Source organism: Natrix helvetica (genome assembly GCF_964273705.1).
Source record: "Natrix helvetica genome assembly, chromosome: W".
In the NCBI taxonomy this organism is placed as follows: Eukaryota; Metazoa; Chordata; class Lepidosauria; order Squamata; family Natricidae; genus Natrix; species Natrix helvetica.
This window is the reverse complement of record NC_138555.1, coordinates 63,837,938-63,966,400: the sequence shown is the minus strand read 5'-3', so window position 1 is coordinate 63,966,400 and position 128,463 is coordinate 63,837,938. Positions and strand designations below refer to the sequence as shown.

The 128,463-nt window shown below is 45.1% G+C and overlaps 2 protein-coding genes across 4 annotated transcripts; both read right to left on the bottom strand.

The window, feature by feature from the left end:
• Positions 1 to 9,622: 9,622 nt before the first annotated feature.
• On the bottom strand, positions 9,623 to 53,299 carry LOC309400804 (trafficking regulator of GLUT4 1-like). Its single transcript, XM_081969492.1, has 4 exons — positions 53,264 to 53,299; positions 21,618 to 22,218; positions 18,355 to 18,487; positions 9,623 to 12,271 (listed from the first exon to the last, which is right to left on the bottom strand). The coding sequence occupies exons 2-4, from the start codon at positions 22,203 to 22,205 to the stop codon at positions 12,261 to 12,263; spliced, it is 732 nt and encodes a 243-aa protein (XP_081825618.1). The 5' UTR covers positions 22,206 to 22,218; positions 53,264 to 53,299; the 3' UTR covers positions 9,623 to 12,260.
• Positions 53,300 to 54,443: 1,144 nt separating this feature from the next.
• On the bottom strand, positions 54,444 to 84,811 carry LOC309400799 (myc-associated zinc finger protein-like). 3 transcript variants are annotated; one of them, XM_081969486.1, is made up of 7 exons: positions 84,631 to 84,811; positions 74,223 to 74,312; positions 67,068 to 67,858; positions 64,016 to 64,079; positions 63,654 to 63,825; positions 56,536 to 56,743; positions 55,583 to 55,719 (listed from the first exon to the last, which is right to left on the bottom strand). In XM_081969486.1, the coding sequence occupies exons 1-6, from the start codon at positions 84,664 to 84,666 to the stop codon at positions 56,556 to 56,558; spliced, it is 1,341 nt and encodes a 446-aa protein (XP_081825612.1). In that variant the 5' UTR covers positions 84,667 to 84,811; the 3' UTR covers positions 55,583 to 55,719; positions 56,536 to 56,555. The 3 variants fall into 3 exon arrangements, with proteins under 3 accessions (XP_081825614.1, XP_081825612.1, XP_081825613.1); XM_081969487.1 differs by having other exon boundaries at positions 74,223 to 74,309; XM_081969488.1 differs by lacking the exon at positions 56,536 to 56,743 and having other exon boundaries at positions 54,444 to 55,719; positions 84,631 to 84,809.
• Positions 84,812 to 128,463: the final 43,652 nt, after the last annotated feature.

Below are 128,463 nucleotides of genomic sequence, written 5' to 3'. Positions count from 1 at the left end.
TGACTGCCGGGGTGGGCATGCGAGGTTCAGCGGGGCCACCCCCTTTTCCCGCTGCTCTGAGCTTCTTAAAACCACGGCTGGGCGCTGTGGGCCCATCCCCCTTTCCATTGTCCCCTCTTCCTGGATCCCATTCCCACCGCTCCAGTCCTTGTGTTAGCAAGGCTGGCCTCAGTTGCAGCCGGGTTGGGCCAGTTTCTCAGGGCGGAGAGCAGGTTCGCGTCTCCCCAAACGACCGAGGCACGTCCCACACCAACAAGAGCCAGAAGAAGCTCCACCAAGAGTGAGGCGCCGGAGAATTAGCCCCGACCGATTCTCCATCCCCCGCCATCACCCTTACCTTCTCAGGCCAGGCGAGGAGTGACTGAGAGGGGAGGGCAAGGGGCGGGGCCAGCCAGCCAGTGATGGGACGGAGCCGCAGCACAGGGCCCAAAAAGCTCGGGAGCTGCAGGTTGCCAACACTCAGGCTAGAAATATAGGCATACCAGAATGTTTCCTTATTGCCGCCCTTGCAGGATTAGCCCTGTAAATTGGGAAAAGATTTCTTCCAACAACCGGTTCTCTGAAATGCTCAGAAAATTAACATCCAGTTCAGGAGAACCGGTACGATCCAGTAGCAGCCCACCTCTGCTCCTAAGCCCCCTCCCCCCCACAGTGGTGTTGGTGCATGTTTCAAACCCGAGTGTCTATATACGTATGCTATATAGATTTTTAAAGTGTAAAACTTTTGTCAGATAAAAAAAACCCTCAACAGAATAGAGGTTATGGTAATAAAGTCTGCATACAATACAATAGCAGAGTTGGAAGGGACCTTAGAGGTCTTCTAGTTCAACCCCCTGCCTAGGCAGGAAACTCTATAACGTTTCAGACAAATGGCTATCCAACATCTTCTTAAAGACTTCCAGTGTTGGGGCATTCACAACTTCTGGAGGCAATTGTTCCACTGATTAATTGCTCTAAACTGTCAGGAAATTTCTCCTCAGTTCTAAGTTGCTTCTCTCCTTGATTAGTTTCCACCCATTGCTTCTTGTTCTGCCCTCGGGTGCCTTGGAGAATAGTTTGACTCCCTCTTCTTTGTGGCAAGCCCTGAGATATTGGAACAATGCTATCATGTCTCCCCTAGTCCTTCTTTTCATTAAACTAGACATACCCAGTTCCTGCAACCGTTCTTCATATGTTTTAGTCTCCAGTCCCCTAATCATCTTTGTTGTTCTTCTCTGCACTCTTTCTAGAGTCTCCACATCTTTTCTACATCGTGGCGACCAAAACTGAATGCAGTATTCCAAGTGTGGCCTTACCAAGGCTTTATAAAGTGGTATTAACACTTCACATGATCTTGATTCTATCCCTCTGTTTATGTAGCCTAGAACTGTGTTGGCTTTTTTGGCAGCTGCTGCACACTGCTGGCTCATATTTAAATGGTTATCCACTAGGACTCCAAGATCCCTCTCACAGTTACTACCATTGAGCAAGGTACCACCTATACTGTACCTGTGCATTTCATTTTTCTTGCCTAAATGTAGAACCTTACTCTTCACCATTGAATTTCATTTTATTAGATAGTCCCCAATGTTCAAGTTTGTCAAGATCCTTCTGTATCTTAAGCCTGTCTTCTGGAGTGTTGGCTATTCCTGCCAGTTTGGTGTCATCTGCAAATTTGATGAGTTCCCCATTTATTCCCTCATCCAAATCATTGATGAAGATGTTGAAGAGTACTGGGCCTAAAACAGAGCCTTGGGGTACTCCAGTGCATACGTCCCTCCATGTAGATGCAGTTCCATTGAGGACTACACGTTGAGTGCGGTTGGTCAGCCAGTTACGAATCCATCTGGTGGTGATGTTGTCTAACCCACATTCTTCTACTTTATCTAGTAGTAAGTTATGGTCTACCTTATCAAATGCCTTGCTGAAGTCCAAGTAAATTATATCGACAGGATTCCTCTGGTCCACTAATTTTGTCACTTTGTCAAAGAATGCAATAAGATTAGTCTGGCATATTGACATACAAAGATAAGGAGATAACCATTCTGAAACAGATCCCCAAGAAAGTGAGGGAGAAAAGAAAATTTTATTCGCAATTGGCGAATAAACTATACCAGAAGGGGGTGTGGTTTCGATGGTTACTGCCTGAAGGTATGCTAATATTCTGGGAGGAGACAAGAGTTCGAATTAATACACCCATAGAGGCGCAGGCCTTTATGGAAAAAAATAAACTACTCCTAGAAAAACCAGAAGACACTTCAGTAGATGTACAAGACACGGGAGGGGCCGGAGCACTGCCAGCTGGGGGGGATGGGGCGACATCAAGAAAGCTCAGATCACAGAAATAAGTAAGAAAATCCATGTGATATAAACTGACCGAAATTACCAATTGAATTTACCACACTGACTATATGCTATTATGTAATATTTGAATTCTATGCAAATGTACACTATGAGTTTGGGGGGGGGGGTTGCACCTACCGCATTTCGCGGCTGCCAAAATTTGTAACCTTTCCCATACCTTTTCCCTTTGTAAAATATTAAAAAACCAATAAAACTTTGTTTAAAAAAAAAAAAGATTAGTCTGGCATGATCTGTTTTTGACAAACCAATGTTGGCTTTTGGCTATTACTTTGTTTACTTCTAGGTGTTCGTTAATTCGTTGCTTGATTATCTTTTCCAGAATCTTTCCTGGTATTGAGGTCAGGCTGATAGGTCTATAGTTTCCTGGATCTATTTTTTTCCTTTTTTGAAGATGGGAACCACATCAGCTCTTTTCCAGTCCTCTGGCAGTTCCCCGGTGCTCCAGGATCTCTGAAAGATATAGTCCAGTGGTTCTGAGATCTCGTCTGCCAGTTCCTTCAGAACCCTGGTGTGTAATCCATCCGGTCCTGGTTATTTGAACTCATCTAGGGTAGACAGGTGCTCACTTACCATTTTCTTCCCTATTTCAACTTGTGTTCCTAATCTGATTTTTGTGGTGCTGTTTTTGATAGGTTGGACTGTTTTATCCCTTTGTGTAAAGACAGATGCAAAACATGAGTTAAATAGTTCTGCTTTCTCCCTGTTGCTTGTCACCTTCTTGCCACTTTCTCCCAGCAATGGACCAATTGTTTCCTTTACTTTTGTGGCAAGCCTTTTTTCATTGTGAGCCTTAGCTTTCCTCACTTCATCTTTACAGGCTCGGGCTGTTTGCTGGTATTCTGCCTTACTTATGCCCCCCCTTTTCCACTTTTTATACTAACTTTTTTGTCTTTCAATTTGTCAGAGAGTTCTTTATGCAGCCATGCTGGTTTCTTTTGGGAGCTGTTATTTTTCTTCTTCATTGGTATTGTGCTAGACTGAGCTTTTGTAATCTCATTTTTCAAAATTTCCCAAACTTCTTGAGTTGTCTTCCCCTTGAGGATTCTCATCCATGGAATTCTTCCCAAGCTCTAAGTTTATTTAAATTAGCTCTCTTAAAATCCAAGACTCTAGTTTGACTATGTTCTACTACTTGTGTTTGCATAATGTTGAATTCCAATATTGCATGGTCACTTGCCCCCAGGGTTCCTATGGATTCAACACCTTCTATCATTTCCTCTCTGTTAGTGAGAATTAAGTCCAATATGGCTGATCCCCTTGTTCCCTTCTCTACTTTTTGGGAAACAAAGTTGTCTGCTAGGTTTGTTAGGAACCTGTTGGATCGTCCACTTGGTGCAGAGTTTGTTTCCCAGTTGATGTCAGGGTAGTTAAAATCCCCCATTACTATTGTGGTGTGCTTCCTACATACCTTAGTTAGCTGACTAGCAAAAAGTTCATCTACTTCCTCTGCTTGGTTGGGTGGCCTGTAGTATAGACCTATGGCAATGTTATTTTCCCCCCAACCTTTAGTATTGACCCAAATGCATTCAATATAGTTCTCATCATTGTTGTGCTCTACTACTGTAGAGATGTAGTTATTTCTTATATATAGTGCAACTCCACTTCCTCTTTTATTTGGTCTATTTCTTTTAAATAATTTAAATCCTTCTAGCTGTATGTTCCATTTGTGGGTTTCATCCCACCAAGTCTCTGTAATGGCAACAATATCGTATCTGCCCTCATTAACTTGAATTTCTAATTCACCCTGTTTATTCCTCGTACTCTGTGCATTGGTGTGTAGACATTTGAGTCCATTTTGATTCACCCTGTGTTTACTGTCTACATACCTGATCATCTGATTGAGTGTCTTGATTTGGTAGTCTGATTATTTACGGAAGATTCTGGATGAATAGCCAAGATAAATATGGCAAATATTCCTAGCTCAGTATTTAACAATCTTCTGGAGACCAAGAAAATTGACCATATGGTCAAGGGGGAAGAATAAATGTGTTCAATGTAGGAGAAGCCAACATTTGTGAATCAGAGGAGCCATAAAATAGGCTGATGTCTGCAGATTAAGCCTCTTTGTCAACAAGACCTAAGGGAGGAAGTAGAATGAAGATAAAAGAGGTAGTCTGTTATTCTGCCAAGACCCAAATCTTACCAAGAAACCTCTTCCATTCCCAAGAGGCTGCAGAAATTAAAGTCAAATGATTACATGCTGTTTCGTTTTCCTATCATGAAAGGGCCTAAAAGAACTGCATTTGAAGAGATAAAGGCCTTGCTAGCTCAAATGCAAACTTTTGTAGAATATTTAGAACACTTTGCAGCACTGATCATTTTTTTTTCCTGTAATGTCACAGATGCCTCCAAATATAAAAGAAATGACTAAAAATATCTTGAAATTTTGATCATCTTAATTTTTTAACACAGTAATTATTTAGAGATCTGTGAACATTAAAGCTCACACTGATACACAGAGAAGCTGCACAAACCTGCATGAAAGATTAATTCCTCTCTTACAGGATAATGTTTTGTATAGGCACTGCACTTATTGAGATGGATCCAAAGGTCCACTAAAGCACACCCAATAATCTAAGATGGGTGTCAAACTCAATTACATTGAGGGCTGTATCAGGGTTGTTTGACCTCGGGGTGCAGGGTGTATGTGGCCAGGATGGTCATGCACGTCACTTGTGTCGGAGGCGCCTGTGGTGGCCTGAGCGCTCGGCCAGCGAAAATAGCCTCCCAAGCTCTGTTTCCGGTTGCAACGGCCTCCTGCAACCCTCTGCCAGCGAAAATGGTGCTTGGGGGGCGCTGCATGCGGTCCTCCTGAGCTCCATTTTCGCTGGCAGAAGCACCGCAGGCTGGTCCTTTGCTGTTTCCAGAGCAGCCCCACAGGCCAGATATAAGCACCCGGCAGATCAAATCCAGCCCCCGGGCCTTGAGTTTGACACCTCTGATCTAAGATGTGTATATAAACACAATGCAGTCATGCCTGATGCTAAGTAGGGCTGGGCAATGTGATAATTGGTCAACAGATTGCCAGATAGCTCCCTTAAGAGCCACCAACTCCTTGCCTCGCTCAACTTTTTAGAAGACTCTTAATAAAAAAAATAGGAAGCTATTTAAGTTATTTTTTTTTTAAAAAAAGTAGGAAGCTGGATACTATAAAAGACCAAGTTAATATATTCATTTGCAGTTCTGCCATTGACATCTCACCAATGTGCTTAATTTATCCTCTGCTAAATTATTGGTTTGTGACTTTTGTGTATCATTTTGTAATGCAGCTGGCGCTGTTTCCAATTTCCAAAATTCTACAGCAGACTTTATTTTTTGTTCCATATGTTGTTTTATGCTCTGTGTTTGTTTGCTTTGAGAGATTGGCTGGTGAGGACAATGTTTTCCCAATCTTGGCTGCATCTCTTAGTATCATAATTGCTGAGGGCTGCATGCTTCTCCTGGGGTCTTATTTAAAGTTTCTGCTTCAGTAATTCCATCCATCCATCTGAAAATGGATGATGTAGAAGCCAAAATTGTTGGTACCCGAGGCTATGTAATTGCTGGCTATGACTCATAGAAACAGAACAATGTGAGAAATAAACATCTGCTTTAACAAGAGTTTTCTTTTTTTTTTCATTTTCATTGTGGATTTTAAAAGGCTGTGAATTTACACAGGCTGGTGACATCACGTCTTGGATGTCCCCCAATTTTCTCAGAAGAGTCACTTGACACCACTTCATGCATCTGAGTTTATTTACTCGATTCATGCGTTGATACAAAAAAGTCTGTAGCAGTTTATAATTTGATCATGTCCACTCTCCCACCCACCCACCCATAACCTTTATACAAAGTGGTACTAAGTTTTATAATATTTTATGAGCCTACCCAACCCGCAAAAGGAACAGAATTCTGAATCTCACCAAGAGCATTGATTGGTCCCAGATTCAAGACCAATCTATCCCTTCCCTGTTTTGATTGGAATCCTTTTAATTGATGAGAACAAATCATGTCAAAAAGAGCCAAATGGGACATGTAAGGAAATAAACAGCAACATCTTTTACAAAATTATAATTAAACTTGTTGATCAGGTTTTAGCTCATAACTGTATTTGATGAGCAGCTTAGAGGTCAACTTTCTCTAACTTGATGACATCCAGATGTGTTGGGCATTCAATTCTCAAGTTTCTTGTCTTGGGTTGATGAGATGTGTAGTTGAGCACCTCTATGGAGATACCAGTTTGGGAAGAGTGGATTTAAATAACAAACTGGGCTGTGTTTTAGAATAATGGCACGATTTGATTCTCATAGACAGGAAACTCATTATCCACATATACCCAGGAAAAGAGAGGACGAAATGGATAAGGTATTCTGCTTTCGCCCCTCAACTTTGCACCATCAGAAGCACAATGAATATGCCACAAAGCAGGAAATTAATTTACAGCTTACACTTTGGGGGGCGGGGAAGAAGGAATAAAAAAGTCTCCCCTGTTCTTTCCCCATTAAAAAAACCCTAATTTTCCTCCCCAAATAGTATATTAAAGCAAAGTTTTATCGGTTAGCATCCAAAACGTTGCCCACCCCAATATGAAAACATCTATCAAGCAGCATGTCAAAGATACAGATTATGTGATTTTCATTCAATAACTTATATGTGTAAACATAAAACCCCTGCTTCAGTCTAGGTCCTATTTTTCTTCCATCTTTTCCCATGATACTCTAAGCATCTCTTTCTTTACCTCTTACCCCAATTTCTACTTGTAACACACTTCAGTAATCCATATTTTCTCTCTACCAAGACTGTACTTGTAGCTGTTTAAATAGATACGATCAAGGGCCACTTTTCTTTTAGCAGAGAGATGGGAGGACAGGTAGTTAGCAACCAAAGTTGCCCTTCTAAATTACATTTTGGCCTCATATCTTCAGATTTAAGATTAAATTTAAGATTTAAATCAACTAACAAGTCACCTTGAGTAAGAGATCTAGGATTTGAGGACTGACTTTCTGCTCCAGATGAGAAATTGGTTATTCCATTCCCCTTCTTGGCAACCAGAAGTTCAAATAATTTCCCTTTAGTTGACAGGATTTGGATCAGCAAAGCCCAGTTTACTGACCAGTGACGTGCAGTCGGGTGAGGCAAGTGAGGCACAGCCTCACCACTCTCATCATGGAAAAAAAAAGTAAAAGGAAAAAGCTGAGCTAGTTACTGCCTCACCGTGGATGACTCTGCTTAACTGTTAAAAAAAGCTGGAAAATGTATGTGTGGGTTGGAGGGAGGGGGAGGAATTCAAACTTCATCCTCCTGGTGCTGTGCAGGGCTTTGGGCAAAGGCTGGAGGGAACCTGGCTCGCTTGTGCTCTCCCTCCCCAAGAGTAGTTTGATTGCAGGCAGAGCCACGATGTGGGGCCGGTGTGTATGCTACAGCATGGCTCTTTGCCTGGCTTCCCATCTCCTCCTGTGGTCTCCTCACTGGTGCTCTCCCTCCCCAAGTGTAGTGACTTCCTCCCCAGGCCCCCATTCATTTCTCTCTCACACACACACAGCTGGATAAAATTATATAAAAATCTAGCCCAGCTTCACTGATTACAAGTTTGAAAAGGCAACGTGGCTCCGCCTGCAATCAAACTACACTTGGCGAGGGAGAGCACAAGTGAGCACTGAGGAGACCACAGGAGGAGGCAGGAAGCCAGGCAAAGAGCCATGCTGTAGTACACACACTTCCCCACAGCCTCTTTCTTTTGGAAGGCTCGGATCGGCTCCCCTCCGGCTTCTCTGCCTCTCCTCTCACCCCAGCCTGCCAGCAGGAGGTGGTGGGTGGGCTTTATTGTGTTCCAGGCATTTCCCACCCAGACAGCAGGCTGCATTTGCAATGGTGGAGGTGTTTGGGAAAGGCAGCAGGGGAATGGGGGGGATGGCAGAGGAGCTGCTTTCAAGCCACTGGAAAAGATATCCAATCTAACTTTTGTGTGTGGGGGGGTTTGTTTGAGAGTGAGTGAGAGAGGGAAGGGGTAGGAGAGATAGTCCAATCCAACTTGTGTGTGTGTGTGTGTGTGTGTGTGTGTGTGTGTGTGTTTGAGAGAGGGGGAGGAAGGGAGAGAGGGAGGAAGGAGGGGAAGGAGAAGAAAAAGAAAAAGAAAGAAGGAGCAAAGGAGAAAAACAAATGCTGTCGCTTTAAATTGGAACTGAGCATGCCTGGCTGTGGAATTCTGGGAGTTGAAGTCCACAAGTCTAAAAATATTTGAAACCCAGCACTGTGTCAGTGCCTCACCAGTCATAAACCTCACCACACGTCACTGTTACTGACAGTTGTTGGCTGTCAAATTCTTCCGTTGAGGTTGGTCTATCTGAACTCGAAACTCCTGTATCTATGAAATTTAGATCCATGTCTGTGTGAAATCTAAATTTCTTGAACACATACGGTCCTTTCCCTACCCATCATCACTACTGGTACCCACAGCCCCCATCTCCATCAGATAAACCTGTTTCCATTCTGAGTGACTCCAAATCACCTACCAGCTCCATCAATTGCTGGTTCCCCAAATCGATCCATGTTTGAATGCTATGATCTTGTCTTAAATCTCACTCCCTAACACAGTGTTTCTCAAGCCTGGCAACTTTTAAGATATGTGGACTTCAACTCTGGGAGTTGAAGTCCACATATCTTAAAGTTGCCAGGCTTGAGAAAATCACTCCTCTAACATCTCTCTCTCCCCCTTCTAAGATCCTGATTTCCCTCCCTGCCCCAAATACAAGCATATAAAAACATGCAGACAGAATACTTGCATTTCAACATCAAAATACAACAACCCTGGGTCCCACCTTGCCAGCCATCCCCTTCTGCCTCCTAGAGGTTAACGGTCCCCAGGGCCGAGAAGACTCCTTCTATCAAAACTGCCCTTCCAGCTGCATCATGCATCCATCGAGAAACGGGCCATTTTGGTTTTACTTGTTTTAATTGGGCAGGATGGTTGCCACAGGGCAGAGGCTCATACATCGTGCAGATGGGATTAATAGTGGAAGGAGTTTCAGACCCTCCTACCCCTTAAATAATGCCCCATGCACTCTCCCAAGTATAAATTGTAAAGGAGGCTGTCATGAAGCTACCGATGTCCCCACCCACTTTGTGTAACAGTCTGCAGGAAAATGAAAGCCAAAAAGAAATAAAAGTCACATTGTGCTGGGTGCAAATTTAGTGTCTGCTACACACAACTTCTTTGCTGGTGTCCTTCCCTCTCCCTGTTCTCCCCCCTCCCTGCCATCCCCCCCCCCCCCTGCCCTCAAGTAGATTCTGTCCAATCACATACATGGTTGCCTATCTAACCCTTTTCAAGATATCTTTCTTTCTGGCTTGCATGGAGCATATGGCCGCTCAAAAATACATTTCTCAGCGAAGCATCGTCATTCAACCCTTCTCTCCCTGTGCTGCTGCGTCACATCTGGTGAGTCCGCTGAGCTTCCCTCTCTGGCTTGGTGCGATCTTCTCTCCATCCAAAGAGGGGTTTGTATCATCCCAGCTTCCTTTCCTTCTCCGAAGATAGTGGTGTTCCCCTGTTATGGTTTTTAAACTGAATCTCGTGCAAACTTCCATCTGTCCTGGGTTTCCCCCCACCCCCACCCCTTAAAGAATGTCTTGTTTCTTTGCTTGTTAGTAACTAGATGGTATTATCACATTCCTTCTTGACTTGACTCTTAAACCATGGATAATGTTGACTAGGATCTGTACACTTCCAATAACAGGGGTGCCCTGTTTTGTTTTTAATAGCACAGTTCGCCGCCCTGAGTCCTTTGGGAGAAGGGCGGCATATAAATCCAATAAATCCAATCCAAATCCAGTTCTGACTGCAGATTAGAATTATAAGATTCCTTTGTCCAACAGAGAAGTAATAATATAATATATACAGGATAGAAACATATATTCCTCTCTATTACGTTGTCACTCCAGCAGATACTTGTATAAGCACTCTCCTGCTTCAGTTCTGATCCTCACAATATTGAGGGTTTTCAATCTTTGTAGTGAGGGTGCAGGTGTTCGGTGCAGTTTACTCCTCTGTTGTATGTGAGAGTGTGTGCATACTCTTTGCCTTTTCTGCCTTTCAAAGTAACTCAGCAAATAAATTCACAATCTCTTATCTGATCCAAAGAAAAGGATTAAACAAGAAGAGATGTTGAACTTCAGTTTCTTCAACTGGACTCCTCCAGATATTTTTGACCACGACTCCCATAATGCCCAACCAGTGTGAACATAGCCTCTGTACTCTTTAATTTACTTTTCCCTCCTCAAGTACAATGGGATACTTAAATCTGTATTTGCACATAAAGATATATTTTATATTTTGTTTCAGGTAGCATAATATTTTGGAACTGTCTTTTCCCACAATTTCTTGGCACGTTCCCCAACTCACCCTACGGCCACCCTGAATTCCTGCCACGTTCCTGCCCCAGCTGTCTCTATGTTTGCTATATACTTTGGGTTTTTCTAAATAGTGTTTGGCCAAGATTCATCAGTTCCCACAGCCCGTCACTGAGGCTAATAGATCAATCCACCAATTAAAAGATGCTGCACACATTCATGCTTTGCAATCCTGCTTTTCTGACTGCAGCTGGTCCTTTAAAAAGGGAAAACATGTTGGTCTTTGTCTGTTTCATGCTTTCAACTTCAGAATGGGATGTCGGCTAACACCCCCCTCCTTACTTCTACGACATCCTTTCTTTCATTCATTCCAACATTCTCATTTTAAGCATTGCAATCTCACTTTCTTCTTTAGGATTCCCAAAACAGCTATTTCGTGTCCTCGAGTAGCACTCTTGCCATTCTTCCAACTTCTTTTGCTGTCATTTCATCCTGGTTTGTTGGACCTGTAACATTTTCCTCCGTAGAGCTCATTCTACCAATCACCTCCTTCTTTTGCATGTAGCCTCTGTGGGGTTCCCTCCACCTTTTTTTTCATCTTCACTTTCACATACGTTTTCATCATACATTTCTTACCTCCTTGTGATTCAAGCTGTTGATTCTGTTGATTTAATTCATTCCTTCAGCTAATTTCACCCATTCCATTGTCATTTCTTTTCCAGTTGATTGGCGGGATGGTGTGTTTGGCTATACAAGCCTTTCTGGATGTCTTATGGGTGTGCAACCACAACTATTTGAGTTATACTCCACCTCCACCTGGCTACCACACCTTTGGAGTCATGGTAAGTTGCTCTAAGTTGTTCCATCATTGCCAGTTTCTAAACCAATTCATAGCTCTCAGCCTGCTCCTTCTCACCCCTGCCCATTGTCTTTTGTAAACACCACAAAGGAGAGATCAGATTTTCCTCTTTTCCCAGGCTGGTTGTTTTCCTTTGTTCCCAGCAAAAATGTGTAAACTTGCTCCTCCACTATCTTCATAGGGCTGGGGGGGGGGGGGGGGGGGGAGGTTTCTCCAGCAGGTTCTTGTAAACATGGAACACTGAGTTTTATTTGCTGTTGAAATTTGGCAGTAGATGGAAGATGGGCAGACAGGTCACTGGTTGAAGAGATGGATAGATGGATGGATGGATGAAAAGAAAACGAGAGAGAAAGAGAGATACTGTGGGAGAGAACATGGGAATTCTGCTCCTCCTTTTTCTTTCTTTCTCCATCAGATGGAAAGGGGCGGTTGGTTCCAGTTTCTTGGGGGGAATTGAACTCCCTACAGTGAGAGAGGAAATATTTAACCACAACGCAAGGTGTTTCTTCTGTTTTCTTTCATTTGTGTTCCTTTGTCTTCTCTTTCTCGCCCCCCCCCCCTCTTGCTCTCTTTCTATTGTTTTCATCCTTGTGCTCTTGCTTTGTATGGTTCTGGGATTCCGGGGGGTGGGTAAGATGAGAAAGGATGGGTGCACTGTAGTCATATTGGTCCCCTGCTCCAAAGATGGAAATTTGGGGGCTAGGGGTGCAGTGGCAGCCAATAGCCACCTTCACTGAAACACTGGGAAGGAGAAAGGTTTGAGGAAATGGGAACAAGGGCAAAGGAATGGAGAAGGGGAAGACAAACACAGGAAAAAAGAGCAAAATAAGGGATTGATTTACTATTTGTTAAGAAACATGAGGGATTAATATCTCACATGTGCTCAATTCAACCTCCCTACCCCTGGCATTCATTGGAACCCGAAGCATGCAGGAGGAGACCACTAGGAAAAGCAAGGGGGAGATTCATGACCTTACATCAAGAGAAGGTGTGAGATACAGGGGTGTGCAAGGGTCCAAAAAGTCAAAATGGCAGTTGTGACCATGTGATCAAAGCCCCACCATCTTACATTGCACAGGTGATATATAGAAAGATTTGGACTAGTGGTTAAGGCACCAGGCTAGAAACCAAGAGACGGTGAGTTCTAGTTCTCCCTTAGCCATGAAAGCCGGCTGGGTGACTTGCGGTCAATCACTCTCTCTTAGCCCAACCCACCTCACAAGGTTGTTGTGGGGAAATTAGAAGGAAGAAGGAATATTGTGTGTGTATACCATCTTGAGTTATGTATAAAAGTAATAAAGGCGAGAAATAAATAAATAGACTGGGTGTGGCTTTGATGCTCGGACTGCTATTTTGACTTTTTTACTATCACCAGCAGTAAAGGTCTTAGACTGGGCCTTTATCTATTATAATTAATATTGATAATTATATCTTATCTAGTTACCTCAAAGTCTCACAGTGCTCTGGTTGGCTCATAGGCCTCCTCACTAAAAAGGCTGACCCCAAAGGAGCTGTTTTGGAGCAGGTGCAGGTTTTAATAATGCTGATTTCTATGAGCCAGACTCTGTAGATCTTTTGGGTCATAATTATGTAACTTCTTGCCACAACAAAACTCTTTAATGTATTATGATGAGGAAGATGATGATGATTATTGTTAGATATTAGCATAAACCGCTGTAAGTCTCCACTCTGGTCCGCCACTAGGGCGGGAACTAAGGGTTGTTCTGATTGGACGGGAGGTGTACCCGATCCCTATAAAAGGGGAGCTTCTAGACCCCAAGTTAAGCTGGATCACTACTACTACTAAATAAAGAGCTGTTGTTGTCACTATCGTCTGGAGTCTGTTCTCTCGTTGCCCGAATCTAACATTGGCGATGAGGATGGGATCGAGAGGCAGATAGGACGAAGAAGCTACCTCCTGAATCTACGGACCCGATCCAGCCCCGGAATTCGGCAGAAATTCCGGCAGCCATCTCAGCGCGGCAAATTCAAACGCAGACAAGATGTCGATGCACGCTCCACCAACTCCATACGACCCAATCGCCGAGCATTGGGAATCCTACATGCTGAGATTCGAATGCTTCCTCGAGGCAAACGATCTCACGGGAGTACCGGACTCTCGAAAAAAGAATATGTTCCTGAGCTACTGTGGCCGAGAAGTTTTCGAGACGGCCAGGGATCTCTCTGAGCCAACCCCCATCCAGGCGGTAACATGGACGGCGCTGCAACAGACATTGCAAACACATTACGCGCCAAAACCTTCCCGCCACGTTCGCCGCCAGGAATTCAACACGAGGAACCAGAAGGCGGGAGAATCTATCAACCAGTACGTTGCAGCACTTCGGAAAGCAGCAACGCATTGCGAGTTCAGTGATCTGGACGAGCAAATACTGGCACGCCTCATATGCGGGTTAAAAGACATTTCATTACAGAAACGATTGTTGGCCAAACCCAACCTAAGCCTGCAAATTGCACTAGACGAGGCGAGAGCTTCCGAATCAGCGGACAGATCTTCCGAAACAATTCAACGTGGGTACAGCGCGATCCAGACCGGAGCCAGGCATGCCAGAGTACATTATGAGGCCGCCGATCAAGAGACCGAGGACTGCGAAGTCGAAGACAGCCATCGAATGCGGAGCAGTCACACAAGACCGGCGGGAAAACCCGAATTCCGTTTGCCACCATGCGCAAGCTGCGGAGGCAACCACCCCCGGTCTACCTGCCGTTTCAGAAACGTTGTTTGCTCGCATTGCGACAAACTTGGACACATCGCACGAGTGTGCCGGAGCGAAGTCCCTGTCTCACAATGGCAGCCTCCAATGTACCGCCGACAGAAGCCCAACCCAGGGGCTTGGCGGAAAAACAAAGGGCGCCCAGAGAGAGAACCGAGGGAGTTAGCCGAGAGAGAATACACACAAAGAGCTGAAAGGGCGTATTACCAGAGAGCCGAGAGAGAGTATCCCCAGGATGCCGAGAGAGAGTATACCCAGAGAGAACCAATGCGAACCTATCTCACAACGATAGGTCAGGTCCGCACCAAGTGGCCTAAAAAGCTGAAAATCACTGTCCTCCTGGAGGACTCCCCTTGCGAGCTTGAAGTTGACACGGGATCGTCCCTGACGATCATTTCATGGTCAGCCATGAAAAAAGCAATTCCAAGCCTTAAGAAGCGCCAACTGCGAACACCTGACATCCTGCTATGAGACTACCAGGGGAACAGGGTCCCCATCGTGGGTCAAGGCACGTTTCGGGTCCAGTTCAAAGACATCATAGCCCAGCTGCCCGTGACCGTCGCCAGCGCGCCATTACAGAGCCTCCTGAGACTGGATTGGTTTGAAGCCCTGGGGCTAGAAGTCACCGGAATCAACGCCATGGAAAACAGCAGCGCTGAACAGATTTTTAAGGAGTTCGAGGATGTGTTCAGCCCTGGCCTTGGTAAGTATGTGGGAAAACCAATATCATTCAATCTAGATCCAAAGGTGGCGCCAATCCGACTCAAACCTAGAAGAGTGCCTTTTGCACTCCGTCCCAAGATTGACAAAGAGATAGATAAGCTCGTAGAGCAAGGGATCCTTGAACCGGTGGATCACGCGCGCTGGGAAACCCCCATCGTGACCCCAGTTAAACCAGATGGGTCAGTCTGCATCTGCGCGGACTATAAATGCACAATTAATGTCACCCTACAACAGAGCGCGTATCCTGTGCCCGTAGTCCAACACCTATTGCATTCGTTGGGGCCAGGAAAAATATTTGCAAAGTTAGACATGGCACAAGCGTGTCAGCAGCTGCCTGTGGATAGCGCCACGGCGGAGGCCCAAACTATAGTGACGCACAGGGGTGCTTTCAAATGCAACCGGTTACAATTCGGCGTAAGCATCGCTCCAGGTCTGTTCCAAAGCGTCATGGAACGGCTTTTGCAGGGCATACCAGGAGTCGTCCCATATTTTGACGACATCTTGGTATCGGCTGCAAACGAGGAGCAACTATTAAAACGTGTTAGAACTGTTTTGGCCAGAATCAGAGAAAAGGGTCTCCGCCTAAAAAAGGAAAAATGCCAAATTAACGTCCCTAGCGTAGAATTTCTGCGGTATGGAATCGATGGGCTGGGTATTCACCCAACATCAAAGAAAATTAAGGCAATCCAGGACGCCCCCCACACCACGAAATCAGACTGAGTTGCAGGCATTCCTCGGACTTCTTAACTTCTACAGCGTTTTTCTAAGACAGAAAGCTACCGTCGCTGAGCCGCTACACCGACTCCTAGCCAAGAACGCGAAATGGACCTGGGGACGTTCCGAGGCGGCCGCCTTCACCGCAGTCAAGCGTCTTCTCACAACCGACTCATTACTCATCCAATACAGCCAAACGCTACCACTGGTATTGACCTGCGATGCATCACCTTTCGGCATCGGCGCAGTACTCAGCCACAGAATGCCAAACGGAAACGAAGCACCCATAGCGTTCTACTCAAGGACTTTATCATCGGCTGAACGAAACTATAGCCAAATGGACAGGGAAGCGTTAGCCGCTGTGGCTGGAGTCAAACGTTTCCACGAGTATCTCTACGCCCGCGATTTCGAACTTATCACAGACCACAAACCATTGCTGGGTCTTTTGGCAGGAAACCGCCCCACACCAGTTTCACTCTCCCCGCGCATGACCAGGTGGACGGTTTTCCTGGCTGTGTATTCCTACAAGTTAATACATCGACCGGGTTCCACACTGGGGCACGCAGACGTGCTCAGCCGTTGCCCACTACCAGAACTGTTAACAGACCCCACTCCCGAAATACCGGTTCTCTTGATTGACTGTTTGGACTCAGGACCAGTTTCTTCTGTGGACGTTGCTAGGTTTTCTGCTAAGGACAATGTAATCAGACAGGTACAAACTTGGGTATGGAGGGGGTGGCCAAAAGGGAATGTGGGACCCGAATTTAAACTGTTTTGGTCTAAGCGTGACGAACTGTCGGTTTTACAAGGTTGTTTATTGTGGGGGGATCGAGTTGTTGTACCATACGCACTAAGGAGAAATGTATTGGAGGCTTTACATGTTGGGCATCCAGGGATTGTAAGGATGAAAGCGTTAGCTAGGAGTTACGTTTGGTGGCCTAATATGGAAAAAGAGATAGAGGAATAGGTAGCCACTTGTGATCCGTGCCAAGAATCCAGACCAGCCCCCCCTGAAGCACCCGCCACTGAATGGGACAAACCAAAAGCACCCTGGTCGCGAATACACATTGATTTCGCAGGGCCAGTCCAAGGGCAAACGTTTCTAATAGTTGTGGATGCATACTCCAAATGGTTGGAAGTAGTCCTAATGACTGCAATCACGGCAGAGGCAGTCATTAAGGTACTTCGGCGACTTTTCGCCACTCACGGCCTGCCCGACCTCCTGGTCTCCGACAACGGGCCCCAATTCACGGCCATGCAATTTTAAACATACTTAGCGAGTCAGGGAATTCGGCATGCCCTCGTCGCGCCATTCCATCCGGCATCGAACGGACAGGCAGAGAGAATGGTGCGATCTGCAAAAGAGGCCCTCGCTAGGATGGGCCCAGGTGATTGGCAAACACGAATTGACCATTACTTACTAATCCAACACATTACCCCTAGTGCCACGACCGGAAGGAGCCCCGCTGAACTCCTCATGGGTCGCCGATTACGGTCTCACCTGGACCGGCTTCACCCAAACTACTCTGCCACATCGCCCCCAGACTCCACAAGCAAAATTAGGAACTTTAGCATAGGGGATTCAGTATACGCCCACAACTATGCAGGGGGGACACTGTGGATTCCGGCAAGGGTAATTGGTATCACGGGTCCTCGATCATACTTGTTGGAACTAGAGGACGGGAGGAACTGGAAGAGGCACATAGACCAACTCCGAGGTCGCCTAGCACACTCCAACCTACGATCAGCAAACGAAGACTTCATTCCGTCGGAAAATCCGCCAATGCATCAACCCGAATATCCGAGCACAGAGGACTTCAGCGCCACGGAGCCTGGGGTGGACCCTGAGATCAACGATAGAGCGGAACAGCCTCTGAGCGAGGAGAACCGACCATCCCCTGCCAGCGAAGCAGAACAGGAGGAACACGCCGATCTCACGCCCGCTCCAACTCAACCCGAGATCCGACGGTCCACCCGAGTAAGGCAGAAACCGGCATACCTACAGGACTTTGTCACGAACCGAAACACTCCATCTAAGAGGGGAGGGGTGTTAGATATTAGCATAAACCGCTCTAAGTCTCCACTCTGGTCCGCCACTAGGGCGGGAACTAAGGGTTGTTCTGATTGGACGGGAGGTGTACCCAATCCCTATAAAAGGGGAGCTTCTAGACCCCAAGTTAAGCTGGATCACTACTACTATTAAATAAAGAACTGTTGTTGTCACTATCGTCTGGAGTCTGTTCTCTCGTTGCCCGAATCTAACAATTATTATAGCAGTTTATTTCTCTTGGGGCAACATTAGCAGCCATTAATGGTTGCAGCACAATGAACACAGTACCTCATCTAGCTTTGTCCTCCCCAGTGGGGTCTACTCCACAGAGAATCCATGTAGACTCCATTTTAAGGAAGGGAAATCATCTTCCGAAGCAGTCCAGTTTATTCTGAAATCATCTTCTGAAGTAGTCCAAAACAGTGTTCCTCAACCAAGAAGGGTGAACTTCAACTCCCAGAATTCCCAAGCAGGCTGAAGAATTCTTGGAGTTGAAGTCCACACATCTTAAGATTGCTGAGATTGGGAATCACTGGTCTAGAATCTAAGCATCACAACTCTCTAGAGAAATTCTCCCATCAAGCAGTGTTTTCCTTGCTACTCACCTCCAAAATTGATGGCACAAGAGGCCACAATGATGAGCAAGCCCCCGACCAGGGCTACAACACTCAGCAGCTTTGCTACCCGCCCCAAGCGCCGAGCCCCATCGATGTCTCCCTGCTGGAAGCTGTTACGGGACTGAAGAGGGAGCAAAAAGAAAAAGGATTTTAAAAATAGCAATAGCACTTACTGTAGACTTATATACCGCTTCACGGTGCTTTCCAGTCCTCTCTAAGTGGTTTTCATAGTCGGTCTATAGCCCCCAACAGTCTGGCTCCTCGTTTTACTCACCTTGGAAGGATGAAAGGCTGAGTCATCCTTGAGCCTGGTGAGATCTGAACTGCCAATTTGCAGGCAGCAGTCAGTCAGCAAAAGTAGCCTGCAGTACTGCACTCTAACCACTGCGCCACCATGAATACAAAAATGATTCTAAATTCTTAAGAGCTCACCTGAGCAACCTCATCTTGACTATTTCCACTACTTAAATCAAAACACACACATCACTGACATTGTGGTGGTTAGTGGACACCAGGGGTGGGCTGCAACCAGTTTAACAACCAGTTCGGTGATTGCGCTCTTTACATGTGCACTCGTGCTTCGCACGGGCACACACACATTCAAAAACCACCCATTTTAAGCTCTAAAACTTACCTTCTACTGCTGCATTGGTGAGTAAAACAGCTGAGCGCAGCAATCCGCTGTGCCGCACGAATCAGCTGAGCTAAAAAACACGGAAATATAGGACAGGATAGGGCAGGGGTGGGTGGGCAGGGCCAACTGCTCACTGGAATTACCAGTTCACCCGAACTGGCAGCAGCCCACCACTGGTGGACACACAGAACACAACATTGACCATCCTGGCTGAATCACTTCAACTCTGCCATAGGAAAATTGATCAAGCCAGCAGCAAGATTTGATTTAGAATGTTCTTACAATGATTCATTTTACATTCCAGTTACCAAGCATTCAAATTTTAATCATGTCACCGTGGGGATGCTGCAAGGGTCATAAAGTGTGAAAATGGTCATACAGTAGGTCACTTTTTTCAATGCCTTTGTAAATTTGAATGGTAACTAAATGAATGGTTGAAAGTTGAGGACTACCCGTATTGGAGATGGCAGTGGAAGAAGGGCATGCTTTGTTCCTGCCCCACCTGATTATTCTAATGGAAAACTTAAATTAAAAGCTTTTTTTTAAACACCAATTGAAAGACTGCAAAGGCCATGTTTGATTTAGAGACCCACAAGAAGAAGCTGAGATATTAACAGTTAGCGTTGTGGTCCGCCGGTGGCCTGCGGAGCTGGCAGCAGAGTCGGACAGCGAGGAGGTTGGAGTCTGGGGAAGGCTCGGACAAGGGCTCCGCGGCAGAGGCAGAGACGGGGGCCAGGGCCATCTGGGAGTTATGTGCTGCTTCAGGAGCTTGCAGAGTTGGACAGCAGCGAGGCAGAGGAACAGGGGGAGCCTGTTCCTAGTGCACGCATGCGCAGAACTGCCAAAAGACAAGAACAGTTAAAACAGAAGGGACAACTCGAGAGTAAGGTTTGGAGGTGATTGGCCCCTTCCATAGGACATAAAGGAGGAGCAAAGGCACATGAGACTTTGCAGGAAGCATTGCTCTGTGTGGCCTTGCCAAGTTAATTGCCAATTAAGTCTTTGGCAGGGTTTTCAAAGAAGATAAAGGTGGGTGTTTATCAGCCTTATCCCAAAGGACTTTGGCAGCCTGCTGTAGAACTCTTTACTCCTATTTGGAACTCATTACAGGCTGTGAATGAATATAATTGACAGCCTTTGAAAGAAAAAGAGGGTTTTTGGAAGAGTTAGCTTCTCAGTCAGGCATAGAAGTCATCTGCCCATCCTCACTATTGGGGTGTCAGGATAGCAGCCTGAACCATTCAATCAAACCTGCCCCCCTTTTTATGTACATTAATTGCATGGTTGCGACACCATTTTGTCTTTTTGGAAACCCTCCTCCACCACTCAGATCCTTGCCCACCAAGCTGAACATGTATTGTTTGCACAATATATTTATTTATTTATTCATTTGGGCATATATGCACATACATACGGATCTAGCACGTGCAAATTTTATGCAAGCCACAGCATTGTACCGTCCGTTCTTTTTGACAAAGCAGGTAGGATCTATTTCTCCATTGGCATGAGGGGCCAAAAATTGAAATTTTAAAGAATACAGGTAGTCCTGGACTTACAACCATTATTGGGACCAGAATTAACTGTTGTTAAGCAAGGCAGTTGTTAAGTGACTTGAGCCCGATTTTAGGACCTATTTTACCACAATTGTTAAGCAAATTACTCCAGTTGTTAAGTGGATTGTACGATTGTTAAGGGAATCTAGCTTTCTCCATTGACTTCACTTGTTGGAAAGGCAGCTGGGAAGGTCACAAAGGGCAAGGTCACATGACCCCGGGGAACCCCAATGGTTGAAAATATATGCTGATTGCCAAGTGCCTGAATTTTGATCACATGACTGTGGGAATGCTGTGACAGTCATAAATGTGAGGACCAGTTATAAGTAACTTTTTTCAATGCTGTTGTAACTGTGAATGATCACTAAACAAATGGTTGTAAGTTGAGGACCACCTGTATCTATGGATCAGGGTTGAACTGTGGAATCCTTGCTGCTCTCTGAGCTTGGTTCTTTGTTTGCAGACATTTCCTTACCCAACTAGGTAACGTCATCAGTGTGAGGGAAAGTGGAGTTTGCTTCCTGTTTATATACAGTAACTTGTCCTGCCTGTTCCATTCCTGCATGAGTAAGTGTACTGTTCTTTTGTCTTGTATGGATGAAGTGTAGGTGCAGCAGTAGCAGTGGCGGGTTCCGGATCCCGTTTCAACCGGTACAGTTGCAACAGGGCCCAGCGTCCACATGAATGTGCACAGCACTCTTGCATCCTTACCTCTTGCAACGCCTCCGTGAGCCTCAGCAACGCTCCAGCTGCTTGGTGGAGTGTCATGCAGGCGTCATGGGCCCCATGCACGTGTGCGGAAGTGCTGAAGAGCTCAAATACAGGTAAGGAGCTCGGGTGAGCAGGTGGGCCCTCCAGAGCACCATACCGGAATGGTACCCGATGCTCCGGGCAGGCACCAGTACACTTGTACTGGGTCGTACCGCATGCAACCCACCACTGAGCAGTAGATAGACTGGGTGGAAAGGATAAATGGAAAGCAGCATTTAACCATGCCAGGGAAAGCATTTTACAAGATCTGCATACTTGGTAGCTCTTTTAATGGCCCAACCCTTGGCACTTACCATGACCGAGTAAACGAAGGCCACAATGTTGATCGGCCAGATAGGACAAAAACAGGACAGAGCAGCCATGAATATGTAGTCTCTGGGTTTCACCCCAGCCTCCCCAGCTGCTGATCCAGTTGCTGAGGCCTGCCGACTCAGACTGGCCCGTGGAGATGCTGCTGTGCCTGCAAGATGTACCTGAGAACCGGACAAACTGCCCCTCACAACTGCCCGTGGGCCTCCATTGACGCTATTCTGGGCCTTCAGGTCATTCAGCGATGCCGATTTGGACCATGCCGGGGGGCTGCCAGGAGGGGCCGGGGTGGTTCCTAATTCCTCAGCTGAGCCAGCCCTCAGCCCCAAGGGATCTCCATTCAGTTGTGGTCCCCCCTGAGCCTCCTCTTCGATGGTGACAGTCACCAGCATGGATGATGGAGGGGTCTCTGGTCCTGGGGGGCTACGACGTAGGGATTCCAGCTGTGGTTGCTGCTCTTGCTTTGGCTCCAGCTCAGCTTTTGGCTCCGGCTCTTGCTGTTGCTTCTCTCCTTCATCTTTCTTTGCCTCTGGCTCTGGAGGAGCCTCGTTCTTCTCAACATTGTCTGACATGACAGGCAAGGATCTGGGTTGGGGAGAATTAGAGGTGGCTTGAATTCAATAACATTGAACACGGTGGTACCTTGGATTGCATCAGCCCCGGAGCCTGCTCTCTACCTCTGAATTATGATGAGGAAAAGAGGAAATAATAGAGACGCTCTTCCCATGTCTTTCAACCCGAGGTCCCGAAAGGAGACCTTTAGAACTCCTAAAGTGACACTTTGGGGATAAGACGTTGGACATGGAAATGGTCATTAGCTGAGAAATGTTTGCAGACCTCCCACAATGGATGAATGGCTGCAAAAGTTGATGGAGTTCGCAGAGATGGCTAAATCAACTGCTTTGGTTAAAGAAAACAACACAATGAATTTTGTTTCCATTTGGAAACTGCTTCTGGACTTTGTGCTTGAGGTGGAAAAAAATGAAACTTTGATTTTGGGTGTGGCTGATTAGGTAGATGTATAGAAACGGCTACTATATAGTATTATATAAAAGTAAAAAGTATAGTTAAACAAATAATTGATAATGATAATAATGTATACAATGCGTAGTGTCATGATAAGCAATAATGGGATATGAATATTGAATGGTACCCATGAAAGGAAGATTAGAAATTCTTTTGGATTATATATAAAGGTTAATAAAAAAGAACTAAGTTAGATATAGTTAAGTTTTGAATATTAGGGGGGAAATGTTATGATACAAGATATAGTTAAATAAAGGAGGGATAATGATAATAACGTATATATAGGTATGGGTACAACATAAGGAAATTGGATGTAAATTGCAAATAATGATTTGGAAAGAAGGATTAGAAAATTTTGTTATTGAATATTATGGATGTTTAGCTAGAATAGGATATAAAGATTCAGTGTTATTGGAGGATTTTAGTAATAGTAAATGAAATGCCAGTATGTGGTAATGTAGTAAATCTTGGTATATTCTATGATGGACGTTTAAACAATTATAGTCAAATGAAAATGGAGGTATGATGATGGTAACATGCATAAATATCTGAGTTTAAAATACTTGAGTTAATATGAAGTATGTTTGTTGACTGTGGAAGAGATGCACATAAGCTTTTTTGTAACCAACTGATACACTTTCTACAGCATGTAAAGGAGGATATGTTGTGTTTGTCTTGAAAACAAAAAATAAAAAAACTTTTATTAAAAAAAAAGTAAAATGTCAATATTTTGTGTTATTTACTGTATTTTTCGGAGTATAAGACGCACCCGAGTATAAGACGGACCAGTTTTGAAGAGGCAAATTTTTTAAAAAAGTTTTTGCACTCTGCAAACCTCCCAAAAATGGCCCGTTTTATAAAAACCTTTTTATAAAAAAAAAAAAAGTAAAAAGTCAATATTTTGTGTTATTTACTGTATTTTTCGGAGTATAAGACGCACCAGTTTTGAAGAGGCAAATTTTTTGAAAAAAGGTTTTGCACTCTGCAAACCTCCCAAAAATGGCCCGTTTTTCGTGAAAATGGGCCTGTTTTTTTCCAAAAAAGGGCATGAATAGCCCTTAGGAGGCTTGTAGAGTGTTCCGGGGGGGGGGGGGGGTTGAGCAAAAAACGGGCCCGTTTTTTGTCCAATAAAAGGGCATTAGGAAGCTTTGAGAGACCTCCTGGGAGCTGGGGGGGGCAACATTGAGCGAAAAACAGCCTATTTTTTGCTCATTTCTGCCCTCCCCAGCCCCCAGGAGCTCTCTCAAAGCTTCCTACAAGCTATGCACGGCCATTTTGGTGAAGGGGTGGGGTTTCCGGAAGCAAAAAAATGCTGTAGTCAGTGTATAAGACGCACCCAGATTTTCAGCCTTTTTTTTTTGAGGGAAAAAGGTGCGTCTTATACTCCAAAAATACGGTACCTTATTCTACTGTGTCAAAAAGGAGTCGGATGTCAACCCTTTTTTCCTCCTTTACCCAAGACTTTTTTTTCTTTCCCCCTTTTTTCCTCCCTTATTTTCACATTATCTTTGTTTCCTTTGTATTTCTTTATTTTATATTTTGATTAACTAATAAAATTTGCAATCCCTTTGATCTCTTCATACTGCCAGGAAGGAACATTGCCCCCTCTGTATGTGATTGGTTTTCGAGGGTAGAAGTGAAGGTAAATTAAGACCAGGGCCGGATTTAGATGAAAAACGGCCCTAGGTTATTCCACTTATGGGGCCCTTTCACCTCCCATTTTTAAGTGTGTAAATTACATGAGAGATAATAAAATACATCATTACTGTGATATATATCAATATATTAAATGAAACATGTTGTAATTGGTACTAACCTTTATAAAAAATGTGGCATGGATAATAAATAAAAATAAAAGGCCCCTCTTGATCTTGAGGCCCTAGGCTGAAGCCTAGTTAGCCTATAGGAAAATCCGGCCCTGATTAAGACCCACCGGTGAAAGTCAACCTGAGAGTTTGACGTCTGTTTTTCAGAAATAATGACAAGAGGATGTTTACAGCTGCAATATATGCTGCTGAAATAAAGAAGGATGTGAGGTTTATTCAGTTCCAGTACTCAAAATGACATTTATGGCTTCCAAATTTCCATCCAGTGCTGGTACACACTAACCCACAAAATTATAGAAGGTGCAAGTCTTTGTCCTTACTCGATTTTCTGCAGAACAATATGATTAAGCTTTCATAATAGATACATTTTGGACGGATAATAATAATGGCTTTTATTATGTTTAGAATAATAAATCCAGAACTGGTGTTACATCTTAGTTGCTTTTTAAAATTGTCTTTCATTGTTCCAAAGTACTTAAATTGGGATAAAAAAAACCTTCACCCAAATGATCAGATATTGGCATACTAACATTTTGTATATGCATATTAAATCTAAGTTCATTTGGATTTCTATAATAAAGACACGGATGATAAATAAATAATGCATGTTTAGTAAGCCATAGATTGTATACATACTCCTTTGAGCTTCTGCAGAATAGCCTTCCTTTGCACAAGGCTTCCTTACACTTCGGGTTGATTTTTTCAAATAACAGGTAAGCTGAAAAGTTGTACCTAACATAAACTTGGAACAACTTGCCTCCAGAAGTTGTGAATGCTCCAACACTTTTTTTAAAAAAAAGTTTTTAAGAAGAGATTGGACAACCATTTGTCTGAAATGGTATAGGATTTTCTGCCTAAGCAGGGGGTTGGACTAGAAGACCTCCAAGGTTCGTTCCAACTCTGCTGTTCTGTTCTGTTCTGAAGATGGAACATTCAGCCCAAGGACACTTTACCACCGACATAGCCTCGCAGAGATAGTCCTCGACTTATGACCACAATTGAGCCCAACAGTTCTGTTGCTAAGCAAGTCATCTGCTAAGTGAGTTTTGCCCCATTTTACAACCTTTCTTGCCACAGTTGTTAAGTAAATCGCTGCATCTGTTAAGTTAGTAACACAGTTGTTAAGTGAACCTGGCTTCTCCATTGACTTTTCTTATCAGAAGGTCGCAAAAGGGGATCACGTGACCCTGGGACACTTCAACCATCATAAATATGAGTCAGTTGCCAAGTGTATGAATTATTATCACTTGTCCATGGAGATGCTGCAATGGTCGTAAGTATAAAAACGGTCGTAACTTATTTTTTTCAGTGCCGCTGTAACTTCGAATGGTCACTAAACAAACTGCTGTAAGTCAAGGACTACCTGTATCCACCATCTTTCACCTCATTCTGAGAGGCTGATGGGTTTCCTGAATTATGGTGGGAAGAACAGCTGAGTTCCAGGCATCAAATGAAACATCATCCATTGACCCTTTGTGATCACCATCTGCAAAAAGATCAGTGCTGAGATTTAAGTGTAGTAACTAATCTCAAATTGGACAGAATTTCAAACTGTCAGCTTAACTTCTAAGGTTGACTTTGAGGGACCCTTGAGACAACTTATGCTGGCTAATATAATTTAAGGTAAGTATGCCAACATTAATCCAATGCAGAGTTAAATAATAGGTGAGAGGAAGGGAAACAAAGAAGAATTTCATGTTTGGGAGACAAGATTTAATAATTAAAAAAAAAAAACCTCCCTCATGTTGAGATGCACACCTGGTGACTTCATGAATGTCTCTACTGTTGGTCTAGGTCAGAGATGGGGAACTACAGCCCCTTCATGACTTGTGGACTTCGGATTTGAAGTCCACAAGCCATGAAGTGGTCGTAGTTCCCCATCTTGCGTCTAGGCAAATTTACCAGGCTACCCGATGACATCCCACTAGAATAAGCCGGTCCTACCAGTGCTGGCAGAGGGGGCCTACTTTGTATCCCATCAGTCAAAGAACTCCGACTATCAGGATCCAGAAACAGAGCCCTTTCTGCGGTAGCACCCACCCTTTGGAACATCCTGCTCTCTGGGATGAGATCTGCCCCACTTCCTATCTTTCTGCAAGGCCCTGAAGACTCTGGCTCTGAAGAACTGGCTCTGCCAGTTGGCCTGGCAACCCAATGGGGGAGTTTCACACTGGAGGGAGCTGCTTTGATGTCAGACTCCACCCCCACCACCCCCTTACTCTCTAGCTAGCAGGAATAGCCAATACTGAGGGTGAAAAGAGCCTCCCCCGCCCCCCACGGAGGCCCTCCGGAGGCTTCATGAGCTTCCCTGAAGTCTCCGGAGCGCAAAAAAACGGCCCTATGGGCAAACCAGAAGTTCGGGAATGAACAGGAAGACCACGTCTTGCTGATATCAGGGACAATGCAAGTCTCTGATTGATACAAGAGAAGGACTTCAAGCTGGTGACTAAAGGCAGCCTAGGCTGATGAAGTGGGGACAGCTAAGGAACAGAAGAAACGGAAAGAGAAAGTGTGTCCATCTGGTGAGGAATCCTTTTTGTTTTGAAAAAGACTGCCCTGAAAAAAACAACCTTTTTTTCATGCTAAATTAAATCCTTAAGCAGAAGTTAGCGGCGAAACTGATCTTCTTTGGTTTGTTTTGGTTAGTTGTCTTGTATTGAAATGCTCTTCGCAATTTTTTTTTCTCTCCCTCCCCTCTTCTTAAAGTGAACAGACCAGTTTTTCTTCTTCAGCTCCTTCTTGCTTTATTTTTCAACTCAAGGACTAAAATCTCCCTCTCTACTCTAACAAAAATCATCTATTATTTGCTATTAAACTCCATTTAAGAACTTTGCCCCTCCTAAATCTGAGACAACACAAGAAAGTGAAAATATACTTGAAGTCTGTTGCTCGAAGGCTACAGGCTAGAGTTTTTTTTTCTTTTGAAACTACGCATTTGTTCCTGTTTCTACTTTGATCTCACTGTCTTCGTGCTTCAAAGCTTGGTATCTAAAAGTGATAAGAGTCAAAGGCACAAACTGTTTACCACAGCTGTTCCTTAAGAGCCTTATCGGCACTGGGAGAGGGGGGAAAAAAACGGAATCTCTCTCTTGTGAAGATTAAAGCTACAGTGGCAGTAATTTATAATTTGGAACATGGAGCAATTTTCAGAAGAGGAATCTTTAATTTTGCAAAAGATTTGAGATGCAATTCAAAAGTTATTGGAGGTAACTTTGAGAATTGATAAGAAGATAGAGTCTATATCAGAACAAAAATGAGGGAGATGAAGCTCCAAAAACTGAGGAGAAAAACGAACACAAAGATAAGAAAACTAATGAATTTAGTTTAGCAAAAACGGGAGTTTGGAGGGGGGAATTTGATGGTCCGGAGCTCTACCCCAAATTTCAAGGCACAAAAGAAGAAAAAAGAGAAAAAAATGAGGGTTTTAAAGAGAATTTTTTTATCAGAAACAGGATTGACAATCAAAGATAAATCAATTAAAGCAGCGAAAGGGCGCCGAGATTACCTGAGAGACCCAACAGACAACAAGGTGCGGAGAGATGTCCATAAAAACTTTACCAAGGAGATAAACAGAAAATTAATTCCACAAATGGCAAAAGAAATAAGACTACATGCCTTCTGGAAGGACACAGGTTGATATATGAAAATTGATAATAAAAAATAATAATAGCTAAGTTTGATGATTAGCAAGTAGGAATTTAGTAATTTTTAGATTGCTTGCTTAAATAAATAGTTGGTTATATAACAATATAAATATAACTTGTTATATGGAAATATAACAAGGTATATTTCTATGTTGGCTGGAGGTGAGGAAACTGGATATAAGTAATAAATGATTTCGTTAACAAATATTAAGGATAATAATAATGAAATGATAAGAGATATAGTTAATGACATATATATGTACTGGTTTAATATAAGGAATTTGGATATAAATTGCAAATAATGATTTGGGAAAAAAGGTTTAGAAATTTAATTAATTAATTCTTACTTTGAATATGTTATAAAGGTGTAATGCAATTGGATATATGAAAGTAGATAACAAAAAAATTAACTAAGTTTTATAATTAGTAAGTAGTAATTTAGTAACTTATAGATTGTTATGTTAAATAAATAATCGATAAGGGCAATAAGGTATACATATATGTTGGTTTGATGAGAAGAAAATAGATATAACAGCAAAGGATTTTTTTGTTAACCAATAGTAATTATAACAATTAACAATGGAATGATAAGGATAAGGGATACAGTTAATTATAGATAGATAGATAGATAGATAGATAGATAGATAGATAGATAGATAGATAGATTATATATATATATATATATATATATATATATATATATATATATATATATATATATATATATATATATATATATATATATATATATATATTTGTGTTATATTTATTTAAAAAAAGGCAACATTAAAAATAAAAATATGGATTTCTGCCTGCATGGTCTTCTGTGATAAGCCAAAGGACAGAAAGAGGGAGTAGTGACCTTCCTCCTATATTGATATATATTGATATATATTGATATATATTGATATATATATATAGATAGATATATGTACTACCATAACAAAAGGAACCTGGACACAAATTGTAAACAATGATTTTGGGGGAAAAGGGTTTAGAAATCTTGTCAACTAATTTTTGTTTAGAATATGTTATAAAGGTTTAAGGCTTTTGGATGACTTTGTAATAATTAATGAAATGCCATTAGGTGGTTGTGTTTTTAACTATGGCTCATTCTAGGCAAAAGGACACTAAAACAATTTCAGTCAAATGAGAACTATGATATGTTAAAAGTAAAACTCATTAAAAATCTTTGACATTTGATATGAATGTAAACAAATGACTGTGGAAGAGATGCACGAAAGCTAATTGTAACCAATTGACACACTTTCTACAAGATGTAATGTAAGATGATTATTTTGTGTGTGTTGTTTGTTTAATAAAAAATAAAATTAAAAAAAAACAGTTGGTGGAACTGGATATGTCTAGTCTGATGAAAAGAAGGACTAGGGGTGAGATGATAGCAGTCTTCCAATATCTCAGGGGTTGCCACAAAGAAGAGGGAGTCAAACTATTATCCCAAGCACCTGAAGATAGAACAAGAAGCAATGGGTGGAAACTAATCAAGGAGAGAAGCAACTTAGAACTAAGGAGAAATTTCCTGACAGTTACAACAATTAATCAGTGGAACAACTTGCCTCCAGAAGTTGTAAATGCTCCAACAATGGAAGTTTTTAAGAAGAGATTGGGTAACCATTTGTCTGAACTGGTGTAGGCAGAGGTGGGTTGCTACCAGTTTGCACCGGTTCGGAAATTGGGACTGGGTTGCCAAACCGGTAGGGACGGCAGGCTGGCCACACACCCCAACCGGTTCCCCGGTCGGCGCTGCTGTTGTTGGCTTGTTTTTCAGTCATTTTTTCATGTTCTGCGCATGCGCAGAACAATTTACAGACAACTGCGCACGCTCGCCCAGCGAAGTGCATGCAAACCAAACCAGCAGCAACGCCGGCAGCAACCCACCCCTGTGTGTAGGGTTTTCTGCCTAAGCAGGGGGTTGGACTAGAAGACCTCCAAGGTCACTTCCAACTCTGTTATTCTATTCTAGAGCGAGGTTTCCTAAGACTCCTGTCTCCATCCCAGTTTAAGGAGCAGAGACTTTTGATCACATCCGAGACAGGCTGGCTTCATGGCCCAGATTTTCCACTTTGTACCGCAAACATTGATTGATCTCATGGAGACTCAGGTTTTCCCATCCCAAACACCAGCGTTGTTACCGACCTTTGTGTTATTCTTGCACAAACACCTGTTTTCTGAGACAGCCATAAAAAAATCAATGCTGTTTCAGGCTGTCCTCTCAGATGGGCATGATGAAAAATAGCTGTGATGGATTAAATAAATCAGTCAACCTTCCAGTGTGTAGAGGAGCCGAAATAGAGAAGTCAACTGTGGTACACAAGATTTAGTGCATGACACAGTCTTATCTGTACAACTTTTCATTTTACCAAAGTGTACTGACCCTGGCTTACCCCATCCTCTCTCAACATGCTCCACTTTTAATGAATATAGTTCTCTTCTTACGACCACAATGGAACCCAAAAATTTTGTTGCTAAGTGAGACATTTATTAAGTGAATTTTGCCCTGTTTTATAACCTTTCTCACCACAGTTGTTAAGTGAATCGTTGCAGTTCTTAAGTTAGGAACACAGTTGTGAAGTGAATCTGACTTCCCCATTGACTTGACTGGTCAGAAGGACGCAAAAGGGGATCATGTGACGTCAGGACACGGCAACCGTCATTTACATGAAACAGTTGCCAAGTGTCTGCATTTTGCTCACATGATCATGGGGATGCTGCAATGGTCATAAGTGTGAAAAATGGCCATAATCACTTTTTTGAGTGCCATTCTCACTTCGAATGGTCACTAAGCAAACTGTTGTAAGTCAAGGTGTGAGAAGCACCTCCACCTCAGAATGAAATATTTTGGGAAATATTTAAAAAGGCAGAATATTATATTTCCCTAAAGGAGAAATGGAGAAACATGGCAGAAAGCAGCCCCCAAGTCTTTCTTAATAGCCCACAGCAGATGCCAGCACTTAAGAGATAAAGAGATTATTGAAAGAGGAAGACAACTATCTAGATACGTAGTAAATGAGGGCAGATATGATATTGTTGCCATTACAGAAACTTGGTGGAATGAAACCCACAAACGGAACATACAGCTAGAAGGATTTAAATTATTTAAAAGAAATAGACCAAATAAAACAGGAGGTGGAATTGCACTATATATAAGAAATAACTACGTCTCTACAGATATAGAGCACAACAATGACGAGAACTATCTTGAATGCATTTGGGTCAACATTAAAGGGGGGGGGACGACGACATTGCCATAGGTCTATACTACAGGCCACCCAACCAAGCAGAGGAAGTATGTTGGGAGTATACTCCTAGTGTTGGGTAGGCAACATATATCTATATACAATAACAAATGGTCGTTGTTGCTTTAAATGGGTGGATGTACTTATCAGCTGTAATTAACTTTACAATAAGAGGGAGTCAGGAGAGCTCACTCACTCTCTCTCTCTGCTTGTCCTATGCTTGATGACTGGAACGTGAACTGCGAGTGTAAGCAATTGTTTGTTCTTTGAATTGTGTTTGGACATATATCTACTATCACTGCTTGTGAAGCAATTATTAGTAGTAAAGCTACTTGTTGTTTACTAGCAGTGCCTGAAACTCTATTCGTGTGTATTTTTCTACTAGCAACATTTTTTCTCTCTAGCTGTACATTCTGCTGCGCTATTTTCTGTCTCCCAACGGAGATACCCCTAACACTGGTTATGGGCCCAGTGTACCCAGTGTATCCAGAGTGCCAGCTGCAGCATTAAGAGAGTGGAGTTGCTACACACGTTATAGTTTTGCAAATATCTGGTTAGTCAGATATACCTGGGAAGATGGCACAAGGCCAAACTCCGAATCTATCGTTGGTCACCTGGATGGATGGCACTAACTACGTATCCTGGTCCGCAAAATGTAGTTTGCTATTGCGTAGTGAAGGGCTATGGGATGTAGTACAGACCCCACTGGATATCACTGCCTGGGATGCAAACGATGATGATGATGCAAAGAAGATTGCAGAGTTCCAGAGAAGGAATGAACGGGCGTTATGCATTATTGGTCTCACACTGGCTGACCAACAACTGAGTCATATCCGAGGTGAAAATTTTGCTGCTAAATGTCGGGACAATTTAAACAAACTATATGTTCGAGACTCTGTGGGTGCCCATATTAATATTACAAGAAAACTTGAACTTTTTGCTAGTCAGCTAAGGTATGTAGGAAGCACACCACAATAGTAATGGGGGATTTTAACTACCCTGACATCAACTGGGAAACAAACTCTGCACCAAGTGGAAGATCCAACAGGTTCCTAACAAACCTAGCAGACAACTTTGTTTCCCAAAAGGTAGAGAAGGGAACAAGGGGATCAGCCATATTGGACTTAATTCTCACTAACAGAGAGGAAATGATAGAAGGTGTTGAAGCTACAGGAACCTTGGCGGCAAGCGATCATGTAATTCTGGAATTCAACATTATGCAAACACAAGTAGTAGAACAAAGTCAAACTAGAGTATTGGACTTTAAGAGAGCTAATTTCAATAAACTTAGAGCTTGGGAAGGATTCCATGGATGAGAATCCTCAAAGGGAAAACAACTCAAGAAGCTTGGGAAATTTTGAAAAGTGAGATTATAAAAGCCCAGTCTGGCACAATACCAATGAAGAAGAAAAAATAACAGCTCCCAAAAGAAACCAGCATGGCTGCATAAAGAACTCTCTGAAAAATTGAAAGAGAAAAAAGTTAAGTATAAAAAGTGGAAAAAGTGGGGCATAAGTAAGGCAGAATATCAGCAAATAGCCCGAACTTGTAAAGATGAAGTGAGGAAAGCTAAGGCTCACAATGAAGAAAGGCTTGCCACAAAAGTAACAAGTAACAAGCAACAGGGAGAAAGCAGAACTATTTAACTCATTTTTTGCATCTGTCTTTACACAAAGGGATAAAACAGTCCAACCTATCAAAAACGGCACCACAAAAATCAGATTAGGAACACAAGTTGAAATAGAGAAGAAAATGGTAAGTGAGCACCTGTCTACCCTAGATGAGTTCAAATCACCAGGACCGGATGGATTACACCCCAGGGTTCTGAAGGAACTGGCATGTGAGATCTCAGAACCACTGAACTATATTTTTCCGAGATCCTGTAGCACCGGGGAACTGCCAGAGGACTGGAAAAGAGCTGATGTGGTTCCCATCTTCAAAAAAGGAAAAAAACAGATCCAGGAAACTACAGACCTATCAGCTTGACCTCAATACCAGGAAAGATTCTGGAAAAGATAATCAAGCAACAAATTAGCGAACACCTAGAAGCAAACAAAGTAATAGCCAAGAGCCAACATGGGTTTGTCAAAAACAGATCATGCCAGACTAATCTTATTGCATTCTTCGACAAAATGACAAAATTAGTGGACCAGAGGAATGCCGTCAATATAGTTTACTTGGACTTCAGCAAGGCATTTGATAAAGTAGACCATACCCTACTACTAGATAAAGTAGAAGAATGTGGGTTAGACAGCATCACCACCAGATGGATTCGTAACTGGCTGACCAACCGTACTCAACGTGTAGTCCTCAATGGAACTGCATCTACATGGAGGGAAGTATGCAGTGGAGTACCCCAAGGCTCTGTTTTAGGCCCAGTACACTTCAACATCTTCATCAATGATTTGGATGAGGGAATAAATGGGGAACTCATCAAATTTGCAGATGACACCAAGCTGGCAGGAATAGCCCAAACTCCAGAAGATAGGCTTATGATACAGAAGGATCTTGACAAACTTGAACATTGGGCACTATCTAACAAAATGAAATTCAATGGTGAAAAAAGTAAGGTTCTACATTTAGGCAAGAAAAACAAAATGCACAGGTACAGTATAGGTGGTACCTTGCTCAATGGTAGTAACTGTGAAAGGGATCTTGAAGTCCTAGTGGACAACCATTTAAATATGAGCCAGCAGTGTGCAGCAGCTGCCAAAAAAGCCAAGACAGTTCTAGGCTGCATCAACAGAGGGATAGAATCAAGATCACGTGAAGTGTTAATACCACTTTATAATGCCTTGGTAAGGCCACACTTGGAATACTGCATTCAGTTTTGGTCACCACGATGTAGAAAAGCTGTGGAGACTCTAAAAAGAGTGCAGAGAAGAGCAACAAAGATGATTAGGGGACTGGAGACTAAAACATATGAAGAACGGTTGCAGGAACTGGGTATGTCTAGTTTAATGAAAAGAAGGACTAGGGGAGACATGATAGCAGTGTTCCAATATTTCAGGGCTTGCCACAAAGAAGAGGGAGTCAAACTATTCTCCAAGGCACCTGAGGGCAGAACAAGAAGCAATGGGTGGAAACTAATCAAGGAGAGAAGCAACTTAAAACTGAGGAGAAACTTCCTGACAGTTAGAACAATTAATCAGTGGAACAGCTTGCCTCCAGAAGTTGTGAATGCCCCAACACTGGAAGTCTTTAAGAAGATGTTGGATAGCCATTTGTCTGAAACGGTATAGGGTTTTCTGCCTAGGCTGGACTAGAAGATCTCCAAGGTACCTTCCAACTCTGCTACTGTATTGAGATTATTGAAAGAGGAAGACAACTATCTAGATACGTAGCTCTATTCATAAGCAAAGCAAATAATGTAGGCAGAAATCCATTCAAGACAGGATATTTCAAAAATGTTTGCAGCAAAGGTTGACAGCTACCAAAAGCAGAGTGATAGTATTAGTAAGCAGCCCCTCACCCAAGATCCAACACAGGATGAAAGCAATTAGCCACAATAGGAATTCCCCAACACCCTTTCAGAACTCAAGCCCCTTGAATGCACCAACCCCAGAACACCTCAAACTTCAAAGTCACAGAAACCTATAAACATCCATCCATCCATTCATTCAACCACTTGTCCAGCTGACCCAGAACTGTCTTTGTGGTTCTGTTCAATAAACCATCTTTCTAATCAGCCTCCACGTTGTTTCCAGTGCCTTTCTCCCAGCTTGGAACTGAACCAGATGGATTTTATTTCCAACAATTGAATACATTTTCATTGGGTTTAATTTAGAGCTTTTAATTTTTATTTCAATGTTCTTTATTGATTTGGGGAATTTTGCAATAAATTTGGAGATTTATTTGGGAATTTTGCTATTTGTCCAACCCCATCCATCACCCCGCCTTGAATTCAGAGGATCTTTATCTAATTCCAAACAGGTGCTGGCTGGGTGTTGGGCCTATGCGTAGGATATTTAGCAATAAATGGATGGGGAAAACAATGGATGGAAACTAATCAAGGAGAGAAGCCACCTGGAATTAAGGAGAAATTTCCTGACAGTGAAAACAGTTAAATCAGTGGAACAACTTGCCTCTAGAATTTGTAAATGCTCCAACACTGGAGGTTTTCAAAAAGAGATTGAACAACCATTTGTCTGAAATGGTACAGCGTGTCCTGCTTGAGCAGGGGGTTGGACTAGAGGACCTCCCAGGTACCTTCCAACTCGGTTATTCTGTTCTCTGCTCTCCACCCATCCATCTTTTCGGTTATGATATTGATGTATTCTTCTCGTTATGTTCCTTTGTTATTATTTCATTGTTCTATTATTTTACTTCTGTTCTGTTTACACTGCTTCCATTTTTGTTCCTTTTTATTATTGTAAGATGCCTAGAGCAGCCCCACGTCGAAATAAGCAGCAAATAAATTTAACAAATAGCTAAAAATAAATAATCTATGGAAGTGAGTTGCTGTTGTTTTTCACCCAGGTAAGTTTTTTTTAACCAAGACATCTGCTTTGCAGGGCAGCGTAATGGCTCAGTGGTTAAGATACTGAGATTGTTGGCTGGAAGGCAGACAGCTTGGGTTCGAGACCCGAGTGCTGCACAACAAGATGAGTGCCCGTCTTCGCTTAGTTCCTGCCCACTTAGCAATTTGAAAGCATGTAAATATGAGTAGATAAATAGGTACCACTTCGGCAGTGAGGAAACAGTGCTCCGTGACGTCATGCTGGCCACAAAAATGTCTTCAGACAGGGTTGGCTCACAGCCTTGAAACAGAGCTGAGTGCCATTGCCTTTAGTCAGCAATGATTAGCAGAATAAAATCCACAGGGACTTCTTTCCTTTCCATCTGCTTTGCAGCCCTGGGATTTCTTAATGATCCCCCATTCAAATATTAATCAAGTTGTGCTTGCTTTTGGAGATCAGCAGGACTTCAAAATATCTAAATGCCAAACTTTGGATGCATTCAAAATTAATGTTTGAATACAAGCAAACATAAAGCCCTCCATCCTTAAAGTACCATGTTTAACCATATTCAAAGTAAAGGAAAACTGTTAAGAAATAATATACTATTTTTTTAAAAAAAATATTATTTTAATTTAAAAAACTTACATCATTCCTCCTCATCTTTGACATCGTGGTATTTGGGCTTATAGCTTCTACCATTGTCAGTCAACATGAGCTTTGGCAAGACCAGGCTGGGGAAGAAACTATTGTAATAATTTATAGCTCACAGGAACAGTTGCGGTTGCACTGCTACTCACCAAGGATCAATAGTCAGACAATCCACACACACACACGCATGCACACACACATCCCTACATTTTCATTTTGGAATGTGGACCTAATATCAAGCTTATAGCAGCAGATGTTTGGCTTGTAGCACCAAAATGGATTCTTAACTGATTTTTATCTTACATAAAATGTATACCCTCTTGCACTAATGCTGTGGGTATCAAAGAGTTGTGGTCACTCATGGAGAGGAGGGAGCACCAATTGTGTTAAATTCTTAATGCCTCCCATTCCTACTGCTTCCTTTCCAGGTTCAAGACTTTTGCATCCCCCTTTCTCTGCAGACAGGAAACTGGGAAGAGGGAACTGATGTGGACCTTCCCATCAGGTTTGATGGCCAGGGATTCATCTTCAGATCCAACTCCCTGCTCAGTGGCCATTCCTGATACATATTTAAAAACAGGTCTGAGGCATTCACAAGTGCCCTTCTTAGGTATGTGTTAAAGATGCAATTCATTTTTTAAACTGGCTTTGCATTACCACTCGCCTTGCTTGGTGTGAACAATCTTGGCTGATGCTCATGTGCCAGGCAGATTGCTGTAATTCCTGCATCAGTGTTTTCCAGATTCAAGGGCTGTAATGCACTTTTTATGGAGCTACTGCTAAAGGCAGTTCAGGAACTTCATCTAGGGTAGAGCATGGCAGGCTATTGGAAGCCATTTAATGGTCTCGCCCATAATACATTTGAGAAGTCTGCATAAATTGCTGATTAGTTTCTCAGCACAGTTCAATACTGGATCCTCCCTCTTAACTCCGTAATTGCTAGAGTTCAAATGGTCCATGGAAAAAAATTCTTCTACAACAAAATAATTTCCCCTCCCACCCCAGCCTGCCTCTTCAGATCCTACAAAGTGGCTTGATTCACTTCCTGTAGAATTAAATGTTTTTTCATTGGAAGGTCAGATTTACGAAACACTCTTTAGATGGCGCAACTAAATTTTCTCCCAAATATCTTTTCAAAAGTGAGTTAAGACTTTGCACAAAAGCTGCTCATTATGGCGTCTTTATTTTTGTTAGCCCTATTCTTGACACATGATTTCCAATTTTCTATCTTTATACCTACCTGTTATTTCATTATTGGCATGTACATTTTGTTTTTAAAATAATAAAACCATCTGAAAACACTTTTAGGCAGCTATTATTAAATAAATAAATATAAACACAATGTACCGTATTTTTCGGACTCCCCCCCCCCCAAGTGGGTAAAAATTTTGGTGCCTCTTATACAGCGAATGTTGCGGAGGGGGGAGGGGGGATTGGTGCAGCACTGATCAGCTGTTCTAGAATGGGCTGCGATGGCGAATGGGCAGCAGCAAACGGGTGGTGACAAATGGGCCGTGCCGAATAGACTGTGCCAAATGGGCTGTGGCAGCGGCAAACAGGCTACAATGGTGACAAAACGGGCCGCACTGAAAGGGCCGCGACAAGTAGGTTGTGGCAAACGGATGGTGGTGAACAGGTGGCCACGGTGTACGGACCACATGAATACTGGATGGAGGCTGGGAGGCAGATCTTGGTATTTTCAATCATCCTTTAATCAGATGCAGTTCTATATATTTTGAATTCATTTGTTTTGTTCTCTGAGGCAACCATAACTCAAGCTTGCAAGGAGATTCCTAACAATAAAGCCACATTATTTCATAGAAAGGATTAAAATGTACAGCATTTCAGCAAGTCTCTCTAAAGTAGAATAAAATATGGATTAAAATATAAGAATGAGGACGTGGCATAAAAGGGACAGTTAGAAACTTGCTTAAAGGGACAGGGAAATGTCATCAGCCTTCAACCACAACATGTTCCAGCAAACGTCCCTATGTCAAAAGTCCAAAACCACAAGGCTCAATTAAAGTTCGTTAATGGCACGTAGTCCATACCTGTAACAAAAGGAGAAGTAAGACCCCCATCTCCTTATAAGGCTTTTTCCTCAAGGTAACCAATAAGAAATGAGTTAAGTGTTTCCGTGTTACGCTGTCTTTGAGAATGTATAAGAATGCGTGCTTCGATAATGAAGGTCGTTCAGAAATTCGCAACGTTAGCCATGGGCTAACTTTTCTGAACCTGGCTGCCAAATAAACTTTTCCTGTATCCTGAGAAGTCTAAGCCTGTCATTTTCTGCAACAATTCTGGCGACCGTGGGGCAGGACTTAGAGCGATATTTCGCTGAGGACATAACGGACTGACCGGTGCCCCATCGAGGCCATCTCGCCCTTCTTCAGGTGCCACGGAGATCTTTCTCTGGAAGGAGGGAATGACCCCTCTTGGGCATCCGGAGGACACCACCGATCCAAGAATCTGACCAGGATCAGGACAAGTTAATAAAAATTACGCCGGTTGAGAAAGAAGACGCCTGCAGGCAAGTATCAAAAGAATTGTAGACCCACTCGGTTAGGAGTGGAAGAGGGGGCCCGATCACCCCCCTGAGCCCGGGATAGCGTCCCTTCCAAATGGAACTGGCGTATCCTAATGAGGCTCTAGGTTTGTGTGGGTGGTTAAGTCATCGCAGTTCCTAAAGGCAACCGTGGTATTCTGGCACCCCAGGTCGGTGACAGTGTCTTAGAAATAGAACATGGGAAGGTGGGGAGCGTTCCTCAAACGCCTCTCCAATGCATGTTGAGAAAAAAAAACTTTGAGAGAGTTTTAGTAAAGTCTCTGGCAGAGAAATTATCCTCACCCCTATTGTACAAGCCTCAAGGAGGAAAGAAAAAGTAAAAGAGAGTCTCAAGGAAACATTTAGTTCCTGTCTGTTTTAACTTGCATGGTTGTCCTTGATGATGTGTTTAAGGCAGTGCTTCTCAATTATTTTCTGTCATGCCCCCCCTAGGAAGAAGAAAACATTTCGCGCCCCCCGCGCGACTGTAAATAGTATCATTTGTCTATAAAATTGTTATAAGTACACCTCTGCATAACACTGTATCCTTATTAACATATAAGAGAATAAAAAAAGAAAGAAATGTGGATCAATTTACAACAAAGAATAGCTTTATTAACTGTAGCAGAAAAGATTTAAAGGAGCACAGGATTTAAAGGAACACGATATTAAAAAAAACTTTAACCTGCAAAACAAAAATATATAAAATAATTTGAGCTGAGCCCCCCCTTTACGGAGCCTCGCGCCCCCCCTGGGGGGCCCGCCCCACTATTTGAGAAGCACTGGTTTAAGGGGTTTTTTTTTGTTTGTTAAAAAGAAAGAACATACTGTCCCATTAGGTGGGGCCAGGAGAAAGAAAACCAAAAAGGTTATCAAAGGGACAGATCAAGTGGACCACAAACCTGGTCCAAGGGAGCAGTTGAGATAAAAACTCAAATTGCCCCTAAGGGAATTTTATTGCCAGAAGCTGAGGGGGAGCTATGTAAGGTGTGGATATATGCTCCATTCTCAATGGCTGATTTATGTAATTGGAAAAATCAAATTCCTGCTTATAGAGAAAATCCAGATGAGATGCATGTCCTTTTTGCATCCATTTTTCTGAACTCACCAGTCTGCTTGGGCTGACATACAAAGTCTGATGGAAATTTTATTAACCCCCGAGAAAAGAAGGTTGGTGAAGGTAACCATGAATCAGCCTTTGCAGACGGATCATGTTAAAAATAAATCCAGACTGGACATGGTTACTGAAGGAACCAGATTAGGAACCTAGTACATTCAGTTGCAAAACTATTGGACCTTAGTTTTGTTAGGATTCAAACAAAAGTTAAGAATTTAGGGAAGGTCTATTAAATTCAACAGAAACAGGATGAAAATCCAGGGGAATTCCTAGAATGCATTTACCAAACCTTTAGGCAATATACCACATTAGATCCTGAGGTTGAAGAAAATAAGAGAATGGTCAATATGATCTCCAGAAGATAGGCTAAAGATACAGAAGGATCTTGACAAACTTGAACATTGGGCATTATCTAATAAAATGAAATTCAATGGTGAAAAGAGTAAGGTTCTACATTTAGGCAACAAAAATGAAATGCACAGGTACAGTATAGATGGTACCTTGCTCAACAGTAGTAACTGTGAAAGGGATCTTGAAGTCCTAGTGGACAACCATTTAAATATGAGCCAGCAGTGTGCAGCAGCTGCCAAAAAAAAGCCAACACAGTTCTAGGCTGTATCAACAGAGGGATAGAATCAAGATCACGTGAAGTGTTAATACCACTTTATAAGGCCTTGGTAAGGCCACACTTGGAATACTGCATTTAGTTTTGGTCACCACGATGTAGAAATGATGTGGAGACTCTAGAAAGAGTGCAGAGAAGAGCAACAAAGAAGAACTAGGGGAGACATGATAGCAGTGTTCCAATATTTCAGGGGTTGCCACAAAGAAGAGGGAGTCAAACTATTCTCCAAGGCACCTGAGGGCAGAACAAGAAGCAATGGGTGGAAACTAATCAAGGAGAGAAGCAACTTAGAACTGAGGAGAAACTTCCTGACAGTTAGAACAATTAATCAGTGGAACAGCTTGCCTCCAGAAGTTGTGAATGCCCCAACACTGGAAGTCTTTAAGAAGATGTTGGATAGCCATTTGTCTGAAACGGTATAGGGTTTCCTGCCTAGGCAGGGGGTTGGACTAGAAGACCTCCAAGGTCCCTTCCAAATCTGCTATTGTATTGTATTGTATCTTCATTGGTCACTCTGCAGATGACATTAGGGAAAAAAGGGGGGTCAGGAAAGGAATCTCTGAACTTGTGGAATGAGCATACAAAGCGTAGATTAATTAGGGCTCAAAACCTCAGAGAAGAAGGAACTTCAAAAGGCAAGAGGAAACACATTTTTTTCTCGCCAAGGCTCTTAGATAGAGTGGGAGGCAAGGGGACCTGCCGGAAGAATTGTCGAGGAGGTTGTTTGCAGGGATCGGTAGTTAGAGGCACACATGCTGTTGTTAATCAGGTTGCTGCAGCCTGTCTCTGTTGTGACAAAACAACCCAAACACAGGATGGAAACTTCCTTTGGAAGTCCTTCTACAGGGCTCCCAGGTGCTGTGTGGCAAATAGATGTCCCCACAATTTCCCCAGAAAGTGAGATTTAGAGATCTCTTGGTTTTGTGTGTACTAAAAGACATTGTGCCAAGGTTTGGGGTGCCTTTGAATAGGACCTCAGATTCTGGCCACCATCAGATGAATCAAGAGCCCCACCCAGATGCAAACGATGTGTTAATGAAAGTCTCCATACATCTGGATATTTAAAAATTAGAGATCCAAATTAGAAACGGAACGCCCAGGGCAGAGACAGGTATTAACAATCTAGTGCTTAAGGAGATAGAACAACGGGCATAACTTCAAGCAAAAGTAAGAAATTTAGCAGGTCATAAAAAGGTAAAGCCTATTGAATAGGAAGATCTAGGTAATTGGACTTGATTAATTTGATGTAATTCTTAGGTGTGTATCTATACTAATAACATGTAGAATTGAATGGCGATCAATTGATTTTGATATGTTTAACCAGCTGGCAAAATAAGAAAGCTTTTCAGCTGGGGTTTGAAGCTGTGGGGAACGATGGTTAGAATATAAACTGCTCTCTGAGTTTTCCCACTGCTTGGAGAATGAGCCACATATTTCCCAAGGAAAGAAAATTGAAGATTTAAAGGGACAGACTCTTCCCCAGGCCTGAAAGTGTTGTTTCAGGGTATTTGTGCATATAGGTCTGGGTGGATTGAATAAAATGGAAATTGCATGAAAGGTCTTTGTGAAAAGTAGACGAAAGAAAGAGAGATGACAGGATGCAAAGTAAAGCTGAATTGCTGACAGTTGCATTGTCAAATAATTCCAAAGCCCAAAGCAGAGGTCGATGTAATTGGTGTAAGAAAAAAAAAAGGCCACTGGCTATAAGAATGTCCCAAGACATGCTTGAATGCCCAGTTCCTCTTTTGGGTCATGATATCCTATGCAAAATGGGAGCTACACTGCCCTTTGAGGAAGATAAAATGGCTCTAATGATGAGGCACTCCTCCAGATGAGATATGGCAAGTAATGGTGGTTCAAGAATCCACCAGGCCATGCGCATCATCATGCACCAATAATTACACAAGTAAAGCCTCTAGCCTGTTTGCCTATGCCTTCTTCACCATCTCAAATACATAGAGACAACTAAAAACTGTTTGCTTTTGAGTAGGAAAAACCCAGTAACACGTCAAAAGAGGCTGTTTGCTTGGACTAGGTTTCTCCAAGGATTTAAAAATTCACCTACCTTTTTGGTGAAGCCTTTGCCTCAGACCTAGAAAATTTCCAGCCTTGCGAAGATGGAAATGTGCTACTCCAATATGTCGATAATATCTCAGTAACCGAACAGACGAAGGAGATTTGTTGAAGAAAAAAAAATACCAATCAATCAATTGCTTCATCTGTTAATGGACAAGGGACACCGTGCCCCAAGGCAAAAAGCTGGAAAAACCCCAAGTTAAATACTTAAAGTACACCATAAGGCAGGGACAAAGAGTAATAGGATGTGAGTGAAAAGAAGCTGTATGCCAAATTGCGAACCCATGAACAGGAAAGAGTTGCGAGAATTCTTAGGTGCAGCAGGATATTGCAGAATGAGGATTTCAAATTTCGCGCTTCTAGCCAAACCTCCTTACGCATCTACGATGGGGGGTGTGGAAAAAAAAAGAAAAGAAGAACCCTTGCTTGGGGTTTAAAGCAGAAACAGGCGTACAAAGCCCTAAAGTCAGAATTATCTCAGGCTCTGATAAGAAAAGGGAAGTTGGCAACAACTTGTGGCTTATCTATCCGAACAGTTGATGCAAAAGGCTGGCTGCTACTACTCTCTTAATGGAGGAAGCTAATAAATTAACTTTCAGACAGCCTACCAATATCTACACCAGCCACGTAATTCAAGGGATTTTAGAAATGAAGGGACATTTATGGTTAACAATCCCTAGAATTTACAAATATCAGGCACTCCTGACTCAAAATCCACAAGTGACCTTGAAGCAAACAAATGCCCTAAACCCTGCCACCCTTTTGCCAGTACCAGGACCTGAAATTGAGCATAATTAATGGGTGAATCAAATGGTGGGAGAATTGAATAAGTAAATACAAGAAATTGTCAGTTGGTCTTACCTGAACTGCATGCCTTGAAGATGGTGTGGGAGTAGTCACACATGGGTATCAACACAGCCCTTTTGCCCTGGAGGCTGAGGTAAATCTTGAGGCCACACCTCCGTAACTCCTCTGACCTCCCAGATTAACCGATGGTCGTAGCACTGAACCTGGAAAGGAAGGGGCAGATAAAAAAACACACATCCTTCCTGCCTGGTCCCTGACTGACCGCTGAACTAACTCAGGCCCCTGGCGCGGGGCGCCCTAAGGGGGGGAAGTGACTACTCCCACGCCATCTTCAAGACATGCAGTTCAGGTAAGACCAACTGACAGTCTCCGAAGTGAGGCATGGGAGGAGTCACACGCGGGACATACCAAAGCTAGATGTCCATGGGAGGGATCACTGGGCCTGAGCCCCATGAGAGTCTAGGACTCCCTGAAGAACCCTCCTCCCGAAGGCCGCCTCCGCGGAGGCGGAGGCATCTAGCCGGTAGTGCCTGATGAATGGCAAGGGGGAAGACCAGGCGGCAGCCCGGCAGATCTCCTCGATAGGAGCCTGGGAGGCCCAGGCCGCTGAGGTGGCAGCACTTTTGGTGGAGTGCACGGTGATGCCCTCAGGAACCTGGAGTTCTTGTGCCTCGTAGGCCTTGGAGATGGCCGATCTGATCCACCTGCTGATGGAGGCTGGGGTGACCTTGGCTCCCCGGGTGGATGGCTGAAAGGAGACGAAGAGAGCCTCAGAGCGCCTGAAGGGCGCCGTGCGCTTCAGGTAGATGTGCATGGCTCTTCTGAAGTCTAGGCGATGCCAAGATCTCTCTCCATCCCTGGAAGGCTGCGGACAGAAGTCCGGCAGAACTATCTCTAGGCCTCTGTGGAAGGGAGAGTTGACCGTCCAGTCTGAGGACGACCCGGTTGTCTAGGAATGAACAAAAGGTCCCTTCTGCTGGAGAGAGTGTTAAGCTCTGATACCCTCCTGGCTGACGTGATGGCGACCAGGAAGACTACCTTAAGGGTCAGGAATTGGAGGGAAACCTCCTTCAAGGGTTCGAAGGGCACCTCGGTCAGAGCCTGGAGGACCGTGGGTAGGTCCCAGGTCGGGAATCGATGGACCACAGGGGGCTTCAGATTCCCAGCCCCTTTGAGGAAGCGCTTTAGGACGGGGTGCTGGGATAAAGGCGGGGCGTCCACCCCCCCACCCCCCCACCCCCCCAGGACCGTGGAAAGGGCAGAGACCTGCCTCCTCAGAGTGCTAGGGGCCAGACCTTTCTCTAGACCTTCCTGAAGAAAATCCAGCACCTGGGGCACGGATGCCGCGGCTGGGACGATGTCCCTCACTCGGCACCAATCCGCGAAGGCGACCCAGGAGGCATTGTAGATGCGAGTAGTAGACTGTCTCCTGGACGCCTCGATCTTAATGACCTTCACAGAGAATTGAGCCCCTCTCAATTGCTCCCGCTCAATCTCCAGACGGTCAGATGGAGCCACTCCAGGTCCGGATGCTCCAGAGACCCCTGGATCAGGGTCACCTCCCCCTGCGGAATCCTCCAATGGGGCGCTGAAGACAGGTCCACCAGGTCTGCTAGCCAGGGGCGGCATGGCCAGAAGGGGGCCACTAGGACCATCTCTGCTCTCTCTGTCACTAACTTCCTCAGGACCCCGGGAATGAGAGGAAGGGGGGGAAAGGCGTAGAGGAGACCGTGTGGCCAACCGCAGCGAAGCGCGTCCGTGTCCATGGTGCATCTGGATGGGAACCTCGATATGAAGCTTGGCAGCTGGGTGTTCGCTGGAGTTGCGAAGAGGTCCACTGTTGGGCAGCCGAACTTCCTGCAGATCTGTTGGAAGACGGTGGGATGGAGTTGCCACTCTCCCTTGTCGACCGTCTCCCTGCTGAGCCAGTCCACCTGCTGGTTCTCTGTCCCAGAGATGTGTTCCGCTCTGATGGACCGGAGGTTCCTTTCCGCCCAGTTCCCCAACCGGAGAGCCTTGTTGCGCAGGGCCTTGGAGTGGGTGCCTCCCTGCCTGTTCACGTGGGCCTTGGCTGCCATGTTTTCCGTCAGGACTAGGACATGATGGTCGGTCACTGTAGTCCTGAAGTGGCGTAGAGCCAGATGGATGGCCCTGAGCTCCAACCAGTTGATGTTGTTGCGCAGATCTGTTGGAGTCCAGCGGCCCTGGGCTATCTGGGCCTCCAGGTGTGCTCCCCAGCCAAACAGGCTTGCGTCTGTCGTGAGCACCTTCCTTGCTGGTTCACTGAAGAGTGACCCCTTGTCTAGGGCTGGGGTCAACCACCAACGAAGCGATAGGAGGACCTGGGGTGACACTCGAACCTTGAAGCTGGCGTCGCTCGTCCCGGCTCTCTGGTGTGGGAGCAGAAACCACTGGAGCTCCCTGGCGTGAAGGCGAGCCCAAGGCACGATCCCTATGCAAGAAATAAATTTCCCCAGGAGCCTGGAAAGGAGGATTACAGGGACAGAGCATGACTTGCGAATCTCCTGAACCAGCTGAACGATGCTGTCCCTACGTTCCCGGGAAAGGAAAACCTCTCCAGACACCGAATCTATGGTGGACCCTAGGTGTTGGAGCCTGGTAGATGGGGCTAGATGGCTCTTCTCGAGGTTGATCGAGAACCCCAGGGACCTTAGCGTGTCGATGGTGAGACCCAGGTCCTGCTTAGCAGTGTCTGGGGACCTGGTTAGGACAAGGATGTCATCCAGGTAGCAATGGAGACGGATCGGGAAGGAACGAAGGTGGCCCGCGGCTGCAGCCAGCACCTTAGTGAAGGTCCTGGGAGCTGAGGCCAGCCCAAAGGGGAGGGCTCTATACTGAAAGTGGCTGCCCTCGTGGGAGAATCTGAGGAATCTACGATGTTCCGGGGCGATTCTGATATGTAAATAAGCCTCCGTGAGGTCGATGGAAGCCAGGTAATCGCCCTGTCTGATGCCCTCTAGGATGGACTTCAGCGAGGCCATCTTGAACCTACGGTAGACCACTCTGGAGTTGAGCAGTTTAAGGTCCAAGATGGCCCTCCACCCCCCTGAACTCTTGGGAACCAGGAACAGGTTCGAATAGAATCCAGAACCCTTCTCCCCCTCTGGTACTCTCTCTTTAGCCCTGATGTCTAACAGGTGTTTTATGGCCTTGGCCATAAGGGCCCGTTTGGCCGGATCTCTGGAGGAGGCGAAGGTGCGGAATCCATTCGGGGGCTGCGAGCGGAACTCCAGCTGGAGCCCGAGCTTGACCGTCTGGAGGACCCACTCGTCTGAAGTGACACGATCCCAGGCATCCGCAAATAAGGAGAGGTGACCGCCAATGGGGTGATCCCCGCTCAGATCACTTGAACCTGAGGAAAGGACGGCCGCCCCCTCCTCAAAAGGGCCGCTTGCTCTGCTGCTGGCCTCTGAATCTGTCCCTTGGGAACTGTCTGTCCCCCTGCCTGTGAAACCTGGGAACCGGGTACCTCTGATTCTGGGGGTCCGTGTCAGGCTGGCGGTAAGATGCTCTCCTGGGGTACGGGGCCGGTCAGTGTTCTGACCTTCTTGTCATGGCCGGGAAGACCTTCCACTTATTCTTGTCCTCCACCAGGATAGGATCCAGCGAAGAACCGAACAGCTTGTCCCCGGTGTAGTCAGCTCCTGCCAGGTGCCACTTAGCTCGAGACTCCGCCTCCCAGTGACGTAGCCACAGCAGTCGCCTGGAATTTACAGAGGACGACAAAGCTCGAGAGGCATACTTAACTGCATCCAGCGTGGCGTCCACTGAAAACTGGGTTGCTGCCAGCACTTTTGAGATGTCTTGCAGCAAACGTACCTCTGTGGACGGGGTCCTTTCTCTCAGCTGTTCCAGCCACAGCACTGTTGACCTGTTAAAAAAGGAGGCGGTTGCAGCCGCCCTAATAGCCCAGGTTATAGCCTGGAAGGACTTATGCATGATCATCTCCGCCTTTTTGTCCTCTGCCTTGAGGCAGTTGGCTATGTCTCCAGTCACCACCACAGAGGCAGAAGCCAGGCTGGCGACCGGCGTGTCCACTGAAGGTACCTGCAGAGCTTAGGCAAAGGTAAAATTGAGATTATAGAATCTACACTCATTGCCCCTCGGGTTGGGAAAAGATCCTGGCTTAACCCACTGGGATTTAAGCACCTCTAAGAACATCTCTGGAGTAGGGATCTCCTCCTTCTCCACCTGGGGCCTGTGGAAGGGCCCCTTCTTGTTCCCCCCACTAGTGCTGGGGGTGGCAGACATAGCACTGGGCTCTGGAGGGGTATCCAGGTCTGCTGTGGCCCTGGCCTTGCGCAGTAAGGAACTGAACAGGGGGGGGGGGAAGCCCGGTGATGTTGGGGGCCTCAGGGGCCTGGGCGTCCTCATACTCAGAAAACCCAACCACCTTCAACTCCCCTTCCTCTAGATCCGAAGCCTCACTGGCAGTGGAGGGGGAGGGTGACCTGGGTCCTCTGGTAGCAGAGGACCTGGGGAGATCCTGGTGACCCCTAGACTGGTCCTGGGAAGTTCTACTCCTAGAACCCTGGGACTAGTGCTTCATGCCAGAAGCAATCCCCTGGGCAATGGCTCTGGCTAACACCTCCTGGAAGCTATCAGGAAGCTCTGGGAGGGAGGGATGCAGTTCTGGGGGTTGCAAAAATTCCCTGGATTCAGGGGATTGTGGTGCCAGCCAGTGCCTGGCAGGGCTGGAGGCCCTGCGCCCAAATGGGTCTGCCCTAGCCTCCGATGGATGGGCAGGCGATAGGGGGGAGGGCGATAGGGAGCTGTGCTCTCTTCCTGAGCCCCTTGGGGAACCAGGGGATGGTTCCCTGGCCTCCTCCAAAGCAGGCAGCCTGCGGGGGGAGCGAGATCTGGAAGAAGAAGGGCTGATGGTGGCCCTGAACCTTCTTGAGGAGGCCCTGGTAAGCCGAACCTCCTGGCCAGAGGTTCCCTTCCTATGGGGCCTGGGGGTGCCTTTTTTGGCGGGGGACCTCCCTCTGGTGGCTGGGGAAACCCCCCTGGAGGTCCCCTTGCCCAGATCCGAATCCCTGGCTGGTCTGGGCCTGGCACCCCCACTCCTCGCCGCCTCCGCCATAGTACTCACGGTTACGCTGTTCACCGCCTCCTCTCTTCTTGCCAGCCTCACTTGCCTTGCGCATTGCTTGCCTAGGCTCCGTGCCTTGCGATCCCTGCTGCCGATCTGTGGCCCGACTGCCGGCGCACCGCCTGAACAGGGCCCTCCCCGGATTACCGGCGGAGTTGGGGCCTACAAAGCCTCTTCTGGCTTCGGCAGTGCTCTTCTGAGCGCTTTCGGCGTCTGTAGAAGGCACGCCGGTCACGCGCTCACTCACGTGCTCCTAAGATGGCAGAGGACCAAGATGGCGGCAGCCGATTTGCGACCCGATCTCCTGGAGCTCAGGAGCGCTGGGGGACGAATCTGCTGAGTCCCCGGTCCTCCGATGGCTTCCTGGGCGTGTGGAGCCCTCCGAAGCGCACCCACGCGGCGCAGGGCTTGCTGCCTAATTACGCGACTGTCTGGTCGCCTGGGTTCGCGCTAGCCAGCAGCGCGGCTTGGCTAGTGTCGCTGAGCACACAAGGAGGGGTGAAGCGTCACAGAAGGTAAACTGTAAAAAATCCTGTTGAAATAATTCTTGTAGAAAAAATTCCTGTAGAAAAAAATTCCTGTAGAAAAAAAAAAACTTTGTCTTCGAAGTGAGGGAGAGTCAGGTAAAAACACTCCTTCTGGGCCGAAGGCTGAGGTTAATCTGGGAGGTCAGAGGAGGTATGGAGGTGTGGCTTCAAGATTTACCTCAGCCTCCAGGGCAAAAGGGCTGTGTTAATACCCATGTGTGACTCCTCCCACGCCTCACTTCGGAGACCCAACAGTATTGTGTCTCCCTTACCACCATCATTTTTAACAACTTCCAGTCATAATATTCAGATAGGGGACAGAGTGTGGTAAAACACTGGAAAGGGAAGAATTTGAAACCTAGATGGAAGGGCCCATATACTGTGGTCATGTGTTCTCCACTCGCAGTAAAAGTGTTGGAATCCAAGTTTTGGATTCACTAGACTCGAGTTGACCCAGCTGCTGATGAGTATTGGGAGGCAGACCAGGATGAAGCCCATCCTCTAGTGATATGCTTAAAGAAACACCCCCTAAAAACTGCCCTACCGGCAATGGGCAGAATATACGGGGCAGAAGAGGCCCTACTGAATTCACCCCCTGGAAGCTGACTTCTCGACGTATGGCTGAAGATTTGGAGGAGAAAGACGTTTCATTTATTAGATATAAGATGTATTAGAAAGTGTGAGCACCTGTCAGGAAATGGCAAGCCAAGTATTCATAGTCATAACTGTACTATCTCTCGCTTTAGTGAATGTACTTATTTGTTCTATTGCATATTCATCCCCCAGGAATTGTCCCCTCCAGAGGAAGACAGGTGCTGAGGCTAAGATCATTAATTGTAATCAAGAGGAAAACGAATCATCTGATGACACTTATGTTTGAGGAACCGTGGGAATGGGTTCTTTGCAGTGTAATAGGAGTTTTCGGATTGTGGGTGATATGTTTAGCAAATAAGATTTGGTTTTGTGGATTGCCCAAAGCTGATATTGCCATTCCTTAAACTCTATATAATCCCTCCCTGATGTGGTGATTCAGTAGGATAAAATAATTGTGTTAGGAGAAGTTTTGTGTGAGGGACAATTATGAGCCTTTTGTGGTTCTGGCTGTTATTGGCAATGAGCTTGTTAAGTGATAACATCCTGAATACAATACAATACAATACAATAGTAGAGTTGGAAGGGACCTTGGAGGTCTTCTAGTCCAACCCCCTGCCTAGGCAGGAAACCCTATACCGTTTCAGACAAATAGCTATCCAACATCTTCTTAAAGACTTCCAGTGTTGGGGCATTCACAACTTCTGGAGGCAAGCTGTTCCACTGATTAATTGTTCTCACTGTCAGGAAATTTCTCCTCAGTTCTAAGTTGCTTCTCTCCTTGAATAGTAGTTCCCAATGTTGCGAAAATACCCGAGCAACCCCCCTTGCTCTTGAAGAAAGATCCGAGGATGTTAAAAATCCCGGAGAACAGGGTGGAATCAAGTTACAGGATGTGGAACAGGTCTGCTCCCGTCAACAGTGCATCATTTATACTTGGGGACGGAACCGTAAGCCAATCCCAACACCTAAAGTCAATTATCTGACAAACCCTGTAAGAAAAAGGGCAGAGCATAGGGAAAATGGCCCCCTGCAACAATTGAGAAAAGGGAACTATATGTTAAGAGTGCTGGAGTTAGGTCAAAGCCTAATTAATCAGTCTGACCCTGCCCTGGGCCAGAAATGCTGGTTATGTTTGTCTGCCGGACCTTCATCTTATCATGTGGTGCCAGTCGAGTCATCAGAGGAACAATGCCCATCTGAAATGTACCTTGACCCCAGGAAAACCCTTGTAGATGTGAAATTAACTCGCAGCATGTCTCCCTCTGCTCACAAGCTCTTCCAACAGAAGGTCACTTTCTCGCTCCCGCCCCCACTCGTTTTTAACCATTGGGAGGGGAATCTGACTATTGGAAGGTGCCCAAGGCCATTCCAGCCACCCCAACTTTCCATTTGTCTTTCAATACAATCCACCATGGGATTTTGTGTTCATTTTCCCCCTGGAAACACCAGTTCCCACTCTCTTTGAAGGACCAGTTCTCAGGGATAGGCAAATGGACCCTAACCAAGAAGTTCCATTACAGCCCCTAACTGGTATGTACTTGGCAGGAACCTTACAGGTCTGGACTAATGAAAAGAACCTCCGAGCCCATGCCTTTTCTATGAACATAGGAGTGTGTGTAGGGAAAAATGGAGTCTTCTTATGTGGGAAAAGCTTGCTGTTTCTATATGAATAGATCAGGGGAAGTCTGGGGGGTGGTCCAAGAACTACGAGTTTGAGCTTCCTCTATTGGTCAAAAAGTACAAGGAACAGATGTGTGGTTCTCTTGGCTACCGGGAACAGGTTGGATCAAGCAAATGCTATTTATTTTATTATGTGGAATCGCAAGTTTAGCCTTCCTCCCTTGCATAATACCCTTGCTTAAACAACTGGTTATGAAGTCTGTAAAAGAAACACAGGATGAAAAGGAGTTAATGTTAAATAGAAAGCCTAATCCCACATACCCTCAAGGAAGATGATATTCAAATTGCCCTCTTAGAAGTAGAGAAAGTGATCTTGGAAGATAAACCCTAAGATGTGTATTGCTTGTATCCTTGCTTTTTCGCTATTCTGTATCCTGCATGCTTATATTGTTAATCTAACAGGCTAGACTCAATTGTGGGTATTCATAGAGTCTAGAAGGGGGGAAATAAAGTAGAATAAAATATGGATTAAAATATAAGAATGAAGACGTGGCATAAAAGGGACAGTTAGAAGCTTGCTTAAAGGGACAGGGAAATGTCATCAGCCTTCAACCACATGTTCCAGCAAACGTCCCTATGTCAAAAGTCCAAAACCACAAGGTTCAATTAAAGTTTGTTAATGGCACGTAGTCCATACCTGTAACAAAAGGAGAAGACCCCCATCTCCTTATAAGGCTTTTTCCTCAAGGTAACCAATAAGAAATGAGTTAAGTGTTTCCGTGTTACACTGTCTTTGAGAATGCATAAGAATGCGTGCTTCAATAATGAATGGGGTTCAGAAATTCACAACATTAGCCATGGGCTAACTTTTCTGAACCTGGCTGCCAAATAAACTCCTCCTGTATCCTGAGAAGTCAAAAGCCTGTCATTTTCTGCAACATCTCTTGCACAAGGAATAGAAAATGTTCGAGTATTAAGTTATGCACGTTTTCCCTCGCTCCCTCCTCCGGTCTACAGGCCATTCGCTATCCTCCCTACTTTGCTGCCTTGAGAAAAGCTCTGGTGTCACCCTACCCCGCTCTGCTCTACACACGCGACTAAGTGTGCATAGGATCCATGCCTTACTCCACGTCCCAACCTTCTCTTTCTCCTTTTTCAAGGTAGGGTACGTTATCTGGAAGACCCCTAACTCGGTCAAAAACCTTCATTACCGAACCCTCCCTCCATCTGTTTCCAACTTCCTCGCACACCCTCTTCCCGCATCCCATTCACACCCATCTTGGAGCAGAGTGCCACCCCCAGCCATTTCGCGCGCGCGCGCGCACGCAGCCGAATCGCCTCTCGTCGCCGGTGTCTCCTCGCCTCCACCAACCCGCCGCTTTCCTCTTTCAGCTCCTTCCTCCTACGCAACCCCCCCCCCCTCCCAAACACGCCGTTATACCTGCTGCTCAGTCTTCCCGGTCTCCAGAGGGAACTTCAGCCAAGGATGGGATGTACGCCCACCCAGCATTCCTGACTGCCCCCGCCCTCATTTCGCAGTCTGATGCCCCCAAGGACGCCCCTCCACCTACCACCGAGCGCCACATTCCTCTCGCCCACACCCAGCTCACTTCGGTGTTCTTTGGTCTCCCCCGCCCGCTTGCCGCAGCAACAACCCACCTCCTGTTATAAGGAGAGATGAGAGAGGTTTGGGGCGAGCGGGGGAGAGAAAGACTGGGCCGAAGCAAGGTCTCCCATTCTCCTACCTGCGCTTCTTGCTATCTCCGGTTAGCAGAAGGTGTTGAGGTGGGGTGGACAGAGAGCTGGAAGGATGGATCCTCCCCCCCTTTACTCATACATCATACCCCTTCCTCTTGCTGCTGTAACCCTCCTTTCTCCCCTTTCATGAACAAGAGGCTACTGTAGATGGGGAAATGCAGCCTCCGCCCCCCTTCCCTCCCCCCTCCTCTTACTTGCTCACTCACGCAGCTTTGTCTGCAAGGACGCCCCTTCCCCTCCCTTTGCACTGGTGCGCGTCAAATGGTCTCATCCACCCTGCTTCAATGCAGGTGGGGGGAGTAGTTGTGGTTTGAGTTTTATGAAGAATCAGCTGATCTGGCAGGGGCAAGAGATTAGCAGATGGTGCTGTTGCTGCAAAGTCCCATATATTCCCGGATTTTTTTCCCCATCTGTCTTTCCTTGCCAATGATAAAAACTTCACATTGACAAGCTACAAGTGCAGAGTATCTAAGAACTAAGGAGTCCCAGAACAATTGACACCATTTCCTCTGGGACTGCCCAGTGCAAATCAAAACCTGGCCAAATTAGAAAGAACTGAAAGCCTCATCAAGGGTGCAAAACTGAGATACCAGCCTAAGAAAGATGGGAGAAAACAGACTAATTATGTTTTGGATCCAAATGAGATCAGCAAGCTGATGCAGGAGTTTGATGCAGGAAATGTTTTTGGGGGAATCCTCCTTCCTCAGGAGAAAATTATATAAAATCTCTCTGTTCGTTGTTCATCAATTATTTATAAGCTGTCCAGGCTGCTGCAGGAGGGAGGATGAAAAGAGCCCACAAATTAACTCTAACCACAGCAGAGCTCCAGTGCAGCATTTAATGGCTTGCCAGGGCACAGCAACTGCATAACACCATGATTTTTGGCTCCAAAACATTCAGAATTGTTCTTTCTCCTATAAAGAAGGCTATACCCACTAAGCCATGATCCCATGAGTAACTGGAAGAAACAAGGAAGTGGTTTAGGAACTCACTTAGAATGGAAATATGCAACATGTTTGATCCATTACACATTTTAAATAGATATGAAAGGTTCCAAGATAATATGCTAAAAGGAGATGCAAGAGGAGCCAGGAACCGGGATACTTTTTTTCCCCACAAAGTGATACTGAAATAATTTGACAATAAATAGACACTAGTGTGGATTTTTCTCTTCAATTGTTTTACTAAAATATTTTGCTGCTGAGACAGATCCAGAAAGGGCTCACAGAAGAGGAAAGGATGGGGAGGGGCTTAGGAGAGAAGGAACAGGGACAGTGGATATAGATGGATACAGCTTCATTACATTTGTTAACAACAACAAAAGAAAAACCACAAAGGAGGGTTATTTTAAATGTCGGGATTTTTTTAAATATATATATAATACAAAAAAGGGAGCGGCTCTAACTCCAAATTGTGGGGGTTGCATGCAACAAAGGAGGTGTTCAGCAGGTGGGGCATCAATGCTTGGTGTGAAGGGCTGATGCGCTTCGAACACGAATCACAAGAAAAGCTGAGGGAATGGAGTATTAAAAGACACCATGGAAGAATGAGGCGCTGAACAAGGATGGGAATTCAGAGATGATTCTCAGCACGGAAATGGAGAACACTCCACACTGAAGCCATAGAGAAAGAAATACAGCCCTTCTCCATCTCATCTCACTGCAGCCCCCACAACCCCAGCACCAGGCACCCAATGATGCTGTAAAATCCCAACCTGTACCCCCTTATAACTTCTCTGTAGGTTCCCCAAGTTTTGTCAACCCCTCAACCAGCCCATTAGTTCTAACTCTGTACTTCTTCTCCTGCAATGTTGCTTATACTACATCCCACAATTATTCGTCTTCAATCCCCCTTGGTCTGTGAGCTGAGCTTACTAAATCATTCTGTCTCATTATCTCACTCTTTTAGTGAAGTTCATTTGGGGGCAACAGGGGGCACTGTTGGAATAAGCAAGATCTACTGTGATAAAAGAGTATTGTTAGTTGGCTTAGACCATGGACTACAGAAATGAATGTATTTCCAGGACTATTCTGAGGGCCACAAGTTAATAGTAAGGGAGTCAATAAAATGAGGGTGCTCTCAAAATGAGAAAGTCTTTTTGTGGCCCTCTGAACAAGAGTTGCTTCATTGGCTGAGCAGATGCTTTCCCAGCCCCACTATTTTATGAGCACAGGCAGGGGGAGAGAATGAATGAAACTGCCATTACATTAGAAACCCATATATGGCCACTGAATATCCATCTGGGCTTGAAGGCTCCAGCTGCCAGTGAGGGAGAGGGATGGGACTGGGAGGATTGACTTCTGTCTCCCCACTCCCAGAAATCACCAGGGCTGTGTGGGGAGGGCTTGGCTCACAACCGAAGCTGCCTCCATGGGCAGCACCCTGACAGTGGCTGGAGGTGGAGCTGAGACGGCTGCAGCGAGGGGGCAGACCTCACCCGTACCTGTGGAGGAAGAGAAATAGAAAGTCAGAATGTTCATATCCCAAACTCTTACTGTTATTAGCCCAAGCTTTCAATTTGCTTCCTACATCCTCTTATTACTTTACACTAGTTCAGGTTTAATAATCTGGTTTAATGAGGTAAAGAAGAGGTGCAGCTATCTCTTCTCCAAAATACCATATTTATCCACAGCCTGGTAGAATTTCTCTCTAAAAAGCTGAACAAATAAAGTATGTTAAGTCTGCGTCTGCTAATTAAATAAGGTCAGGCTGGCACTAACTGTTAATTCTTCTCCTGAAGACAATATGGAAACTCAAGTTTATTCCTTAAATGCCTGGATTAGGAAACTATAGAGTACAATGTAAAATAAAATGGATCTGTCCAGGATGCATAATGTAAGCAACCTCTGTAAAGGCAAAAAGAAGCTAAAACACTTACTAATGGATTTGTATATGTTGATAACATAAAGGTATTTGTTGATATCCCCAACCCTCCTGGTTTTAACACTAAAAAAGCACCATAAACCTGTAGAAAAATATTCAGATAAATACAACACTCAATGGATTGTGTATGGCTTTTTAAAAATTACAGCTCAAATCCTGAAGATGTACCTGCAGGAAGATCAGTCAAATCACACTAGTCAGATACTGCTATACATAGCACTTTAAACTGGCAAAAAGATGCTAAGTTAGGATGCAGCTGCCCCAGGGAGCTGGGATTCTCCCTTTTCTCACTGAAAATATAAAGGTGCCTAACAACCCTAGGGGAAAAAATGGGCCTCCCCTCCCCCTTCCCAGGACAGAAGGAAGCAGCTCTTGCCTGGTGGCCCGGCCAGTGTTTCACCGCAGCGGTTGGCCCTCAATGGCCAAGGCCCCTTTTCCTGCATGCGTCTGCAGATGCCCGTTGAGCTGAGCTGGGGTCTTGCAGTGCACGCCACACAGCTTGCAAAGGAAACGCTCCAGCCGCGGGGCAGCTAGTCCATGGTCCTTGACCGCGTGGACCCTGAGGTAGGCCGCTGTGGTGAACCCTACGGGAGGGGGAGAAGGACAAAAACCAGCCAGGTCAGTGTCCGGCCTAATGAAAGTGTTAACCCAGTGTCCTGCAATGCTTGGCTGTGCTTCATCTTAAGAGGTGGGTGTGTCTTGAAACCTAGTGAAGGATCTATTGCAACAAGCTTCCCTAATTTCAGAGACAGCATCTCTGTCCAAAGATAGCTGTTTCTTGCCACCAAGCAAGTTAACACTGTACAAACAGCACATCCCACCCTACGGGCAGCTGCATCTTGTTACTAAGGAAATCAATATAGTACCAATACCCTAAATCTCTTAACGTAAAATCACCAAACCTTCAACAGAAACATTTTGGTAAGAGAATGTCAGTAGAATCCCTCTACAAGAGATTCATAATGTAGTATTTCTATTATTTAATTCAATACAAACTTCAGAGCCAAAATAAACTGCAAAATAAACAAAACTGCTATTTTATGTTTCTGAGATTCCAGATATATGAACATGTATTATTAATATATGGATAACACACATTAATCAAAAATGTAATCCAGGAGATATATTAAAAGCACTGTTAAAATTTAAAAATTCCACCACAACTTTTAATTTGCATGTTGTCTAATAATTTTAATTAATGTATATTAGGCTATTGCATTGACAAGATCATGTGGGATACTGAACTATCAGATGGATAGGGTTGGAACAGGAATATCTACTGCAGATATTAGGGAATCGTCTTTCAATCAACCACTCTTAAAATTATTTCTTGTACACATCTATCAATTCATTGGACTATATCCATAGAAATAAGAAGCATTATCTTTCACTTATACTGCATAATATAAATCTCTTCAGTGTCTTACAAAATGAAACTAAGGAAATGCTTTGACATATAAATGGGAGAAAGAAATATTTGGAACTACTTGTATTGCCAAGCACTTTGCTTATTGTAAACAAATATAAATTGGCAGCCTGATTAACACTTCCATATTAAGAGACTTCAGTTTCAGTAATACACATTGTATTTCCAAGATATATTATGGATAATCTTAACAGGTCTCATCTGCATTTTTGCAGAATTGCTCATGGACAGCAAATTTGGTTCCATGTTTAAAGGGTTTTAATTGTATTTAAATCCAGCTTTTTTCCACACAGCATTTGCCAGAACTCAGCCCTTCCATAAGGTCTCAGTCATTATACAAGGCTATTTAGCTGTATTCTAGTCGATGGAAATTATGCAGCTTACTTTAATTTTTATGGAAAAGTAGTAATATTCAAATACGTTAGAAACAGGGAAACTATTAGGAGACTTAGGCCAGCCATTCTCCCTCAGCTCTAGGAAGGTGGCAATGGCAACCCACTAACTGAAATGACTTGTTCAAGCAGTTGCCAGAGTTTGAAACTGACTTGAAGATACCCCACCCACCCCAAAAGGGAAAGTAATATCTAGAACAGAGATTAAATTGGGGGTGGGGGCTAAGACTGGGAATAGTACCTAGAAACCAAGTTGAATTTAACTTTACCTTCAAACAGGTTAGTCAGGAATGAAGAGATTTATGACTGAGAGATTCCTGAATTTATTATTTATTTATTTATTTATTATTTGTGCTTCTAGACCGCCCCCTCTCCCAAAAGGGACTCGGGGCGGTGTACAGTCCATGCAAAGAATACATCAGAATACAATAAATAGAAAAATTAAATATGTACAGTTAAATATGGAGGAGGTTAAAATAGAGTTAAAAGGAACTGTACAGTTAGCCAATATATATAAATATAATTTTAAAACCCCTAAGAAACACACAAATTAAATTAAAAACAATACCCCTAAAATAACCAGTTAATAGTACGTCTACCAGGAGATAACAGTTGTAATTATGCCAGGCCCGCTAATCGGAACAGGTGAGTCTTCAATTTTTGCCGGAAGGAGCGGAGGTCAGTAGTGGTTCTAATGTCGGGGGGGAGGTCATTCCAGAGGGCTGGGCCCATCCCTTGGTGTGAACTGGGGCCCAGGGAGGCAGTGGGGCTTGCTGATTGTATACTTGGCTCCTCGCTATGCATCAGCAGCCCTGCCCGAGCTCCTCGAGCTAATCTCAGCGACGGCAGTTGAGACCCCCAGACTCTTGGTCATGGGGGACTTCAACTTGCCGTCGACGGGAGAGGCTTCCGAGGTGGCTCGGGAGTTCATGGCTTCCATGACGGCCATGGACCTGACCCAATTAGTTCAGGGCCCCACTCACGAAGGGGGCCACACACTGGACCTCATTTTTGTATCTGAACAGTGGACGAGTGATCTGGGAATAGGGGACTTAGTCATCACGCCCCTGTCATGGTCAGATCACTCATCCCTCCGGCTGGACTTCCCTGGCGCTATCCCCCACCGCGAGGAGGCGGAACCAGACTCTACAAGCTGGTACCGCCCCAGGCACCTGATGGAATCGGATAGATTCCAGACGGAGCTTGGGCCAATACCTGTAGCCCTCTCCCGCTCCCGCTCCGAGGACCTAGTGACTGCCTGGAATAGGGCGACGACTGGGGCCTTGGACCGGGTTGCGCCTTTGCGACCTCTCCTGCGGCATCGACCCACCCGGGCTCCTTGGTTTACTGAGGAGCTAAGGGTGATGAAGCGCCACAGGAGACATCTAGAGAGCAGGTGGAGGTCCTCACGCTCCGAATCTGACCGAACACAGGTAAGAGCCTATTTGCGGACTTACCTTGTGGCAATGAGAGCGGCCAAGCGTAGGCATTGTGCCGCCCTTATTGCGTCCGCGGATAACCGCCCTGCCGCCCTGTTTCGGGTGACCTGCTCCCTTTTATCGCAGGGGACGCGAGAGGCACCCTTACAGGGCAGAGCAGAGGAGTTTGCGGAATATCTGCAGGACAAAATTGCTCAGATCCGGAGCGGATGGACCTCCGTCAGTGGACCAGACGAGCCGTCAACAGCGAGTCTTGAGAGACCATTCTGGGAGGAGTTTGACTCTGTTGCCCCCGAGGATTTGGACAGGTTGCGTGGACGGCTGCGGCCCACCACATGTTCAATGGACCCGTGCCCCACCTGGCTGGTACTGGCAGCCTGGGAGGTGACACGAGGCTGGCTTCTGGGCCTGGTGAACGCCTCATTGGGTGAGAGATACTTACCAACCGCCTTGAAAGAGACGGTGGTGAGACCCTTGCTCAAGAGGCCTTCGCTCGACCCAATGGAGCTAGCTAATTACCGTCCAGTCTCCAACCTCCCCTTTTTGGCGAAGGTTGTTGAGAATGTGGTGGCGCAGCAGTTTCCACGACACCTGGACGAATCCGATTATCTAGACCCACGCCAGTCCGGCTTCCGACCCGGGCACAGCACAGAGACAGCCTTGGTCGCGTTGGTTGATGATCTCTGGAGGGCCAGAGATAGGGGTTGTTCCTCTATCCTGGTCCTATTAGACCTCTCGGCGGCTTTTGATACCATCGACCATGGTATCCTATTGCGCCGGTTGGAGGGGATGGGAGTCGGAGGCACCGTTTTGCGGTGGTTCGGCTCCTACCTCTCCGACCGGAAGCAATGTGTGTTGACAGGGGGGCAGAGGTCGACCCTGAGGCCACTCACTTGTGGGGTGCCACAGGGGTCGGTCCTCTCGCCTCTCCTGTTCAACGCATATGTGAAGCCGCTGGGTGAGATCATCCGTGGTTTTGGGGTTGAGTACCACCTGTACGCTGATGACACTCAGCTGTACATTTCAACCCCAAACCACCCCAACGAGGCTGTCGAAGTGATGTCCCGGTGTTTGGAAGCCGTCGGGGTCTGGATGGGGGACAACAGACTCAAACTCAACCCCTCCAAGACCGAGTGGCTGTGGCTACCGGCACCTCGGTTCAGCCAGCTGACACCATCGCTGGCCATAGGGGGCGAACAACTGTCCCCTGTGGAACGGGCGCGCAATTTGGGCGTCCTCCTTGATGCCCGGCTGTCAATGGAGGACCATGTGGCAGCCGTGGCAAGGGGGGCGTTCCACCAGGTCCGCCTGGTGCGCCAATTGCGCCCCCTACTGGACCGGAGTGCCCTGCGCACGGTCACTCATGCGCTGGTGACATCTCGCCTGGACTACTGCAATGCCCTCTACATGGGGCTTCCCTTGGGACGCATCCGGAGACTGCAGCTAGTTCAGAACGCAGCCGCGCGGGTCATCATGGGGAGTACACGATACTCCCACGTAACACCCCTCCTGCGCGAGCTGCACTGGCTACCTGTGGCCTTTCGGGTGCGTTTCAAGGTATTGATTACCATCTTTAAAGCGCTCCATGGCATAGGACCTAGTTATCTGCAGGATCGCATCCTACCACACACGTCCCTACGACCAATCCGCTCACACAGGGAGGGACTCCTCCTGGTGCCGTCCGCTAGGCAATGCCAGCGAGCGACACCTAGGAGTAGGTCCTTCTCTGTGATGGGCCCAACCCTCTGGAATGACCTCCCCCCCGACATCAGAATCACCACCGACCTCCGCTCCTTCCGTCAAAAATTAAAGACTCACCTGTTTCAATCAGCTGGCCTGGCACTCTCTTAGTTTTGCCTCCCGGGGATATATTTTAATTGGGTTTGGGTATTTTAATTGGGGATGTTTTTTAGGGTTTCCATAGTATATTTATTTCTTGTACAGTCTTATCTCCTCCATCTAAATGTTTAGTATTTAATTGTTTTATATTATTGTATTTTATCTGCATTTTATCTGACTGTACACCGCCCCGAGTCCCTTTTTGGGAGAGGGGGCGGTTTAGAAATCCAAATAAATAAATAAATAAATAAATCACAGAGAAGGCCCTACTCCTTGGTGTCGCCCGCTGGCATTGCCTACTGGACGGCACCAGGAGAAAGGGAAGGTTGGAGACTGGACGATAACTAGCTAGCTCCGTTGGGTCGAGCGAAGGCCTCTTAAGTAAGGGCCTCACCACCGCCTCCTTCAAGGCAGTTGGTAAGGATCCCTCACCCAATGAGGCATTCACCAGGCCCAGAAGCCAGCCTCGAGTCACCTCCCAAGATGCCAGTACCAACCAGGAGGGACATGGGTCCATTAAACATGTGGTGGGTCGCAGCCGTCCACGCAACCTGTCCAAATCCTCGGGGGCAACAGAATCAAACTCCTCCCAGAGTGGACTCACAAGACTCACTGTTGACGGCCCGTCCGGTCCACTGAAGGGGGCCCATCCGCTCCGGATCTGAGCGACTTTGTCCTGCAGATATTCCCCAAACTCCTCTGCTCTGCCCTGCAAGGGCGCCCCCTGCGTCCTCTGTGATAAGAGGGAACGGGTCAGCCTAAACAGGGCGGCAGGGCGGTTATCAGCGGACGCAATAAGAGCGGCACAATATCTACGTTTGGCCGCTCTCAATGCCACAAGGTAGGTCCGTAAATAGGCTCTTACCTGTGTTCGATCAGATTCGGAGCGTGAGGACCTCCACCTGCTCTCTAGACGTCTCCTATGGCGCTTCATCACCCTTAACTCCTCGGTATACCAAGGGGCTCTGGTGGGTCGCTGCCGCAGGAGAGGTCGCAAAGGCGCAACCCGGTCTAAGGCCCCAGCCGCCGCCCTATTCCAGGCGGCCGCTAGGTCCTCCGATCGAGCGCGGGTCAGGGCTACAGGTAATGGCCCAAGCTCCGTCTGGAACCTATCCGGCTCCATCAGGTGCCTGGGGCGGTACCAGCTTGGACAGTCTGGTCCCGCCTCCTCGCAGTGGGGGGTAGCGCCAGGGAAGTCCAGCCGGAGACATAAGTGATCTGACCATGACAGGGGAGTAACAACTAAATCCCCTATTCCCAGATCACTCGTCCACTGCTCAGATACAAAAACAAGGTCCAGTGTGTGGCCACCTTCGTGTGTGGGGCCCTGAATTAATTGGGTCAGGTCCATGGCTGTCATGGAAGCCATGAACTCCCGAGCCACCTCAGATGCTGCTCCCGTTGACGGCAGGTTAAAATCCCCCATAACCACAAGCTTGGGGATCTCAACCGCCGTCTCCGAGATCAGCTCAAGGAGCTCGGGCAGGGCCGCTGATGTATAGCGAGGAACCAAGTATACAATCAGCAAACCCCATTGCCTCCCTGGGCCCCATTTCACACCAAGGGACTCACACCCGGGTATCTGAGGAACAGTGAACTCTCTCGGCTCTAGACCTTCCCGTATAACTACCGCCACCCCACCACCCTTACCCAGGGCCCGAGGCTGATGGAATGCACGGAAACCCGGTGGGCACATTTCCACGAGGGGTAAACCACCCTCGTGGCCCAACCAGGTCTCCGTTATCCCTGCAAGGTCCAGCTCCCCCTCAGAGATCAACTCATTAATGAGGGGGGCCTTGTTGGTCACGGACCTTGCATTGCAAAGCATCAGCCGCAGGCCCTGGCTCTGTAGTTCCTGGCCACCTAGGTTGCGGGGGTTGGTACAAACAACCGGGCGTAGCCAGCAGCCATGGTCTCCCAACCGACCTGATCTTCTCTTGTCCTCGCACCCCCCCTCCCCGCGACCGTTGTAATCAAACAACCCTCTGTTGGAATAACTTGTTCCTTCTCCCCCCCCACCCCGCTCACTTCCCTCCTGGACTCACCTGTTCGTCTGGCACTGGCTCCTCTCCCGGCCTGGTTAACCCACCCACCCTCCCTGGAACCCCTTAATAACAATAAAAAACATTTAGATAAAAAGCCCCTCAGCCTCCGTTTCTTCCACCTCTCGGGGTTTGCAAACCCGTCATCAAGGCAGGCCCTGAAGGAAAGAGTGTAAGGGAAAAACTTGAAAAACTAAATTAATTTACTGGAATTAAATTCCAGTGAAACTGAATGAAACCTAGGAAAACTTGCACACATTTTCATACAGGGCTTCTTAGCACATTTTAAAAGCAAGAGTTATATTTATATTTGCACTTAAGTTTAAATGTTACTCGTCTAAGCCCTATTCTCTTACCTTTGTTGCACAGTTCACAGACATGATTCGGCCCTTGGCTGTGTACTTTCATGTGGTCTGTGATATAGGCAGCACTCAGCATCTTTCCACACACGTGACATGGCACCTTTTCCTCATGACGTACTGTGTGAGCACGTAGTCGATCCTTAGTGGCAAAAGCTGCTTCACAAGTCTGCAAAAGAATCATATAAATGAACGTTATATCCATTGGTCCATTGGCCAATGCATTTAACAGCTAAAGACTAAAGTGTGCATAAGATTCCCTTAATGTACAGATCATCTTTGTTCCCTCTTGCATCAGGAAGACTGCCCAGAACACTTAAGCATAAATAAGTACAACGTTATCAATGGGAAAAAAATACCTCACATTTGAAGGGTCTCTCTGTTGAGTGGACTTGTCGAACATGGCTGTTCAAATGGTCTGGCCTGTGAGAGGAAAGCAAAAGATGAAATATGGTTTTCTTATTCTCTAAATGGGGTTGGGGTGATTCTACTTATCCACCAAAAAAACCTTGTGTTGAGGAATCTGACATCTTATATTTGGGGGAAAGACTGGAACAACAGAGTGGTAAATTTCTTTCATAGGAGGATTATATTTTTTAAAACTGGGAAGAATCATCTATACTTAAATGCTGCAAAAGCAGCACATATATAATAGAAACAGCATTCAGAACTTTAGTTCCACTCTGGAAATTCTCATATGCACAATACATACTAGTAGTGGCGGAAAATATATATGACAATTTAAAGAATTAACTAATGAGAGTTTAAATGATTATATGCTGAACAATTCATAAGAAATTAATCCATTGAATGAGTAATCTGTAATGGATATGTGGCAAATAGATATTAAATAAGTCTCATGAGACAACAGAGCAGAATAAATCTGTTGGATTTATGGAGGACACATATGGAGCAAGTTAAATTTGGAAATTATAATCCTGGAAGTGAGGGACATTATGGTTTTCATGTGTCAGAAAATTTACTATTAAAAATGAGACTGTTTTAACTACACCTAGTTAAATTTGAACTAATTTCTATAAGGAGATTTTGCTTTTAGCATTCATAATAATGGGGACAATTTGTAAATAGAATCAAGTGGTGTCTACTACTATAAGTATTAAATGAAAATAGATAAAAGGGATTCATTGCAGACCATTGCAAATGGTTTAGCAACCATTGCAAATGGTTGCTAAATAAGACAGTCATGGAATTCAAAATATAAGTAGTCTGAAGCAAAAGGAATTGCATAAGACATAGAGGATGTACCACTGTCTGATACAATACAATACAATACAATACAATAGTAGAGTTGGAAGGGACCTTGGAGGTCTTCTAGTCCAACCCCCTGCCTAGGCAGGAAACCCTATAACGTTTCAGACAGATGGCTATCCAAGTCTTTAAGAAGATGTTGGATAGCCATCTGTCTGAAACGTTATAGGGTTTCCTGCCTAGGCAGGGGGTTGGACTAGAAGACCTCCAAGGTCCCTTCCAACTCTACTATTGTATTGTATTGTATTGTATCAGACAGTGGTACATCCTCTATGTCTTATGCAATTCCTTTTGCTTCAGACTACTTATATTTTGAATTCCACGACTGGCTTATTTAGCAACCATTTGCAATTATCACAGTAATGAAAAAATACTTTTACAACCAGTTCTCACATTTATAGCCTTCACAGGTTTGTGAAGCAAAGGAAAACTGAAATAAGATCATAGGCACAGTTGCAGTTTCACTTAGTGACTCTTTCAAGTACCAAACATATCAGACCTTTTCTAATAACAGTTTTTAATTATAAATTGGATGTTTAAAAATAGTGAAGCTCTCTTGTATTTTTGAATCCAGACAAACCAATTCCTTTTATAAAACAAACTATAGATACATTAATTTTTCTTTTTGTAAGGAGCTTTTCTTAGGGATTTCAAAGTAAAATGTAATAATTGACCAACCTGGCAATTTATTTGGGATGCAAAGTTACAAATGCTTGGCATTTGCAGAATAAGAGTATATTGTAAATATTAAAGTATCTTTTATTTAAAAAGCAAGGACATAGCTTGGGAGGGGGAGGGAAATAAAAACCAAGGGAGAGATTGAGTACTAGCAACATTTTTGATTGCTATTATCCATTTTCCCCTTGCCTTCCACATAACAAGGTGCAACTTTTATTCAGAATTCTTTTTCCAAAACAGCCCAAGAAATTTAATATCCCTATTATTATGCAAATAAAAGCAACACAACTCTTAATTTTATTTGCTAATATTTGTATCAGCTGGAACAAATCTTCCTGTGTATCTTTTTTAATTCAACATTTGTAGGAATGTCTGAAAAACAGCAACCTGGTTAAGATGTTTGCATTTCTAAAGCAAAACACAAATCCTTATTCTTGGGAACTTGCCTTTAGGGCAAGTATGTAAAAAAGAGTAGTTCATGAGCCATATGCATCTCATTAGTATCTGTTTGGTATGCAGGATCAAAACTGACTTCTTTGGTATATTTTGGAGTAATTTTAACAACCAAATACCAAGCAAAATCTTACACCTGTTTAAAATCCCAATTTCCCTTTCTTTGCTTGTCTGTTTTGAATCCTGGGTTTTCCATGCTTTATCAGTTCAAATTTTGAACTGAAGAAATTGTGCACTCACTCTAGGTGTTAACTACTATTTGAGATTTCTCACTTCTGTTCATGCCAGTGTTAAATAATTTATTTTTCTTATAATCTATGTCCTAAATTAAGCAGTTTCAGTATTTTAGTACAAGGTATTCCAGACTCTTGCTATTTTATGGCTCTATTTCTTCTGTGCAGGTATTTGTTGAAATATCTTGGAGCGCCAAAGTGTTTTGCAGTAATTAAAACTTTTAACCATAGTACATTGACAAATTTATAAGCTTTTTGCCAAAACAGTACCACAATGTCATTACTTGATACCACAAGCTGACCTCATGGTTTGCTGCTTGTTCCAAGAATATTTTCTAATATGTAAAAATCACAGCCTGGAATCTTTTCATACTCTCATTTTGAGGAAAATGTAAGGCATTCCATGTTAACATGGAATTCAGAGCTAAAAACAAGTCTCCCCAAATGTAGCATTCCAGCAATGACAAATTTCAAATGGACTATTATGGGGACCCACAGAACTAAGTGTCTACCAGTGTCTCTGAGAATGTTATGTCAACATATTAGAGAGATCTGGGGAAGTTAATAGAGCCAGCTTGATCTGGCCCACAAACTTTCCTAGGTGATTTGGAAACTTGCAGTCTTATATTATTATGCCTTCCTAAGTCAGTTTGGCATGTTGTATGTGTATCTTAGCCTTTACCAAAAAGGGGAAATATTTTTCTCAATTTTCTCGTGCAAGCACTTCAAAAATTCCCATATGAAGTAGATCCTCCCTGAACCCTCAACTCCCTCATACCGAGAGAAACTTTTTCCACAGTGGCTGCAGATGTACGGCTTGTGCACAGCACCATCATGTGAACGGACATGATAGCTCATGCGGTCCTTCCGTTTGAACCGTTGCTGGCAGACAGGACATTGGTAAGGCTTCTCATCTGAATGTGACAACTTATGCCGATTGAGATGGTAGACATCCCGGAAGGCTTTCCCACACATCTCACAAGCATGGTTCTTCCGGATACGTTTGCCTGATGCTGTTGTGGTCACTAGGCCTGCACCTGACCCTGCGGCATTTCCAGTACCCTCAGCAGGGACAGGTGTTGCTGGGGCTGTACCACCAATGGCAGAAACGCTAAGCAAGCTGAGGGGAACCATAGTGGGCATCTTCATGGCTGTGGGTCCAGCGCGAGAAGCTTTTGCTCCTGTGTGTATAGCTTCATGGCGCCGCAGGTTGTAGCCATTCTTGAATTCTTTAGCACACAGGGAACAGATGTAGGGCCCTTTACTCTTCGGTTTCTTTTGGGCCTCAGCTGCCTGGAGGTTGGCAGGAGCTGCCTGTGGGATAGGGGCTTGTGTGGTTTGAGTGGGTGGCACTACCTGCCCACTCCCACCTTCAGAGGTAGAAGGCTGCTGCTGTTTCAAGGCAGCTGTATCTACTGTGGAAGCAGCTGGTGCAGAAGCAGTGGCAGCAGCAACCACAGCAGCTGCAGCTGCTGTTTCTTGTGCTGCAGCTAAAACAGGCAGGAGGTCCACTTGAAGGGACTCAGCAGGGGTAGCTGTCTGTTGGGGAGGAGCAGTTGTGGTGGCAGTCTGAAGAAAGAGAGATTGTATAATTGAGTAACATAGTGATGAACAATCTATCAGTAATCTAGCAACTTAAATACAAAGGTAAGTAAATTCTTACTTCAAAAGTAACCATAGTTTTTACTAGCAGAAAGAGCTGGATTAATCAATATGCAGCATATGCTACTAAACAGAATAAAAGCAAATTCTTGGTTTTTAATATACTAATATTTGAGGGTATGTGGAGAATTTCCCTTTTCTGCTCCCAGAATGTATTACATTGTCCCACTACTGAGACTAAAATAGTTTCCTTATTGCATAACAGGTAAGTGAGAGGGTATGTGTATTTAAAATTGATTGTTTATAAATACAAGAAACAAAATCAGCATGTGTGCAATATCCTTGGAATAAGAGTGGAAGAAAAGTAGTGGGCTTTTGTCTATGACAGCGCAGAAGAGGAAGTAATGCCACAGTTCAGCAGAAAGATATTGTAGTATGTTGAATACTATCCTGTTTGTTTTCCAGAGAATGTCTTTCTCTACACAGAACTGAGGCAATCAGTTTTAATGTGTGTACAAAGAGGAAATAAGTAGGAAAATTATCTCTACATTATTGATTCTGCTCCAGGTTCAGCTACAGAAATAATCTATATGTGGCACAAGGCCTTAACTGTCATCTAGACTTAAGGGTATGTAGCTGTGCAGATGCCCAAATGATTAATACCTGCAAGGCAGAACAATTTTATTTTTCTTATGGTTTTTTCCACCAGGAGAGATTCAGTACTACAGGTGAAACTCGAAAATTAGAATATTGTGCAAAAGTTCATTTATTTCAGTAATGCAACTTAAAAGGTGAAACTAATATATGAGATAAGACTCATTACATGCAAAGCAAGATAGTTCAAGCCGTGATTTGTCATAATTGTGATGATTATGGCGTACAGCTCATGAAAACCCCAAATCCACCATCTCAGAAAATTAGAATATTACATGCAATCAATAAAACAAGGATTGTACATAGAACAATATTGGACCTCTGAAAAGTATAAGCATGCATATGTACTCAGTACTTGGTTTGGGCCCCTTTTGCACCAATTACTGCCTCAATGTGGCGTGGCATGGAAGCTATCAGCCTGTGGCACTGATGAGGTGTTATGGAAGACCAGGATGCTTCAATAGCATCCTGGTCTTTTGCATCTCATTTGGAAACCAAGGACCCAGAGTATGGAGGAAGAATGGAGAGGCCAATCAAGCGCAGTAATCCCACGGTCATTGAACCAGTTTTTGGTGCTTTTGGCAAAAGTTGCTCTCATCAGAAAAGAGGACTTTGCACCATTGAGCAACAGGACTTTGGACCACTGTGCTTCATTAAGGCCAGGGTCAACGCAGCCGTCTACCAGGAGATTTTGGAGCACTTCATGCTTCCTTCCGCAGACGAGCTTTGTGGGGATGCTGACTTCATTTTCCAGCTGCCCACACTGCCAAAAGCATCAAAACCTGGTTCAATGACCATGGGATTACTGTGCTTTATTGGTCAGCAAACGCGGCTGACCTGAACCCCATAGAGAATCTATGGGGCATTGCCAAGAGAAAGATGAGAGACATGAGACCGAACAATGCAGGAGAGCTGAAGGCCGCTATTGAAGCATCCTGGTCTTCCATAACACCTCAGCAGTGACTCAGGCTGATAGCTTCCATGCCACGCCGCATTGAGGCAGTAATTGCTGCAAAAGGGGCCCAAACCAAGTACTGAGTACATATGCATGCTTATACTTTTCAGAGGTCCAATATTGTTCTATGTACAATCCTTGTTTTATTGATTGCATGTAATATTCTAATTTTCTGAGATGGTAGATTTGGGGTTTTCATGAGCTGTAAGCCATAATCATCACAATTATGACAAATCACGGCTTGAACTATCTTGCTTTGCATGTAATGAGTCTTATCTCATATATTAGTTTCACCTTTTAAGTTGCATTACTGAAATAAATGAACTTTTGCACGATATTCTAATTTTTCAAGTTTCACCTGTACACAACAGAAAGTGATTTCTCTTACAGCACATAATACAGTTTTCTTAGCATAAAACTAATTATACTCTCTAAAGTCTATGCTGTTGCTGTTAAATAAGTTCTTGACTCAGTTTCAAAAACTACTTAAAAATTAAATCAACCTTGAAACTGCTTCCATAAAAATGACTACGCTGTTGCCCAAACATTCTTGCTCTCACTATTTCAGGCAATTTATATGCAAAATGAGTAAGGGAAGGCTAACCCTCTTCCTCAGAACATTAGATGATCAGCTATTACAAGTTAGATTTATAGAACCTGTCTAGAAAGAAATCATGGTTTTCTGAGCCATGCTATTTCAATAAGTTTACCTAATTTCTCCCTAGTTGCCCAGAGCATGGACTTCTGAGATTACAGCACTGCTGAAAATAAACCAGTATGTATGTGAGTCCTAGGTTTCAAAAATCAATCAATTCTAACAAAAATATGTAGAATGTTACTGTTGTCATATCTAGGCATTTTATTTTGCCTTTCATACTTACAAAAGAAGTGCATCTTCACACCACAAGGTATGAACCAGAACTGATTATATTCTGCATATTACCTGTACTGCTGATTTAAAATGAAGGGCAGAAGTAGAGTCCAGACAATCCAAGGTATGCTATAAGTGAGCAGTGATACTGCCATACCTATCTCAAAGACAGATTCTCAGTATTATAGTGATTGCTCCAACCACCCAACAGAAAGCATGGAACAGAAACTATGATATAATTTAACTCCTCTAAGCCATATGTACAGGGATTGAATATATACTCTTGTGAAAAAGTAGAGAAAATGATGCTTGTTAAATAGATTTATATACAAATTATTGTTCGGTGATATAATAATCAATATACTGTGCATTCAGAAAGTATTCAGACCTCTTCACTTTTGTCAATTTTGTTATGCTGCAGCCGAATTCTACAGTTGTTGAAATTCATTTTTTTTCTCATTAATCTACACTCAGTACCTCATGACAAAGTGAAAACAGAATTTTAGAAATGTCTGTAAATTTATTAAAAAGAAAAAACTGAAATATCACACTGGCATAACTATTCAGATCCTTTGCAGTAACACTTGAAATTTAGCCATGAGGTCAAAGGAACTGCCTGCAGAGTTCAGAGATAGGATTCTTGCAAGGCACAGATCTGAGAAAGGTTACGGTAAAATTTCTGCTGCACTGAAGGCTCCTATGAGCACTGTTCCCTCTAAGGTGGGCAAGAAAACACCGCGCAGCAGTTTCCAACTGCCGCGCAGTGTTTTGTACTGTCACAGGCACCGGAGGCTGGGGAGAACTGGCCGCCCGCAAAGGACCTCCCCGGACTTGTTTTGGTGAGCGCGGGGCTACTGATGCTAGTTCAGCAAAGCAAGCCCAGGGAGGTCCTTTGTGGGCGGCCAATCCTAGCTGTTTGCGCCCGGCGCTGCGGCTAATATAACCCTCAAAGCCCCTGCCGCTACCGGAATATCTGCTGCTGCCTCCTCCTCCCCTAACAGCACATTTGCTGCCCGACGCTGCGGCAGATTTCCTGACAGTGAGAAGTGAAGCTGCCAAAGCTCCCGCCGGCGCCCCCGCCCATGGCAGCGGCGCCTCCCCCTCTGTTCGGAGCACCTGAGCTGAGCCCCGCGTTACCCCTGCCCCCTCCTCCTCTGCTGTGCTTTTGAGGAGCCATGAGGCCGTGGGAGCCAGTAGGAAGGCGGCGGAGGGGAGCAGGGGGGAAAAAGCCTCATGGTTTCTCAAAAGCACGGCGGAGGAGGAGGGGGCAGCAGGGGTAACGCGGTGCCCAGCTCAAGTGCTCCAAGTGGAGGGGGACGTGCCGCCGCCGCTGCCATGGGCGGGGGCGCCAGCGGGAGCTTTGGCGGCTTCACTCCAAATGTGGTGGTCCTGTTGGAGGAGGAGGAGGAGGAGGCAGCTGTTATTCTGGTGGCGGCAAGGGCTCGTCGGCATCTTCAGCAGCAGCCCTGCCCCCTGTGAAAAAACCCGAAGATGGAGCAGATCCACGCAGATGACGTCGCCGCAACATGACTGGAGGAGGAATTCTGGGAGTTGAAGTCCACAAGTCTTCAAGCTGTCAGGTTTGAAGACCCTGGGTTTTTTTTTTCTAAAGGGTTAGGGGTGCCAGGGTCTTGCAACTTGACAGCTTTAAGACTTGCATGCTTCAATGCCAGAGTTCCTGAGCCAACATGACTGGAGGAGGAATTCTGGGAGTTGAAGTCCACAAGTCTTAAAGCTGTCAAGTTTGAAGACCCCTTGGGTTTTTTTTTCCTAAAGTGTTAGGGATGCAAGGATCTTGTAACTTGACAGCTTTAAGACTTGCGTGCTTCAAATGCCAGAGTTTCTGACCCAACATTTTGGTTGCTAAGCAGGAGCGTTGTTAAGTGATACTATATAACACTTTTAATTAAGCGGGTACCTTGAATAAACATAACTTTGAGTTTCAAATAATACTGATTTTGTTGTCTTAGGTGACACCTGTGAAAAAAATTCAGGTGCTGCTCAGGTATAAAAATGTGCCGCTCAAACACTATACTTTTCTGCTCACACTGAAAAAAAATTAGAGGGAACATTGCCTATGAGCACTGTGACCTCCATAATTCTCAAATGAAGGAAGTTTGGCACAACCAGGACTTTTCCAAGAGTTGGTGCCTGATCAAACTGAACAATTGGGGGAGAAGGGCCTTAGTAAGAGAGATGGCCAAGAACCCCAATGGTCACTCTGACTCAGCTTCAGAGATCCTGTGTGGAGATGGGACAAAGTTCCAGAAGTACAACCATCACTGCAGCCCTCCACCAATCTGGGCTTTATGGCAGAGTGGCTAGACGGAAGCCTCTCCTCAGTGCTAAACACGAGAGCCCATTTGGAGTTAGCAAAAAGGCACCTGAAGGACTCTCAGACTGTGAGGAACAAAATTCTCTGGTCCGATGAAAGATTGAACTGTTTGGCCTCAATTCTAAACATAATGTGTGGAGGAAACCAGGCACCACTCATCACCTGCCCAATATCATCCCAAAGTTCCAGGCCCCACCAGAGCCAGCCAGAGGATCACGAGAGAAGGAGGGAAGCCTCCACCGCAGCTGAGCCAGCCCTTGTTTCCCGCTGCCCTGAGCTTCTTAAAGCCGCAGCTGGGCGCTGTGGGCCAATCCTCCTTTCCATTGTCCCCTCCTCCCGGGTCCCATTCTCACCCCGCTAGCCCTCGTGTTAGTGAGGCCGACATCAGTCGCGGCCGGGTCGGGCCAGTTTCTCGAGGCAGAGCAGGCTGCTCGTCTCCCCAAGCGACCAAGCCACACCCAGTACCAACAAGGGCCAGAAGAAGCTCCAGCAAGAATGAGGTGCTGGAGAATCAGCCCTCTCTCTCTGTGTGTGCATGTGTGTCTTCTCACTCTCTTGGAAAGCCCAGCAAGCTCTCCTTGAGGCTCTTCGCTACTCCTTTTCTTTTTTCTTGGCAACTTTTTGGAAATTTGGGCTGGCTGAAGAACAAGCATGGCTTCCCTCCTCCTCCTTTTCTGTGTTTTGGCTGAGCCCGGCCGCTCAGTTGAGGAGGGTCTCCCTGCTCATGCGCACACTCCCGGCCCGGCCACAGCCAGACAGATGGTTGTGAGAGGAGGAGGGAGAGGAGGGAAGCCTCCACTGTGTCTCGCGCTTGTTCGTCAGCCAGCCTGGATTTCCAAAAAGTTGCCAAGAAGAAAGAAAAGGAGTAGCGAAGAGCCCCAAGGAGAGCTCGCTGGGCTTTCTAAGAGAGTGAGAAGAGACACAGAGACAGAGAAAGAGGGAGACACACACAGAGACATAGAGAGAGAGGGTATACCGAGAGGGGGAGACCGGCTGACTGGTGAGCATCTTTGGCAAGGGCACTCCGACTTTCTCAGAGCCTGATCCCTGGGTGGGCGTGCGAGATTCAGCATGGCCAGCCCCCTTTTCCCGCTACCCTGAGCTTCTTAAAGCCACGGCTGGGTGCTGCGGGCCCGTCCCCCTTTCTGTCATCCCCTCTTCCCGGATCCCATTCCCACCACACCAGCCCTCGTGTTAGCGAGGCTGGTGTCAGTCGCAGCCGGGTCAGGCCAGTTTTTTGGGACGGAGAGCAGGTTGCACATCTCCCCAAGAGACTGAGGCATGCCCAGCACCAACAAGGGCTGGAAGAAGCTCCAGCAAGAGTGAGGCGCTGGAGAATCAGCCCCGGCCACTTCTCCATCCCCCGCCATCACCCTTACCTTCTCAGGCCAGGCGAGGAGTGTCTGGGAGGGGTGGGGCCAGCCAGTGATGAGACAGGGAGCCGCAGCAGAGGGCCCGAAGAGCCACATGCGGCTCTGGAGCCATGGGTTGCCGACATCCGGTCTAAATAGCTTACCTGGAAGGGACTTTGACTACATCCCTGAGCAGCAAAAAATCTTGACTGGATTTCAGTCCCAACCTGTAGAGTATTCTGAGTATGACTCTGCTAAAAAAACAAAATAAAGGAGATCAGGGAATTTTAATTTTTAAAAAAAGCATTCTTATGACGGACAACTGCAGGCAACTGCAAAAGCCAATATAGAGAGAAATAATTTAGTGATTCCACAGGAAAACTGATTTAAACTGGAAGAGGAGCTCATTACAAAAGATAAAATACCTTAAACCAGATAGCAGCATGACCCTTAAACAGGATAAAATATAAATACAATTATAACTGCTGTAAAGATCAGAACCATTTTTATAAGCTTTTCTTTCATTTTTTTCTTTGCTATTTACTTATCATTTTTCTTTTCCCTTAATTTCTCTTTAAATTTGTATTGTTTTTATCTTATAAAAGCTTCTTTAATTACAAATATTTTTTGAAAATGTCAGCCATATTGAATTTTTGGCTTGGGAGTGTAGAAAGTTAGCACCCACCCCTCTCCTAGAAGAATGAAATATTTTGAGAAATATTAAAAAGGCAGAATATTATATTTCTCTAGATGAGAAATGGACAACCATGCTCTTGGAAAGCAGCCCCAACCTTCCTTAATAGCCCTCAGATGATGTCAGCACTTAGAGATAAAGAGATAGCTAGCTCTATTCATAAGCAAATTCCCTGCAGCAAGGTCTGAACAAAGGTAGGATTAGCCCTCAGCCACAATAGGAATTGCCCAACATGCCCCTTCATTGCATCAGCCAAACTTCAACCAAACCTGGGACCTCAGCTATGACCCCTACATAACCCCTACATGGCCCCATGGGAGTCTGACAACAGCCAATAGAACAGCCAATAGAATACATGTTCTTGCACAGGAAGCTCTCTTTCACAGGAACAGGAAGCTCAAGTGCAAAGCCCAAGAGAAGGTATAAAACCCCCCACTCTCAACTCTATGTGGTCAGCTGCCCAGGACTTCAAACCCATGTGGCTCTGCTTCATCATTAAACCATCTTTCCAATCAGCCTCCATGTTTTCAGTGTCTTTCTCCCGGCTTGGAACTGAACCAGATGGATATTTCTTCCAACAGGAGAAAGCTCAAACCTTTCTTCATCTGAGCTAAGTAATTTTAAGCACTGTATGCAAGTATGAACAAATTATGAATACATTGGGCAACTGAGTTGGAAATAAAAAATAGCATAAGAAAAAAGAACTTATAACATTATTTAAGTACATCAATTAGCATTCAAATCCAAATCACATGCAACAGTATATGATAGATAGTTGATTATGCTTGCAGCCAAAATAAATTGAGATCATATGTAGAATAGGAGATAGAAAGAGTTGTATGAAAATTTAAAGAGGGTGGAACAAAAGACATGTTTAAGCAAATACAATCAACTGACTTGAGGCAGGGTTTAGCCAGCCACATACACATTTTCTCCCAAAACACTGGGAAGTAAACAAATGGAAGAGATGTGCCTCTTATTAGGCATATGTACACCAGAGGTGGGTTCCTACCTGTTCGGCTGAACTGGTAGTGGTATGGTGGCCTAGGTCACTGGAACCGGCAGCGACCCAGGCCTGCCACACCCCCAAACCAGTTCCCCAGTCATCGTCGCCATCTTGTTTTTTAGTTCTGCACACGGGCAAAACAATTTTAATTGAACTGTGCATGTGCACACACCGGCATTAAAACCAGCCGGAAACCACCCCTGAACTACACCTATTTATATAAACTTAACTCTTTGTTGGTGAAATGGAATGACCATTGTCTTACCTGAAGGGTCCTTTTCAGGGCGCTGCAACGGAGAGTCCAAAGAAGGGACATGCCCAAAGAAGGGTTAAACACAGCCAATCTGCCCAGAACTGAATTGAAACTTTAAGCCACGCCTCTGGTGCTGACTCTCCTCAGATTTATTCAATGAAGACGTGGAACAGTTGCGCGCTGAAACTTCAACTGGAAGTCTAATATGGAACAAGTCAAAAATAGTCCAACAACAATAACAGAAACAACAAACAACACTGTGACTTCACAAACACCAGCGGAGAATAGACCCCAGGGCGGGGTGGACTCTCCGTTGCAGCGCCCTGAAAAGGACCCTTCAGGTAAGACAATGGTCATTTTCCAGGGCGCTGCTCTGGAGAGTCCAAAGAAGGGACATGCCCAAGCTAACTGTCACTAGGGCGGGAAGGCTCAGCCATCAGGGTCGCTCCGCTGGTATGGATGCCCTGAAGAACACGCCTCCCAAAGGCCCCTTCCGCCGATGCAAAACTGTCCAGTTTGTAATTTCGGACAAATGGAGACAGAGAAGTCCAGGTGGCCGCCTTGCAGATCTCTTCAATCGGTGCCTGTGTAGACCAGGCAGCTGTGGTGGCGGCGCTTCTAGTCGAATGTGCTGTGATATTGCGAGGCACAGGAACGGACTGTAAAACGTGGGCAAGCACAATGCAGGCTCGCAGCCATCCGCCGATGGTAGATGAAGAGACCTTCTTGCCTTGAGAAGCTGGTTGAAAGGAGACGAATAGAGATTCGGATTTCCGAAAACTGGCCGTGCGCTTGATGTATCTGCGAATAGTCCTGCGCACATCCAGCATGTGCCAGCGCTTTTCCCTCGGGTGCCGAGGATGCGGACAAAAATCCGGAAGGACCACCTCCTGCGCCCGATGAAACCAGGAATTGGCCTTCGGAATGAAGGAAGGGTCCAGCCTCAGGATTACTCTGTCGTTACGAATGAGACACAAGTCCTCTCTGACTGACAAGGCAGCCAGTTCCGATATGCGACGAGCAGACGTGATAGCGACCAGAAAAACCGTCTTGAATGTGAGGTGTCTGAGACTGGCCGTCTTAATGGGCTCAAACGGGGGCCCGATGAGGGACCGCAACACTACATTGAGATCCCAAGATGGGTATCTGTGGACCACTGGGGGTCTCAGGTTGGTCGCTCCCCTGAGGAAACTGCGGATGGTCGGATTCCGGCCAAGAGATGCGTAGCCCTCAACTGAGAGGATGGTTGACAGGGCTGCCGCCTGGCGCCTCAGGGTGTTAGGAGCCAGGCCCTTGTCCAAACCTTCCTGCAGGAAGTCCAGGATGACAGGAACCGAAGCAAGGGGCGCAGACGTACCATGAGCCGTGCACCAGCTGGCGAAGGATTTCCAAGTGGCGTCGTAGATGCGCGTCGTGGACTGCCGTCGTGACGCTTGGATGGTGCCAATCACCTTGTCTGACAACTTGCCTCTGCTTAGGAGATCCCTCTCAAGTGCCAGACGGCCAGCTGCAGCCACTGGGGTTCTGGATGTTGAAGGGCCCCCTGGCTGAGAGAGATGTCCTGTGGAGGAATCCGCCACGGTGGTGTGATCGAAAGACTCACCAAGTCTGCAAACCAGGTTCTCCTGGGCCAGTACGGTGCTACCAGCAGCACCTCCGCCTCCTCTGCTAGGATCTTCCTGATGACTCTGGGAAGAAGAGGTAGCGGGGGAAAAGCGTAAAGCAGACCTTTCGGCCACGGGCCGTGCAGCGCGTTGACTCCTTCCGCCCTCGGGTCATGGAACCTTGTGAAGAACCACGGAAGATGCGCGTTGGCCGCAGTGGCGAACAGGTCCACCAGCGGGAGGCCGAACCTCTGGGACAGTTGCTGGAACAGCAGCGGATGTAGACGCCACTCCGAGTGGTCGACTGTGGATCTGCTCAGCCAGTCCGCCTGAGTGTTGCTCGTGCCCGAGATGTGCTCCGCCTGAAGAGAAAGGAGATACCTCTCCGCCCATCGACCCAAGAGCTCCGCCTCCTTCATCAGGGATCTGGAGCGCGTTCCCCCGTCGATTGATGTGCGCCTTGGTGGCGACATTGTCTGTCATGATGCGCACGTGGTGGCCCTGAACGGTGCTCTGGAAGCGCTTCAGCGCAAGCCTGACTGCCCTCAGCTCCAGCCAGTTGATGCTGTGAGCGGCTTCGGAAGGGGACCACCTGCCCTGTGCGAGCTGGTTGTGGCAGTGGGCCCCCCAACCGAACAGGCTGGCATCCGTTGTGATGGTGAGCCTGACTGGCTCCTTGAATGGCGACCCCTTTAACAGGGCCGGAGACAACCACCACTTTAGAGAGCGACGTACCTCTGCTGGAACTGGAATCAGTCTTGTTGAGCTGCTTTCGTTTGTTCTTTGATATGGAAGCAGGAGCCACTGTAGGGGACGGGAGTGAAGTCTCGCCCAAGGCACGATTGACAGGCACGAGATCATCTTGCCAAGGAGCTGTGAGAGCTGAACCACCTTGACTAGACGTGACTGCTGCACCTGAACGACCATCTCCCGAAGGCTGGCCACCCTTTCCGGGGACAGGGATACCGTGCACGAGGTGGTGTCGATGACGGCCCCTAGATGCTTCAGTCTGGTCGTGGGAACGAGATGACTTTTTTCCAGGTTGATGGTGAACCCGTGGTCCCGGAGCGCCTGCATGGTGTGTTCTAGGTCGCTGACAGCTTGTTGATGCGATGATGACAGAATGAGAACATCGTCTAGGTAACAGTGGAGTCTGACCGGACGTGACCGTAGAAAAGCCGCCACGGCTGCGAGAACCTTTGTGAATGTCCTGGGCGCCGATGACAGGCCGAATGGCATTGCCCGGTACTGGTAATGGAGGCCCGCGTAAGAGAACCTCAGGAACTTGCGGTGGGCTTTGCGGATAGGGATGTGGAGGTAGGCCTCTTTGAGGTCTATGGACGTTAGTATATCGCCTGGCCTGATGCACCCCAAGATGGACTGGAGGGACTGCATCTTGAACCTGCGATATGTCACGTGGTGATTGAACCTCTTTAGATCTAATATCCCCCTCCACCCTCCTGAGTTTTTGGGGACCAGAAACAGGATGGAGTAAAACCCTCTTCCTTCCTGGCCTGCTGGGACAGGTTCTATGGCCCTGATCTCCTTGAGGTGCCTTATCTCCTGTTCCATGAGGGATCTTTTGACTAACCCTGAGGGAACTGGACACCGGATGAAGTGGCGGGGAGGGGGGGACCAGAATTCTAAAGTGAGACCCATGCGGACCGTTTGAAGAACCCACTGGTCCGACGTGGTCTGCTCCCATTTGGCGTGGAACAACTGCAACCGCCCTCCTATGGGAGCTGACCTGTGATGGTCATTTATACCTCCTAAAGGGTCGGGAGCCGGAGCCCCCCCGAAATGGCCGCTTGGAGAAGGGCTGCTGGCGACCTCTGTCTCGAAAGGACTGACGGTCCTGAGACCGCTCACCCTGCTGGGGATACGCCCGATGATAGGGGGCGGAGCTGGTGGAGGGCTCATTGTTCCGAAAGGCCTGCCTCCTGTAAGAGCCAGGACCTTTACGATCAGGCTTTTTGGTGACTGATGGCATCACTTTCTTTTTGTCCTTGTTTTCCACAAGGACTGGATCAAGGACCTCACCAAACAGCTTGTCCCCTTTAAAGGGGGCAGTAACAAGCTTCCATTTGGAGCGCATATCCACATTCCAGTGCCTAAGCCACAGGAGGCGTCTGGAAGTAACATTAGACGCTAGGGCACGCGAGGCAAACTTAGCAGCATTCAGAGTGGCATCAGCAGTGTACTCTGTGGCTGCCATGATTTTATTGATATCCTGCCTGACTTTAACGTCCTTGGCAGGTATCTTCCTCAACAACTGCCTCAGCCACAGGAGAGCCGCCCTGGAGAAAAAGGAGGCTGAAGCGGAGGACTTAATGGCCCATGCAGCTGCCTGATGGGTCTTGTGACAAGCAGTTTCGGTTCTCTTGTCCTCAGCCTTGAGCCCCTCCAACAGGTCAGGAGGGAGCACAGAAGAGGAGGTAAGAGCCGCTACAGGGGAATCGATAGGAGGGAGCTTGAGCAGCTCCTCCAGGCTGGCATCCACCGTATATAGGTTCTTGTCATGGCTGCTGGGGGTAGCCATGGTAGCTGGCTGCGCCCACTGTCTTTGAACTAAATTGAGGAACATCTTGGGTACAGGAACTATTTCCTGGACCGAAATGGGTTCCTCAAAGAGATCCCCAGATAGATCATCAGGGTCTACAACCACCTGAGCTGGGGGGGTGGACCCCATGTGAGTTGAGATCTTAGCCTTATCTAAAATGGTTTTGAAATTATCCAAATTAAATAAGCCTGAAAAGGCCGGCTTTTTGGCGGGGCTTGCCTCATCCCCAGAGAATTCAGCTTCCTGCCTAGGAAGAAATTCCTCTTCTTCCTCCCAGTCTGACTCATCGGAGGCCACTGAAGAATGCAGGGACGGAGGTGGAAGGCTAGGAGTCATCTCTCTGGAATCCTCCTGGGGTTGCAAATGGTGGGTCTTGCGAGTGCGCTTGCCACCTTTTCGCATGCCTGCCTCAATGCCCTGGGAAATGGCCCTGTTAATTATTTCCTGCATTTCAGTGGATAGGTTAGGCCCTTGGTCCTCAATGGGGCGAACCCCTTGAGTGGGCCCGGGGATCGGCTGTTGAGGGGCTAAGGGCCCCATTGGAGCTGGTCCCTCCTCCATATCAGAGGGACAGGCAAAGAGATCAGCCTGATCTGCCATGGAATGGCCTGGAGAAGTTGCCATGGCCAAGGAATCCCCTTCCTCTTCACTATCAGAAATGGGGCCTCCCTGGGCTGGAGGAATTTCCCTGGAGGGCTCCCCAGGAGACACCGAAAGGGAAGATTGGGCCTGCTGTTGGGCTTTGGAAGACTGTTTTTCTAGGGCCTTCTGTCGCCTTAATGCATCTTTGTCTAGGCCTGAGCCCTGCTTGGGGCCATGCCTGGAGTAAGGCTTACTCCCTCTAATGGCCTCCCTGGCAGCTTTCCCGGCCTGTCTTACAGGGGTTCTGGAAGAGACACCCTCAGAAGTCTCAGGGGCCTGATCTGCCATGGTAACAATCACTGGTTGGGACAGTAGGGGGATGGGAAAACCACCACTCACCACCTCCAGAAAGCCCACCGCAGCACGATGCTCCTGAGGAGACAGAGAAACTGCAAGGCCTGAAGTAGCTTGGAATCTTTTAGGCGCGAGCAGAATTCGCTCCCAGCGCCTGCAGGAGAGTAAAGGAGGCGACCCAGCAGGCCACGATCCCACGCCGCTATCACTTGCTTGGATTGGGGCCCAGGTCGCCGGTCACACCGGGCAAGTCTGACTCCACGCGGCTCCTGCAAAGAGCCAGGCACCAGGCAGCTGCGGCAAAAAACTTTTAAAAGTAAAGCCGGAAGATTGCGCAATCCAAAATGGCGGCCGGAACTCACCGGAGCTTTGCGCGCCAAATTTAAAGAGGGAAGAAGCCAAAATGGCTGCCCTGGAAGCCCACGCAGCAATTTGACTTGCTAGAAGCACAAATTGCAACGGAGGGCTTCCAGCGGGAATCGGCCCCCAGTAGGGGTGCCCCAACAGCGCTGGCGTCGGCACTCCGACCCACGCGCTTCCCCCAACAGCTGCCTGCGGCTTCTAGGAGCCAGAGCAAAGCCCCGGACTCCAGGAGAGCCGAAAGGGTGAGAAAAACCCAATTAAAAAGGGAAAAAAACAAACTTAAATTTAAACTCACCAGCCTGCTCTAAAAATCCTTAAATATACTGTTTTAAAAAATTATTCTTCCTCTGGAGAGTCCAAGGAATCAATCTTAGAACTGGAGAAAATCTTAAAGCGCGTCTACTGGGCTAGCTGAATTGAAAAAATCTGAGGAGAGTCAGCACCAGAGGCGTGGCTTAAAGTTTCAATTCAGTTCTGGGCAGATTGGCTGTGTTTAACCCTTCTTTGGGCATGTCCCTTCTTTGGACTCTCCAGAGCAGCGCCCTGGAAAAGTGTAAGTTATCACCCAGCCCTCTCCCAGAAGAATGAAATATCCTGGGAAGTATTGAAAAGGCAGAATATTTCTCTGGCTGTGAAAAGGGAGAAACATTTTAAAGACAGAATAGCTCCCTGTAGCTTCCTGCCCATCCCCCTTTGTCAATGGGCCATTGCCCAAGCCAGTCCCTTTACATAATAAAGAGTTCTCCCCTTCAGGTCCAAGGTGATGGGATTAAGGCATGATCAGCCTTTACTCACTCACCACATGGCACCTGAGAACTCAACCAAACCTGGATTCAAAACACAGCCTAGAGAGTTGCCCCTGCATGGCCCCCTAGGAGTCTGACAACCAATCAGAAGACAAGCTCAAGATCAAAGGGCAGAGAGGGCATAAAACCAGGGACTCAGCTTCTCTTCCTTCCTTCTCCCCAACACTGAAGCATCTGATCACCTTTTCTGTTCAGGACTCAAGCCATGTGGTCCTGTCCACCATTAAAACCATCTTTCCAAGCAGCCTCCATGTCTCCAGAAATGTCCTTCTGGGTTCAGCGCCAAGTGGGGAAAAAGACATTGGAGACATGGAAGCTGCTTGGAAAGATGGTTTAATGGTGGACAGGACCACATGGCCTGAGTCCTGAACAGAAAAGGTGATCACATGCTTCAATGTTGGGTGAAGAAGGGGCTTGCTGAGTTTTTACACTCTGTTCGGCCCCACCTCTCTGTTTCCTGTTCCTGTGTAAGAAATGTATTCTGATTGGTTGTCAGACTCCCATGGGGCAATGCAGGGCAACTCTCTAGGCTGTGTTTTGAGTCCCAAGTTTGATTGAGTTCCCAGATGCCATGTGGTGAGTTTCTGTAGAAAGCTAATCCTACCTTTTATTATGTAAAGTAGCCTAGCTCAGGCTTTAATGGCTCATTTACAAAGGGGGGTGGGCAGGGAGCTGCAGGGAGCTACTTTGTCTTTAAAAACATGTTTCTCCCGTTTCACATCCAGAGAAATATAATATTCTGCCTTTTCAATATTTCCTAGGACAGTGATGGCGAACCTATGGCAGCCATTTGTCAGGGCACAGCTGAGTTCACCTTTTTAAAAGCTATTTTTCGCCTTCCCCAGGCTCCAGAGGCTTTATAGGAGCCTGGGGAGGGTGAAAAGAGCCTCCCCCGCCCCCCCCCCCGGAGGCCCTCCGGAGGCTTCAGGGACCGTCCGGAGGCTTCCCTGAAGCCTTCGGAACGCTTAAAACCACCCTCCGTTCCGAAGGCTTCAGGGAAGCCTCCAGACGGTCCCTGAAGCCTCCGGAGGGCCGGGGGAGGAGGCTCTTTTCGCCCTCCCCAGGCTCCTATAAAGCCTCTGGAGCCTGGGGAGGGCGAAAAAAGCATGTAAAAATGGGGGGGTCGCGCGTTGTGCGCGCATGCGCACTGGGGGGTCGCGCGTTGCATTATGGGTGCGGCACGCCCGCACACAACCCCCCTGCGCTCCCCCCACTTGTGGCACGCGAGACAAAAAAGGTTCGCCATCGCTGTTCTAGGATATTTCATTTTTCTAGGAAGGGGTGGGTGCTAACCTCCTACACATGTATGTTTGAAACTGTTGGGGAATGGATCGCGGTTTAAATAATTAAACGGGGAGCAAATTAAGACAAGTAACTCAATGGGGTGAGGAAAGGGCAACATGTTAAGGCAAGTCCGAGGCAACTCACATGGGATAGGGTTTGGCCACCAATTCCCCAAAATGTTGGAAAGTAAATAAATGGAGTCATTATACCTCTTACTAGTTATATCTACAGCTGTCTATTACTAGGTCAGATGGAAGAATTGGGGATTTTTTCTGCATTATACTATGGCAGGAGACCATCTACCCTTGAGAGTTCATACAAAAAAACGTTGTGAGGAAACAGGTGGAAAATTCACATTACACCTGTTGACACCATAATGTAGTCCATAGCTACCTCCTACTACTGTAAGTGCATGCGCTTGAGGATAAGGAAATACCGGGGACCGGAAAATGGAAAGGAAGCACCTTTTGAGTATGGGTGGACCAAGTTCAAACTAATGCGGGGTGGAAACCCCTGGGATATTGGCCTGACAAGAAGGGAGCCAACATGGATAAGGGGCATTATATTGGCCGAGGGTGGTGGGAGTGTGGAGGTAGCAGGAAAAGGGAGGATTATGTGTGTGTGGCAGGGCGAGGTGACCGAGGCGTGCGTATTTTAGGGGGCATTTTGGAAATGAAGCTGCCTCGGAGTGGGGCTGAGAGGGCACCGAGGTAGCAACTGGCAGAGAAAGGGGGGGGAGCGCGAGGGGCTGGGCACAGCGAGCGTAGAGAACAAGGGGGTAGAGGGAGCGCAAGGCAACGCTGGGCGGAAGGTGAGCGTTGGGGCAGCGCGAGTAGGACGGGGGGGGGGGGGAGCGCGTGCCGGGTGCGCCCTGCTGGCCCGCGCGCGCAAGGGCACCCGCCCGCTGGGATTCCCGAGAGGAGGGGCAGGACAGGGCAAGGCGGATGTGAGTAGGGAGCCTAGCGCTCCAACTTGCGCTCTTGTCTTTCCCTCGCGCTCCCCCCCTTTTTTTTTGCGGAGAAGTAGGGGGGGGTGAAGGTGGAGGGGGGAAAAGGGGGGGCGTTACCTGGAAGATGAAGCTGCTCCAGTTGCTCGGGTCCATGGCGGCGGTAACGAGCGAGGGAGGGGGTTCAGTTCGGCCAGAGGGGGGGGGCGGGAAGGGCGGGGGGAGCGAGTGGGGAGCAGCAGCAACGTCGCGCGGGCGGGGGGAGTGAGGTGGGAGGGGTGATACAGCGAGGCGGCAGCGGCACGAGGATTCTTCGGCGCGCAACCTGATTGGCCCCTTCTGCGCGCGCTCCCTCTTCCCGCACCACAGCCTTTCTGAGCGGGAGGGGGAAAAGGGGTGTGGAAAAGGCGGCAGGTAGTGATTGAGTGGAGCTGTAGTCCTCGCTCCCGACGTACGCGGGAACGTATAAGGGACCCCACGTTTGGTGCCTGCTGATTGGGCGGACTGGCGAGCGCTGTGACCTTAAGGCGCATTCTTTTAAAGACTAAAGTTGATTGGCCAACGCCAAGGCGGGCGCGCGCGCGCGAGTAACGGTTGTCTTTCTCCTCCCCGTTTTTTTTTTGTCTAAGTGACATGGACCCGTTTTACAAAATGGCCGACAGCCTTGATCTTTTCACCACCTAATGTGCTTACATCTTTGCTGCCAGCCGTCCATATTATTTATATTCTACTTTACATCGATTTAATCTTTACTGGTAAAAAGTGCAAGAAGGATTAACGAAGTTCATATACTAATGTGAGATAAAAACCCAATTATTAAATCCTCACAACACAGAGACAAGTCTGGTTCACAATTCAAAAAGGTTTATTTACAGAAAAATAAAAAGCGTTTGCATAGGGGCTTCCAAGTCTCCTCCCAAGTGGATCGAGTACAAGGAGAGCAAAGAATAGCATTCAAACAATACATTTTATAGACGCTACTCCTAAGAAACTCCCCCCCTTCCTGCTCATTCATTTACATCATTTCTTTCGTCATTCTGTTGCAGAAAATGACAGGCATTAGACTTCTCAGGATACAAGAAAAGTTTATTTGGCAGCCAGGTTCAGAAAAGTTAGCCCATGGCTAACGTTGTGACTTTCTGAACCCCGTTCATTATCGAAGCACGCATTCTTATGTTGGAAGAAATGTCCTTCTGGGTTGGGCTCCAAGTGGGGAAAAAGACACTGCAGACATGGAGGCTGCTTGGAAAGATGGTTTTAATGGTGGACAGGACCACATGGCTTGAGTCCTGAACAGAAAAAGGTGATCACATGCTTCAATGTTGGTGGAGAAGAAGAGAAGGGAAGAGAAAAGAGAAAAGGGCTTGCAGGGCTTTTTATAATCTGTTCTGCCCCACCTATCTGTTTCCTGTTCCTGTGTAAGAAATGTATTCTGATTGGTTGCCAGACTCCCATGGGCCCGTGCAAGGACAACCCTCTAGGCTGAGTTTTGAATCCAGGTTTGGTTGAGTTCTCAGATGCCATGTGGTCAGTTGAGTAAAAGGCAATATTATCCTGCCTTAATCCCATCACTCTGGAGTTGAAGAGGAGAACTCTTTATTATGTAAAGTGGACTAGCTTGGCCTTCTTAATGGCCCATTGACAAAGTGGGGATGAGCAGGAAGCTGCAGGAATTTACTTTGTGTTTAAAATGTGTTTCTCCCTTTTTTTCACATCCAGGGAAATATTCTGCCTTTTCAATATTTCCTAGTATATTTCATTTTTCTGGGAGAGGGCTGGGTGATAACTTCCTACAATCCCTCCTTTTTTTTTCAAAACATGTGAGTGGAACGCACATGTTTTTGACAAAAGATACAAATTGGTCAGATCAGGGAGGCTTAATTTTTCTGATGGAAAGGCATTGAGAGAGACAGCAGAAGGATCCCTTCAGTGGCTCCCAGAGAGCTTTCAACCATGAAGGTCTAGCAACCAGGGCACAATTGCTGGAAAGAAATTTACAATATCCAATTTTCCATGCCAATTAATATCAGATATCACTTTCTGTGAGCTTCCAGACAGGTTTCAAGCAAGCAGATGATGAAAGAAATGTCCTTCTGGGTTCGGCTCCAAGTGGGGAAAAAGACACTGGAGACATGGAGGCTGCTTGGAAAGATGGTTTTAATGGTGGACAGGACCACATGGCTTGAGCCCTGAATGCTTCAATGTTTGTGGAGAAGAAGAGAAGGCTGAAGAAGGGCTTGCAGGGATTTTTATAATCTGTTCGGCCCCACCTATCTGTTTCCTGTTCCTGTGTAAGAAATGTATTCTGATTGGCTGTCAGACTCACATGGGCCCATGCAAGGGCAACCCTCTAGGCTGAGTTTTGAATCCAGGTTTGATTGAGTTCAGATGCCATGTGGTCAGTTGAGTAAAGGCTTATATTATCATGCCTTCATTCCCATCCCCCTGGAGCTGATGGGGAGAACTCTTTATTATGTAAAGTGGACTAGCTTGCCCTTCTTAATGGCCCATTGATAAAGTGAGGATGGCAGGAAGCTGCAGGAATTTACTTAGTTTTTAAAATGTGTTTCTCCATTTTTCACATCCAGGAAAATATAATATTCTGCCTTATCAATATTTCCCAGGATATTTCATTTTTCTGGGAGACGGCTGGGTGATAACTTCCTACAATCCCTCCTTTTTTTTTCAAAACGTGAGTGGAACGCACATGTTTTTGACAAAAGATACAAATTGGTCAGATCAGGGAGGCTTAATTTTTCTGATGGAAAGGCATTGAGAGAGACAGCAGAAGGATCCCTTCAGTGGCTCCCAGAGAGCTTTCAACCATGAAGGTCTAGCAACCAGGGCACAATTGCTGGAAAGAAATTACAATATCCAATTTTCCATGCCAATTATTTTCAGATGTTTGATATCACTTTCTGTGAGCTTCCAGACAGGTTACAAGCAAGCAGAAGTCCCCAAATTCTTCACAGCCATGCTTTTCCTTTAAGTTACAAGCTGCATATTTCAAAGGGATGGTTCTTTAGCCTGTCTTAGCTCTTATTTTAGTGAGGCCAAATTGAGTTTAGCTAGTGTGCAATACAAGCTATTTAGTATTTTTTTTTAAATTACACACAATGAGCCCAGGGACTCCTATCAGAGACCACCAGTGCAACATGTCCTGCTTTACTGGGCAACTGGGCAGCATCACTTTTTTTTTGAGTCACAGGGTTTGAGTTTTGAAGATCATTTCTGCTACTCTTCAAGTGGGGGAATTGCCTGAGGGGAACTGACCCTCCCCCATGGGATTAAAAGGGAGATATCACTGCTTAGGCTTTTGTGCAAGGGCAAAAATCAACCTAGGAAAAGCTTTGTGGAGTTAAGTCAAGGAGATAGTTTCAATCTAGTTCTGAATGGAGCCTCTCTCTCTCCCTCTCTCTCTTTGTGTGTGTGTGTGTGTGTGTGTGTGTGTAGCTACTTCTATAATATATAAAATACAGACATTTTGGACAAAATTTCCCTCCCACTAGACAGAAATCTAAGGTGTTCAGATCTTGCTGTGCCAACCACTCTCAAATACAATTCTTACATGAGTACATTAAACTGATTACAATATAAATGAGATAAGAAAGGAAAGGTTACAATGAGGCAAAGAAAGAAAACTTTGCAATCAATTTTCACCCTCCCCCGTAGTTTTACAGCTGTCTTCTGGGAATTGAACAGTCTTTTGGTCTTTACTTCATCTCAGAGTCCTTTTTCATGTCTGCTGGATGGCATTAGGTTTGGCTTGCTGGTAAGAGTGGTCAGTCAGTCTTGGTAGTCTGTCCCAGGCTTGGCTACATTTTTTTCTCATGTCAGGTTTTATCAGCACGCAATCACCAGCAGCCAATTCGAGAGTTATGGTTTGAACTAGCAGTCCTTTGTTTCTGAGGTAAAAAAAAAAGAGAGGCCAAGAATACAGTTCTTTACAGACATATCTTTAGTCTCATGTTGTGGAATCTCACCCATTCTGTCCAAGTGTGGAAATCCAAACATTATTTCAGGAGGCAGATGATGTAAATTTCATGGAACATGACATTCCCACTACCTGTATGATTGAAACACTTTTGCAGTAAGATGAGTAAATTTCCAAAAGGGACAACAACTTGTGTTGCAAACAAAGAAACAAATAAAATATCATAGGGTAGAGCACCTTGACTCATAAGCATTTAAAAATGCACTCAGGTGTAAAAGAGGGAGGTAACAAGAACAGCTTTAAAAAAATTGCAATTAAAAAAAAGGTACTTTGAGTCAACACTCCAAAATATCAAATTCCATTCAGATGGAAGCAAATTCTCATTAAGTATATTAAAACATTTACAAATGTAAGCAAAATATCTCAAAATCATTTCTTTTTATAGGTTTAATTAAGCATTTTAAACCTCAAAAATTTCCAGAAGAAAAAAAAATCAAAATTGTATTCAGAGCAGACAAAGAAATGTAACTGCATAATTTTTATATGCAGATGAAAGATCACAACAGTGAAAAGTAAAAGTGCATGAGCAGATCACCCCTTTACTCCAAATTTCTCAGAAGAGAGAGGGAAAAAAAGTGGTTAAAGTGAGGAGAAAAATTTCAGCCGCCTTTAATGACCCAAAAGGAAGGAGGGAAAGAAGGAGGGGGGGAATGCCCAGAGGCTTTCACAGGTATCACTGGGGCGTTTCATACACACACTCATGGTAAAAATGAGCAGACACTCATTCTCCCCGCCTTTCCTGCTTCCCTCCAAAGAATGACCCAGAAGGAAGAGTGGGGGGGGGAGGGGGAAATTCACACAGGCAATCACGTGGATCTCTGGATCCCTTCACTTATCACTCCTTGGGGCATGGGGGACACATACTCACATTCATACTGCAATCAGACCTTCATGCTTGCTCATGCCAACCAATCATAATAGGTATTTCAGGAAGCTTTTTTTTTTTCACAAGCCACCAAGCTTCATTTTCTTTTATTAGAGGATCATCTCACCCTCCCTTCAGGTTTGGAAATGATAACACACATGCATACACACACATACCATTAAACAACCTTGTAACTTACTGTTTCTTTATATGAAAGGGAATCAAACTACATTCATACCAACTTTTACCATCAACATACTCACATTTGCACTGCAATCATTGATTTCACATACAAAAATCCCATTTCTTTCTTTCTTCATGCAAAGCAGTTATTACAATTATTTCAGGGAGCTGTACATAAGCCAATGAGCTCCATTTTCTATTATTAAAGGATCTCAACTTCCCTCCAGGTCTGGAAATGATCACACACACACACATACATGCACAAATACCATGGAGCACACTTTCAGGCCTGGGGGAGGTCCTCTCCCTTTAAATCTTCAATTTTCTTTCCTTGGGGAGCATGTGGCTCATTCTCCAAGCATGGGAAAACTCAGAGCAGCTTAAATCCTAACTATCCTCCCCTTCCCCACAATTTCGAGCCCAAACTTACTTATTTTGTCAGCTGGTCAAACATATCACAATCAATTCAATGCCATTCAATTCAACATGTTATTAGTAGAGATGCACACCTAATATTTTTTTTTAACAGACATTACATCAAATTAAGTCCAATTACCTAGGTCTTCCCATTCAGACAGGCTTTACCTTTTTGTTACCTGCTAAATTTCTTACTTTTGCTTGAAGTTACCCCGTTGTTCTATCTCCTTAAGCACTAGATTGTTAATACCTGTCTCTGCCCTGGGGTGTTTGTTTCTAATTTGGATCTGCCAGCTGCGCTTGCTAATTTTTAAAGATCCAAATTCTGCTATCTTGATCTCCCAGCAAGCGCGGGCATATTTTTAAAGATCAAGATGTATAGAGACAATGTACAGAGATGTTTGTCCACACATTGTTTGCATTCAGCCAGGGTTCTAGGTTGGCGCTCCCAGCACACGCTGGCATATTTTTAAAGATCCAAACCCTATCTTGATCTCCCAGCAATTTCTGGCATAGTTTTAAAGACCAAGATGTATGGAGACTTTCATTAACACATCGTTTGCATCTGGGTGGGCCCCTTGATTCATCTGATGGTGGCCAGAAAATCAGCAAATTTGTTGACAAAATCTAAATCAAAACTGCCTTCTGGAGGCCAGGTTTTTACTTTAGGACTAATAGAGTAGGTTGGTCAGAAAAATGTGCAGAGGGTTTTTTACTCAGGTTGAAGGCAAACCTTTAGTAGGAATTTCCTTCATCTCATACATGCACACACAAGGCAACACTCTCCTCCTCCCCCCAAAAGGGGAAAAAAATCTATACTCACCTGAAGAGTACAATCTTCTAGGGCTGAAAGACATGAGAACAAGGTTCCCTCCCCCACAGAAAAGGCATTGTTGGAGGATTAGAGGTAAAGGGCGTGGTGGTGGGGATGTAAATAGCTTGCAGACAGAGTTTGAAAAATAAAACCATCAGTTACTAAACAGATAGACATTATGGGGATATCACCAAGAAATGGAGTCTGGATTCACATGCTTCAGGAAAGAAATGGACAGGTAAAATCATTTAGACACACAATAAATGCAATGTAAATGAGCTTAAAACATTTCCTGGGTTGTTACTTTAAGGTATAGGGAAGGAAGGAAGGAAAAAAACTACTCTGTACTCTGTTTCTGCTGGCCAAACAGAAGCAAAGTAAAGACTCCCCCCACCTTCACTTAGTTTTCTGGGCCCAACAAACTGAGCGAAGGCAATTTCTGCCAGTTTACTCCTTTCTTTCTTTGAACACTTTAAAATTCTTGTCTTTTGGGTTGGAGACATCTTAGTTACAATTACCTTGAGGGTGCACAAAGACTTAGACACACATTTACACAAGGGCAAGGAGAAAATAAGAGGGGGGGGGAGGAAAGAACTCTCAGGTTTAGCATTAGTCATTCCCAGCAGAAATCTGTTAAATTATCCATCTATACTCACCTGAAGAGTACAATCTTCTAGGGCTGAAAGACATGAGAACAAGGTTCCCTCCCCCACAGAAAAGGCATTGTTGGAGGATTAGAGGTAAGGGGCGTGGGGGGGGGTGTAAATAGCTTGCAGACAGAGTTTGAAAAATAAAACCATCAGTTACTAAACCGATAAAATGGTAAGATTATGGGGATATCACAGATGAGAAATGAGGTCTGGATTCACATGCTTCAGGAAAGAAATGAACAGGTAAAATCATTTAGACACACAATAAATGCAATGCAGGGATGAAACTTTCCTTGCAAATGAGCTTAAAACATTTCCTGGGTTGTTACTTTAAGGTATAGGGAAGGAAGGAAGGGAAAAAAAAACTCTGTACTCTGTTTCTGCTGGCCAAACAGACGCAAAGTAAAGACTCCCCTCCACCTTCACTTAGTATTGTGGGCCCAACAAACTGAGCGAAGGCAATTTCTGCCAGTTTACTCCTTTCTTTCTTTGAACACTTTAAAATTCTTGTCTTTTGGGTTGGAGACATCTTAGTTACAATTACCTTGAGGGTGCACAAAGACTTAGACACACATTTACACAAGGGCAAGGAGAAAATAAGAGGGGGGGGGGAGGAAAGAACTCTCAGGTTTAGCATTAGTCATTCCCAGCAGAAATCTGTTAAATTATCCATCTATACTCACCTGAAGAGTACAATCTTCTAGGGCTGAAAGACATGAGAACAAGGTTCCCTCCCCCACAGAAAAGGCATTGTTGGAGGATTAGAGGTAAGGGGCGTGGGGGGGGGGGGTGTAAATAGCTTGCAGACAGAGTTTGAAAAATAAAACCATCAGTTACTAAACAGATAGACATTATGGGGATATCACCAAGAAATGAGGTCTGGATTCACATGCTTCAGGAAAGAAATGAACAGGTAAAATCATTTAGACACACAATAAATGCAATGCAGGGATGAAACTTTCCTTGCAAATGAGCTTAAAACATTTCCTGGGTTGTTACTTTAAGGTATAGGGAAGGAAGGAAGGGGAAAAAAAACTCTGTACTCTGTTTCTGCTGGCCAAACAGACGCAAAGTAAAGACTCCCCTCCACCTTCACTTACTATTGTGGGCCCAACAAACTGAGCGAAGGCAATTTCTGCCAGTTTACTCCTTTCTTTCTTTGAACACTTTAAAATTCTTGTCTTTTGGGTTGGAGACATCTTAGTTACAATTACCTTGAGGGTGCACAAAGACTTAGACATACACACACACACACACACACACACACACACAGACAAAGAGGGGATAACAAAACTCATGAGTTTCACAAACAAAATCATTCCCACCATGAATCTCGGTTAAGTTGGGGAAGGCACAAATCTTAACAAACAAACCACGTGGTTACATAGAAGACAGAGAAAGAGATAGACAAGAGAAAAAAACAAAATCCCACCATTTTCCCTTTTCTTTTAAGTACCTTTTTAGCCAAATTAGTTTTTCCTGTATCATCTTTCAGCAAAGCCCATTTTTCTACAATCTGTTTTGCTTTCCTTTTTTTTCATTCCGGCCAGGACAGGCATCTGCCTTTTCGTCCCAGGCCCCCAACAGCTCCCCTAGGGGGGTTTCCGTGGCCACCCATGAGCTACCGCTTCCCATGATCCCGTTCAGATGTGGGCTCACTTCATCCTAGCCGGATTTGCCACTTCGTATTCCCCGCTTCAATTTCGCGTCCTTAGAGGACTTTCGCACCCTTTTGAAGGGACTTTTGTTTGCCCTTCGGAGGGTCTATTCGTGCCCTTCGGAGGGACTTTTTTCTCTGTGCCCTTCGGAGGGACTTTTCGCATTCCTCACCGCGGGAACCTTCTTTCGCGCCCTTTCACGCAGGGACTTTTCTTACAGTTTGAAGTCTTGGGGAAAGACCCGGAGGACCAACCGCACAGCTACCCAGGAGGGGTCCTGTCGTCAGCGGGTATGCGTACCTCCTTTTTTTTCCCTTTCTCTACCTTTCTTATGGGCTTTGGCTTTTTTCTCTCACAGGACAAAAACAGCAACAACAACCAAAAAGTAAAAAATTCATTCACTTTTCCATCCACTTTCACACACGCTAGTCACACACATGCAGGCATACACACATTTCCCATGCTTTAAAATTAAATTTTAGAGAATTAAAATTTAGAGGTACTCACCTTCTTTCCAGGCAGCCTTTGAGCTCAAACTCAAAACCCCTTTAAAGCCTAGATCCAAATGGCTAAGGCCAAGATAAAGTCCACCCACAGACTCAATGGGGTCTGTGCCGGCATGGGAGGCTTACCTGGGCCATGTCCATTGGTTAGCCTAGCTTGGAGTCCCATCTGCGGTGCAAATTGTTGGAAGAAATGTCCTTCTGGGTTCGGCTCCAAGTGGGGAAAAAGACACTGGAGACATGGAGGCTGCTTGGAAAGATGGTTTTAATGGTGGACAGGACCACATGGCTTAAGTCCTGAACGGAAAAGGTGATCACATGCTTCAATGTTGGTGGAGAAGAAGAGAAGGGAAGAGAAGAGAGAGAAGGGCTTGCAGGGCTTTTTATAATCTGTTCTGCCCCACCTATCTGTTTCCTGTTCCTGTGTAAGAAATGTATTCTGATTGGTTGCCAGACTCCCATGGGCCCGTGCAAGGGCAACCCTCTAGGCTGAGTTTTGAATCCAGGTTTGGTTGAGTTCTCAGATGCCATGTGGTCAGTTGAGTAAAAGGCAATATTATCCTGCCTTAATCCCATCACTCTGGAGTTGAAGAGGAGAACTCTTTATTATGTAAAGTGGACTAGCTTGGCCTTCTTAATGTCCCATTGACAAAGTGGGGATGGGCAGGAAGCTGCAGGAATTTACTTTGTGTTTAAAATGTGTTTCTCCCTTTTTTCACATCCAGGGAAATATTCTGCCTTTTCAATATTTCCTAGGATATTTCATTTTTCTGGGAGAGGGCTGGGTGATAACTTCCTACACTTATACATTCTCAAAGACAGTGTAACACAGAAACACTTAACTCATTTCTTATTGGTTACCTTGAGGTAAAAGCCTTATAAGGAGATGGGGGTCTTCTCCTTTTGTTACAGGTATGGACTACGTGCCATTAACGAACTTTAATTGAACCTTGTGGTTTTGGACTTTTGACATAGGGAGGTTTGCTGGAACATGTTGTTTTTGAAGGCTGATGACATTTCCCTGTCCCTTTAAGCAAGCTTCTAACTGTCCCTTTTATAACACGTCTTCATTCTTATATTTTAATCCATATTTTATTCTACTTTATTTCCCCCCTTCTAGACTCTATTAAGACCCACAATTGAGTCTATCCTGTTAGATTAACAATATAAGCATGCATGATACAGAATAGCAAAAAAAGCAAGGATACAAGCAATACACATCTTAGGGCTTATCTTCCAAAATCACTTTCTCTACTTCTAAGAGTGCAATTTGAATATCATCTTCTTTAAGGGTATGTGGGATTAGGCTTTTTATTTAATATTAACTACTTTTCACCCTGTGTTTCCTTTACAGACCTAATAACGAGTTGTTTAAGCAAGGGTATTATGCAAGGGAGGAAGGCTAAACTTGCGATTCCACATAATAAAATAAATAGCATTTGCTTGATCCAACCTGTTCCCGGTAGCCAAGAGAACCACACATCTGTTCCTTGTACTTTTTGACCAATAGAGGAAGCTCAAACTCGTAGTTCTTGGACCACCCCCCAGACTTCCCCTGATCTATTCATATAGAAACAGCAAGCTTTTCCCACATAAGAAGACTCCATTTTTCCCTACACACACTCCTATGTTCATAGAAAAGGCATGGGCTCGGAGGTTCTTTTCATTAGTCCAGACCTGTAAGGTTCCTGCCAAGTACATACCAGTTAGGGGCTGTAATGGAACTTCTTGGTTAGGGTCCATTTGCCTATCCCTGAGAACTGGTCCTTCAAAGAGAGTGGGAACTGGTGTTTCCAGGGGGAAAATGAACACAAAATCCCATGGTGGATTGTATTGAAAGACAAATGGAAAGTTGGGGTGGCTGGAATGGCCTTGGGCACCTTCCAATAGTCAGATTCCCCTCCCATCAGTAAAAAAACGAGTGGAGGTGGGAGCGAGAAAGTGACTTTCTGTTGGAAGAGCTTGTGAGCAGAGGGAGACATGCTGCGAGTTAATTTCACATCTACAAGGGTTTTCCTGGGGGCAAGGTACATTTCAGATGGGCATTGTTCCTCTGATAGTGACCCCATTCCCCAACCCAGAATGCCAGGTTCCTGATATCGTTTGATGCACAAGGACTATCGTAGCTTTGTTGTTGTTGTTTTCAAAGATCTTGCTCAACTGAAACAGCATGATAAGGTAAAGATCCAGCAGACAGACACAACCAGTATTTTTGACCCAGGGCAGGATCAGACTGATTGATTAAGCTTTGACCTAACTCCAGCACTCTTTATAGTCCCCTTTTCTCAATTGTTGCAGGGGTATGTTTTCCCTATGCTTTGCCCTTTTTCTTACAGGGTTTGTCAAATAATTGACTTTATGTGTTGGGATTGGCTTACGGTTCTGTCCCCAAGCATAAATGATGCACCGTTGGCGGGAGCAGACCTGTACCACATCCTGTAACTTGATTCCACCCTGTTCTTCGGGATTTTTAGTATCCTCGGATCTTTCTTCAAGAGCAAGGGGGGTTGCTCTGGTATTTTCGCAACATTCAAGACGTTATCACTTAGCAAGTCCTTTGCCAATAACAGCCAGAGCCGCAAAAAGCTCATAATCATCTCTCACGCAAAACTTCTCCTAACAATTATTTTATACTGAATCACCGCATCAGGGAGGGGTTATATATAGTTTAAGGAATGGCAATATCAGCTTTGGGCAATCCACAAAACCAAATCTTATTTGCTAAACATATCACCCACAATCCGAAAACTCCTATTACACTGCAAAGAACCCATTCCCATGGTTCCTCAAACATAAGTGTCATCAGATGATTCGTTTTCCTCTTGATTACAATTAATGATCTTAGCCTCAGCACCCGTCTTCCTCTGGAGGGGACAATTCCTGAGGGATGAATATGCAATACAACAAATAAGTACATTCACTAAAGCGAGAGATAGTACAGTTATGACTATGAATACTTGGCTTGCCATTTCCTGACAGGTGCTCACACTTTCTAATACATCTTATATTTAATAAATGAAACGTTGTCTTCCTCCTCCAAATCTTCAGCCGTAAGTCGAGAAATCAGCTTCCAAGGGGGTGACTTCAGTAGGGCCTCTTCTGCCCCGTAATTCTGCCCATTGCCGGTAGGGCAGTTTTTAGGGGACGTTTCTTTAAGCATATCACTAGAGGACGGGCTTCTTCCTGGTCTGCCTCCCAATACTCATCAGCAGCTGGCTTAACTCGAGTCCAGTGAATCCAAAACTTGGATTCCAACACTTTTACTGCAAGTGGAGAACACATGACCACAGTATATGGGCCCTTCCATCTAGGTTTCAAATTCTTCCCTTTCCAGTGTTTTACCACACTCTGTCCCCTATCTGAATATTATGACTGGAAGTTGTTAAAAATGATGGTGGTAAGGGAGACAGAATACTGTTGGATTTCTTGTATTTATTTATTCAATTATCCCACCATTTGATTCACCCATGAGGACCCCAGCTGTCCTAGGTCCCTTATATGATTTTTCAAATTATGGCTTATAACCGGTGGCCGTCCAAACATCATTTCAAAAGGAGATAATTTAAGTTCTTTACATGGCGTACATCTCACAGACCAGAGAGCTAAGGGTAAGGCATCTACCCATTTAAGGTGGGTTTCAAAACACACCTTATCTTTTCCTTAACAGTGCAATTCACACATTTGCTTAATTTCTTTCCTGAGGCCGTTAAAAGACCTCTTTCCCTATAATCAGCAGTATTGATATGCAAAGTAAGGAAGGCATACAGAGTCAGTTCAGATGTTCACCCTTTCATTCTCTGTCCTCTCAAATGCACGGATTAAAGCCCATAATTCTGCTACATGGGCACTAGTGCCTTTTGGGAGAGGTCCACTCTCAAAGACTTGGGCAAGAGAGACTACTGCATAGCCTGCATAATGTTCAACGGCATGTCCGTTAAGTCTGGTCTGCATGAAAACTGACTCTCAATGATTCTCATACAATTATACTCAATTTCGGGTCCTGGTATTGGCAAAAGGGTGGCAGGGTTTAGGGCATTTGTTTGCTTCAAGGTCACTTGTGGATTTTGAGTCAGGAGTGCCTGATATTTGTAAATGTCCCTTCATTTCTAAAATTCCTTGAATTGTGTGGCTAGTGTAGATATTGGTAGGCTGTCTAAAAGTTAATTTATTAGCTTCCTTCATTAGGAGAGCCGTGGCGGCTAGAATTTTAGGCAATGTGGCCAGCCTTTTGCACCACAGTCCAGTTGTTTAGATAGATAAGCCACAGGTTGTTGCCAATTTCCTTTTTCTTATCAGAGCCTGAGATAATTCTGACTTTAGGGCTTTGTACGCCTGTTTCTGCTTTAAACCCCAAGCAAGGGTTCTTCTTTTCTTTTTTTTTCCACCCCCCCCATCGTAGATGCATAAGGAGGTTTGGCTAGAAGCGCGAAATTTGAAATCCTCATTCTGCAATATCCTGCTGCACCTAAGAATTCTCGCAACTCTTTCCTGTTCATGGGTTCGCAATTTGGCATACAGCTTCTTTTCACTCACATCCTATTACTCTTTGTCCCTGCCTTATGGTGTACTTTAAGTATTTAACTTGGGGTTTTTCCAGCTTTTTGCCTTGGGGCACGGTGTCCCTTGTCCATTAACAGATGAAGCAATTGATTGATTGGTATTTTTTTTTCTTCAACAAATCTCCTTCGTCTGTTCGGTTACTGAGATATTATCGACATATTGGAGTAGCACATTTCCATCTTCGCAAGGCTGGAAATTTTCTAGGTCTGAGGCAAAGGCTTCACCAAAAAGGTAGGTGAATTTTTAAATCCTTGGAGAAACCTAGTCCAAGCAAACAGCCTCTTTTGACGTGTTACTGGGTTTTTCCTACTCAAAAGCAAACAGTTTTTAGTTGTCTCTATGTATTTGAGATGGTGAAGAAGGCATAGGCAAACAGGCTAGAGGCTTTACTTGTGTAATTATTGGTGCATGATGATGCGCATGGCCTGGTGGATTCTTGAACCACCATTACTTGCCATATCTCATCTGGAGGAGTGCCTCATCATTAGAGCCATTTTATCTTCCTCAAAGGGCAGTGTAGCTCCCATTTTGCATAGGATATCATGACCCAAAAGAGGAACTGGGCATTCAAGCATGTCTTGGGACATTCTTATAGCCAGTGGCCTTTTTTTTTTCTTACACCAATTACATCGACCTCTGCTTTGGGCTTTGGAATTATTTGACAATGCAACTGTCAGCAATTCAGCTTTACTTTGCATCCTGTCATCTCTCTTTCTTTCGTCTACTTTTCACAAAGACCTTTCATGCAATTTCCATTTTATTCAATCCACCCAGACCTATATGCACAAATACCCTGAAACAACACTTTCAGGCCTGGGGAAGAGTCTGTCCCTTTAAATCTTCAATTTTCTTTCCTTGGGAAATATGTGGCTCATTCTCCAAGCAGTGGGAAAACTCAGAGAGCAGTTTATATTCTAACCATCGTTCCCCACAGCTTCAAACCCCAGCTGAAAAGCTTTCTTATTTTGCCAGCTGGTTAAACATATCAAAATCAATTGATCGCCATTCAATTCTACATGTTATTAGTATAGATACACACCTAAGAATTACATCAAATTAATCAAGTCCAATTACCTAGATCTTCCTATTCAATAGGCTTTACCTTTTTATGACCTGCTAAATTTCTTACTTTTGCTTGAAGTTATGCCCGTTGTTCTATCTCCTTAAGCACTAGATTGTTAATACCTGTCTCTGCCCTGGGCGTTCCGTTTCTAATTTGGATCTCTAATTTTTAAATATCCAGATGTATGGAGACTTTCATTAACACATCGTTTGCATCTGGGTGGGGCTCTTGATTCATCTGATGGTGGCCAGAATCTGAGGTCCTATTCAAAGGCACCCCAAACCTTGGCACAATGTCTTTTAGTACACACAAAACCAAGAGATCTCTAAATCTCACTTTCTGGGGAAATTGTGGGGACATCTATTTGCCACACAGCACCTGGGAGCCCTGTAGAAGGACTTCCAAAGGAAGTTTCCATCCTGTGTTTGGGTTGTTTTGTCACAACAGAGACAGGCTGCAGCAACCTGATTAACAACAGCATGTGTGCCTCTAACTACCGATCCCTGCAAACAACCTCCTCGACAATTCTTCCGGCAGGTCCCCTTGCCTCCCACTCTATCTAAGAGCCTTGGCGAGAAAAAAATGTGTTTCCTCTTGCCTTTTGAAGTTCCTTCTTCTCTGAGGTTTTGAGCCCTAATTAATCTACGCTTTGTATGCTCATTCCACAAGTTCAGAGATTCCTTTCCTGACCCCCCTTTTTTCCCTAATGTCATCTGCAGAGTGACCAATGAAGATACAATACAATACAATAGCAGATTTGGAAGGGACCTTGGAGGTCTTCTAGTCCAACCCCCTGCCTAGGCAGGAAACCCTATACCGTTTCAGACAAATGGCTATCCAACATCTTCTTAAAGACTTCCAGTGTTGGGGCATTCACAACTTCTGGAGGCAAGCTGTTCCACTGATTAATTGTTCTAACTGTCAGGAAGTTTCTCCTCAGTTCTAAGTTGCTTCTCTCCTTGATTAGTTTCCACCCATTGCTTCTTGTTCTGCCCTCAGGTGCCTTGGAGAATAGTTTGACTCCCTCTTCTTTGTGGCAAGCCCTGAGATATTGGAACAATGCTATCATGTCTCCCCTAGTCCTTCTTTTCATTAAACTAGACATACCCAGTTCCTGCAACCATTCTTCATATGTTTTAGTCTCCAGTCCCCTAATCATCTTTGTTGCTCTTCTCTGCACTCTTTCTAGAGTCGGCACATCTTTTCTACATCGTGGTGACCAAAACTGAATGCAGTATTCCAAGTGTGGCCTTACCAAGTAACCATGTCCAGTCTGGATTTTTTTTTTTTACATGATCCGTCTGCAAAGGCTTATTCATGGTTACCTTCACCGGCCTTCTTTTCTCTGTGGTTAATAAAATTTCCATCAGACTTTTTATGTCAGCCCAAGCAGACTGGTGAGTTCAGAAAAATGGATGCAAAAAGGACATGCATCTCATCTGGATTTTCTCTATAAGCAGGAATTTGATTTTTCCAATTACATATATCAGCCATTGAGAATGGAGCATATATCCACACCTTACATAGCTCCCCCTCAGCTTCTGGCAATAAAATTCCCTTAGGGCAATCTGAGTTTTTATCTCAACTGCTCCCTTGGACCAGGTTTGTGGTCCACTTGATCTGTCCCTTCGATAACCTTTTTTGGTTTTCTTTCTCCTGGCCCCACCTAATAGGACCGTTTGTTCTTTCTTTTTAACAAGACAAAAAAAGACTTAAACACATCATCAAGGACAACCATGCAAGTTAAAACAGACAGGAACTAAATGTTTCCTTGAGACTCTCTTTTTCTTTTTCTTTCCTCCTTGAGGCTTGTACAATAGGGGTGAGGATAATTTCTCTGCCAGAGACTTTACAAAAACTCTCTCAAAGCTTTTTTTCTCCTCAACATGCATTGGAGAGGCGTTCGAGGAACGCTCCCCACCTTCCCATGTTCTATTTCTAAGACACTGTCACCAACCTGGGGTGCCGGAATACCACGGTCGCCTTCAGGAACTGCGATGACTTAACCACCCACACAAACCTAGAGCCTCATTAGGATACGCCAGTTCCATTTGGAAGGGACGCTATCCCGGGCTCAGGGGGGTGATTGGGCCCCCTCTTCCACGCCTAACCGAGTGGGTCTACAATTCTTTTGATACTTGCCTGCAGGCGTCTTCTTTCTCAGCCGGCGTAATTTTTATTAACTTGTCCTGATCCTGGTCAGATTCTTGGATCGGTGGTGTTGTCCGGATGCCCAAGAGGGTTCATCGGCCCCCTTCCAGAGAAAGATCTCCGTGGCGCCTGAAGAAGGGCGAGATGGCCTCGATGGGGCACCGGTCGGTCCATTCCGTCCTCAGCGAAATATCGCTCTAAGTCCTGCTTTCACGGTCACCAGAATTGTTGCAGAAAATGACAGGCATTAGACTTCTCAGGATACAGGAAAAGTTTATTTGGCAGCCAGGTTCAGAAAAGTTAGCCCATGGCTAACGTGAATTTCTGAACCCCGTTCATTATCGAAGCACGCATTCTTATACATTCTCAAAGACAGTGTAACACGGAAACACTTAACTCATTTCTTATTGGTTACCTTGAGGAAAAAGCCTTATAAGGAGATGGGGGTCTTACTTCTCCTTTTGTTGCAGGTATGGACTACGTGCCATTAACGAACTTTAATTGAACCTTGTGGTTTTGGACTTTTGACACAGGGACATTTGCTGGAACAAGTTATGGTTGAAGGCTGATGACATTTCAGTTATTTGACTTAGTGTTTCCTCTTCTTTCATAGTTCCACTTCCTCCCCACCAACTTTTTTTATTCCATACAGTTAGGCAAATCATCTCTGACTGCTACCTTTCTGTTTCCTTTCCTTTGCTCATAACACACTTTTCCTTCTAAATTCATTGTCAAAGCCCAAGCCCCCTCCTTACCTTTTGTAAATTTTAAAGTTTTATTGTTCCACATCTCTACCACTGTATCATGGTTTCATTCATGTGCTTCCCATGGCCACTGTTCTCCCATGTTTGTTCCTCCACACACAAAACAGTTCTTTACTGTAAGAGGGTTTTTTTTTTCCCCAGTCTCTTCAGCCAATTGTACAAACATATTTACAACTCTCTTAGGGAACTCAGGCAATTCTAATTTTTCAAATTCTTGATAGTATGATGTGGGAAGGGAACTTCACCAAGACAGTGCTGTATTAGGAAGACCAGTACAGCCCATAACCAAACTGGAAGTCACTAGAACAACAAAGCCAGCATACATTCTAAAAGAAACATCCTGAGAATAATTACCAGGATTTCAGGACAATTAGAAATAGCTGCAGGGTACAAATAATACAAAAGACCCAGGAAGTGCAGGAAGAAGCTACCTTTAAGAGAAGAAAAAGGTCAGAGTGACAACAAAGACTGATTAGCTCAGGGCGAAGATGTAAAAATAGGAAATAGAGTAGAAGACACTAGGGCTCATCCCAGCCCCATGGGAAGTACTTTAGGGCAGAGGAATAACAAAACTCAGGACAGGATTAGAACCATTAGCAAAGGCACACACAAAAAGGGATAAAACAATAGTACAAAGAAAACAAAAGGAGTTCAAAGAGGAAAATGGTATAAAAAATGTACACTTACTGTATGTCGGGGTCAGCTCACCCAGGAACGCTGATCCACATCACTGTCGGTCTTGCTTTCCTGAAATAATAAAGACAACTTGCTTTCAAACGCAGCATGCTTCGATCCTAAATTTATTCACTCAGCCGGTGACGCTCTCCCAGCCGGGAAATCCAAACCCGCAGAGGAAACCTTTTTCCATTTAACAATTGGCGACATCACGAAGGGACTCCCACCCAACCCAGCCACCGGACGGGGCCCAGAGATTCAACCCAGCCAGCATGGACCATCTTTGTCCAGGGACAATCCACGGACCCTGCCCGGGAGGCATCGGGTAGTAAAGGGAGTTTTTGAGCCTTGAACTCAACAGCTGCTTGAAAGCAGGTAAGTACCGCTTTACAATACAATACAATACAATACAATACAATACAATAGTAGAGTTGGAAGGGACCTTGGAGGTCTTCTAGTCCAACCCCCTGCCTAGGCAGGAAACCCTATACCGTTTCAGACAAATAGCTATCCAACATCTTCTTAAAGACTTCCAGTGTTGGGGCATTCACAACTTCTGGAGGCAAGCTGTTCCACTGATTAATTGTTCTCACTGTCAGGAAATTTCTCCTCAGTTCTAAGTTGCTTCTCTCCTTGATTAGTTTCCACCCATTGCTTCTTGTTCTACCCTCAGGTGCTTTGGAGAATAGTTTGACTCCCTCTTCTTTGTGGCAACCTCTGAGATATTGGAATAATGCTATCATGTCTCCCCTAGTCCTTCTTTCTCTTAAGCTAAACATACCCAGTTCCTGCAACCGTTCTTCATATGTTTTAGTCTCCAGTCCCCTAATCATCTTTGTTGCTCTTCTCTGCACTCTTTCTAGAGTCTCCACATCTTTTTTACATCGTGGCGACCAGAACTGAATGCAGTATTCCAAGTGTGGCCTTACCAAGGCATTATAAAGTGGTATTAACACTTCACGTGATCTTGATTCTATCCCTCTGTTGATGCAGCCTAGAACTGTGTTGGCTTTTTTGGCAGCTGCTGCACACTGCTGGCTCATATTTAAATGGTTGTCCACTAGGACTCCAAGATCCCTTTCACAGTTACTACTACTGAGTAAGGTATCACCTATACTGTACCTGTGCATTCCGTTTTTGTTGCCTAAATGTAGAACCTTACTCTTTTCACCATTGAATTTCATTTTATTAGATAGTGCCCAATGTTCAAGTTTGTCAAGATCCTTCTGTATCTTAAGCCTATCTTCTGGAGTGTTGGCTATTCCTGCCAGCTTGGTATCATCTGCAAATTTGATGAGTTCCCCATTTATTCCCTCATCCAAATCATTGATGAAGATGTTGAAGAGTACTGGGCCTAAAACAGAGCCTTGGGGTACTCCACTGCATACTTCCCTCCATGTAGATGCAGTTCCATTGAGAACTACACGTTGAGTGCGGTTGGTCAGCCAGTTACCAATCCATCTGGTGGTGATGCTGTCTAACCCACATTCTTCTACTTTATCTAGTAGTAGGTTATGGTCTATCTTATCAAAAGCCTTACTGAAGTCCAAGTAAACTATATCAACGGCATTCCTCTGGTCCACTAATTTTGTCACATTATCAAAGAATGCAATAAGATTAGTCTGGCATGATCTGTTTTTGACAAATCCATGTTGGCTTTTGGCTATTACTTTGTTTGCTTCTAGGTGTTCGCAAATTCGTTGCTTGATTATTTTTTCCAGAATCTTTCCTGGTATTGAGGTTAGGCTGATAGGTCTGTAGTTTCCTGGATCTAATTTTTTCCCTTTTTTGAAGATGGGAACCACATCAGCTCTTTTCCAGTCCTCTGGTAGTTCCCCGGTGTTCCAGGATCTCTGAAAGATATAATTCAGTGGTTCTGAGATCTCGTCTGCTAGTTCCTTCAGAACTCTGGGGTGTAATCCATCCGGTCCTGGTGATTTGAACTCATCTAGGGTAGACAGGTGCTCACTTACCATTTTCTTCCCTATTTCAATTTGTGTTCCTAATTTTGTGGTGCTGCTTTTGATAGGTTGGATTGTTTTATCCCTTTGTGTAAAGACAGATGCAAAACATGAGTTAAATAGTTCTGCTTTCTCCCTGTTGCTTGTCGCCTTCTTGCCACTTTCTCCTAGCAATGGACCAATTGTTTCCTTATTTGCTGATATTCTGCCTTAGTTATGTCCCCCTCCTTCCACTTTTTATACTTACTTTTTTTGTCTTTCAGTTTGTCAGATAGTTGTTTATGCAGCCATGCTGGTTTCTTTTGGGAGCTGTTGTTTTTCTTCTTCATTGGTATTGTGTTAGACTGGGCTTTTCTAATCTCATTTTTCAAAATTTCCCAAGCTTCTTGAGTTGTTTTCCCCTCGAGGATTCTCATCCATGGAATTTTTCCCAAGCTCTCTCTAAGTTTATTGAAATTAGCTTTCTTAAAGTCCAAGACTCTAGTTTGACTTTGTTCTACTACTTGTGTTTGGATAATGTTGAATTCCAATATTGCATGGTCACTTGCCCCCAGGGTTCCTATGGCTTCAACACCTTCTATCATTTCCTCTCTGTTAGTGAGAATTAAGTCCAGTATGGCTGATCCCCTTGTTTCCTTCTCTACTTTTTGGAAAACAAAGTTGTCTGCTAGGTTTGTTAGGAACCTGTTGGATCTTCCACTTGGTGCAGAGTTTGTTTCCCAGTTGATGTCAGGGTAGTTAAAATCTCCCATTACTATTGTGGTGTGCTTCCTACATACCTTAGTTAGCTGACTAGCAAAAAGTTCATCTTCTTCCTCTGCTTGGTTGGGTGGCCTGTAGTATAGACCTATGGCAATGTCATTTCCCCCACAACCTTTAATATTGACCCAAATGCATTCAAGATAGTTCTCATTATTGTTGTGCTCTATTTCTGTAGAGACATAGTTATTTCTTATATATAGTGCAACTCCACCTCCTCTTTTATTTGGTCTATTTCTTTTAAATAATTTAAATCCTTCTAGCTGTATGTTCCATTTGTCAGTTTCATCCCACCAAGTTTCTGTAATGGCAATAATATCATATCTGCCCTCTTTTACTTGAATTTCTAATTCTCCCTGTTTATTCCTCATACTCTGTGCATTGGTATATAGACATTTGAGTCCATTTTGATTGACCTTGTGTTTACTGTCTACATAACCTGTATTATGCCTGACTGCCCCTATTTTCTTGCCACTTGTGTGATTCATGCACATGGTATGACAATCACTATTACATGCTTGGTTTTGCTTGACAGCAGGAGTGATAATCTTACCCACACACACATCTATGTTACATGCATTTATAACCCTATGAATTTTAGTTTGCTGGGGACAGAGATGTTCTGTATCTATTAATTCTCTGTCCCCGCTCTTCAGTTTAAATGTTTATCAAGAAAATCTGTGAATTTAATGCCAAGTAACTCAGTTCCTTTCTTGGATGGGTGCAACCCATCTCTTTTGTACAGTTTTTCATTGGACCAGCTACAGGCTTCATGACTAATAAAACCAAAGCCTTCCCTTTTACACCACTCCTTTAGCCAAACATTAAACTCTGCTACACGCTGGCCCTTCCCTTTTTGTTCCTTATATACAGGTAAAACCTCTGAAAAGATAAGCCTACAACCTATACTATTAAGTTCATACCCCAAGTTCTGGAAATCATTCTGCACAGAAAGTACATCTTTCTGGGATAGATCATTAGTGCCAAGATGTATAATAGCATCAACGTCACAGTCCTTACTTGCATTCTTGACTATCTTAAGAATACGCCTCTTGTCTCTGCTGGCAGTAGCACCTGGCAGACACCTGACCTCTTTTAAAACCTCCTTATCCTCTCCTAAATTAACATCTCTTACGATTGAATCACCAACCAGAAGGTGACTTCTCTTTTTACATACCTTGATCTTCTGCGACTGATGTGTGATACCTGGTTCCCCTTTTCGCCTTTCCGAAGAAAGTTCTTCGTTTTGGACCACGATCCCCTGCTTATTTGAGTCATCATTATCACAACTGCCTTGACCTATCTCTTTAGTGTCCCCATTAAGGTCAGCAAGGGCACTATATCTGTTTTGCTGGGTCACAGCAAAAGCTTTGGGTTTATGGTTCACAGCTCTCAACCTGCCAGATCCCACAGTTGTCCAGACAGCTCTTCTCCTGCAAGATCTTTGTGGTAGAGGTAGAGGGGGCTGATAGTGTGGCTTCACCATAGAGTGGAATGGCTGACGTAGACACCTAGTTTCTGCTTGGAGAGCACAGATTACAGATTCTAGATAGGTAATCTGCCTATGTAGACTCGTAATTTGTTTACAAAGGGGACAGTATCCAAATTTGAAAAGAGTACTGCGAAAGACAGGTGCAAAACAGCTATTACATTGAACTAAGCCAGTCATTTTGAAATAAATAAAATCACAATCTCAAACACACTAATCCAGAATGTATTATTGCTATTTTGGTTTATAGATATATGATTCGCGCGCCGCTAGGCGCGCGGGCCCCCACCTCAGTGTCTTTGTCTTGTGACTCACCCCCTCCTTCTCTCCAGCAGCTCCAATCCTAGCTTCAGGAAGGTTCAAATGATATGGAGTTTAAGGGCCCCCACCTCAGTGTCTTTGTCTTGTGACTCACCCCCTCCTTCTCTCCAGCAGCTCCAATCCTAGCTTCAGGAAGGTTCAAATGATATTTAAATTTAACCAAAATCCCTAGAATTAAGGAGAAATGTGTGTGCGTGTATATATGTGTATGTGGGATTCCACCCGGACAACAGCCTGATCTCACCTCTTCGAACAACCCCTAGCCCCCCCCCCACCTGTCGCTAGCGCTAACGAGCCATGACCGTCAGGATCGGGAAAGCAAGGGGGGGTTGCCGAATGTGAGACTTTCTGTTTAAAGGAACGGAAGCCAAGCGAACGAGGTGAAAGAAAGGGGGTAATAAAAGAAATAAGGGAATCCCGGTGTGTCAGAAGCAGCAAAAGCCCTTCTTGTGTGGAAAAGAGTAGAGGTGCCTGGTACTAACTGCAGAGGGGCAGAGGTCCTCAAGGATTACTTTTTTGATCCTCAAAACCCAGGTGATTCCCTTTGAGGAGGGGCCGAATACTTCGTGGGGAATCAAAGTCCTTCCCAGAATCTTTTTTTTTCTGAAAACTTACGGTGGGTGGTCACCCGGCTAAGCCAAAGTGAGCCTTACATTTGAAGGATCATGGGAAGCGTTAGCTCGTGGGTGCCAGGAAATGCCCTCGGAGATTTCCTTGAAGCCTGGGATTCTAGGCACATGCCTATCTTGGCAGGCATGAATAAAAAGAAAGCAAGGAAATTGTGTGAAAAATGGGCTTTGCTAAGAGATGACACCGGGAAACAAATTTGGCCTGACAGCGGTACTTTTGATTTTCAAACCCTGAAAGCACTTAGATCAAGAATAAAACCCAGACACATACCCTATTGGTACTGCTGGGCTGAGTTAGCCAGAACTAAAAATGTGATAACTGAAAAGGAACCAACCAATGCGGACGATAAGAATGAGGCTAGAATTATGGCCCCACTGATAAGCAAACCCGTACCAGGAAGACAGAGAGGCCAATTTGAATACGTGTTAACGCACACCCCTTTCTCTGCCTCAGACCTAGTAATTTAGAAAAGAGATGCACCAACCTTCAGGGCAGATCCCAAACAGTGATTCAAACCCTGAAAGCAATAGTGGAGAGTCATAAGCCTTCATGGGGAGACATGACTCAATTACTGCATGTCTTCCTGACTAAAGATGAACAGCTAAAACTGTTTGAGCAAACTGAACAAATTGCCAAAAGACCAGTTATAGCTGCCCCAGGTCAAGTTGCCCCGGCACGGGTCGCCTGGCCACTGCACCGCCCTGACTGGGACTATAATGATAATAATCACTGGATCACATATACCAGAGCAAAGGAAAACCTAATGGAAGCTCTAGAGGAAATTGGGAAAAAAACTCTAAATTGGTCAGAATTTCAAAGAATAACACAAAGAGACCAAGAGAACCCGGATGCCTTCTGGGTCCGGCTTTCTGAGGCAGCTACAGCGTATGCCCACCTAGACTTGAGCTGCCAGAAGGACCAGAGGATACTTGCCTCAGCCTTCGTTGATCAATCCTCCCGGAATATCAAGGAACACTTCCATAAAATAGTGTCCAACTGGTCTACCCTAGAAATTTCGGAGTTATGCAGAATTGCAAACTTTGTCTATGACCAGAGGGAAAAACTCAGAGAGGAGGAAAAGGAAAGGAAAGAAATAGAGAGGGAAAGAGAGAGGGACAGGAAAAGGAGAACAGAGAGACAAGAAGAGTTACAAATATTTACTGCCATACATAACAATGCAATGCAAATGCAACGGCGGTTTCCTGATAAGAAAAACCTATGCCGATGGTGCGACAACCTAGAAAGCTCCCCATTTAAGTGCCGACATTGCTTCAAATGTGGGGAATTGGGGCATCTCAGTCATGGCTGTTATCGGTACCCCCACACCGACCAGTATTCAGGACCGACCAGAGATTTTTAAAAAAGAGACAACCCTCTCCGCCATAGCGAGCAAAGGAATAGCCATTGTAGGGAGCCACCAATAGCCCCCTTGCCACGGAACAACCCATTCCGCCACAGCGAAGGCAATCCTCCAGAAAGAACTCTATGGGGGGATGGAAGGGAAAACAACCCACCTGCCCAATGACTAGAGAAGGAAGACAGCGAGTTCATAGTCACCTTTCAAGGGCTTGCAATTCCCTTAAGGAATGGCCTGGAAGGCGAACCTATGATTTCACTCTACATAGGTGGGAAAGAATATGAATGCCTAGTGGATACTGGGGCCACAGCCTCATTAATCACAAAACCACCCCACAAGGATTCAGTGAGGCTAGGAGCTCAAGATAACATAATGGGAGTGGGGGGGTGGGGGGAATCATCCCGGTGGAATTTACTAAAGAAATAAAAGTTGACTTAGGTCCCTTCTCATTGAACCATTCCTTCACCATCTGCCCCCAATCCCCAGTCTCCCTTCTGGGCAGAGACATCCTATGTAAAATTGGAGCCACCATAAAGTGTGGAAAAGGATGTCTCACACTAGACATCCCGGGGAAAAGAACCTTTATGCTGGTCACCCATGAGACATCACTTCATGCGGATCTGCAAGTCCTGCCATCCTCACTTTGGGGCAGGGGACGCAACAGAGGTAGGACTCCTAAAGGGGGCCTCCCCAGTCACGATCCAAGTGAAAAAGGGAAAGCCCCCCTGCATCCCTCAATACAAGATCCAAGCGGAAGCCATCGAACCAATACGCAAACTAATTAAAGCATATCTTGAACAAGGGGTCTTGCGTAAATGCACCTCCCCTTGTAATACCCCAATCTTTCCTGTAAAAAAATCCAAAGTAGTGTAGGAAGTTATCACCCAGCCCTCTCCTAGAAAAATGAAATATCCTAGGAAATATTGATAAGGCAGAATATTATATTTTCCTGGATGTGAAAAAGGGAGAAACACATTTTAAACATGAAGTAAATTCCTGCAGCTTCCTGCCCATCTCCACTTTGTCAATGGGCCATTAAGAAGGCCAAGCCAGTCCCTTTACATAATAAAGAGTTCTCCCCTTCAGCTCCAGGGGGATGGGATTAAGGCATGATAATATAAGCCTTTACTCCACTGACCACATGGCACCTGAGAACTCTGAGAATTCAACCAAACCTGGACTCAGCCTAGAGAGTTGCCCCTGCATGGGCCCATGTGAGTCTGACAACCAATCAGAATACATTTCTCACACAGGAACAGGAAGCAGAGAGGTGGGACTGAACAGGTTATAAAAAGCCTAGCAAGCCCCTCCATCGGCCCTTCTCTTCTTCTCCACCACCATTGAAGCATGTGATCACCTTTTCTGTTCAGGACTCAGGCCATGTGGTCCTGTCCACCATTAAAACCATCTTTCCAAGCAGCCTCCATGTCTCCAGTGTCTTTTTCCCCACTTGGAGCCGAACCCAGAAGGACATTTCTTTCATCAGTAGATAAGGAAGGGAATCCCATTTATAGATTTGTACATGATCTGAGGGTCATTAATAACCATGTGATACCTCAAGCCCCCATAGTCCCTAACCCAGCTACAATAATCACAGAAGTTCCAACCTCAGCAACCCATTTTACAGTTATAGATCTGTGCTCCGCTTTTTTCAGTATCCCAGTGGATCAGGCATCACAGTATCTTTTTGCTTTTACCTGGGAGGAGCAACAGTACACATGGACCCGTCTACCTCAAGGATATACGGAGTCCCCCACCTTATTTTCACAGATCCTAAAGGCGGATCTATCCTCTATTTCACTTCCTGAGAAATCAGTATTAATTCAGTATGTTTATGATCTCCTACTAGCATCCACAAGTGAGCAAGCATGTAAAACTGATACACTACATTTATTAAGATCCCTGGCAGAGAGGGGACACAAAGCCTCCCCCTCAAAATTGCAATATCTGAAAAAGGAAGTGACATATCTGGGCTATATTATTGCTCCAGGAGTGAGGAAACTGACTCCTAGCCGAGTGGAAACCATTTTGGCAATGAAAAACTCCCATACAAAGAGACAAGAGCCCTACTGGGGGTCTTTGAATTCTGTCGTCCTTGGATCCCATCATTTGGGGAGCTGGCTAAACCCTTAATACAATTACTCACAAAGGACATGCCAGACCCCCTAACCTGGTCCAGCTCTTTAGATCAAAATCTCAAGAAAATTAAAAAAACGTTAGCATCAGCCCCCGCATTAGGTATCCCTGATTACACCAAACCATTCACACTATTTATTCATGAGAAATTAGGGATTGCATCAGGAGTTCTAACTCAATGCTTCGGCCCAGCACATCGACCAGTGGCATACTATTCAGTAAAGTTAGACCCTGTGGTTCAAGGAACGCTTCCCTGCTTAAGTGCAGTAGCAGCCACTGTAGAGATAGTAAAACGAACCAAAGACATAGTCCTTGGACAGCCACTGACTCTAAAGGTGCCCCATGAGGTATTTGCCATTCTTTTAAAATCCCAAACCCAAGCCTTCACGCAACAACGCTTAGCGCAATAGGAAGCTGAACTATTCACTTCCAACCACATTACATTTGAACGGTGCAGCACTTTAAACCCTGCTACCTTGCTGCCCACAGAACAATCAGATGAAAGCCTCCATGACTGCCTCCACTTAATACAGGACGCAGAACTGCCACGTCCAGACTTAACTGACACCCCGTTACTGAATCCAGATTATGAACTCTTCACGGATGGCTCCTCATATATCTATAACGAGAAAAGGGTTGCAGTAGCTGCGGTAGTTTCACTCCACGAGATTGTCTGGGCAGAACCACTCCCCCCATCGCACAGCGCACAAGCGGCTGAGTTCATCGCCTTAACAAAAGCTTGCGAAGCCGTTAAGGACCGGTCTACCAACGTGTATACTGACTCTAAATATGCGTTTGGGGTCTGCCATGCTACAGGAGCCTTATGGAAACAACGGGGGTTCCTAACATCAGCTGGCCACCAAATAGCCCATGCAACCCTTGTTTCCAAACTACTAGAAGCCATCCAATTACCAAAATCCATAGCAGTCATCCACTGCAAAGCTCACCAAACAGATGACTCCTTAATCACTAAAGGGAATAAATATGCTGATGCTACAGCAAAGTGGGTAGCTACCACAATACCACAGCTACCCTCCCTCACAATATAGCAGCACCAGCCATAAGAGCTGATCCTGAAATCCCTTATGCATACTTTTTAGAGGAAGGGGAAGCGAAACTGTGGGAAAAGAAATTAGGTGCAGTTTTTACAGAAGGGTTCTGGAGGGTCCCAGATGGTAGGCCAATAGCCCCACGCCGCCTCATAAGACTAATCTGCCAGAGGCTGCACTCAAAAGGCCACTGTGGAATGCAAGCAATAGTGGATGCGGCAAGGAGGGTATGGCACGCACCTGGGATATATAGTGAGGCAACTAAAGTGGCTGGAACCTGCCAAACATGCCAGGCCAATAATAGCACATCCAGGAAGAACATTCATGAAGGGGGCAGACCATGGGCACAAAGACCATTTGAAAGGGTGCAGATGGATTACATACAATTACCCAAGGCGGATGGATACCAGTATGCACTTGTATGTCGGGACTAATTGACACACTGGGTAGAGGCCTTCCCTTGCCGCCATGCCACAGCCCTGGAAACCGCCAGATACCTCATTAAAGATATTGTACCCAGATTTGGGGTACCAAGTGTTCTGGACATGGATAGGGGCAAACATTTCATAGCTCAGGTCCTTAATTACATATTTCAAGCCCTGGGCATTACCCAGAACCTCCACTGCCCTTATTCGCCCTGTTCGTCAGGCGGGACAGAGCGGCAGAACAGGGAGGTCAAGACCCTACTGGGCAAACTCTGTCAGGAAACACACCTCTCATGTCCAAAAGTACGTCCCATTGCCCTGTTTTACATCAGAACAAGGCCACGCGAGATATAGGGATCTCTCCCTTTGAGATACTTTTTGGACGCCCGCCATACACCCTGAAGGGCCTGGACCCACAATCATTGAGCTTAGATAGGGGGGATATGGTTCTCTCTTCTTATCTTACAGCCCTGCATAAGAGACTACAAGTCCTGTGGACACAGAGTGCCCTGACCCAGACACTGCCTCTGGAGGAGAACCTACATCCCTTCGAACCGGGCGATTTGGTGTGGATAAAATTCTTTACAAGAACCTCACCACTGCAACCCAGATGGACAGGACCCTACCAAATCTTATTGATTACACAAACGGCCATTAAAGTTGCAGAAAAAGACTGCTGGATCCACTGGACTCACGCCAAACCAGCAGTCGTAGACCTCAGCCCTGAGATCCCACCAATCAAACTAAAGAAGAACCCGGAAACTCAACAGTGGACTCTGGAAGCATTTTTGACACCAAAGAACCTCGAAACCTAACGAGATTTTTTTTTTTTTCCTGGTTGGACTCTTCTCCCAAAATTTTTCCCCATCCCCCTCATCTCCCTTGTCCCATCCTTGTTTAAAAAAAAGAGGAGGGGGGGGGGAAGGAGGGACTTAACTACACTATGGGAAGAAAGAAACCCATTTTTCTTTTCTACCTATATTACTCTTTTATACTTGTATTAATTCATAACTCCCTATCGTTTCTTTGGACTCAGGTGGAAGCAAAGTTTTATATTCCGATTCCTGTTTTTTTTATTTCTGCCTTCCCACTTTCATTATTAACATTTCTCCTTTTTCTCACTTTCTAGTGAAGTTGTTATTATAGTCATACTCTTCATGGTCCTTGTTATTAATAGTTGTATGAGAGGAATCAAACATGGTAGGAACATAATAGCCAAAAATCCTAATATTGCAAATTTTGCTAGTTCTTTCCAATTTGTGAACCAACCACCAAACCAATTATTTACTCCATCTGCTGTCAGTCCTCTCCAAGTTTGGACTGGGACATGTGCTAGCTTTATCATCCGATCTGTGATTTCTTTTACCATCTTACCACTTTCATCTACTTCTATACAACAATTACTCAAATTGAATTTTCCACACACAAACCCTTCCTGAGCTAATAGATAGTCTAAAGCTAGTCTATTTTGCATAATGTATGTTCGAGATTTTATACTCTCCTTGGCTAAATGATTTAGTGTAATCACAGTGTCATTAGTTAGTACTTCGAGCACTGCTTGTAATCAAATTACCATATTTAAAATATAAATTGGTTCTCTGGCACCTAAGGTACCATCTTCTGCCCATATGGCAGGTCCACAATAATTAATTACCTTCTTTGGAGTCCATCATCTTTCCATTCTCCAATCTTTATATCACTTGGTTGTATAGATCTTTTTTCTCGAGTTCTACTTGATAAATCATCGTATACCGTTAATCCCAGCAGTTGTTTTTGTTCAGTGGGGAGGAGGAAAAAACTTGGTTTTATTATTCCTAATACGCAGGATCCAAACCACCTCTTGGATAGAACCCCATATGCATATTTACCACATATCCAATACATTCCTCCAGGCGCAATCCATTCCAGGGTGTCATTTTCAGGATCCTTTAAGTAAGCCATTTCAGTTATTTCACTTAAGGCTTCCTCCTATATGATTCCACTTCCTCCCCACCAACTGCCATTATTACATGTAGTCCAGCAAATCATGTCCCATACTGCTACTTTTCTGTTTCGTTTCCTTCGCTCATAGCACACCTTTCCTACTAAATTAGTAGTTAAAGCCCATGTTCCTTCTTTACTTTTCGTGAATGTTTTATTTTTCCACATTTCAACCACTCTGCCATGATGTAATTCCTGAGCTCCCCATGGCCATTGTTCTCCCATGTTTGTTCCCCCATATACAAAACAGTTTTTCACAGTAAGAGTTTTAGCAATTTCCTCAGCCAATTGCATGAACATGTTTACTGCTTTCTTTGGGAATTCTGGTAATTCTAATTTCTCAAATTCTTGATAGTATGACCAAAATATGCTGGTGTATACAGCTTTTATTTTTGTAGTTTCTATTTTTAGTACTAGCCATCCCCAGGGATCCTTTCCGGTTCCATCTATTCCTATTCCAAATTCTTTGCATTGTATTCCCTGTTCCAATGATTGATTTGTATATAAGCAAATGGGATTGCATTTTCCTTGAGTGCAGTCTGTCCTGGTGCTTCCCATACTAATATTCATCTCCTGTGGTCCTACACTCCTCTCATTTGGAACTGTAGTGGTATACCAGTAATTATAACTTGGGGCAAAGGCCACATGTCCGGTACTTAATGTGGATGCTCTCTGAATCAAGTATTTTCTTTCTCTCATATAACTTCTTTCCCACTCTAGGTTTCCACAGGTAGTCCCAAACATGTTATCAGATCCTTGTCCTTTGTCTATTGCTTTTTTTTTTAATAAATTTTATTTTTTTTCCTTTAAAAAAGACAAAACAACACATACAGAACAAGAGCAAGGAGGAAAAAGAAAAAAAAACAATTTTATCAAGCATGTCGTTTGGTTACAAGTTTTTGTGCAACGGTTTTTACAATTAAGAATAAAGTCACTGATTATCCATTAAACATAATTAAATATTTCATCGAGCATTGTGTGTTCAAGTTACCATTAATATTCTTTCATTTGTAACAACCCTTGTTTCCTTACATCCATAATTATCTACTAGGTAACAATAAGTCTTTATAAAATTGTATCACCAATCTCTAAGAGATAAGAATAAGGATTAAGTCAAATAATTCCCATTAATTCATATTACACGTTTCTACTTTCCGTTAACCATAGAATTTCCGGTCATCCACAACTACAAATATAATTTTCCATTATTAATTGTCAATCCATGTGGTATTTCAATCTATATTTATATCCATTATTCATTATATCATCGTTATTTCATTTTATATTATAAAATAGTCACCAGCTACAATCATACCTAACAATTGAAATCATCTCACTCTTATACATTAAATACATTACTGTTGTGGCCCAGCAGGCGCCGTTGCCGCTGCCACCAGACTCCGAGAGTGAGGGTCCCTATGAGTCAGCTCCAGAGGAGGTGGGGGACCCTGGACAGGGTTCCGATGCTGAGCAGGGATCGGAGAGTCTGGTCGGCCACCAGGAGGCGCCTGAGGCATGGAGCAGCGGTGAGAGCCAGAGGAGGGGGGCTCCCGATGCCATGCCTTGGAGCAGCAAGGAGGAGTCACGAGACAGTGAGTCAGAACTGAACAGGGAGTTCCTGGACGCTCGTTACCGCCGCGCCCATAGACGCAAGGAGCGTGGGTGTAATTATCGGCGGTTATAAAAAGGGTTGACTGTGCATACGCCCTTTGCAGCAGTCAACAGATGACTTATGCCAGAAGTTCTGGTCTGGAATTCTAGCAAGCTGGATAGCTGCTTTCGTGTTTTGTTTTTGTGAGTTTTGTCTTGGTGGTTTACTGCCACGGAACCTTCTGTTTGTTTGTGCAATAAACCTTGTTCCCTTGTACTGTTCCGGAGTGTGTTCTGTGTGGGCAAAAGAGGAAGGGGGGTCAGAACAGTTTGACTGCTGCCCCAAACGAACCTCCATTCAGCAATAATGGAGCAACTCCAGGCGGAGAATGCCCTCTTCGCACAGCAACTTGCCTTGTTAACAGCGCAGGTTGCTCAACTTTCTGCTCCTGTCAACCCCCCACCCCCCCAGCAGCAACGGAGGAAATACCCAGTGGCCATGCTGGATAAGTTTGATGGCAATCCAAAACTTTTTGCGGCGTTCCTGGGCCAATGCCGGTTGTTTATCAACTTGAAAGCGGAGGACTTTCCCACCGACCAGACGAAGGTGGGATTTATTATCAGCTTGCTCTCAGGCACAGCAGCGAGGTGGGCTACTCCTTTGCTGTCTCAGCCAAGCCCCCTGCTGGACGACTTTCACGGCTTTTGTGCCCATCTTCGGCTGATGTTTGAAGATCCCATCAAGGGGGAAACAGCCACCAGACTCCTGAAAGAGTTGCACCAAGGGCGTGGTTCTTTACTGGATTATGTTAGCGAGTTCCAGCTGCTTAGTCAGGACTCTGAGTGGAATGAGCCAGCCCTTATGGATGCTTTTCAGGACGGCCTGTCAGATGACCTGCAGGACGAGCTGGTGAGAGTGGACAGGCCTCCAACGTTTGATGCGTTGGTTCATTTGTGCCTCCGGATTGATGGCCGGCTGCAGAGGCGGAGGCCTCGCCGAGCGTCCCGGGATGTTACGAGAGTGCCAGTTCCACAGGAGACTCCTGTCACACGGGAGGAGGCCATGTAGTTGGGTGCAGCCCAGTGGTGGGTTCCTCCCGGATCGCACCGGATCGCGCGCGCTCCCTTTCAGCGCTCCACCTGGCTCGCGTGCTCCCTTTCAGCGCTCCACCTGGCTTGCACGCTCCCTTTCAGCGCTCCACCTGGCTCTCGCGCTCCCTTCCGGCGCTGAAACCGGAAGTACAGTTTTGCCCGCCCCTGGCGAAGCAACGACGCCTGTCTGCGCTCCACCAGCTCGGCTGGGAACGGAGATGTTTCCTCAGCGGAGCGGAGCGCCTGAAAAGTCTTTTCAGGCGCTCCGCTCCGCTGAGGAAACATCTCCTTTCCCAGCCGAGCTGGTGGAGCGCAGACAGGCGTCGTTGCTTCGCCAGGGGCGGGGCAAGACTGTACTTCCGGTTTCAGCGCCGGAAGGGAGCGCGAGAGCCAGGTGGAGCGCTGAAAGGGAGCGCGCAAGCCAGGTGGAGCGCTGAAAGGGAGCGCGCAAGCCAGGTGGAGCGCTGAAAGGGAGCGCGCGCGATCCGGTGCGATCCAGCAGGAACCCACCACTGGTGCAGCCAGACCCCGCTTGTCACGCACGGAGATGGATAGACAGCGTGCAGGGGGGTTGTGTTTTTACTGTGGGGATCCGGGACATCTGGCTATGGTTTGCCCCAAGAAGGGAGGTAGAGGGGCTGCACGGTCTACGGCCTCCCCACAGTGACGGACCTCCGTATCGGGAAACGGGGGAAGCCCGATCTGAGGAAGGCTTCGGGTCGGGCACAGGCCGGAACAGAGGCGGAGGGGCCTCCACGGCATATGATTTTAGCAGCGCACATTCTCTTGTCAGGTAGTCCGCAGGGAATTCCAGCCCATGCCTTGGTCGATTCCGGGGCTACCACAAACTTTATGGATGCAGCGTTTGCTACAAAATACAATGTCCCTCTGTGTCCGGTGGACCCTCCGATGCGAGTAGAGACCATTGACGGTCGGGTGCTTCTGTCTGGGCCCATCAAGGACGCCACGCAGCCTTTGCGCCTGATCCTCGGGGAGCATGAGGAGGCCATCCAATTTTACGTGGCTTCGGGTCTGCATTTCCCTGTGGTGTTGGGCTTGGCTTGGCTGCGGGCGCACGACCCTCAGATCTACTGGTCGCAGAACCGGATCTCGTTCCCATCCTTGCAATGCGTTGACCACACCCGTCATGTTTGTGCGGCTCAGGTGCCCAGTTCGGCCGAGGTGACAGTGCCGCCGGGTTTAGCGGAGTTCGCTGATGTTTTTAGCGAACAGGAGGCTGCCACCGCACCGGCCTTACGACTGTCCCATTGACCTGGTACCTGATGCGAAACTCCCGACGGGCCGTTTATACTCCATGTCTGAACCGGAGTTGGCCGCATTGCGGGACTTTATTGACAAGAACCTCGCCCGGGGGTTTATCCGGCCTTCGTCTTCGCCCTTGTCTGCCCCGGTTTTGTTCGTCAAAAAGAAGACCGGGGATCTAAGACTTTGTTGCGATTACCGGCGCTTGAATGCCATCATGATACATAACCGTTACCCGTTGCTTCTGATTCCTGAGTTGTTGGAGCGGCTCCGGGAGGCAGCGGTGTTCACAAAACTGGACTTGCGTGGGGCTTACAATCTGGTCCGAGTCAGGGCGGGGGACGAATGGAAGACAGCCGTTGGCACCCGATACGGACATTTCGAGTACACGGTCATGCCGTTCGGGTTGACCAATGCCCCGGCTGTCTTCCAACATTTTATGAATGATATCTTTCGGGACCTTTTGGATCAGTTTGTCGTCATTTACCTGGACGACATCTTGATCTACTCCACGTCTCGGAAGGATCATCAACATCATTTGCGTCAGGTCTTGCAGAGACTTCGAGAACATCGCTTATTTGCCAAGCTGGAGAAGTGTCAGTTCTGGCAGACTACCATCGAGTTCCTGGGGCACCGTATATCCCCTGAAGGAATTGCGATGGAGCCAGGCAAGGTGGAGGCATTACGTAGTTGGCAATCTCCTCGACGGATGAAAGACGTTCAGAGACTCCTCAGGTTTGCCAACTATTACCGGTCCTTCATCCCCAGCTTTGCTTTCTTGACCGCGCCCCTCACTCGGCTCCTGCAAAAGAAAGTGCCGTTTCACTGGGGGCCCACGGAACAACAGGCGTTCGTGGCCTTGAAGCACGCTTTTATGAGGGAGCCGATCTTGAAACACCCTGATCCCCATCGCCCCTTTGTAGTCGAGGCGGATGCGTCTGACATCGCTGTGGGGGCGGTGTTATTGCAGGCTCACGCCCCTGATGGTACCCTTTTCCCTTGCGCTTATTACTCTCCGAGCGCAATTATACCATCTGGGAGAAGGAGTTGCTGGCTATCAAGACGGCGTTCGAAGCCTGGCGACATCACCTGGAGGGGGCCAGGCATCAGGTCGAAGTCCGGACGGACCATCGGAATTTGGAGTTTTTGACAACAGCGCGTAAGCTGAATCAACGCCAGATCCGGTGGTCTCTATTTTTTGCCCGGTTCCATTTCAAGGTCACGTATATCCCCAGTGCCTTGAACCAAAGGGCGGATGCCCTGTCTAGAAAGCCGGAGTACTCAGACCCTGCAGATTCACTTCCCCCCCGGACCGTCCTACCCGTCAAGTCCTTCGCTGCAATCCAGGAACCCGTGGATTTACGGTCTTTGATACGGGATGCGCAGCAGAACGACGAGTGGGTGGAACAACGGCGGGCAGAGGTAGGGCCGACATCCCCGTGGACCTTTGACGAGGACCTTTTGAGGTATCGGGATCAGCTCTACGTGCCTGCAGGACCTCTCCGTGGATTGGTTCTCTCCCAGTGTCATGACACTCCAGCAGCGGGACATTTTGGCCTGTTCAAAACATTGCACCTGGTTTCCCGTACTTTTTGGCGGCCTCGCCTGCGACACGACGTACAGACGTACGTCACGTCGTGTGTGCAGTGTCGACAGGCCAAATCAGCAACGGGAGCTCCTCCAGGCTTGCTACAGCCAAGATGGTGCATTTTATCCCCTGCCGGAGATTGCCGACAGCCCGCGCCACCACCTGCATGTTCATCCAACACGTGTTCCGGCTGCACGGCCTACCTGACCGGGTCGTCTCAGATCGTGGGACACAATTCACGGCCCAGTTCTGGAAAGGGCTGATGGCCGCTCTTGACGTCCAAGTTTGTTTATCCTCAGCGCACCATCCTGAGACCGATGGGGGGACGGAGAAGGTGATTGGGATTCTGGAACAATATCTGCGCTGCTTCGTGAACCAGCAGCAGAACAATTGGGCGGAGTACCTAGCCGTGGCGGAGTTTGCGTTTAATAACTCGCAGCACACCTCCACACGGACGACGCCTTTCATGGCGAACGTCAGGTACCACCCTTGATTTTTCCCTCTCACCCCAGTGGACTCTCCGGTCCCCGCAGCGCAGGATTTCCTCTCTGAGCTTCAGGCGGTTCACCAAATGGTGCGCCGCTATTTGAATCAGGCGAAGGAGGATTACAAGCGAGTAGCGGACAGGTCTCGACGTGCGGTGCTGGAATTGGCTGTGGGTGATCGCGTGTGGTTGTCCACGTGGCATCTTCCGTCCCACCGGCCAACGAGGAAGTTGGACCACCGGTATCTTGGGCCGTTCCCGGTGAAGGCCGTTATCAACCCGGTGGCTTATCGTCTGACCCTCCCGCGCTCGATGCGTGTACACCCGGTGTTCCATCGCTCGCTCCTGATCCCTGAGCGGTCAGATTGTCCTCTCCGACGTCCCTCTTCGCCCCTGCCGTCGTCGCGTGAGGTGCACGTACATCCACCGCACAGAGTGACCCGGATCCATGACTCGAGATGGCTCAAGGGACGGTTCCAGTATTTGGTCGACTGGACGGATGAGGACTCGGACGGGGGGACCTGGACCGATGCGACGGCTGTGCATGCTCCAGCTTTGGTGCGGGCCTATCATGTACAATTTCCCTCACGACCGCATCCCGAGCGTCAGACCCGGGGGAAGGGCCCTGCGGTGAGGGATAGTGTTGTGGCCCAGCAGGCGCCGTTGCCACTGCCACCAGACTCCGAGAGTGAGGGTCCCTATGAGTCGGCTCCAGAGGAGGTGGGGGACCCTGTACAGGGTTCCGACGCTGAGCAGGGATCGGAGAGTCTGGTCGGCCACCAGGAGGCGCCTGAGGCATGGAGCAGCGGTGAGAGCCAGAGGAGGGGGGCTCCCGATGCCATGCCTTGGAGCAGCGGGGAGGAGTCACGAGACAGTGAGTCAGAACTGAGCAGGGAGTTCCTGGACGCTCGTTACCGCCGCGCCCATAGACACAAGGAGCGTGGGTGTAATTATCGGCGATAAGAGCTCTCAGCTGCTGATCAGGAGGCTCCTCTCCAGGTTATAAAAAGGGTTGACTGTGCATACGCCCTTTGCAGCAGTCAACAGATGACTTATGCCAGAAGTTCTGGTCTGGAATTCTAGCAAGCTGGATAGCTGCTTTCGTGTTTTGTTTTTGTGAGTTTTGTCTTGGTGGTTTACTGCCACGGAACCTTCTGTTTGTTTGTGCAATAAACCTTGTTCCCTTGTACTGTTCCGGAGTGTGTTCTGTGTGGGCAAAGGAGGAAGGGGGGTCAGAACACATTACTATTCTTATATCGTATAAGTAAATAGTCTGTTTCATAATAAAAGCTTAACATATATAGAAAGAGAAAAAAGAAAAAGAGATTTTTTCAAAACATTAAGTATAGCTTTCTATTATTATTACATATAAGATAAGATAAAGGGAAAAAAAGATTCATTTCCAGGTTTTTTTATCCAGCCATTGATAAAACAAATCCCATACTTTATAGAATTGCTCATCCTCTAGTTCTCTAATTTCAAATGTAAGTTTACTCATTTCAGCACAGTCCATTATTTTCTGAACAATTTCTTCCTCTGTTGGTAATTTCTCATTTTTCCAGTTTTTAGCAAATACAATTCTAGCAGCTGTTAACACATTTATGATCAAATATTTCAAGTCCTTATTGTATATTTCTGGTATTATTCCCAATAGAAAAAGTTCTGGTTTCAAGTCTAAATGTTTATGTATCATTTTCTCCAACCACATGTGTATTTTAGTCCAGTATCTTTTAGCTTCAGAACAAGTCCACCACATATGGTAGTATGTGCCCGGCGTATGTTGACATTTCCAGCATTTTTCAGACTTATTCTTCGACATTCTTGCTATTCTCGATGGGGATAGGTGCCACCTATAAAACATCTTATACAAGTTCTCTTTATATGCAGTTGACATTGTCATTTTATAATTTTGAGTCCACAGTTTTTGCCATTTTTCTAAGTCAATCCCATGTCCAAAGTTTTTTCCCCAAGCTAACATCGTTCCTTTCACTTGTTCTTCATATAATTTCACCTCTAATAGATAGGCATAAAATTTTTGAATTACTTTTTCATCATTACCTGTTAAGATTTTATCTAATTCAGTCATTTTATCATAAAAGCCCTCATTTTTTTTGATCTTCATTATATCTAGAATGTATTTGCACATATGAATACCAATTGAGTTCAATACCTTCCTGTTTCAATTCTTGTATGGATTTGAGTTCACCCTCTGTATTCAATAATTCAGCATATCTAACTGTTTCTTCCCTTTTATATACTATTGGATATGAAAAGGCTTCAATAGTTGATATCCAGACTGGAATTTTCAAGTAGTGCAACCTCTTAAACTTCTCCCAATTTGATAACAGAGCCTCTCTTATAAAATGCCTTCTGAAATAACCATGCGTTTTAGTTCCCTTATACCATAAATATGCATGCCATCCCAACAACAGGTCGTGACCCTCTAGATTCAAAAGCCTAGCATTTCTTAGCATTATCCATTCCTTAATCCACATCAGACTAGCTGCCTGGTAATATAACTCCCAATCGGGTAGGCCCCACCCTCCCCTCTATTTGGCATCTTGTAACAATTTGCGTTTTATTCTTGCTTTTTTCCCTTGCCATATGAATTTCAACACCATTTTATTTAATTCTTCAAAATAGCCTTTCCCCAGCTTAATTGGAATAGTCTGGAACAAATATAGCAGTCTAGGTAGGATATTCATTTTGATTGTTGCGATTCTACCAATCATTGATAATTGAAGATTCTCCCATTTCGCCAAATCTGTTGCAATTTGTTGCTTCAATCTAAGATAATTATCTTCTTTAAGAGTGCTGCATTTGGCTGTTAGGTGAATCCCCAAATATTTAACTTTATTTGTAATTTGCATTTCCAAAATTTCCGCCAATTCTTCTTTTTGTTTTAGGGGTATATTTTTTGTCAAGATCTTTGTTTTGTCTTTATTTATTTTCAAACCTGCAACTTCTCCATACGCCTCAATTTCTCCTATCAATTTAGGTGCAGATTGAAATGGCTCCTCAAGAATGAAGACTAGATCTTGCAGCTTGTATTCTTCCTTTTTAATAGTCATTCCCTTTATTTCTTCCTCTTCTCTAATCTTTCTATTTAGTACTTCTAATGTTAAAACAAAAAGCAGTGGTGATAGTGGACAGCCTTGTCTCGTGCCTCTTTTAATTTCGATTGGATCCGTCAGTTCTCCATTTATCATTATCTTGGCTGTTTGCTTGTGGTATATCGTTTGTATGGCTTGAATAAAGTTCTTACCAAAGTTCATTTGTTCCATTTGTTGTATCATAAACATCCAATTCACATTATCGAAGGCTTTCTGCGCATCCCAAAACATCAAAGCCGTTTGCTTCCCAGAGTGGACCTGATAATATTCCAAGGTATCCAAAATTGTCCTTATGTTGTCTCTAATTTGCCTCTTTGGTAAAAAGCCATTTTGATCCGGGTGAATGAACCCATTTAAGTATTTTTTCAGTCTCTCCGCCAGTATAGAACCAAATAGCTTGTAGTCTGAATTCAACAAAGAGATAGGTCTATAATTCTTAATTTGCGTGTGGTCTGCCTCCTCTTTGGGTAGCAATGTAATATATGCCTCCAGCCATGAGTTAGGTATTTTGCTTTCAATCATTACTTCATTCATAACTTCTAGTAGTGGAATGGCCAAGGATTTCTCTAGTGTTCTGTAGAATTCCACAGGAAGGCCATCCGGTCCCGGGGCCTTCCCACTATTTTGTCTTTTAAGGGCCTCGGTTAGTTCCATCATTGTTATTTTATCTTCTAATATAGTTCTAGTATCACTTGGTATTTGGGGGAGTTTGGCATTTTGTAGATATTGTTTCACTTCTTCCTCTTTTATGTTCTCTTGTTCATACAACTTAGCATAGTAATCTTGTATAATTTTCTTCTTTTCCATATTTCCATAGTGCAATTGTCCTTGTTCATCTCTTAGTTGTAGTATTTTCTTGGTCTCTCTTTCTTTTCTCAGTTTATATGCCAGCCATCTGCGTGGTTTATTTGCATTTTCAAAAAAGTTCTGTTTAGCGCCTCTGATTTTTTGAGCCAAGTCCTCCTTTTCCAGTAGGTCCATTTTGTGTTTTATTGTGTCCATCTTTATTTTAATCTCTTTCTTTTGTGGAAATTTCTGTAGTTCTTTTTCCAATGTGCTGTAGTCTTTTTCTAGATCCTTAGACACTTGTCTTTTCTTTAAATTTCTCTTTCTTGCATAGTCTATTATCAAACCTCTAGAAAAGGCCTTCATTGTATCCCAGAGATTCTGTAAGGACGTGTCTTCTTTTTTGTTTTCTTTAAAGAATAAAGTCAATTCTTTTTCCATTTTCTTTACAAATTCTTTCTCTTTCAATATCATGTTATTTAGTGTCCATCTAGATCTTATTCTTTGTTGTCTCCAACCTATTATCGTTAGGTTGTGATCCGCCCAGGTGTTCGACTCAATCTCCACGTCTAGTGCGCTGCTGGATATATCCGTTGAGGCCCAAATCATATCAATTCTAGAGAGCGATGAGTGTCTATTTGAATAGCAGGTGTATTGTTTTTTAGTGGGGTTCCTTTCTCTCCAAACGTCTTTTAGGTTTATTTCATCCATCATCCTGAAGAAGGACTTTGGGAGTGTTTTTCTATTTAATTTTGTTGTTTTATGGGTTTTATAGTCCATGTTCTGGTCTACAATACCATTGAAGTCTCCCATCATACAAATATCAACATAGTCTAGGTCAGAAATTTTCTTGTGGATTTTTTTATAAAATTCATCTTGTTTTTCATTAGGTGCGTAGATTCCAATTAAAAATATTTTCCTAACATTGTCCATTATTTCCACCATTAAAATTCTTCCATCTTCATCTGTATAGATTTGTTTCGCGGGGATTTTATCTTTAATGTAAAAGGTAACTCCTCTTTGCTTACAATCCGCTAACGAAGTAAAATTTTTCCCCAGTTTTGGTTGTACTAATAGATGGCTATTTCTTTGCTGGATATGTACTTCTTGTAGGCAAATTATGTCTAATTTTAGTTTTCCTAATTTATGAAATATTTTCTTTCTTTTATTTGGCGAATTAAGTCCATTTATATTAATTGAGAGTAGTTTTATTCCTTCCATCCTTATGTTTTATATATAGGATTTATAGCTCTAGTTGATCTTGGTTCCCGTTGTGCTCTGATCTCTACACCCCCAACAGCACCTTCTTCAATGTCAATTCCACCTACAGCACCCTCTGTCCTCTCAATTTCAATTATAGGTAAATCCAGCAGTTGCACCAGTAGTTCTTCGTTTCCAGGCTTCGCTGCCTTTCCTCTCAAATGTTCTGCATAGGAAGCTTCTGCCTTCTCAATTGTATCAATTCTGTATCTCTGTCCTTTCCATAAAAATATTAGGCTTTCCGGAATCAGCCATCTATAGTTAACTCCTATTTTAAGTAAAACTGTAGTCAAAAATTGGTATTTTCTTCTCTTCTCCCTCACCCTTCTTGGTATTTGCTTTAGAATTGCAATCTCCTTGCCTTTATATTCCAGTTTTTTATCTCTTGTATTTTGCAGAATTTGTAATTTTAATGCTTTTTTAGTAAATCTTACATGGACTTCCCTTGGGAGGGAGTTTCTCGTTGCATATCTTGTATTAACTCGAAATGTCTCATCTATACCATCCAATATCTTTTCTTCAGGTATCTCTAATGTTTCTATGAGAATTTCAGATATTATTTGTGGCAGATTTTCACCCTTTTCTTCTACTATATTTTGAAACCTCAGAAAATATTCGGAACACTCCATCTCCCATCCGATTATTGCACTGCTTTCTGTTTCCACTTCACTCAATCTAGAATCAAATTCTTCATCCCTCTTCTCTCTTTGCTTCTCTCTTTCAGCAATTTTTTGCATATCATCTTCTTGTTTTTTGACCCACTGTTGTATATCTTTTATATTTCTCTCTGCTTCATCTGTTTTTTTTTCTATGTTCTCCATCTTCATTTCCATATTGTCCATTTTCTTTATAAGTGTATCCAATTTTTCATCGGAGCTTGTTTGTAGTTTCTGTATTGATTGCATAATTGAATCTAACGATATGGTCTTCTCTTTTTCCTGTTGGATCATGGATTGTATTGATCTTTGTCCTCCTGCCGGTGAGGAGGCAGGGGTTGTTGTTGTAGAGCCCACTGGTGTTGGCTTTCTACTCATCTTGCTAATTTATTCTCTCTTCTTCTTCTTCTTCTTCGTTTTGTAGTTCAATCCAATTGCAATAAACACTAGGAGAAAGAGAAGATAAGAAGAAGAAAAGAGGAAGGGAGGAGGAGAAAGGGAGAAAGAGTATATAGTAGTTAAATAAAAGTAATAAGCAGAGAGGTCAAGATTAAAATAGAGAGCACAGAATATGGGAAGTATAGTAAAGGATACGGAAAAGGGGTAGAAGAAAGAGAGGGGCAAGAAAAGAAAGGGAAAAAAAGCAATCTGTATAAGAAAGATAAGGGTAGATGAAGGGAGTGGGAGGAGAGAAAGAAAAAAATGTATCTCTGTTATTTCAAAAAGAAGAGAAAAAAAGAAAAAATTTAAGGACCAGGAAAAAAAAAATTATTCAGCGCTTCCAGGCTTCAGGACTTCAGGAAAAAAGAAAAAAAGAGATTTAGAGTGTGACAAACAGCACACGCACCAACCAGGAAAAGGAAAAATCATCACATCCCCAGCAGAATAGTATAAACACTCGATGTAGTTTCCAAAGTCACTCCAGTTTTCTCTTATAAGTCTTCCAAGATAAGTTTCCAGACCTTAAAGCTCCACAAGAAACAGCCTGCAATAAACAGCTGTATTTCTTGCCTCTTATCAGGTCTTGACCTTGAGTGGGTGGTTTTTTCTCAAAATAGTCCCAGCGGTAGGAATTAGTAACAATGTTTCAAAGTCCGCTAGATGGCAGTGTTAAAATGTATCCAGTCCCTAGCCCCTTAAAGCGCTGCCTTTAGTAAAAGGGAAAGTTAGACTAGGCAAAAAAAGAAAAAAGGGTCTTTCAGGCATTAAAAGGAATAAAGTAAAGTAAAAAAGAAAAAAATGGCTCTAACGAAGTCACTTTAAAAAAAGAAGGAAGTTAAAAATAAAAAGCGGGCTTCAACAACAATTGTAACAGCTGTAACAAAAGTCCAGTCTGGCTCCGGTAGATAAAAAGGGGGAAAAAAAAACCCAAATGGTTTCAATTAACTCTATTCAAACCCGCCGCTAAGTCTCCGGTTATTTTCCATTTCCTTAAGTCTCCAATTTAAGGGTGTCCTCTGTATAGTTTAAACAAAACAAAAAAACTTTTTCAAATAGTCTCACCAAAACGCGGCATGCTTCTTTCTCTCCTGCTCTTGCTTTGCGGAGCCGTCAGCAGCTTCGGCAGCCTGGGGGCCGGCTCTTGATCGCCGGCAAAAAGGGGTTTCCCCAGGGTTTCCAGAGACTTTGCGGGTGTCTCTGGATCCCCCGGAATTTCCCCTTACCTCCCACTGTCTCTACGGGACAGCTTGGGTCCAATCGGACCGTCCAAACAATC

Bases quoted from the DNA above. Each gene is read 5' to 3' on its own strand.
- LOC309400799 (XM_081969486.1), bottom strand. From the start codon at position 84,666: ATGGACCCGAGCAACTGGAGCAGCTTCATCTTCCAG. The intron at 64,080-67,067 runs GTATGAGGGAGT...TTCCTCTCACAG, and splicing joins TGTGGAAAAAGTTTCTCTCG to GCCAGACCATTTGAACAGCC. The intron at 63,826-64,015 runs GTATTTTTTTCC...ATTCTTTTGCAG, and splicing joins AGAGACCCTTCAAATGTGAG to ACTTGTGAAGCAGCTTTTGC.
- LOC309400804 (XM_081969492.1), bottom strand. From the start codon at position 22,205: ATGTCAGACAATGTTGAGAAGAACGAGGCTCCTCCAGAGCCAGAGGCA. The intron at 18,488-21,617 runs GTAAGTGCCAAG...CTCCCTCTTCAG, and splicing joins CCTTCGTTTACTCGGTCATG to TCCCGTAACAGCTTCCAGCA.